General features: G+C 42.2%; 3 protein-coding genes and 1 long non-coding RNA gene across 13 annotated transcripts; 2 read left to right on the top strand and 2 right to left on the bottom strand.

The window, feature by feature from the left end:
- Positions 1 to 1,366: 1,366 nt before the first annotated feature.
- LOC118402094 (trimethylguanosine synthase-like) lies at positions 1,367 to 21,491 on the bottom strand. Of its 9 annotated transcripts, XM_052476946.1 has the most exons (12): positions 20,715 to 21,491; positions 19,133 to 20,480; positions 18,241 to 18,762; positions 17,515 to 17,601; positions 17,141 to 17,297; positions 15,826 to 15,886; positions 15,521 to 15,740; positions 15,224 to 15,381; positions 14,482 to 14,602; positions 6,833 to 7,026; positions 2,950 to 3,028; positions 1,367 to 2,768 (listed from the first exon to the last, which is right to left on the bottom strand). In XM_052476946.1, the coding sequence occupies exons 5-11, from the start codon at positions 17,167 to 17,169 to the stop codon at positions 3,023 to 3,025; spliced, it is 789 nt and encodes a 262-aa protein (XP_052332906.1). In that variant the 5' UTR covers positions 17,170 to 17,297; positions 17,515 to 17,601; positions 18,241 to 18,762; positions 19,133 to 20,480; positions 20,715 to 21,491; the 3' UTR covers positions 1,367 to 2,768; positions 2,950 to 3,022. The 9 variants fall into 9 exon arrangements, with proteins under 9 accessions (XP_052332906.1, XP_035655881.2, XP_052332904.1 ...); XM_035799988.2 differs by lacking the exons at positions 2,950 to 3,028; positions 6,833 to 7,026 and having other exon boundaries at positions 18,241 to 18,350; positions 18,649 to 18,762; XM_052476944.1 differs by lacking the exons at positions 2,950 to 3,028; positions 6,833 to 7,026 and having other exon boundaries at positions 20,711 to 21,491.
- Positions 20,908 to 24,445, top strand: LOC118402093 (transmembrane protein 68-like). The gene is made up of 8 exons (XM_035799987.2): positions 20,908 to 21,052; positions 21,499 to 21,553; positions 21,829 to 22,229; positions 22,564 to 22,731; positions 22,902 to 23,095; positions 23,305 to 23,365; positions 23,463 to 23,602; positions 23,719 to 24,445. The coding sequence occupies exons 3-8, from the start codon at positions 21,905 to 21,907 to the stop codon at positions 23,821 to 23,823; spliced, it is 993 nt and encodes a 330-aa protein (XP_035655880.1). The 5' UTR covers positions 20,908 to 21,052; positions 21,499 to 21,553; positions 21,829 to 21,904; the 3' UTR covers positions 23,824 to 24,445.
- A 3,359-nt stretch (positions 24,446 to 27,804) lies between these two features.
- On the bottom strand, positions 27,805 to 95,205 carry xkr4 (XK related 4). The gene is made up of 3 exons (XM_035799985.2): positions 94,267 to 95,205; positions 46,973 to 47,172; positions 27,805 to 35,576 (listed from the first exon to the last, which is right to left on the bottom strand). The coding sequence occupies exons 1-3, from the start codon at positions 94,950 to 94,952 to the stop codon at positions 34,618 to 34,620; spliced, it is 1,845 nt and encodes a 614-aa protein (XP_035655878.1). The 5' UTR covers positions 94,953 to 95,205; the 3' UTR covers positions 27,805 to 34,617.
- LOC118402092 (uncharacterized) lies at positions 73,937 to 75,366 on the top strand. Of its 2 annotated transcripts, XR_004829430.1 has the most exons (3): positions 73,937 to 74,048; positions 74,269 to 74,486; positions 74,930 to 75,366. It is a non-coding gene; the product is annotated as an uncharacterized LOC118402092 (long non-coding RNA). The 2 variants fall into 2 exon arrangements; XR_004829429.2 differs by lacking the exon at positions 73,937 to 74,048 and having other exon boundaries at positions 74,114 to 74,486.
- Positions 95,206 to 100,989: the final 5,784 nt, after the last annotated feature.

Below are 100,989 nucleotides of genomic sequence, written 5' to 3'. Positions count from 1 at the left end.
TACAAATCTGTCATTCTGCCCCTGTTCCTAGGCTGTCATTGAAAATAAGAATTTGTTCTTAACTGACTTGCCTAATTAAATAAAAAAAACTGGAAGGAAAGGCAGCCAAAAGAGGTGTTGGCTTTGGGGATGACCAGTGAGATATACCTGCTGGAGCGTGTGCTATGGGTGGGTGTTGTTATCATGAGCTGAGATAAGGCAGAGCATTACCTAGCAAAGACTTACAGATGACCTGGAGCCAGTGGGTCTGGTGACCAATATGTAGCGAGAGCATACATATTGGTAACAAAATAGATGACACATAGACTGCATCCAGTTTGCTGAGTAGTGTTGGAGGCTGTAAATGACATCGGCAAAGTTGAGGATCGGTAGGATAGTCAGTTTTACGAGGGTATGTTTGGCATCATGAGTGAAGGCTTTGTTGTGAAATGGGAAGTCGAATTTAGATTTAATTGTGGATTGGAGATGTTTAATGAGTCTGGAGTGTTGGACTAGTAACCGAAAGGTTACCTAATTAAATAAAAAAAACTGGAAGGAAAGGCAGCCAAGTCTATAGTCTAGCCAGACACCTAGGTATTTGTAGTTGTCCAAATATTCTAAATCAGAACCGTCCAGAGTAGTGATGCTAGTAGGGCGGGCAGGTGCGTGCAGCGATCGTTTGAATAGCATGCATTTAGTTTTATTAGCGTTAAATAACTGGTTGACCATCCTTTGGCAGCAATAACCTCAACAAAACGCTTTCTGTAGTTGCGGATTCAGACCTGTACAATAGTCAGGAGGAATTCTGGACCACTCCTCTTTACAAAACTGTTTCAGTTCATCAATATTCTTGGGATGTCTGGTGTGAACTGCTCTCGAGGTCATGCCACAGCATCTCAATTGGGTTGAGGTCAGGTGTATTTTCTTCAGTTGAAGTGTTGTTTAGTGTTTTACGTATCGTAGACTCGTCAACAGAGACGTTAGCATGTTCCAGAGATTTCTGTACGTCTAGCTGACACCTCATTGAGCATTCTGCACTGTGCTCTTGCAGTCATCTTTGCAGGACCTCGACTCCTAGGGAGAGCAGCAACAGTGCTGAACTTTCTCCATTTATAGACAATTTGTCTTACCGTGGACTGATGAACATCAAGGATTTTAGAGATACTTTTGTATCCCTTCCCAGCTTTATGCATGTCTTCTGAGATCTATTTTGTTTGAGGCATGGTTCACATGAGGCAATGCTTCTTGTGAACAGCAAATTCAAATTGTTTTTTTTATAGAGCAGGACAGCTCTAACCAACATCTCCAATCTCGTCTCATTGATTGGACTCCAGGTTAGCTGACTCCTGACTCCAATTAGCGTTTGGAGAAGTCATTAGCCTGGGGGTTCACCTACTTTTTCCAACCTACACTGTGAATGTTTCAATTCCATATACCGTAGACAAGACAAATACAATGTGTGTTATTAGTTTAAGCACACGGTTTGCCTATTGTTGTGACTTAGTTGAAGATCAGATCAAATTTTATGACCAATTTATGCAGAAATCCAGGTAATTCTAAAGGGTTCACATATTTTTTCTATACTCAGTATACTTCTTATCTTCTAATAACAGCAAACACGGACTTAGCTTTTTATAGTAGTAGATATGCAATAAAAGGCTATAGCTAGATCTCCCACTGCTAAGTAACCAGGTCAATGTGTTATCAAATAGGTGATGGCCTGCTTTGTTACACTGCTGATAAAATACATGATGGTGGCAGAATACAATTTCAATGAGGTCTACAGTATGAGGCCTGTTCCTGCTCTGGGAGCCTGTGATCTGACAGTGTGAACACATACAGCCCCAGGCCACTGGATAGCAGATAGCACAGAGCACAGAGCACAGACATGGGAAGTCATCTAAATAAAAAGGAGAAGTATGGGTATTCCCAAGAACACGCTCAGTACAGGCTCAGCAGGGCAGGCTGACGCCTGGCATCATCAGCTCTGACTACAGCTAAGTCCCATTTCTCCACACTTCAGACAAACTATGCACTTGCACACTACCCCGTCATGGATTTAAAAGCAATGGATTGGTGTAAGCATTGTCTGGAGGGACTTCCCATTGTTAAATGGGAAGTGTGCAAGTGCACACTTTAGGAGAAGGGTGGAGTTGGGACGTAGCCTTTAACCTCCTCCAGATAAGAGGCCCTGCAGAAACCTCACACCTCTAAAGGCCTTCAGACTATTACTGTTATGTAATTTACACTGAAATATCAACAAATATAGTGCACTCGGAAAGTATTCAGACCCCTTCAATTTTTCCACATTTTGTTACGTTACAGCCTTATTTTGGATGGATTAAACAACAAACATCCTCATCAATCTACACCCAACACCCCATAATGACAAAGCAAAAACAGGTTTTTAGAAATGTTTGCATTTCTGAATACTTTCGAATGCACTGTACATCTTGACTCAATGGTAGACGATTAGCCAAGCAAGACTAGCATGCACAAAGACTGTAAATCAAAATAAGATGAAAAACAACCAATACTCCTCTACTTCTCTATCAGGGCACAAGGCGAGACCCAGATGCAGACACAGGAGGCAGTTGGATGGACACTTAGATGTTTATTGATCCAAAAAGGGGTCGGCAAGAGAATGGTCGTGGACAGGCAAAAGGTCAAAACCAGTTCAGCGTCCAGTAGGTACAGTGTGGCAGGCGGGCTCGAAGTCAAGGGAGGCTGAATGGTTGGGCAGGCAGGTACAGAGTCCGAGAAACACGCACGGGTCAAAACTGTGAGGACTAGCAAAAAGAGAATAGAGAAGGCAGGAGCACGGGAAAAACACAGTGGTTGACTTGGACACACAAGACAAACTGGCACAGAGAGACAGGAAACACAGGGATAAATACACTAGGGGGGAAAAAGTGACACCTGAAGGGTGTGGACAAACAAGGACAAGTGACACTTGTTCATATAACCTACCTGATACATGTCTGCATTAAGTGGCAGGAAGTACACAATATTATCGGATATTATTTTGGACAACCTGAAAATGTCAAAAGTATTAACAGTTATGGAAAACAACTGTGTCTGTTAGAGGGCATTTCAAGTCTTCCACAACAATATAATAGAATGCTACAATGCGTGTAAATAGTAAATACTAGCGAAATATAAAAGATAGCTAACTTACTTTGTCAAGCAAAGAACAGCCCACCAACAAAACCAACAGTGTTATCCCAAGTTCCTGCCTTTACATTCACTCCTAGCTAGTTAGCCATCATACTGCTTGCCCTGTCACTGTCTGTCTCTGCCTCTCTGCGTGCCAGAAGAGGAAAGAACTTATCCCAGCCATGAAAACGGCCAGAGCAAGAGGGGGCATTTCTTACATACGCTATGAGGTCGGACACTGATGTTGGGCAATTAGGCCTGGCTCGCAGTCGGCGTTCCAATTCATCCCAAAGGTTTTCGATGGGGTAAAGGTCAGTGTGCAGGCTAGTCAAGTTCTTCCACACCAATCTCGACAAACCATTTCTGTATGGACCGCTTTCTGCACGGGGGCATTGTCATGCTGAAACAGGAAAGGGCCTTCTCCAAACTGTCGCTACAAAGTTGAAAGCTAAGAACTGTCTAGAATGTAGTATTAAGATTCCCCTTCACTGGAACTAAGGGGCCAGCCCAAACAATGAAAAACAGCCCCAGACCATTATTCCTCTTCCACCAAACTTTACACTTGGGGCAGGTAATGTTCTCCTGGCATCCGCCAAACTGATTCATCCCTCTCGAGAACGCATTTCTACTGCTCCAGAGTCCAATGGAGGTGAGCTTTACACCACTAAAGCCGACATTTGGCATTGTAATCTTAGGCTTGTGTGCGGCTGCTCTGCCATGGAAACCTATATCATGAAGCTCCCGATGAACAGTTCTTGTGCTGACGTTGCTTCCAGAGGCAGTTTGGAATTCGGTAGTGAGTGTTGCAACCGAGGTCAGACAATTTTTACGCACTATGCCCTTGTGCACTCGGCAGACATGTTCTGTGAGTTTGTGTGGCCTACCACTTTGCAGCTGAGCCGTTGTTGCTCCTAGACATTTCCACTTCACAATAACAGCACTTACCATTGACGGGGCAGCTCTAGCAGGGCAGAAATTTGACAAACTGACTTGTTGGAAAGGTGCCATCCTATGACAGTGCCCGGTTGAAAGTCACTGAGCTCTTCAGGACGGGCCATTCTACTGCCCATGTTTGTCTATGGAGATTGCATGGCCGTGTGCTTGATTCATACACCTGTCTGCAACAGGTGTGGCTGAAATAGCTGAATCCACTAATCTGAAGAGCTGTCCACATACCTTTGTATATATAGTGTATATTAGCCACTTCTGAGACTCAATTCGATATTTAATTTGATGACAAAGCAGCAGCAATACAAGGATATAACATCTATAGAAAATACAGGAATGCTTACGGGGGAGGTGTTGCTGAATATATTCAGAGCCATATCCCTGTAATGCTTAGAGAAGATCTTATGTCAAGTGTTATTGAAGTGTTGTGGTTGCAGGTTCACCTGGCCCATTTAAGATTTTTATTTTGTGGTGTTGCTATAGGCCAGTGCTCACATTCAGTATCTAAATAATGTGTGTGAAATGCTTGATCGTGTATGCGATGTAAACAGAAAGGTCTACTTTCATGGGGACCTGAATATTGACTGGTTTTCATCTGTAACCAGTGCCTGTAACTTGGTTCAGGTTATTAAGCAACCTACCAGGGTGTTTACGAACACTACAGGAACAAGATCATCCACATGTATTGATCACATTTTGACTAATACTGTAGCGTACCCATTGGATGCAGTGATCACAATATAGTGCCTATATCCAGGAGAGCCAACGTTCCAAAAGCTGGGCCTAAAATAGTGTATAAGAGATAGTACAAAATAATTAGCTGTGACTCTTATGTGGATGATATTTGTTGGTCTGATGTGATTAATAAGGAGCACCCAGACACTGCACTGAATGAAGTTATGGGAATACTTCTTCCAATTATTGATAAACATGCACCTGTTAAGAAACTGACTGTTAGAACTGTTAAGGCTCCATGGATTGATGAGGAATTTTAATAACTGTATGGTTGAAAGAGATGGGGGCAAAATGAGTGGATAGTAAGTCTGTCTGCACATCTGACTGGCTGACTTACTGCAAATGGAGAAATAATGTGACTAAACTCAACAAAAAGAAGAAAAAACTGTATTATGAAGCCAAGATCAATGATATAAAGATTGATGGGAAAAAAAACATTGGAGTACTTTAAATGAAATTATGGGCACAAAGACAAATTCAATTCCATCTTTCATCGAATCAGATGACTTACTCATCACAAAATCATTTGATGTTGCCAATTTTTTTTAACGATAACTTAATTGGCAAAGTGGGCAAACCTAAGCAGAAAATGCCAACAAACAGTGAGCCATCGTACTCATGCATAAAAAAACATATAATCAAAAGAAAAGCATTGTAAGTTTGAATTTTGTAAAGTTAGTGTGGGAGAGGTGGAAACATTATGAATAAATGACAAAACTCCTGGAATTGACAACTTAGATGGAAAGCTACTTGGGATGGTAGGGTTACCTACTCCTATACCCACTCCTATCTGTCATATCTTTAATCTGAGTCTAGAGGAAAGTATTTCTCCTCAGGCCTCGAGGGAAGCCAAAGTCATTCCACTACCCAAGAGTGGTAAAGCTCCCTTCACTGGTTCTAACAGCAGACCTATCAGCTTGGTGCCAGCTCTTGGCAAACAGTTGGAAAAAAAACTGTGTTTGACCAAATACTATGCTATTTCTCTGTAAACAAATTCATAACAGACTATCAGCATGCTTATAGAGTAGGGCACTCAACATGTGCTGCACTGACACAAATGACTGATGATTGGCTGAAACAAATTGATAATAAGATGATTGTGGGCGCTAGCTGTACTGTTAGATTTCAGAGCAGCCTTCGATATTATTTACCATAACCGGTTGTTGAGAAAACTAATGTGTTAGTTAGTTTTCTCAACCTCAGCCATATCATGGATTCAGAGCTTTCTTTAATGTAAGCTTCTTGAAATGTCAAACAGGCAAAGTGGGGTGTACCGCAGGGCAGCTCTGTTGGCCCTCTACTCTTTTCTATTTTTACCAATGACCTGCCACTGGCATTAAACAAAGCATGTGTGTCCATGTATGCTGATGATTCAACAATATACGCATCAGCAACCACAGCTAATGAAGTCACTGAAACCATTAACAAAATGTTGCATATAGTTTTGGAATGGGTGGCCAGTAATAAACTGGTCTTGAACATCTCTAAAACTAAGAGCATTGTATTTGGTACAGATATTTCCATAAGTTTTAGACCTCAGCTGAATCTGGTAATGAATGGTGTGGCTGTTAAACAAGTTGAACAGACTAAATAACTTGGTGTAACGTTAGATTGTAAACTGTCATGGTCAAAACATATAGATTCAATGGTGGGGGAGTAGTCTGTCCGTAATTAAGAGATGCTCTGCTTTTTTGAAACCACACTCCACAAAGCAAGTCCTGCAGGCTCCTGTTTTATCTTATCTTGATTATTGTCCAGTACTATTGTCAGGTTCTGCAAAAAAATACCTAGTTAAGCTGCAGCTGACCCTGAATACAGAGGCATGTCTTGCTCTTCATCTGCCCGGGTCTCTACCACTCTGCCCTGGCCTCAACCACTCTGCCCTGTTCTCAAAAGCCCTGCCTCGGTCTCTACCGCTCTGCCTCTACCCTGCCATGGCCGGAGTGCTGGAGTCTGGCCCATTGCCTGACTATAAAAGCCTGAGAGCAGCTACAACGAGAGGAAAAAAGGATATCCATCTGGAGCCATCATGCTCTTGATATCGAAGACGTCTGCGCTGAAGTAGTCTGAAAACCACATCCCCACTAAGACGTGGTGCCAGCTTTAGGAAGTCTCCCTGCACAACGTCGATGTGCTCGGCCACCTCATAGACCTGGGCGTTGTGCTGGGCCAGGGCCAGACGCACTGGGTCGATGTCAATGGCTAGCACTACAAGGTGGAAGGGACAGGGAGGACAGAGAGTCAGACACACAGGGAGTACCACTCAGGACAATAACTTTTAACCTATAGGATATAACAAGGGCCCAGATATGTTCCTGGTCACATCACAGGGTCAGGAAAAACTCTCACCCTATCTATAAAGACAAATGCAGATACAGTATAAGCAAAAATATCTAAAGTTTATATCAAACATTATATCAAACATTGATGTATATCAAACTGGATGGCATTGCCTCCCACTCCACAGAAGGTGTCTATGAGTGGAAACTGTGGTCGGCTATCTTCTCTGGGGTGACGGAGAACCAGGCCTCTGTACATACATACACAGACAGACAGACGGGCAGACGGGCGGACACATTTTCACATGGACGGACAGACAGACAGACAGGGACAATTAATATATATTCTAATTTCTGTAATTTTACTATAATACAAGGCAAATTAAGTGCATTTTAATACTCACATTTTAATAAATCAGAATCTGGGAGGTTTTGCAAAGAGAAAAACTGTAGGTGTCCCCATTGCCCAGCATAGCCACCAGGGGTCAGACAAGTGTCAAATGGTTTTGTTCAAACTGCCATTCTGATATTCAAGCCAAGTCCAGAAATATAATATATAATCTAGTTGATTTATTTTGTGAGCTCATGAAGTCATGCTAGTGCCATGCGCAACTTCACCAAAAGAACCAAAACACTATCAGTGAGAGTTACATTTCAAAACAGCTGTCATTCACAACATTTTACTGCAGGCAAAATACTAATATTAGGCCTGCTGGAATATAAAGTAGATGTGGGTTTGCCATCACACCAGGAAAAGCCTAGTTATGATTATACTATACAAGACAACACAAAAAGTATTCAAGAAGTATGCTGTGGATATTGAGATATATTAGACTATGTGGAGAGACTGGGATGCTTCATAGACCACGTACTCCTGTCTCCCCTCGGAGACCCCGAGACCATCTGCCATCGTTCTCTAACTGAGTCTAGCAGTCATTACTATTTTCTGTTCCGCTGCTTGTTTTCACAGCCTCCCCAGAGAATAAACACCTGTTAAGCCAAACAATGATGGGAGTGGTCTCTACTTGTTTTTAGCGCTTCACGTCTCTCACTCTTTTATTATGCCTTCCTTCCCATCCATCCTGAGAAAAGTGACTGAGGAGAGGACTAACTTTACTGGGGCTCAAGGGAGGGTCCAAACAAAATATTGAGCTCATGCATTCCCCTAATGTCTATTGGCAACTATGTCTATGGGCGAGTAGTTAGCGGCAGCGTAGCCTAGTGGTTAGAGCGTTGGACTAGTAACCATAAGGTTGCGAGTTCAAACCCCCGAGTTGACAAGGTACAAATCTGTTGTTCTGCCCCTGAACAGGCAGTTAACCCACTGTTCCCAGGCCGTCATTGAAAATAAGAATATGTTCTTAACTGACTTGCCTGGTAAAATAAAAAAATGTAAAAAATTCTCAAACAGATCTTGAAGGGAAGAAAACATCATGTCGGAAGTTTTAAAACCGAGCTACATCGCTTCAGTCCCAGAAGACTAGACTACCCCTCTTCACAATCTGCTATCTATCATTAGCCAGGCACTGCTACACATGATGAAGCTGTACAGGCACTTTCTCAGACTTTACCCCTATGACTAATTGAGCAATAGACACCATAGGAATCTGATAAAAGTAGGTTGTAATCTGCAGTGGGTTTCAGCCATGCTACGGTATGTGTCCAGGCTCTTCTCTGTTGACATGAATAATTGAATAGTTATGAAGGCTCTGATCTCGTTTTCAAACAGAATTCAGAATGCTCTGTGAAAGACTTCTTATTTGAGCTAGGTAGACTAAAGACATATTAGTCATAATACTTTGGAGAATAGGGAGATTCGGAAGGATGAGATAGGCTCTCTGATAACAGATAAACTCTTTCCCAGATAGGTTGGAGAAGGCCGTCAGTGAGGTATAAACTGAGCATTAATTTTTTTTTTTTACAACCCTACTAACAGTAGGTGGGGATGCTATATAAGTATAAATATAAGACATCTAAAATAACTTATATTCAGCTCAGGGCTCCAGCTATGCATTTGGTTTGCTAAACTTCTAGCTAAATGTCAAGATAAAGCTCCTTGGTTACAATAGACATAATTGTTTTTTTTGTTTTGGTGAAATAGTGCCCCTGGTTTTTTCCGGTAATGCCGTATTCCCTGGTATGGTACAGAAATGGTATGAAAATCTGATACCGCCCAACCCTAACTAACAGTATGAATATTTGTCATTCTAGAGTACAAGGTTGCTTTTATTTCTGCTATAGTCTCTGCTCTTTTTGTTGGGAGAGAGATTTGATTTAGAATTTATTATCTCTTTTAGTCCTCATTTGGACTAATCTTCCAAGAGTCCTTAAACATTCAAATACAATTTATAATACGATCTCATTTTCACATATAACACACTGTTACAAACATACATAATACACTGACATATTGACCAGATAAATACTCTAACATTCTGAAAATATAGAGTGATTCCTTCATTGACCCTAGCTCCGCACAACCTTCCAATGTATTATATTTTAAATGGTTCTACAGTATTCTATGAATTTATATATTGAAATGTTTCTGGTTTTCTCCGATAAATGATTAAATCTCTTTATTGCTCTAAATTGAAATGTTATTTTGCCTATTTCTCTTTTCTGTCTGGATAACACAGATGATGGACACTATATTCCTAGTATTTACTGAATGTCTGTCTCTTACCACTGTTGTGAATAGAGTTTGGCTGTTTTAAATGGTGCACATTGTGAAATAAAATAAGCATGTTTTTTTTCTCAATTATCTTGTTGATTGATGACCAACCAAGAGCATTGAGCATGACTCCAACAGAATAACCATATATCCACCTTTAAACAATCCTTGCTGCTTTGTTCTGTGCAATTTGCAGCCTCCTAATTTCACTTGCCGATGCATTTCCCCAGACCACAGAACAGTAGTTTACCTGACTCCCAATTAGTGCTTGGGTTGTTTGCCTAAGAATCTTTCCTGGTAAATATTTAGCTATCTTTCTGATCATGCATACCTTGGTTTTATTCGTGTTCAAAACAAGTTTGTTCAGGCAAACCCACTCCCTGATATTTCCCAGATCTACTTGTAGAGCTTGCTGAACCTGTTGAATTAATTGTCTTGCTGTATAAAATTGTAGCATTATCTGGAAATATAGTAGGTTGAGTTTCAGATAAGGCATAAGCAAGGTCGTTGGTATATATTGAGTAAAGAATTGTCCCAAGGCAGCTGCCCTGCGGTATTCCACAGTTAAAAGCATGAGGGGAAGAAAACAACCCATTGATATAGGTGGACTGTTTCCTGACAGTTAGATATTACTGTACCCAATTCCATGCTGCCTCCTTAAAAACATAATGCGATAATTCTGTCAAAAGTATTTCATGATCCACTAAATCAAATGCTGCACTAAAATCTAAAAATAGTACACCCACAAACCTGCCATTATTCATAGCATTAAGCCACTGGTCAGTCGTGTCAACCAATGCAGTGGTAGTGGAACTTTTTTTGCAATAAGCATGCTTATTTGCTGTAATCAGATCATTCTTTTCCATGTACTCCCATATTTGTCTACTCATAATACCCTCCAATATCTTACTGAGTGAAGGGAGTAGACTATTGGCAGGAGTAATGGGTTCTTTGCTGTCCTTCAGGATTGGACACAGTTTAGCATGCTTCCATACATTTGTAAATGTCCCCTTTCCAGTGACCAATTAAATATATATTTCAGTGGAGGTGCAATCTTGGGCGCAGCATAGCGAAGTAAAAAAATTGTCCAAAAGATCATAACCTGTAGATTTACCATCGGGCAATGACTTTAACACCTCTACTGACACCATTTGTAGACTAAAAGAGCAGGTGTTTTTGCTCATGATATGATCATCAATCCATGTGACAGTTGCTTGTTTGGGAGAATGGGTGTTTACATTATCGCTCAGTAAATTCATTTTCTTTGTAAAAAAGAAATAAATCTGCAAAATGATTGGCAATGTCAGCTGGTTTTGTTATTGTTCTCCTGTCAACCTCCACACTAGATGGACATGATGAGATAGATGTTCCAAGTAGGCCCTTGGACAGTTGTATTCCATACCTTTCTACAATCATTTTTTACAATCAATAAAATATTTTTTGTAAAATAATGTTTTTTTCTTACGATTGAATTTAACTGCATAAGTCTATAATTCTGTTAATCAATTTCTAGTTTAGATTTGGCTGCTAAGACTCTTGCCATATTATTTGAGAAAATGCCTCAGCCAGTTAATCATCAATCCATGGAGATGGGCGAGCCCCAACTGTACTCTTTCTTACTGGGGCATGATGGTCCATTACCTCAGTGAGCAAATCAATAAAACATTCTTTAGCGTGATTTAAATCATCCTCAAGATAACTCAGCTCCCAGGGTACAGCGGCCAAATCATTTTTGAAATAGCTCATGATTAAATGTTTTAAAATTTCTCTTGACCATAGTTATGGTCACAATATTATGGTCTGTCCAGCCCACTGCCATTGATCTGGCTTTTAAGCATTGCAAGAGAATATTACAGAATATCAGATCAATGCATGTGTCTGAACGATGACCCAACTTAGTTGATGATCGAGTAGTATAATGAATCATTTGTTTCAAACCACAGCTCTCGGAATATATCATTAATTTAGTTATATTTGAATTATTATGATCCTTCCAATGTATATTAAAATCACCCAATATAAATACATCTCTGTTACTATTTGTGGCCTGGTCAAACACAGTGCATAAGTCATCCAGATAGGACACCTTAGAGCTAGACTATATCCATGAGGTCTATACATGACACTATATCCTGACCAATATGGATGCCTGGTCCTGTTCCTTCTCCATAGACTATATCCATGAGGACTATATCCATGATGTTCCTTCTGAGACCCATGATTTGCCTCTATTTGACCTATATCCATGATTATAGACTATATCCATGTCATGATTCCTGTTCCTTCTCTAGACTATAATGAGGTAGACTATATATGATTCCTGTTCCTTCTGTAGACTATATCCATGATTCCTGTTCCTTCTCCGTAGACTATATCCATGATTCCTGTTCCTTCTCAGTAGACTATATCCATGATTCCTGTCCCTTCTCAGTAGACTATATCCATGATATCCTGTTCCTTCTCCGTAGACTATGATTCCTGTTCCTTCCATGACTATTCCTGTTCCTTCTCCGTAGACTATATCCATGATTCCTGTTCCTTCTCCGTAGACTATATCCATGATTCCTGTTCCTTCTCCGTAGACTATATCCATGATTCCTGTTCCTTCTCCGTAGACTATATCCATGATTCCTGTTCCTTCTCCGTAGACTATATCCATGATTCCTGTTCCTTCTCCGTAGACTATATCCATGATTCCTGTTCCTTCTCCATAGACTATATCCATGATTCCTGTTCCTTCTCCGTAGACTATATCCATGATTCCTGTTCCTTCTCCATAGACTATATCCATGATTCCTGTTCCTTCTCCGTAGACTATATCCATGATTCCTGTTCCTTCTCCATAGACTATATCCATGATTCCTGTTCCTTCTCCATAGACTATATCCATGATTCCTGTTCCTTCTCCATAGACTATATCCATGATTCCTGTTCCTTCTCCATAGACTATATCCATGATTCCTGTTCCTTCTCCAGTAGACTATATCCATGATTCCTGTTCCTTCTCAGTAGACTATATCCATGATTCCTGTTCCTTCTCCATAGACTATATCCATGATTCCTGTTCCTTCTCAGTAGACTATATCCATGATTCCTGTTCCTTCTCCATAGACTATATCCATGATTCCTGTTCCTTCTCCATAGACTATATCCATGATTCCTGTTCCTTCTCCATAGACTATATCCATGACTATATCCATGATTCCTGTTCCTTCTCATGTAGACTATATCCATATCCAAAGACTATATCCATGATTCCTGTTCCTTAAAAACCTCCATGTATTTTTGTTAGGAAGACTATATCCATATTCCTGTTCCTTCCACCTGACTATATCCATGATTCCTTTCCTTCTCATAGACTATATCCATGATCCATCCTGTTCCTTCTCCATAGACTATATCCATAGATGACTATAACACATTTTCCCATCATGTACAGATAAAATCCAAATGCGGAGTTTGGAGTCCCAAAGCTATTGATTGAATATTATTTATGTTGACCAAGTTAAAAACCTCATGTATTTTGTTAGGAAGGCCACATACATTAACCTGAGCTTTATGCAGCCCTTTCCTTGTCAAGTGGAGATCAATAGAGCATGTATTCATTATAGTTGATGTTGTAATGATACACTATAACACACAAACTCGGATTTAAATAATGGATTAAAATAGCCAGGGAGTTACTCTAGAGTCCCAATACAGTTGGATTAAAATAGCCAGGGAGTTACTCTAGAGTCCCAATACAGTTGGATTAAAATAGCCAGGGAGTTACTCTAGAGTCCTGATACAGTTGCCTGTTGATATAAAATTTATCCATCACCAAGGAGACTCGTTGATTCCGGGAACGCTTTTCCTTCATGATGGGATATCCGTGGGGAGGTGATCATTCATTCCAAAATCTGTGTTTCTGAGTTTTCTGCCCCAGCTTTTCACCATTTCCTTTTGCTTACAATGTTCAAAACATGCAATAGCCCGTGGCCTTTTCCCAGAGCCCTTACTCATTCTATGGACTCTGGAGACAGTGACATTACGCACGACATCTGTGGGCAGTTTTAGTTGAGTTGACATAAAGTCTCAGACAGTGTCCTCACAGCTTTTGCTGTTGTCATTCTCTGGCATCCCTGAAAATATTAGTTTCCCCATATTGATTGACACTGTACATCAAGCAATGTTTCTTTAAGTTGTTTGTTCTCCCTTTGCACCACCTCCACCTTGCTATTAAGAGTCTACAGTAACCGTTCAGCGCCGTGTTCTCTTTCCTTCGATCATCAATCTGACGTTGGCTGAATTCTAGACTGTCCACATAATGCATTGATGTCCTCTCGTAACATATCCAAGATATCAAGTTTGGCAAGCCTTTTATTGATGGATTTCAACAAGTCAACATCCATATCTGTAAACCACTCCCCACTCACGCCCTCTTGCTTGCGGATGGTTTTATGCCATCGTTGATACCGCATGGCCAACTTGGCTTTGGTTTGTTGATTGGGTTTGTTGTCCTTAACAGTGTTTGAATCCTCCGAAACCAGCGACCTATTTTTCTTTGAGTTCGTAAGTATCTCTCGTCAATGAATCGTTCAAGCTCTTCAATAGATTCTCAATCATCCAGCGTGTTTACAGGAAGAGTAAAACAACAATGTATCTTTCTGGATCTGTACAGGCCGTCGGCAGATACACTCCCCCCCCCAAAAAAAATTACGATTTTGTACTCACTAGGACTGTTATATTGAAAAGTTCCTGCAAACCAATGGAGAGAAGAGCCAAATCGAGCACAGCTCCCGGGGAGGAGAAACTGACAGGTGGGCAGATGCACTCGGAACAGAACCTGTGACACCTGTTTCAAAAGAGAGAGAGTAAAGGAAAGGAGAGACTCGAGAGTCATGAAAGAGTTGCTCTGCTGGGAGACAGGGAGAGAGCCTGATGCTGTCATGTCATGTGACACAGGGTGAGGTGTGCTTCACCGGCGTCAGCACTTCTCCCTACAGACAGGAAGCGGAGTGCCCTGTCTGCCAGCCAGCAAATCCATGCACTCACTACACCACCATCTCAACCTCCCTGCCTCTCTTTCCCTCTGCTTCTCTGAAAACAACATGATGTTAGACTTCAAGAGCAGCCAAACTGTAGCTTTTACCTTGGACATAACAGCCATTTGTTTCTCAACTGGAGAGAAAGATAACATTCAGTCACCTTGAGGCAAATCATTTTCTTTTCAGAATAAAGTGCATTCCTGAATCACATTTGACAACACTCCATTTGGGCTGCACGAATAGAAGTGGTTGGGAGACCACAATAGTTGTTCTCAAACTAGAGAAATATTAACACGTTAACAACAATAATAACGTAAAGTCGTTCCAAAATACCACTAACCCTTTCTGCCTGAGCCTGTATGAAGAAATCGGTTGTGTTTCCTGAAGTGTGTGTGTGTGTGTGTGTTCGGTTTGCTCTGTGACTCAACTTGTTCCAATTTGATGCCCTCATCGAACCAGGAGAAGAGCCGGTAGCGCTGGGCCCAGTACTTAGCCAGCTCAGGCTCCACTGCAATCTCAGCTGGCATCACTCCACATTTCTCTGTTTTCTTGGTATTATTGTTCTTCCTTTTCTTCCCAGTAGCCTCTGGAAATAGGTTGTGCAAAAGTTGTATAAGACTTCTACAATCAAACAAGAAATAAACTAACGTAGATCTGACATGAATTGTTTATGGAGAAACCCCGGGTTAGAAAAAGGTCTAAACCGGCTGTTGACGCAAACTCACCTGTGTTATTGTGTTCAGGTGCTCCGGGAACTAAGTAGTCCGGTATGTCCAGTGAGTACACCTCTCTTCTGAATTGAATCTCATCATCCTCTTCATCTTCTATTCTGGTGAAGAGGTTCTGATGAGAGGGTTGCTCAGCACTGTCCAACTCCAGAGGGGTATTCCTCTCTGAACTTTCTGGAGGAACCTCTGAACCTGAAGACAGATCAGGACATGTGATCTGCAAGTACAAGACACAAACATGAGCAATAAACACTACATCAACAGAGAAGCATGACAAGTTTGACAACAAAATAATACTTTACAATAGGCTTAATCCGTGCTGAAGTCATTTCTACTGGGCCTGCTGGATGATGGAGCCATTTGCTGCAGACAGTAAAAACAACAAGTCTTGCCCAGAAGATCAATTCAGTGAGCTCATACAGAGAGAGGAGTGGAAAAGCACTGCATTTAAGACCTCCCACAGTGTGACACTACTTTATAATGTCTCAACTCAGTGCCAACTCAGTAGAAACACACGGATATCTTCTTCAATGGTGGGGGAACCTATAAATGTAGGTAAAGAGAGTCATTAAGTTTCTCCTTGTTTGAAGTGCTGTTTGTGCACACTCAAGTACTTTGACAAGTTTCAATTTCTTTGGGATAAAACAAATCCAGCACAGTCAGCAAACAGAGAAAAGCAGCGTTTCCTAGCTTCTCTATTATGGTGTGAATAAGCATCTGAGTTCATAGCAACTAACTGAACCCTCTGAAGGTCAGCCAGTGATGTGAACTTCCTCTACATCAGCCGTCCAAAGGTAGTCTTACCAATGAAATGTGACTGACTCAAATACGCGGATGATACATGAACTTTAAACAGCACGGCTACCCTTGAACCAGTGCAGTGTGCCGGCGCATTGTAAATAAATTCAGTCGGACGAAAACAGTGGCTGCGCGTTTAAAGAGATGCAGTGTGTCAGAGGGTGTCAGAGGAGGGCAGCACTGACAGGGAGGGGTTGGGGGGATAGGAGGGGCTCCTGTGGAGTCTTGGCTGCTCGCCCATTCTCTCCTCTGCCAGCGGACACTGAGTGAACACTAAGGCTGAGGCTACAGGCAGCTGAGTTAGACATGATGCGGACCTCTCTGACAAAGCTTCCCCCGGTGTCAACCACAGCACATCCTCCTCCTCACCACACTCATCCACTTGCTAGTCAGAAGCTGCTATGAACTGTGGGTGTGTGCTATAACTACCCAGCTACCACCTGGTTACTCAACCCTGCGGCCCTATATACATGGAATCACTGGTCACTTTAATGTTTACATACTGATTTACTCATTTCATATGTATATACTGTATTCTATTCTACTGTATTTTAGTCAATGCCACTCTGACATTGCTCGTCCTAATATTAATATATTTCTTAACTACGTTATTTTACTTCAGATTTGTGAGCATTTTTGTGAATTGTTAGATACTGCTGCAGTGTTAGGAACACAAGCATTTTGCTACACCGGCAATAACATCTGCTAAATATGTGTATGTGACCAATACAATTTGATTTGATTAAAAGGGAGGGTGACTATTGGTATTGCTATCAAAAATAATTTCAGAATAATTGGTCAAATGTTTACAAGGCTTACTTTTTGAAAGTAAGTGGCATCTGTGGCATCTCCCTCTTCAATAAAGAAGGTGTGTTGATGTGGCAGGATGCTCTCCTACCTCCATGTAGCTTCCTATTCCTCCCAGCCTTCCCACCCTGGTGGTGACTGGGGCTTAAACTGCAGCACACTCTTAAACCTAATACACCAAAACATGAAAACAGATTGATTATGTGAGATTGTCCTCTTAGAATATCATACAGATAACTGGTCTCTGTTCGAAATGGCACCCTATTCCCTACATACTGTAAAAGTGCACTACTTTTTGACCAGGCTGGTCAAAGGTTGTGCACTATATAGAGAATAGGGTGCCATTTGGGATGTAGCCCATGTCTCATGTAGTAATGCTCACGTACATGGGGTCGTGGCTGCACTTTAATCACAGTTTATCCCAGGCTTCCTCTACAGACATCTGAGGGTTGTCCTCCACATCCAGTTCATGACTGTGTCAATCAATAGATCAGTAGACATCATTAGCCTAACAAACAATCACAATGATTGAACAAGGCTACATCCCAAATGGCACCCTATTCCCTATATAATGTACTACTTTTGACCAGAGCCCTATGGGGTGCCATAGCAACAATTTTGAACAATTTTCAGAACAATTTTGTTAAATTTCACAAATAATTGTGTAGGCTTAATCATATATCAGTCCCCAATACCAGCCTTTGGGTTGGAATGGACCATGTGATTCTTACTGATTTACATCTATACAGATTCTACAGAATCTATTAACAGAATCCTTGGTTAATTGAAACACGATGGAGTGTTTATCATTGGACATAAACATCTCCTTAGATCAAACTGAAAGTGAAAAAGACAGTGGATAAGCACTTTCATTCCTTCCCCAGGCTGACACTTTTACATTCAATGCATCATAGTCAATATTTCAAACCTTTACAGCTTGAACCAAAGTCCAATTCAAACCCATAGGAAAACATATGTCAGTCACTGTCAGCATATGGCAGTCAATTGAAGCAGTGATATTCAGTAATACTATATTGGTTGAGAAATAGAGGACAATACTGAAAAATGCAGCAAGGTATGGATATATGGATAAATGATGTCATGTAGTTTACCTCCACTTTACTTTTGCAATTCTTCTATGTGGTGTTTCATCACCTTCACTATTAGATGCTCTTCTCTCACTTGATCCATTGTTATTTTTCCGGGAACACCCATCCTGTGTCTGGAGGGAAGAAACGTGTACATTCATTTATCCCTTCAACATTACATTCTACATTCATGTTAATATATGCCATTTAGCGGACGCTTTTATCCAAAGCGACTTACAGTCATGTGTGCATACATTCTACGTATGGGTGGTCCCGGGAATCGAACCCACTACCCTGGCGTTACAAGCGCCATGCTCTACCAACTGAGCTACAGGACACACACATGTTTTCTGATCAAAAGGATAAAACAGGGAAAAGGAAGTTGGCATGTGGTATAAAACATTTCTACAAAGCCAGATAAAACAGATATACTATGCCATATAAATGAGGGCAGTGTCGTGTTGTATGGGATCAGTCACGGACAGGATGGAAAATCCCAGAGGAGAGGGAGACGTTGAGTCAGGCAGTGGTGCGCGCCACTGTTCTCTATGACAAGAAGAGCCATTAAAAATGCATAGGCCTGTGTCACATGGTCCTTTCATTCAAAAGAAACACATCTTTTGATAGTATGATGCATTAAATACTCCGACAGAATCAATGCACAGTTTGGAAAAAGACCAGAATTACAAGGACTAAAATACGTTTTTTAAAACGAGGTCTGTTGGACATAGTCATTTTGAGTAGAACATTGGGCTGCCTGGCTACTCTAATGACATTGTTAGGTTCTTGATATAATCATTCGGGAGATAGAAATCATTGCTATGTCAATATAGTTTCAGTCTCCTCAACGATACAGAATAGTTGACTAAACTGAGAAACAGAAAAGGCATGTATATAGGTTGGTGGGGGGTCTCACCTCTTGACTCAGTGGGCTTGGTGTTTGAGGAGGCAGCTCTTTTGCGATTACCACCATCACAAGGTTTATCATCATTTCCACTGACATGGTCTGCTTGCTGTTGGCCCTAATCACACTGGTCAGCTACCACTGACAAAAGTCTGCCCAATCAGATCGATCACTTCACTAGTGCCCGCCTGACTTCACTTCAGCCTTCCTCCAAACTCTGACTCCCCTGGGTCACGACATGGAGTCGGCTCTCCATCGGCGCTGCTTGACTAGTCAATGACTATTGCCAATGCTTATATAAATGTGTCTATTTCAAAACAGGATATGAAATCCATGGTATGGAGAAGATTCCCGATGAAGGAGCAGCTCTTATAGTCTATTATCATGGGGCTATTCCCATTGACTATTATTACTTTCTGGCAAAGGTCATCATTCAAAAGGGACGGATTGTTCACTCAGTCACTCATTACTTTCTGTTCAAAGTTCCAGGTAAGATCTTCACAGTTCCATTTCCCTGTATCTAAATATAAAAGTGAGATGTTACATTCAGCCCTCTGTAGTTGATCAGTAAAGTGTATAGCCTATAGCTGCCGTAGTCCATTCTTACTACATGAGCCACTTAGAACCTAAAAGCAGGATCTTTTATTGTTCTCTGTAGGGTTCAAGCTGCTGTTGGAGGTGTTCAGTGTCATCCACGGGCCCCAGAAGGAGTGTGTGAAGGCCCTAAAAAGTGATCACCTCCTGGGCATCTCACCTGGAGGCGTGAGGGAAACCCTCCTCAGTGACGAGACCTATCCACTGCTCTGGGGGAAGAGAAAGGGACAAGTGGCTATCGATTCCAAAGTGGTACATATGGGTTTTTGTCTTCTGTCTTTCTTCTCACAGGATGTGTCCCAAATGGCACCATATTCCCTATATAGTGCACCACTTTTGCCTGGGAGGGTGGAGGAGGTTTTCCTCCTGGCCCCTCACTGAGATCAAATCAAATGCAACCTTGGTGATTTCAACAGTGGAATCATTCTTCTCCACCTGGAGTGAAGGTGGATCTTCTTTATCCAAATTCTCAGGAGCTGCTTCCCAGTGGATGGCATTCTTCCTCATCAACTTTCTCCCCTTCAAGAGAGAGAGCATCGGAGCAACATTATCTTTTTTCTTTCTTTTAGGTGGACTCTATGGTGACGGACAGACATAGGCAATGTTTACTTGCTACTACGTACAGCTCTTTTCTGTGCAGAGGAACTTATGAACTCCACAGGCAGTCCTATGCTTGCCTTAAGTTGGGCTTCTTCATCGATCGGTCCATCCTCCTCTTCAGCCTCTTCATCTTCTGACAGCTCTTCTCCATGATCATCCTCTGCCTCTGAGAGTGCAACAATAGGCAGAGTTACATACAAAATTTTCAGTTTTCAAAGCTTGTGAAAAAGTCATCAAAATGCATGTCAATGTCAATCATTAAAATGTGTGAGGTATGTCCAATGATCTATACCAATTTACGATCCCTACACACCGGGAGAAATAGAAGATAGTGAAAAGTGAAAACAGTGCAACACAGTTGACATTGAGTGTTGTACTTGTTGTGAGCTAACTTACTTACTGTACAAAAGCTCTTGAGCACAATCAGTGTATCGTCCCATGATCATCTCCAGCCAAGCTCATTTGGCAAAAAATAATGTCGACAACCACATTCGATCTTCCATTATCAATCATCATGTGGTTCACACTTGCTATCCGATCAAATCCAGACATAAAATATACAAGCTCGCTAATGTAAAGCCTATTCTACTGCAGTTCATTCCACGCAAATTGTTTTGCCTCGATGACATTCGTTCCTGCTTGTGTCACATGAATAAGGAACCGGTTGAACAAAGAAGAAAAGAATCTGTAATTTTCCTGCTATCGACTTTCCAAAGGGATCAAACCAGTGCTAAAAAAGTATGTAATTATTTCATTAAAATATGGTATTGTTATTTATGCAATAACTAGTATAGATGTCCATGCAGTAGCTGTACTAACGTTAGCTCGTTATGCATTGATGTCAATGCTAACGTAATTGAGGTCTTTCAGTCTCAAGAACTAGCTAACGTTACCACAGACAGATGTATATATTTGTACCTACTGTGTAAATTAAACGTTTGCTAGGTAATCGAGGGTAATGCGATTCATAACGAGCAGCTTTTTCATTACTGTGTCTAGTTTGCTAAGATGTCTAGTTTTAAATTGGACTTTAAAGTTGTAGCTCACTAGCTAGTATGCTATTCGCTAGCTAGTTATTACAGCGCGTTAACGAGTGGCGTCAAGACAGTACACGGCTAACGTAGCTAGCTAACTCAGCTGTCACAAGGGGTGAATTAATGGCATTTACTTAAATTTCTCTTTAGAGTCTGGCCCTGGAATGATCTGTCCCCAGTATTATTTATGCTGGAAGAATAAAAGGTTTGTGACGTATTACCCTTTGAAGAACTTATAGCTAGCTAACTACATTTTATAATTTTTCATTCAGTGATGCTGTAAAATACCATTTGATTACTTGCTATTTGGGTTGTTTATCAAATAGCTGAACTTCATCTAGCTAATTGTTAATTTATGCATGCTGATTTCATTATTTGCATATTAACCAGCATGTGTAAAACATGCTCTCGTTGTATTTTGGTTTACTTTAATGTATTGCTATTTTACATTAGTCCTCTTCTCTCCTTTCTATACTCCAGGCCTGCCCATTGGCAGATGGTGTCCTCTTTCGACTTGGCTTCCTTTGGGAGAGGCTAACTGTGGCAGGCAGGCAGTATGTCAAATGGGAACGAGTCCTGCATGTTTGGTGATAGAGATGATTTTCTAGCCTGCCTCTTTCACACATTTGAGGAATGGTCAGGACTAGGACCACTGGAAGACTATCTGAGCTATCTGGAGTACCTGGCCTGGGTTTTCACCCCTCTGGTTGTCGTTTTTATCTTGCCCTTCCTCATTGTGATCTTCCTCTACCTTTCCATCCTCTTCCTCCATGTGTACAAACACAAGAACCAGCTCAGGGAGGCCTACTCCAACAACCTGTGGGATGGTGCTAGAAAAACGCTGGCAACGTTATGGGATGGCCACGGGTTCATCTGGCACGGTATTTATACAAGTGGCAATGTGGTCTAAGGCCTCACTAACAGACCCTGGTTCGATTCCAGGTTGTATCACAACCTGCCGTGATTTGGAGTCCCATAGGGCGGCGCACAATTGGCCCAGCGTCGTCCGGGTTAGGATTTGGCCGGGGTAGGCCGTCATTGTTAAATAAGCATTTGTTCTTAACTGAATTGCCTAGTTAAATAAATAAACACAAATTATACGTGTGTGTATGTCAGGGGATGTTGCAGGGTGTTTGTTTATTGCTTGTTTACTTCCGCTTTACCATGACAATGACTATTGCCAATGCTTATATAAATGTGTCTTTTTCAAAACAGGATATGAAATCCATGGTATGGAGAAGATTCCCGATGAAGGAGCAGCTCTTATAGTCTATTATCATGGGGCTATTCCCATTGACTATTACTACTTTCTGGCAAAGGTCCTCATTCAAAAGGGACGGATTGTTCACTCAGTCGCTGATTACTTTCTGTTCAAAGTTCCAGGTAAGATCTTCACAGTTCCATTTCCCTGTATCTAAATATAAAAGTGAGATGTTACATTCAGCCCTCTGTAGTTGATCAGTAAAGTGTATAGCCTATAGCTGCCGTAGTCCATTCTTACTACATGAGCCACTTAGACCCTAAAAGCAGGACCTTTTTATTGTTCTCTGTAGGGTTCAAGCTGCTGTTGGAGGTGTTCAGTGTCATCCACGGGCCCCAGAAGGAGTGTGTGAAGGCCCTAAAACGTGGTCACCTCCTGGGCATCTCACCTGGAGGCGTGAGGGAAGCCCTCCTCAGTGACGAGACCTATCCACTGCTCTGGGGGAAGAGAAAGGGCTTTGCACAAGTGGCTATCGATTCCAAAGTGGTACATATGGGTTTTTGTCTTCTGTCTTTGTTCTCACAGGATGTATCCCAAATGGCACCCTATTCAGTGCACTACTTTTGACTGGAGCCCTATAGGGAATAGAATGCCATTTGGGGACAGACAGTACATGTCACTTCTTACTCTCACACAGGAGCATAACTTTATCTGAAATCCTCTTAGATATTTAATGTTTTCTTTACATTTTTCAGCCAATAATTCCGATGTTTACTCAAAACATCAGGGAAGGATTCCGATCTCTTGGAGGATTAAGTATGTATGCTTAACTATTAATATTAATTGCAGTGTAACTTATTTTATTTTAACTTTATTATAGATCAAATTAACATGAACACTTTATATTTCTCAGGCTTTTTCAGATGGTCGTATGAAAAGTTCCGCGTGCCGATGGCCCCTGTCTATGGGGGTTTTCCTGTGAAGTTTCGTACATACCTAGGCAACCCCATCCCATACGACCATAACATTAGTGCAGCAGAATTAGCAGAAAAGGTAAGTCATTATGCAGCTGTAATTTAATGGTTACTTACTGTCTGACATGTGGTGCACACAAAAGTCAAATGATTGGGAAAGACGGGGTCAGAGAATTTTCCTTTTCTGATTTGCAGACACAGCAAGCAGTTCAAGCACTCATTGACAGACACCAAATAATTCCTGGGAATGTCCTTCGAGCATTACTAGAGCGATTCCACAGCAGGCATAAAGACAAATAAATATCCTTTTGATTAGCCTTTTGTTAGTTAAATGAAGCAGTTCCTTGTTTTTAAGACAAACTGTTAAGAGTATTATCAGGTGATCAATTGAATGTTTAACTGATTCCCGGTTTCTGTTATTTCACTATATTAGTACTTTTTACACTCAATTTGTCACAAACCAAGTACAGAAAATAAGGTAAATTGTAAAGGTGTCATATAGCCTACAACTGTAATTATAATGGTTAATGTCAAATGTGCAAATTGAAGACATTTGTGCATTGTTGTATGATCCCACAATTGATTTGCACAAATTGTTCAAAGTTCCACTGGCAACACTTTCAATTTAAGAGGCCTTTCTTTTGCTTAACAACTGTAAATATTGGAACAATATAGCAATTGATATACATGGAACAATATAGGTATGGAGACTGGGCCGTTTTATTTTCTTTCATCTGTGTACAATGTTTGCCTTTTGATTGAAATAATTCTATAATTTCTTTAATTTGGGGATTTTGTACATTGTATTATGTAGTAGGTATGTACTGTAGCCTATGCACTTTTAAAACCTATTGAGGTCCATTGTCAGTGTGATTCAAGACGGAAATAATTTGTAATGTTTCAATAAACATGTTTTAATGAGTTTTGCTGGTTACAAGTAATTCCTTTAAAAATACTCTTTATACACTGAACAAATTTAAACAACATATGAAGTGTTGGTCCCATGAACTGCAATAAAATAAAACAAATGTTCTATATGTACAAATAAAATAAAAAATGTACAACCCTGTTAGTGAGCATTTCTTATTTGCCAAGGCAATCTATCCACCTGACAGGTGTGGCATACCAAGAAGCTGATTAAATAGCATGGTCATTACACAGATGCACCTAAAGGCCACTCTAAAATGTGCTGTTTTGTCACAAAACCCAATGCCTCAGGTGTCTCAAGTTTTGAGGGAGTGTGCAATTGGCATGCTGACTGCAGGAATGTCTACCAGAACTTAATTTCTCTACCATAAGCTGCCTCCAACGTCTTTTAGAGTTTGGCAGTTCATCCAACCAACCTCACAACAAACACAATTGCATTTTAATGCACAGAAATACCGTGATGAGATCCTGAAGCCCATTGTGAGGCCCATTTTTTTTAAGGTGTCTGACCAACAGATGCATATCTGTATTTCCAGTCATGTGAAATACATTGATTAGGAACTTATTTATTTCAATTGACTGATTTCCTGTAACTCAGTAAAATCTTTGAAATTCTTGGATGTTGCGTTTTATATTTTTGTTCAGTCCCCTTAAATGCAAATGGAGCCACAGACAGCCATTCCAAGATACAGTATTTGGGAAGTGGTTTCAAACAATATACATTTTTCTTTAATAAAACCTCTGGGTAACTTTTCTGCGCAAGTGTTTTTCAGGTTTGTAATGTTTCAATAAGACTGATCAAGTAATTATTTATAGCATATACAGTATATCACAAAAGTGAGTACACCCCTCACATTTTTGTAAATATTTGAGTATATCTTTTCATGTGACAACACTGAGAAATGACACTTTGCTACAATGTAAAGTAGTGAGTGTACAGCTTGTATAACAGTAAATTTGCTGGCCCCTCAAAATATCTCAACACACAGCCATTAATGTCTAAACGGCTGGCAACAAAAGTGAGTACACCCCTAAGTGAAAATGTCCAAATTGGGCTCAATTAGCCATTTTCCCTTCCCGGTGTCATGTGACTCGTTAGTGTTACATGGTCTCAGGTGTGAATGGGGAGCAGGTGTGTTAAATTCGGGGTGTCATCGCTCTCACACTCCCTCATACTGACTGGTCACTGGAAGTTCAACATGGCACCTCATGGCAAAGAACTCTATGAGGATCTGAAAAAAGAATTGTTGCTCGACATTAAGATGGCCTGGGCTATAAGAAGATTGCCAAGACCCTGAAACTGAGCTGCGGTTTAACTGAACAGGTTCCACTCAGAACAGGCCTCGCCATGGTCGACCAAAGAAGTTGAGTGCACGTGCTCAGCGTCATATCCAGAGGTTGTATTTGGGAAATAGACGTATGAGTGCTGGCAGCATTGTTGCAGAGGTTGAAGGGGTGGGGGGGTCAGCCTGTTAGTGCTCAGGCCATACGCCGTACACTGCATAAAATTGGTCTGCATGGCTGTCGTCCCAGAAGGAAGCCTCTTCTAAAGATGATGCACAAGAAAGCCCTCAAATAGTTTGCTAAAGACAAGCAGACTAAGGACATGGATTACTGGAACCATGTCCTGTGGTCTGATGAGACCAAGATAAACTTATTTGGTTCAGATGGTGTCAAGTGTGTGTGTGGCGGCAACCAGGTGAGGAGTACAAAGACAAGTGTGTCTTGCCTACGGTCAAGCATGGTGGTGGGAGTGTCATGGTCTGGGGCTGCATGAGTGCTGCCAGCACTGGGGAGCTACAGTTCATTGAGGGAACTATGAATGCCAACATGTACTGTGACATACTGAAGCAGAGCATGATCCCCTCCCTTCGGAGACTGGGCCGCAGGGCAGTATTCCAACATAATAACGACCCCAAACACACCTCCAAGACGACCACTGCCTTGCTAAATAAGCTGAGAATAAAGGTGATGGACTGGCCAAGCATGTCTCCAGACCTAAACCCTATTGAGCATCTGTGGGGCATCATCAAAAGGAAGGTGGAGGAGTGCAAGGTCTCTAACATCCACCAACTCCGTGATGTCGTCATGGAGGAGTGGAAGAGGACTCCAGTGGCAACCTGTGAAGCTCTTGTGAACTCCATGCCCAAGAGGGTTAAGGCAGGGCTGGAAAATGATGGTGGCCACACAAAATATTGACACTGGGCTCAATTTGGACATTTTCACTTAGGGGTGTACTCACTTTTGTTGCCGGCGGTTTAGACATTAATGGCTGTGTGTTGAGTTATTTTGAGGTGACAGCAAATTTACACTGTTATACAAGCTGTACCCTCACTACTTTACATTGTAGCAAAGTGTCATTTCTTCAGTGTTGTCACATGAAAAATGTACTCATATATTTACAAAAATTTGAGTGGTGTACTCACTTTTGTGATATACTGTAAGTCAAATGTAACTAATGTTTAAGTTCACTGTAATGTGTAGCCTATGCTAAAACCCACTTAGTGTATTTTTCTGTACTAACCTGTTGAATAAGAACACTGCCCACTGATGCCAATCTAAAGGTGAGAATGACCTAATATATTTCTTCAATGGCTTTTGGAGATATTTCTCAGCAGACAAACTCCATAACACTTACATCTCACAGTGACGAGCTACACCACAAACTCAGGCCTGCAGAGATCTGACTTATGGAACATTGTTGGTATCCACATTACATATTGTACAGCTTATTTCAGTCCCGTACTGTCTAGTTATGAGGCTTTGACACCTGTACAGCTCTCCCTGTCTGTCCTGATATCCTGTTCACCTATTCACCTCTGGTGGGCTGCAGTAGCCACTGGCTGTGTCCCAAATGGCACCCTCATCCATGTAGTGCAGTACTTTTGGCTAGGGCCCATAGGGTTATAGGGTCTGGTCAAAAGTAGTACACTAAATAGGGAATAAGGTGCTATTTGGGACACATACATTGTCAGTGGATACAGCCTCTTCAATAATGAATGAAGAGGTAAATTGCACCTATTATCTAGTATGTCATCATGCAGAATGTACATTTTACCCACACATACCTATTTGCATACTGTATACACACAGTATTCAAAGCCAAGAACTCAATGCACTTAAATGTATCGGTGTGTAAATGTGCTGATCTTTTGTTCATTCACTGCCCATTCTGCAAACACTGCATTATATCAATGACAATGCTGTTGGAATGCTGTATAACCAGTGGCTCTAGTGAACATATAGGAATCATGGGATAATACATTACCATTATACCCATATCTTTAGAGTCGCATGCACATAATGTGACAACCTGTGTTACCAAAACACAAATTATCTAAGTGGAGGCTGAAGAAATGGCCACAGTGTACTTTATTAAATTAATTTTGGTACTTTGTGTTGCATTAGAATCAAATAAAAATGTACAAAAATTCAATATATACAAAAATGTCATGTTCTGTTTTTTTACTGTTCAATTTATAATAACATTAGTTTAATTCTGATTGAATGCAGTTCAAGCACTTCAGACTTTCATTACACAATGCAACTTACTTAAAATACCAATAATTAACAGTTTTTGAGTTTTTTTTGCATTTTTGTCATTTAATACATCACATACACCACACTATTTTAATCTGTATTACATCATATGTAACTGCCATCTTGTGGCGGCGACCTCCATTCCACAGACACCCTTCACAATCAGGACTCTGAGAGGAATGTTCTTTTAACATGTACATTTGCATACATTTATTTACAGTTATATAGTTTTGTTTTTCAATTACTATTGTGATCTTCCATTTGCAACTGAGACACTAAGGACATCTGTACACTATGCGTAAGAAGTTAACAAAATGGAATGACATTCCTATGTTCATTTGTTACTGTGCTTGTACTAATGTTATATTGGCTACAGTAGGGCTGGAATAGTATGATACAATACATCACTGCTATTTGTCTACATTACTAGTATCTAATGTTGATGAATACCTCAGAACAAAACTCAATCCCCAATAATGCATCCAAGTCAATACATAATATTAGTAGCTCCTTTTGTTAGAAGTCTTCAGTATGACCTACGACAAGAAGGACAATTCCATTTCCTGGGTCAAGGGTTCTCATTTAAACTGTGAGTTTAATAGGTCTATCTTGCATTGTGGATATTTATATAATAGTATAAGCACAGTAACTGTATAGAAACACATTGCTATTGGGTCGTGAACAGAGAACTTTGATAAACCTAGAGACCTCACACCACTTTGATCATCATAACCACAAAACCAGAGGACAAAAACAAATCCTTATGAGATTGAAATAAATTAAACAAAAGCATAGAAATATTGTCTTAAGGCAAATGAAACAGATATAGGCCTAAGCAGCTTAAATAGTCACAACCATGAATTCCTCTTAAACAATGAAGCGGGTTTGTTGACAAGTGCATTTTCCTGTTGTCTCAGTCTGCTTGCTGATGCACTTACAGTGGTGAACAGAATACCATCCACCATCAAAACACTGAACATCTTATCATTTGTTTCACATTTGGATTTATGCTCTTGGTAAGAAGATCAGCAGTACAGTATCATGTATCAATGATGTCAGAGGAGGGTATTCTGTTCAGAAACCAAGTTGAGGTAGGTATATGTACAATTTACACACTTTTTCAGAGATGATGATGATGAACAATGGTAGTCTGAGATTAATCCCTGGATGTGCTAAAACATTTATTTATTTATTTATTTTTATTAAAGAATAATACGCCTTCCTGAAAAGTGTTTCTGTATAGATGGGTTTTACAGATGGTGTAATAATAATTTCATCATTATCACCCACAAGACCAAAGGAGATTTTCCCACTCCGTTGTGACAACAGGGAATGTATTTTTGATGTACTAATAATGACTCTTTTGACCTTTCCTGACCCTCTGCCCTATAAAAGTGACTGACACATATTCATATTTGACCCTAAGCTCAACACTACTTTTTTCTAAAGATAGAAATCGTAGAACATTGGCTAGATTGTAAGTCTCGCACAAGTCTCGTATTTTTACAGTGCCAGTGTATTCATCCCTCTTGGCATTTTTCCTATTTTGTTATATTACAACCTGTAATTTAAATGGATTTTTATTTGGATTTTATGTAATGGACATACACAAAATAGACCAAATTGGTGAAGTGAAAAGAAAAATATTACTTGTTTAAAAAAATGATAAAATATAAAAAAAAACCAGAAAAGTGGTGTGTGTATATATTCACCCCCTTTGTTCACATAATTAGATAAATAAAGTCCACCTGTGTGCAATCTAAGTGTCACATGATCTCAGTATATATACACACACCTATTCTGAAAGGCCTCAGAGTCTGCAACACCACTAAGCAAGGGGTACCATGAAGACCAAGGAGCTCTCCAAACAGGTCAGAGAAAGTGGGGGTGAAGTACAGATCAGGGTTGGGTTAGAAAATAAATATCTGAAACTTTGAACATCTCACGGAGCACCATTAAATCCATTATTAAAAAATGGAAAGAATATGGCACCAAAACAAACCTGCCAAGAGAGGGCCGCACACCAGAACTCACAGACCAGGCAAGGAGGGCATTAATCAGAGAGGCAACAAAGACCAAAGATAACCCTGAAGGAATTGCAAAGCTCCACAGCGGAGATTGGAGTATTTATCCATAGGACGACTTTAAGCTGTACACTCCACAGAGCTGGACTTTACGGAAGTGTGGCCAGAAAAAAAGCCATTGCTTAAAGACACAAATAAGCAAACACAGTTTGGTGTTCGTCAAAAGGCATGTGGGAGACTCCCCAAACATATGGAAGAAGCTAATCTGGTCAGATGAGACTAAAATTTAGCATTTTGGCCATCAAGGAAAACGCAATGTCTGGCGCAAACACAACACCTCTCATCACTCTGAGAACACCATCCCCACAGTGAAACATGGTGGTGGCAGTATCATGCTGTGGGATGTTTTTCATCAGCAGGGACTGGGAAACTTCTCAGAATTGAAGGAATGATGGATGGCGCTAAATACAGGGAAATTCTTCAGGGAAACCTGTTTCAGTCTTCCAGAGATTTGAGACTGGGACAGAGGTTCACCTTCCAGCAGGACAATGACCCTAAGCATACTGCTAAAGCAACACTCGAGTGGTTTAAGGAGAAACATTTAACTGTCTTGGAATGGCCTAGTCAAAGCCCAGTCCTCAATCCAATTGAGAATCTGTTGTATGACTTAAAGATTGCTGTACACCAGCAGAATACATCCAACTTGAAGGAGCTGGAGTAGTTTTCCTTGAAGAATGGGCAAAAAAAAATCTCAGTAGCTAGATGTGCCAAATGTATAGAGACATACCCCAAGAGACTTGCACCTGTAATTGCTGCAATAGTTATGCACACTCAAGTTTTCTGTTTTATTTGTTTGTTTCACAATAAACATATTTTGCATCGTCAAAGTGGTAGGCATGTTGTGTAAATCAAATGATACAAACGTCCCAAAAAACTATTTTAATTCCAGGTTGTAAGGCAACAAAATAGGAAAAATGCCAAGGGGGATGAATACTTTGGCAAGCCACTGTAGAGGTGGTGTACTGGGTGCGTCCAGTGGGTGTTCATTTGGATGGGACTGACAGCAGTTGTTGTATCTGTACATTTTTCGCAATGCAATGTACATGAATACTGAGGAAACCTATGTGGATATCACTGTGTGAGGACACAGTCAGACACACCACTATTCTGAAAAACAAGACTCGCGTTGTCTATTTGTGGCCGTGACCCCAATAAATCATAACCACTGGGACTCCCACTGAAAATGAAAATAGCAGTTGAAAGCAAATAATGGAATATGAACAAAACGTGATAAAATCTCATGTTAACATGGATCAGATTGACTAAAGGAAAGCAACACAAGCTAAAGACGTGCAAGGTGACATTGAGAGAATAATTTACTACATGTTTTATTGATGAGGAGATGGAACCAGGCCAAGTGACCTTCAATGATTCACTAGTTAATGATGAGCAATTCATTTGACCTCTTAAGTGTATCATCAATAGCAGACCTAAATAAGAGATCCCAAGATAAAATAGAACAAAAGCACCAGTGTTGTGCCATTCACGATAATTTGCTCATTTCTAAGCCTGTGCTTTCTTGATTTCCCCCTGTGCCATTTGGTTTCTGTCTTCATTGTAAATAAATAAAAATCTGCTTTTTAAAAAATTAAGCTTAAAACACAGACAGGTTAATGCAGGGGTGTTAAACTCATTTTGCCCCACAGGCTGCATTCAGTCTTCACCAAGGTCCGGAGAGCCACACTTAAAATTGGTTATATTTCCTCACCGTCAAAGTTTGCTGAAAATTGCCGTCTATCCATCGCTTTTGGAATATTTTATGCTTCCTGACTGTCTAGCTTTTCGGTGGCTGATCTGTGGCATGTTTTACTCAACTCCATTAAATATTCAGAAGTGAATGCCGCTACATGTTCAAGAGACTCTCTAAAAAACTTTCTTTTTGGTAATACATGCAGAAGCACTGGGTAAAATCATGTCCACAGCTCTGTTTTCTTGGAGTTGAATTCAGTGTAGAGCAGCATAAAGAGACTATAAATGTAAGTCCATTATCATTTCTACAGTTTCATATTTGTTGTTGTTGTTGCCATTTCTATGTCGATTGAGATTGTTTTTCCTCAGAAATAATTCAAAAAATGTTATTAATAAAAATAAATAAAAAAACACTCAAACAGGCCCGGATTGAAGGGGCTCGCGGGCCGGATCCATATGACAGCCCTGGGTTAATGAGAGAAACTGAAAAAGATAAGTTGTAATAAAACATGTTGCACCATTTATGCTCATCCACACTGAATTCAACTCTCAGAAGAAGAGCTGTGGACATGATTTTACCCAGTGCTTCTGCATGTATTACCCCCAAAAACTTTTTAGAGAGTTTCTTGAATGTGTAGCGGCATTCACTTCTGAATATTTAATGGAGTTGAGTAAAACATGCCACAGAACAGAAGGGAACAGACTTAACTAAGACAATTTGTGTGATGTCGCAACAACAAGGCAAATGATGTGAAAGCAAATTAAACCAAGAATTTCCCACATTCGAACGGATATGAATAATTCAAATAAGACATTTCAACAAAAACAATTCAACAAAAATAAATCTGAGCCATTCAGTGGAGATTTCAAATCTAGCTCTAGTCGAAAACAACAGGCACATCTTTCTGGACTGATCAATGGCCCTTTCTCACTCTCACATTGAATATCATGGTTTCCTTCCCTCAATGTGCTCTGATTAATTCCACAGAAGTTTTGTGCTTGTTTTTTCCCCTCCTCCTTGTCACCCTCTTCTCTCCATAGTTCAAACGAACAAGACATAAAAAAAGAAGCGCTTGTGACCTAGAACTGAAAGAGAAGCTACACACTTTCTTTTTTGTGAAGACACCTTTGCAAGATATTTGAAGATATTTTTAGATATCACATCCACAGTCATAGTGCCTGGGGCTTAAGTCAGAGCATAAAAGGTGAAATACTTGTTGTTTCCTGCTCAAAAGACCATCTTGACACCATTGACGTTGGATGTTGACAGCTACAATGATAGTGGTATACACCCTAGAATTGGTACTGATCTTGTGTTGAGTATAGGCTACAGCAGCCTTTCACACCATAGTGCTGAAGTGCATGTCTCTAGTTCATTGCACTACAATATAGAGCTGCAGACAAACTGACCACTGATTGTAGCATCTACACATACCATCCTGCGCCATGCTTTTCCTCTCTTACAAGCACGCATGAGCGCGCACGCATACACACACACACACACACACACACACACACGTCCTCCCACACACACGGATGGCAATACACTTTTACATCAGTTAGGTAAAATGTAAAAAAGAATGCGGCATCTATGACGACAGTAGATCCTGCAGGTGCTTCAGTTATGAGAGTAGTTTGGCTGAAGTGGCTGCTCGTTTGTCTCTTATCCTCTCCTCCTCTCCGTACAGAACAGCACTATGTGGCCCAGCAGACTGATCCTTATCAGCCGTATGGACGCATGGCAGCCCAGACCACAGCTGGACGAGGCTGGACTGTAAATAGGAGCTGCCAGGAAGGTTTTCTTGGCATGCCGCCTTTTATCCAGGCGAGAACAAAGATGAGGTTTGTCCTTCAGTCTCTCCACAATACACGAACATTCCGGTTTTATTTAGCATATAAACAGCATGATTACCAGGTACAGTACTAAGCTTCTTCAAAGTAAATAGCAGTTCTGCCCTGCCTGAATCTACTAATATCCAGTTACTGGCAGTCACAGCCACAAAATCCAGTAGTTTCAGACCTTTTGGCACTAGGACAACATGGCTGATGAAATCAGATCAGAAGTCATGGGCCAGTACACATGTAAAGTATGACAGACACAACGCCCTACTCATGTCGCTAATTACATCACGGACTATGCGTGTACTACTTTGTCACCTGTTTACTTTGAATTAGAAATAACTAGAACCATCCTAAATATGAATCAGGACCATTAACTGACCTTTTTATTCTTATTTTTGTTAATCAACACGTCCACTATATCAGGGGATATTACTTGTATCCTATAAATGTAAAGTACATATTTGCAGGTCTAAGATGTTGGTAATAGAAATTAATGTAAATATGAGATATCATAGGTAAACATTAATAACCTGTTGTATGTATCCTGTTACGAACCTTCATAAGGATCTGTTATGAAAGGGCATGATATCATTCATTAGAACACTGCTTTTATTCTGATAGACTATTGGGATACATTTTTTGTGTGTGTGTGTGTGTGTGTGTGCGCAATGGCCTTTTATCAAATAAGAGATTCCCTGACGGACATAAGTAAAATAAATAAAAAATACAATAACAACAACATCAACATCAACCAAATAAACCCAAAAAGAGGAACTCTGTTTAGAAAACATGAATATATCCCTCCGTCACATCAACTAATAAATTGTGTCTATTCTTGCCCATGACAATCAACATCATGGTTCAATGCTAGTATCTAGAGTGAGAGACAGCTAATAACTTATTATTGCCACAGTCCTGCTGTAAATCCAAGTTGATGGTCATCCTTTGTTACGGTTTTGCATTTCCAAGGATCCAACATCCAAGCATCCAACATCCAGGCAGCAGTGTAGGGCTACAACGTGGTCTCATACTCCAGGCGCTCCTGAACTGTAGTGTCATCTTTGTACTGGAGTCTGGGCGGCGTAGGGGAGCAGTCGATGGCCAGGATGGCCTTGCGTATACTCCTGTCCAATACGTGCCTCTCCCAGGCCGGATAGCGGTTCCGACACAGGTCTATTTTGATGACTGTCTCATCGATGCGTGGGGCACGGGAGGACGGCGTGGAGGGGGCGGTGGGTCTCACCTGAAACACGGGCATGCAGCCGTCCCTCTCTGTGTATTTGCTGTCCCTGCCAATGGTGCCATCCCCCGAGATAAGAGGCACACCACGGTTGGACCTCAACGAGTTGGTGGCCCCCTCAGCGGGCAGCGTGAAGGCAGCCGTGGGGTCGTCCAGCACGAGGCTGGGTGAGCGTCCGAATCGGGGCCCGTTGGGGTGAAAGAAGGCGTAGTACATGAGCATGAAGACGATGCCGGTGAGGAAGCTGCTGAAGATGACACAGAGGGCGGGGACCGCGAAGGCATCGGTGCTCTGAGGGACGCGGTACAGGTACCACAGGGCACTCAGAGCAGTGTTCTCCAGCAGGATCACAAAGTAGTAGATGAAGAGCCGACACCGAGTACGACCCTCCTTCACATTAAACCAACTGAAGATGTAGATGATCCCCACGACCATGTCGAAGACAATCTCCTCCCACTTGGTGATGCAGAACTCGGTCTCACAGTGGACTATCCAGAAGGTCATAATGCACCAGTGGAGGACGATGAAGATACCAAAGTAGAGCTGGAACACGGAGGCGAACAGGGCGAAGGTGATGACCCGGGCGGCAATGGTGAAGAAGTGCCAGCAGAACTGGATGATGACGGCCAGGTAGCTGATTGGCTTCTTATCATCCCGGGAGTCTCGTAGGGCTTTCTGATAGGATGCCAAGGCCCAGGCCAGAGACACCAGGGAGGCAGCCGCTGTCATTCCTATGGAGACACAGAAAGGACAAAAAAACTCATGAGATTCGCAGTCACATTCACAGGTATAACATAATCAGAGAGTATGGTAACTCAAACTGTTATAGACCTATATCCATCCTGCCCTGCCTTTCTAAAGTCTTCGAAAGCCAAGTTAACAAACAGATTACCGACCATTTCGAATCCCACTGTACCTTCTCCGCTATACAATCTGGTTTCCAAGCTGGTCATGGGTGCACCTCAGCCACGCTCAAGGTCCTAAACGATATCATAACCGCCATCGATAAAATACATTACTGTGCAGCCTTATTCATCGACCTGGCCAAGGCTTTAGACTCTGTCAATCACCGCATTCTTATTGGCAGACTCAACAGCCTTGGTTTCTCAAATTACTGACTCGCCTGGTTCACCAACTACTCCGCAGATAGAGTTCAGTGTGTCAAATCGGAGGGCCTGGTGTCAGGACCTCAGGCAGTCTCTATGGGGGTGCCACAGGGTTCAATTCTCGGGCCGACTCTTTTCTCCGTGTATCAATGATGTCGCTCTTGCTGCTGGTGATTCTCTGATCCACTTCTACGCAGACGACACCATTCTGTATACTTCTGGCCCTTCTTTGGACACTTAACAAACCTACAGACGGGCTTCAATGCCATACAACACTCCTTCCGTGGCCTCCAACTGCTCTTAAATGCTAGTAAAACTAAATGCATGTCTTTTAACCGATTGCTGCCCGCACCCGCCCAACTGACTAACATCACTACTCTGGACAGTTCTGAGTTAGAATATGTGGACAACTACAAATACCTAGGTATCTGGTTAGACTGTACACTCTCCTTCTAGACTCACATTAAGCATCTCCAGTACAAAATTAAATTTAGAATTGGCTTCCTATTTTGCAACAAAGCCTCCATCACTCATGCTGCCAAACATACCCTTGTAAAACTGACTATCCTACCAATCCTGGACTTCGGCGATGTCATTTACAAAATAGCCTCCAACACTCTACTCAGCAAATTGGATGTAGTCTATCACAGTGCCATCCGTTTTGTCACCAAAGCCCCATATACTACCTACCACTGCGATCTGTATGCTCACGTTGGCTGGCCCTCACTTAATATTCGTCGCCAAACCCACTGGCTCCAGGTCATCTATAAGTCTTTGCTAGGTAAAGCCCCGCCTTATCTCTGGTCACCATAGCACCCATAACACCCACCCGTAGCACGCGCTCCAGCAGGTATATTTTACTGGTCTTCCCCAAAGCCAACTCCCCCATTAGCTGCCTTTCCTTCCAGTTCTCTGCTGCCAATGACTGGAACGAATTGCAAAAATCACTGAAGCTGGAGACTTATATCTCCCACACTAACTTTAAGCATCAGTTGTCAGAGCAGTTTACCGATCACTGCACCTGTACACAGCCCATCTGTAAATAGCCCACCAAACTACCTCATCCCTGTATTGTTATTTATTTTTGCTCTTTGCACCCCAGTATCTCTACTTGCACATCATCATCTGCACATCTATCACTCCAGTGTTATTGCTAAATTGTAATTATTTTGCCACTATGGCCTTTTTATTGCATTACCTCCCTACTCTTACTACATTTGCACACACTGTATAAAGATTTTCTATTGTGTTATTGACTATACGTTTGTTTATCCCATGTGTAACTCTGTGTTTTTGTTTTTGTCACACTGCTTTGCTTTATCTTGGCCAGGTCACAGTTGTAAATGAGAACTTGTTCTCACCTGGCCTACCTGGTTAAATAAAGGTGTTTTTTTTTTTAAATACATTTTTTTTAACTACATGGGAGTAATGTGTGGAGTTTTTTGTTCCTGTAAGTCTGCCATGATGTGATGACTCTTTAATAGATACTGTACCGGTATGTATAATGTCTCAAATGGATGAGTCACAAGAAATGTGTGAAGAAAAAAGATATTCCCAGGAAGTATTTAAAGAAGAACACTTTTCATAGAGCAACGCAACACCAAACAGAACCGGGAGCCAAACAAAAGTGTTTTTTTACACCAAAACACAAACACAAGCACATTTGGGAGACAAACAACCCTTCAGGAGGAACGGCATAACATTATATATTCCTCCACTCAGTGACTCTCTGCAGCACAATTAGCTCAATATGAAACCCATTCTTATCCAAGCTGCCTGTAAAATACAGAAATTCACAAGGCCCACTGGTGGCGTTTAGCTCTGAAATATCTGAACTGAGGGACTGTATTGTTGCTTTGTACTCAGTAAAATCCATTAAAGATGGCTGTGGTCCAGGGATCCCTGGCTGTATGACACTGGGTTTCTCTGAGGAGCTGGGTGCCATGGTTCAAGTGCCAAGTGCTCATGGCGCTGGAGTGATCGTCCTCTATCAAGAGTGAGAGGAGACTCTCACTCTCCTGGACTCGATACTCGAGTCGAGGGAGACAACAGCCTACACATGCACTTGCATGTACACACACACACACACGACCTGCCCAAGATGTCTCTACGCACACACACACACAATACTTTGGTCTGACTGACAAGTGCAAGAGGCAAAGAGCACAGATGGACAGACTGAATTGACTGCATTTTACTATCTTTGTTAAATCCTATTGAATATACTGTATCTACTGTTTATTATTTCTCTGTAACTGCAGGTACTGCAGGATTTTGTTCCTACTAGGCACCACACCTAACCAACTAGGCTAATTGATCAGTTCAGGGCCTAAATTCAACACGCCTGGTCTTCCAGGTCGGTTAAATCAAAAGCATGAAGTGCGAGGGTTGCCTACCCCTGCCCTAGGGATTCAATGGAAACTCTTTACACTACAATCTGACTGTAAACACTGAAAGAGCAATACGGAGGTTCATTGGCAGCCATTCAAGTTCATGCGACCCCTTAATCACATGGAGGAGGACCCCATGAATATCCTGGGATACATCAAAAATACCCTAAGTACCCTATTCCCTATAGCCCTCCAACTCAACTCTGGACTTGGAAGCCAGTTCCACTGTGTTCTTTCATTGTTCCCCTCTAATCAGGGACTGATTTTGACCTGGGACACCAGGTGTGTGCAATCATTATCATGTAGAACAGAAAACCAGCAGGCTCCGGACCTTTTAGGGTAAGAGTTGAATACTCCCGTCCTATATAGTGCACTACTTTTGACCAAAGCCCTATTGAGCTCTCTGCTACCGATGACTGGAACGAATTGCAAAAATCACTGAAGTTGAAGACTTATATCTCCCTTACTAACTTCAAGCATCGGCTGTCAGAGCAGCCTACCAATCGCTGCAGCTGTACACAGCCCATCTGTAAATAGCCCATTCATACAACCAACCTCTACCTACCTCATCCCCATATTTGTTTTTTGTTTATTTCTGCTCTTTGCAAACCAGTATTTCTACTTGCACATCCTCATTTGCACATCTATCACTCCAGTGTTAATTACTCAATTGTAATTACTTCACCACTATGGCCTATTTATTGCCTTACCTCCTTACTTCGTTTGCAAACACTGTATACAGATTTTTCTATTGTGTTATTGACTGTACATTTGTTTACTGTATGTGTAACTCTGTGTTGTTGTTTTTGTCGCACTGCTTTGCTTTATCTTGGCCAGGTCGCAGTTATAAATGAGAACTTGTTCTAAACTGGCCTGCCTGGTTAAATAAAGTTCAATAAAAAAAGAGCAGCCCACAATATAGGGAACGGTGATTATACAATAGTGCGGTTGGTTGATACATAATGAAGACGGCTTCCTATTAACACAACGAGCAGCAGAACGGGATGTCACCATCCGACCACTAATAAACCACGCTATTCAATCATGTGCAAATGAAAAGTGAGGAACAGTCGTTATTACGGGGCATGACAGCTACTTACTGTTTCCCATAAAGTGAGCCAGAGTCCACTCAGAAAACACACTTGCTCCATTGTTTTATTACATCCGCAAGAGCAAAGAGAGAGTGAAGCAAACTGGGAAATTAATACTGGTCGAGCTGTGCCTCATGACCCCAGTTTATCCAATAGTCTAGCGGCCTGGCTGGGTGGACTAGCTCTTGATCAACCTGTGATCATATTGTGACTTTAAAGGTTATAATAGATCAGACCACATTTAAAATGGAGATGATCACTATTCATTGCAACGCAGCTCCCTTGGCTCCTCTTATAACAAAGAGTTACTACTGTGGATTACCCACAAAGACATCTGGCAACAAGCTGTGCTCTGTCTGGTGGTAGAGCTGTCCCGGATATTTCCGTTTGACTTTTACCAGAGATGGCTTTGATGATGGGGGCACAAAACGAAATCCATACTTGACATTCTCTAGACCAAAGACTGTTGTGGGCAGGATACTTGTCTGTCTAATCTAGATCATGGATGATGATGTGACTGGCTGCTATGGACATTGTTGTCCATGTAGCAACAACCTTATACATAAACCAATTCATTATCCTGGAGCTGGATGAATAAATCCAGCTTCAAAAGTTGAAAATGAAAGCCATCCAAACACCCTTTCAAATGTAAATGAAGATTTGAGATGATAGAGAAAATATAGGACAACTTCAATGCATGTGCATATCAAAGCATCGATATCTTATTTAGAACCTCACTCAAAACTCTATGGCTCCTTGTGGATGGATATGTATCTGGAACCAATGTCAATCCTGTCACCTCACTCAAGGAGTCTTACAGTACAGCAAAGTGTTACCCAATTACCCTTTCTGTAGATACCCTTTGTGTAATGTCTCCCAAATAGTCCCTATGGGCTTAAGTGTAACTGCAGTATATGCATTACTTATCTCCCTGTTCCTGGCTTTTAACACCCAGGACCATTACAGTCAATTGCATTTTGTAATCAGACGTTAACATATGGCTGACTCCTGTGCTTTTTAAATTATTTTCACTTCAAAGTCAAACCGAGTCAGTTTGTTGAGAGAGACGTCCACTCTCTCTTCTCCAGGATGTCAGAACTGGATGGCGTGATGTATACAGTAGAAATATGACAGAAATTCATTGTGTCCTTCTACTTCTGTCTACACAAAAACATGCTATCTAGAACCAGCTGTTCCCATAGGAGAGCCCTTCGAAAAACTTGTTTTGGTTCCAGGTAGAACCCTTTTTGGTTTCAAGTAGAAGCCTTTTGGTTGTGGAAAGGGTTCTATCTGGAACCAAAACTAGTTTTTCCAAAGGGCTCTCCTATGGGGACAGCTGAATAACCCTTTTAGGTTCTAGATAGCATGTTTCTGCGTAGACAGAAGTGGAAGAACACAATGATGTTCTGTCATGTTCCTACTTTTTTCTAAGAGTGTATACAATACATTGAGCTGAGAGAATCAGGTCTGTCTGTCTCCTTCTCTTTGTATGCCTATCAATAATAGAGCTATGCCTTGAGCAGAGTTTATTTAATCAACTGTATCTATCTACTATATTGATTGGCCTATCTATTTACACATTTGTATTTGTTTGTCATTGATTAATAACAGTCTTTAACCCAGTTAGATGCAGGCCAGGCCATTAGGTGTTGGGGCGTGATGAAAGGGTTTAATGACTACTGTGTGGAGTGGGCTGATTAACAGGCTGAGGCCAGGAGTGGCAGGGGACTGGGAGGGGGATGCCATTCTTATTCTGGAGCTAGGCCCTGCGTGTGTGTGTTTGTGCACATTTAGTTTAGTGCATGCACGTGAGTGTGTGGGTGTGTGTCTGAGGAAGGAAGCAAAGCCATTCCTCTGCCCACACACACACACACACACACACACACACACACACACACACACACACACACACACACACACACACACACACACACACACACACACACACACACACACACACACACACACACACACACACACACACACACACACACACACACACACACACACACCTCGAGGAGAAGGAGGAGGGGAGGGAAGCTAGAGGAATCTGCCGGGCTGCCACAGTCCAGCAGTGTGCTGCGTGGCTACTGGGTAGTGTGATTTAACTGGTGATGTAATGCTCCTCCTCTCCTCTCACAGAAGCTTCAGTAATTTGGGAAAGGAGGCGGGCTGGGGACCAGGGAGGGGCAGGGTTACATAAACCACAGCAGCATCACTGCAGCACTGGGGCTGCAATGTACCAAATGGCACCCTATCCCCTATGTAGTGCACTACCTTTAGCCAGACTAGTGCACTATATTAAAGGGAATTGGGGGCCATTTCAGACAGCAAAGGCTTTGGCCAAAAGTACTAACAGGGTACTTACTATATAGTATAGGCACTATGTAGGGAATAGGTTTAAATTTCAGATGTAGCCTGTGTGGAAATACCTGCTTCAGCAGCAGCAGGGTCATTACTGTTGGCAGCACTGGGAAATGGATGTTGTGGAAATAAAACGTTGATGAGTGTCTGCTTCCTGGTATACTGTACAGTTGAGATTTTTCAGTGCGAGTGGTTTTCTCCTCATAGACTCATGCCTTTGGCATTGCCACTGTGTTGCTGACAGTTTCTTTCACTGATTTGTCACTGCTTTTATAAGAAGGCAACATATGGTATTCTCACTGCAAGCAACAGAGCTGGATAACTAACTCTCTGGATAACTCTCTCAGTGATACTTTAAGTCAGTGAGTGAGTGGGTGAGTGAGAGGTGAATGTCTGTGGCCATGGCCGCATGATCAAAATAACACTTTTTTTTTTTTAACTTTGGGGATTTAAAAAAAAAACTGCCAGGATTGGCCTTCTAAAATAAAACCAGAACAAGGGGAGAGAGTCAGACATACTGTTGTGGTAAGGAAGAAGACATTACCTCAATGAAGTTATCTAGCAGAGAGAGGAATGAAGACAAGTGATTTGAAGAGCACACAGAGAGGGCCTGGGACAGGTCTGAAGCAGCCGTATCAAACCATTAACACAAGCTTATTTGGAAAAGGAGAAAGCAAGCTCTTCCCAACCATGGTGGGTTTTTTAAATACATTGCCCAGTTCATCAGATTATAGGATGTATTGTTTTACCTAAATAGTTCAGACAAATGAAAGGAGTGTGATATGCCACTGGGTTAGATGGTTTCTTAAATCAACACAGAAGGTATGACATGACTTGCATTTCATAAAGCTCTCCATATTAGCTCCCTGTGATAGCGCAGTGTGTTGATGCAAACAATCTCTAATTCCTCTTGTTCCTTTCCAATATGAGAGTCACCAAGTCAAATGTGACTGCATATTCAAGCAATAGGTAACCAACAGTGATGTACCCTTGACTTATGACCGAGAGGGATTGCTGAATACCACTTATTTTTCACCTGGGATAGATATAATTCCGGAAAAGTGCTGCAAGAAATACAGTCAAGCTGAAGAATCGCTCACTTACAGGTGCTGGTTAGATAGGCCTCCTGGAGAATAATCCTTTTCCCAGGAAGGAAGTGTGTCACTCTGACAGAGTGTAAGAGAGGAAAAAGGCTGACGACTGATGGGGTCTGGCTCACTGCTAGTGTGGGCTAAAACCACAGTAGCTATGGCAACTTCACTTAGAGAGAGAGTGGTAGGGAAATATAATGAGAACGAATGAGAGAGTGAGTGAGAATATGAGAGAGAGCAAGAGAGAGAGGTGGAGAGGAAGAGATAGAGGTGGAGAGGAAGAGATCGAGGTGGAGAGGAAGAGATAGAGGTGGAGAGGAAGAGAGAGAGGTGGAGAGGAAGAGAGAGAGGTGGAGAGGAAGAGATAGAGGTGGAGAGGAAGAGATAGAGATGGAGAGGAAGAGATAGAGGTGGAGAGGAAGAGATAGAGGTGGAGAGGAAGAGATAGAGGTGGAGAGGAAGAGATAGAGGTGGAGAGGAAGATAGAGAGGTGGAGAGGAAGAGAGAGAGGTGGAGAGGAAGAGAGAGAGGTGGAGAGGAAGAGATAGCGGTGGAGAGGAAGAGATAGAGATGGAGAGGAAGAGATAGAGGTGGAGAGGAAGAGATAGAGGTGGAGAGGAAGAGATAGAGGTGGAGAGGAAGAGATAGAGGTGGAGAGGAAGATAGAGAGGTGGAGAGGAAGAGAGAGAGGTGGAGAGGAAGAGAGAGAGTTGGAGAGGAAGAGATAGAGGGCTCTATTTTTGGCTGGCGTTATGGACGGCACTGGTGTCAAACGCACATTAGTTTGCAATTTTGTCATGTAAAAACTTGCACACTGGCATTTTCCAGCCCTAACGCCAGGTTCCTCAATATACCTGTCTTACATGAGCTAGCTTGCGCTCAGATGGGCAGGGTGGATATATTTGAGGTGTGTCCTTGAAAACGTGATCCAAAGTGCTAATTTCAGGCAGCGCTGACAGGGATATTTAAGACCAACCTAATGCTGCTTTTAGCAGTAACACAGTTGGTTATGGCATGAAATTTGACAGCGGAAATGCATCCTATCCAGCCGTGACGTACCCTGCACATGGAACAAGATCAGTGGTGTAAAGTTCTTAAAATACTTTCAAATTCTACATAAGTTGTTTTTTCGGGGTATCTATACTTTACTATTGATATTTTTGACAAATTTTACTTTTACTTCACCACATTCCTACAGAAAATAATGTACTTTTTATTCCATACATTTTCCCTGACACACAAAAGTAATTCACACACTTATCAAGAGAACATCCCTGGTTATCTCTGTCTCTGATCTGGTGGACTCACTAAACACAAATGCTTTGTTTGCAAATTATGTCTGAGTGTTAGGTTTCCCATGACTATCTGTAAATACATTTTTAAAAACACAAATTGTGGCATCTGGTTTGCTTAATATGAGGAATCTGAAATTATTCATACTTTTACTTTTGATACTTAAGAATATTTTAGCAATTACATTCACTTTTGTTTATTTAATAAGTATATTTAAAACCAAATACTTGTAGACTTTTACTGAAGTAGTATTTTACTGGGTGACTTTTACTTGACTCATTTTCTATTAAGGTATCTTTACTTTTACTTAAGTATGACAATTGGGTACTTTTTCCACCACTGAACAAGAGTGACCTAATGTGCTTTTGGTGCCTGTATACTTCCTTTTTAGAAACATTAAAAAAACAAGGCTTTTTTTTGTCTGCCCATTGCAATTTTGAAGTAGTCGAGACTGTCGATAACAGGTTTGGCTCCTGAGACTACTTGGAAATAAATCTTAAATCACCAAAGCAAATCACCGGCATTCTCTTTTTATCTAAGCATTGTAGACAGGCCCACATTATTTTAACCATGCAGGTCCCGTTTTGGATGTGTGTGAAACCCTCCACAGTCTGCGTTGTTTTAATATTACATGCCGACATGGAGAAATGATGGTGCCTGTAAGTGTGACATAGCCTATTAAAACAAGTTGTTGTTTTGTTTACAATTTGATTAGAATTATTCACCTCTTTTTACGCCTTATCAATAATTAATTTAATCTTGCTTATTGACAATGTTTGGTATGTCCACGCTCAGCCATAATGTAATTTACGGTAGGCCTTTGGTCGCCTCTCCTTCCAATTCTCTGCTGCCAATGACTGGAACGAACTACAAAAATCTCTGAAACTGGAAACACTTATCTCCCTCACTAGCTTTAAGCACCAGCTGTCAGAGCAGCTCACAGATTACTGCACCTGTAACATAGCCCATCTATAATTTAGCCCAAACAACTACCTCTTTCCCTACTGTATTTATTTATTTTTCTCCTTTGCACCCCATTATTTCTATCTCTCCTTTGCATATTCTTCCACTGCAAATCAACCATTCCAGTGTATTACTTGCTATATTGTATTTACTTCGCCACCATGGCATTTTTTTGCCTTTGCCTCCCTTATCTCACCTCACTTGCTCACATTGTATATAGACTTATTTTTCTATTGTATTATTGACTGTATGTTTGTTTATTCCATGTGTAACTCTGTGTCGTTGTATGTGTCGAACTGCTTTGCTTTATCTTGGCCAGGTCGCAATTTTAAATGAGAACTTGTTCTCAACTTGCCAACCTGGTTAAATAAAGGTGAAATAAATAAAATATCAGTGTGATTGCTATTGAAGCCATGCAATTATTTAGAACAATGTGGACTGAAAATGGGTTCAAGTCAACATATTTAGCAAAGATAGGTCTACATTTTGTTATTTCATTTGTGTAAGTAATTTAACAAACTAACATTGGAACTGAAGTTGATCCCAAGACAATACATAAAAGACCGTAATTACACGTTCTGATTGGCCGATGTTGAACAACCATATTTTCATGTATTTTTATAGAAAATTGTTAATGAGCTAAACTGAATGGGGGACTAAAACGGTTAGGTCAAGCCAAGGTTAGCGATGCCATGGGTTTTAGGTGCTCTATAAATCCGCCATAATGTCCTCAAGTCTTGGTGAGCCGAGGATGGGATTTTCAGAGCAATTAACTTTCCCCATCAATCCATCCACATTTCTCTGTCCCATTGTACTATAGCAGCCTGTGAATATCAAATGGAAGAAGAGGAACCTATAAATACACTCTCTCTTCTTCTCCCAAGGCTCCTAGACTCAGAGTAGCTACAGTGATTAACATCCTGCATTATGTGCATTTTCCACTTGTAAATCTTATGCAACTCCCACCGTATAAATAGAATTGTTTTGAAATGATGCAGAGAGACTGACAAGAGGAAATACAACCGAGTGACTACATCCACAGACTCGTCAGCATCCTCTCCATTGTTTTCTCTCCCTCTCAAGCGCATCACACATTTTTCGAATCCCTCCTCACCGCTAACGTCAGAGGAGGTCCAATCTTCTTTAGCACAGCAGAAAGAGCATAAGTGCCTCTAAAGTGCAGCAAATACTCTGCTTTCCGCGGCTCAGCACAGCAGAGGAGAAGGTAGAGCAAAGCAAGGCTATGGAGTTGTGGGGACGATGGACAAGGGGAAGACTTGTGATAGTGTTCAAGCCCACAGCAGACCTGGAAGCTTTCCAATGGCCTAAATGTGGCCAGCCTTCTTCCCCCCTGCGTGCGTTTGCTTGTGTGTGTCTGTCTGTGTGTCTGTGTGTGTGTGTGAGGCATGCGAGGTGTGTGTGTGTCAGCCCAGACAGTGTAATTAAACATGATTCATTGCCCCGGAGAGAGGACCACACTCTTTCTGTACTTAACATTACATTAGGCCTGCATTTCTAAGAGCAGACTTTACATTGATGTGCTTCTGTTCACACTAACAAATAAGTATTCCACACAGGCCACAATAGAACACTTGGGTGGTGGTGTTCTTTTAAACAGCGGTATCCCAACTTGGGAAACCCTAACAGTGCAATGTGACTGATTTACAACAGACAGAGGCAATGAATGAGAATAGTGGGGGATGGAGAGAGTATGTGAAAGTGTGGTATCAGGAAGTACATTGGATGGCCTGTGTATTTACAGTATTTGTACAGTGGCAGATAGATGAGGTGGTAGTACAGTTAATACAGGGTGTGGTTCCAGCCAGTACCTTGGACGGCCTGCAGTTTGTGCGTCTGGATGATGATGCAGAGCTGCAGGACCAGCTGAGGAGCGCTCTCCAGGAAGGTGGCCAGGAGGTGCAGCATGCTGACGTCAGCAAACTCATACACCATCCTCCAGTAGAACCTCCAGCGGTCATGGTCCCCACTGCGCCGGCTCCGGATGCCTAGGTAGATGGCGTGGAAATACCTGGAACAAAAGGAAACAATACATCCACAAGTCAAATTACAGGACACCTAGTGACCTTGTCAAAAAGCTTGGATCCCTTGGCGTCGCAGCTAATGCGCTGACGCTCGACTCCACAGTCGACTCCCTTTGGTTATGCATGTACATAGAGAGTCATATTATATGTGTGTTTATATGTCCCACTCAAATGTTTTTCATTCATTTCCATATAATCCGATCTAGAATGCATTTCACCAAGTCGAACTTCTAAAATTGTGTCTTACAGCTCCTATCCAACAAACTGCATTCAGTAGTAAGAGGGTTTCTGATGTTGTGTTGGGTTATCCTGTGTGTTAGCTATGCCTAAGGATGCACATGAATTTGATGTGAAATATTTAGTGCTGTTGCAGTTGATTCTGTGAATACAGACATAGTGTGGCTAGAAACAATAAACACAGAGAAAGTGATGTCATTGTTACATCACTTCAGCTTGGTATTGTAGCTAGAATAATGATTATGATACATTTAAGTCCCAGGGGGATGTGGTACTGTGTATGGCAAATATACTACGGCTAAGGGCTGTTCTTAGGCACAAAGCAATGCAGAGTGACTGGACAAAGTCCTTAGCCGTGGTATATTGGCCATATATCACAAACCCCCGAGGTGCCGTATTATTATAAACTGGCTACCAACGTAATTAGAGCAGTTAAAATACATGTTTTGTCATATGCGTGGTATCAGCCAATCAGCATTCAGGGCTCGAACCTCCCATTTTACAAGTACATTTAACCTGTCATTGCAAATTATTAAACAATTAAAGACCAATTGTTTTCTAAAAGTGGACTTAATTGTTACACAGTGAAAATGTCTCAAGTGGCACGTAAGATTAGTTAACCTCAGCATTGGCAGAAACAGCTATCTGCTTGCTTGTTCTAGGCTGAGTTCCAAATGGCACCCTATTCCATTTATAGTCCACTACTACCCATAGGGCTCTGGTCAAAAGTAGTGAACTATAGGAAATATGGTGACATTTGAGACTCAGAAGCTTCAAGTGGATGGAACATCACTTTTAAGCTGCTAGCTATTCCCAGCGAATTAACTACATCTATATTTACAATGCTAATCTAGCCATTTAAACATAAAGGCTTGAAAGAGCTTATTTCTCAAACATACACTTTTACTGTCAGAGAGAGACATGCGCAGAATTAAGATGAGGCTATCTATTGACTACAGCTCCACCAATCTATGAAATCCTCACACACACAAAAATAATATGCTCCACTGACAGTCTGGGAAACCGTCCAAACATAACCGTCCAGAATCTACCTGCTCACCACAGGGCTATTTGAGTACAGCACTGTACACTGCTTCTACTACTCCATTACCTGGGAACATGTTCAGGAGAGGCCGACATGGTGACCAATTAGCGTCTGTGTTTTGGTGCCCCTATCATTTTTGTAGCTCTCTACATTAAGAGCACTGATATTAAACTCATTTTGTCACAAATAACCACATACAAGTGCCACATCTGTAAAGTTAATGTGGAAATTATGGAACTGCAGTTGGATGTATTCGCCAAACTGCTGCTTTCAAACTTAGTGTAGGTGTAAGCTTTGACCGATAATACTTTCCGTCAGTGCCTCATTAAATGTGGATTAGATGCAACACCATTTTGAAAGGACTCAGGTTGAACATGTAGATTTTGTTTATACATTTGTACTTATCACAACATCCCATCTGTGATTGTACCACATTTATCACATGTATATTTCCCTAGCAGAAATACAACCACATCTGAACAGTCAGTGTTGCACATTTAAGTCATACGAATTAAAGGTTTCTTAAGATGAGTTAAACTTTCTATGACTCTGTGTAGGCCTTCAAGTCTCCAGGGTTAGCTAGTGATTATTAGGGTAACTGCACTTCAGAGGTTTCTAAGAATCACATTTCTGCTTTAAAACAGAACACAGTAGACAGGGTCCTTATGAAATTCTGACTTGGGTTACGGTCATTGCTAAAGGTCTAATGACTGAATATGGCCCTAATGAAACGCAGCCAGACTGTTAATTGACACACCGACTGAGCCAACTCCTGTTTTTCCAGGACGCAGCTACTGGAGGAGCCCTGAATTTGTCTCCAACAGAGGCCCTGCCTACTGGCACCTGAGTTGTATTAATTTGGTCCCAAACGAAGAAAGAAAAGGACTGGAACAGGGTGCAACTTCCTAAACTTGTACAATAAGAAGCACTTGTTTTCTGTTTTCAATTGATGAACGCTTTTTAAAAAATTGCTAGCTGTACCCTAATGTATCCCAGCACCAGTCCTGCCCCGCGGTGCCAGATGCCCTATTCCCATAGAGTGTCTGGGGTCCTCACGCAGACACATTATCCCCTTGACACACCTAGGCACACAGCCAAAATACTCACGCTCACAGGCAACAGAGGTAAACCAATAGGATCCACCCCTTTTTCTCAATTTTTGCCTGAAATTACATACTCAAATCTAACTGCTTGTAGCTCAGGCCCTGAAGCAAGGATATGCATATTCTTGGTACCATTTAAAAGGAAACACTTTGAAGTTTGCGGAACTGTGAAACGAATGTAGAAGAATATAACACAATAGAACTGGCAAAAGATAATACAAAGAAAAAACCTACCGTTCTTTTGTATTTTTTTTGTACCGTCATCTTTGAAATGCAAGAGAAAGACCATAATGAATTATTCCAGCCCAGGTGCAATATACATTTTGTTTTATCTTTGTTTTTAACGGTTGTAGTACTAAGTCAAAATATTCCCAAGTATGGTTTTTGGCACTAATGATTTTATTTTGATGTTTGTACAATCAAATCAAATGTTATTTGTCACATGCTTCATAAACAACAGGTGTAGACACAGTGAAATTCTTACTTACAGGCACTTCCCAACAATGCAGAGAGAAAGAAAATAGAGAAATACTACAAAAGTAATAACACATAATAATAAAAGTAATAATAAATACACAATCTGTCACGCCCTGACCAGAGAGAGCCTTTGTTTCTCTATGGTGTAGTAGGTCAGGGCGTGACTAGGGGTTATTCTAGTTTATATTTTCTATGTTGGTGTTTTGCATGATTCCCAATTAAAGGCACCTGGCAATCATTGTCTCTAATTGGGGATCATATTTAAGTAGATATTTTTCCCACCTGTGTTTCTGGGATACTATTTTGTGTTTGTGCACTACGTAGTCACGTTCCGTTGTTCGTTTATTTGATTTATTGTTTTTTGGCTTATGTTTCACTGGAATAAATATGTGGAACTCAATATCCGCTGCGCCTTGGTACCGTTCTTACGACAACCGTGACACAATCAGTAATGGCAACTTGGCTGTATCCCACTTCCGTATTAGCCATGGTAATGGTACTTCCTGCTTGAGTTTTGCTTGTAAGCAGGAATCAGGAGGATAGAGTTATGGTCAGATTTGACATATGGAGGGCGAGGGAGAGCTTTGTATGCATTTCTGTGTGACGTAAAGTTGATCTAGAGTTGTTTCGCCTCTAGGTGCACAAGTGACATGCTGGGTGAAATTAGATAAGACATGAAAATCACTGAACACTAGGAGCATTGCATCTAGATGAACATTTTCTAGTTTGCTTATGGCTCTATACAGATCGTTGAGTGTGGTCTTAGTGCCAGCATCGGTCTGTGGAAAACAGACAGCTACAAGAAATATAGATTAAATCTCTCTCTGTAAATAGTGTGGTCTACAGCTTATCATGAGGTATTCTTTGTATTTGTTAAAAATATATGTAACATATAAAAAAATATATATATATAACATTACCAGTCAAAAGTTTGGACACACCTACTCATTCAAGGGTTTTTCTATATTGTAGAATAATAGTGAAGACATAAACTATGAAATAACACATATGAAATCATGTAGTAACCAAAAAAGTGTTAAACGAATCAACATTTATTTTATTTCACACATGCAAAGATCATCCGTTCACCTACTCTGTATCTCGCAAAAACATGGTAGTTGGAACCAAAAATATCAAATTTGGACTCATGAGACCAAAGGACAGATTTCTACCGGTCTAATATACATTACTCATGTTTCTTGGCCCAAACAAGTCTCTTCTTATTATTGGTGTCATTTAGTTGTGGTTTCTTTGCAGCAATTTGATCATGAAGGCCTGATTCACACAGTATCCTCTGAACAGTTGATGTTGAGATGTGTCTGTTACTTGAACTCTGGGCAGCATTTATTGAGGCTGCAATTTCTAAGGCTAGTAACTCTAATGAACTTATCCTCTGTAGCAGAGGTAACTCAGGGTCTTCTAGTCCTGTGGCAGTCCTCATGAGAGCCAGTTTCAGCATAGCGCTTGATGGTTTTTGTGATTGCACTTGCAGAAACTTTCAAAGTTCTTGAAATTTTCCAAATTGACTAACCTTCATATCTTAAAGTAAATATGGACTGTTGTTTCTCTTTGCTTATTTGAGCTGCTCTTGACATAATATGGACTTGGTCTTTTACCAAATAGGGCTATCTTCTGTATACCACCCCTACCTTGTCACAACACAACTGATTGGCTCAAACGCATTAAAGAAGGAAAGAAATTCCACAAATTAACTTTTAACAAGGCACACTGCATTCCAGGTGACTACCTCACGAAGCTTGTTGAGAGAATGCCAGAAGTGTGCAAAGCTTTCACCAGGGCAAAGGGTGGCTAATTTGAATATTATTTTTGGTTACTACATGATTAAATGTGTGTTATTTCATAGTTTTGATGTCTTCACTATTATTCTACAATGTAAAAAATAGTACAAATAATGAAACACCCACCCATCCAAACTTTTGACTGGTGCTGTATATATTTTTACCCCCTTTTTCTCTCCAACTTTCAATCTTATCTCATTGCTGAATACCCACAAACTTAACCCAGAATCCAGCCACATAAATGTGTTGAAGGAAACACTGTTCAACTGGCGATCGTTGTCAGCCCGCATGCACTTGGTCCGCCACAAGGAGTTGCTAGAGCACAATGAGCCAAGTAAAGCCCCACAGGTCAAACCCTCCCCTAACCCAGACGATGCTGGGCTAATTGTGCACTGTCCTATGGGACTCCCAGCCATGGCTGGTTGTGGCACAGCCTGGGATTGAACCCGGGTCTGTAGTAACACCGCTATCACTGCGATGCAGTGCCTTAGACCACTACACCACTCAGGAGGCCTACCATGAGGTATTCTAACTACAATTATGAAAATTAAAGGATTATGTTTCACAACTGAGCATCACATCATTCCTCACAACTAAACAAGTCTTTTGTAATATCTAAACTCATGACAAATATCTCCACCAAGCGAACCCATGATGAGTTATCTTAAAACCCAGACATATGCATATTAAGTTCTCTTTTGCCTTTCTCAATGTGCTAAGGCGAAACATCTTCTGAATCTGGGGAAATGCATCACTCCTCTTAGTGACATCATGCTAGTTCATTTCCTCCATTGATTTGATCATGAGGAAGGAGGCCTTTTCCCCTGGTCAAGACCTGCGTGCCTCTCCCTTTAGGAAGCCACTCATCCTAGCCCCTGGCCTATACTACTGTACAGTAAGGACAGTCAAATGATGGCGATGGAATCAGTACTTGCTTTGGGTTCTCTCTGATTGGAGCATCATCAAAATAAATACTGTTGCGTTATAAATAACCTATAATTCAAGTGGTCCAACCATTGCTTTAGGTACAAGCCAAGCATCGAACTTCCTTCGTCCAGTCGGCAAATATTTGATAGAACAACTAAATGGCTTCTTCCACACACGTTCTTATTACAGAGATGTATGCAGAAGAGAACCTCTGTGTCATACAGAATTATTACAACCCTCCATTACTCTTGCATTTATGCCTCTAATTTGCATTAAGTGTGTTCTAGAGAAGTGCCAGGATAAATGTAAATTATTTTGAATCCTGACCTATTTTTAGATGAGTCGAATCTTGCACGGAAATATAGATCATTTTTTGACTGAGCAATTTGCTGAATAGTATCTTTGGGTCAAACGAAGCAGTTTCTGTTATGGTAATGGGTAATTAATTAGACTTAAAGAGAGAGACGATAGGATGAGGGAATTTTAAATAGGAGCCTATGATGTACATTAATTGAAATGATAAGCTGTATATTAGTCCTCTGCTGATACATTAGACTTTAGTATAACAATGTCTGGCATGGAAGCTCTACAAAATCTACATACATGCATGATTATGATAGAGGTAAAGTATTGTGCAAACTACAAGAATTCTTCCCTCCTGCCCTGTCAATGATCCAATGACCTATTCATGATTTATCAATCAAAACAGGAATACTCTTACTGGTGTGTGTGTTAGTCAAGGCCCAGGTCTGCACTTGGGAGTCTCAGTGGAATCTTCCTCCTGACCTTCTCAATGAATGGGCTCCAGGCCCTGAACAGCATAATGATACACTCCACCCCATCCCCTTAACACTGCCATGAAGACCGAACGAACACTAGCCCTCCTCACTCACTGCTTCTCCACATTGTCAAGGCTAATCTGGAGATCATCTCAACAGATTACTGCTCACATGTTCTCTCGATGAAAAACAAAGCTAATCTTCCAGGTTGATCCAGGACACTACCATGATGAAATAATGTGCAATACCATAGAAGAGAATAGTACTGCAGTACTGAATTAGTGGACATCAGTAGGCCCATTCGTTTGCTATTTCCTTTGAAAACATATCCCGCTCATGTTAACTACCCATTTCATATCGTCCCCAGCACCAAGCCCCCCAGTATGTGAAAAGCTGGGTGTGGCTGGATAACTGGATGGGTAACTGGCCTCTGGATGATGTTATTCCTGCAGCGGAGAGCCGGGGCTTTGCATGGTGTGCTGATAAATTGCCATTCTAAATGGGATTAGCCAAATGTTGTTGTGCATCCTTCCCTGAAATGGGATTATTTCTACCACTCAGCCAATGCCAGTCTGAAGAGTGGCTCAAGAGACGTGCATAGAGCAACAATGCCTGTGGATGGGCCCATAGCTTACTGTACAGTGTACACACAACACGCCTGCCTGAGTAGACACCCATAATACAATACACACAAAGCAGGCCTGCGTCTATGTTTGAGGGCTGAGCTAAGAAACACTGACATTGTCTAAATAACACCAGACTGAGAAACGTGATGATGACAGGCTCCACACAGGGCTGTGTGACTGACTGACTGTGTGAGGCGTGCAGGACAGGGAAGCATCCTCACAGGCCATGCATGCCAACTCACAGGATCAGTGGAGACCGAGCTCTGATAGCTCCACCAGCTCGGACCTTTGACCACCGTATCACAAATCACTATTCCTAAGACTCTCCTAAAAACGTCTGTTTGCTCCTCTTAATGATCAATCTCTCCAGCTTATTTTAAGACTGGCCAATGAACAGTATTGTAAAGTATACTCCCACTCACTGCAAAATAAGCAGTTATTTGTTTGATTCATTTCTAGATACTGTATATATGTCTTAGATATGACTCCTTGCTGTGACACAATACAAAACAATCAAGTTATTGTCTGTTCAATGTTTCTATCAGTCCTTGAAACAAACTAAACAATGTCACAAAACACATACACAATTCTCAAACATAACAGCACAAATGCTTAATCAAATACTTGTCTAGTCGTTCCAGGTCTCTCATCGGCTTTTAATAACCGTGGTCGTGCTCATTAGGCACCACAAAGGAGGAAACATTTCTAAACCGAGGAGGAGCTACTTGAACTTGTCTAACAAGAAAGCTCATCTTCATTTTCAAAAGGTTTCCTGCTGTCTCGTGCCTAATGAACACGACCCAAGATTGGTGCATCCTGTTTGTTACTTTTCATGCTGCTGGCCTGGGCTTCTGGCTCTGTTCTAATGAACACGACCCAGGTTAGTTCGTCCTGTTTGTTACTTCTCATGCTGCTGGCCTGGGCTTCTGGCTCTGTTCTAATGAACACAACCCAGGTTAGTTCGTCCTGTTTGTTACTTCTCATGCTGCTGGCCTGGGCTTCTGGCTCTGTTCTAATGAACACGACCCAGGTTAGTTCGTCCTGTTTGTTACTTCTCATGCTGCTGGCCTGGGCTTCTGGCTCTGTTCTAATGAACACGACCCAGGTTAGTTCGTCCTGTTTGTTACTTCTCATGCTGCTGGCCTGGGCCTCTGGCTCTGTTCTGTTTGCTGTTTCTCTGTGGGTTCTGGGGCTGGTGGCAGTGGCTATTCTGTTCTCTCTCTGTGTGACAGAGCTGTTCTCCCGATGGCTCTATCCTTCATGTCTCACTGGTTCTTGCATCATACTGTAGGGTCCAGCCTTGTCCCCTTCATCACTGTCTAATTTTAATCAATCCCTCCCCAACCATCAGTGGCCCAGTGTTGTTATCACCCACGTTCCCCTGCACATACACACTCCCACTCACAGCTCCAGAAACACACACAGGCACGCACACTTTCTCCCCACCAATATATCTCTCTGCTGCCAAAGCCTCATCTATTCCCCAAGCTCTGGGTCCTGTCAATCACCTCCAAAAGAGCCAGACCAGACTACACTATCTTTTAAAACTTTATACTTACTTTCTGTCTGTCTGTCTGTCTGTCTGTCTGTCTGTCTGTCTGTGAAATCAAGCCACTCAGACATTTCAACTGGTGATCCCATCTATACAGCACTGTATAGTCAAATATCTAGTTCAGACAGTCTCAAGTATTGAGTGACACTCATCCTTCACAGTTGGAGAGCACTTGACCTGCTAATGGTTGCTGGAGAATGATAACCGGTCAGTGGAACAAGCCTTTGCTTTTATGGGGGAGACTGAGGTGGTAAGAGCCAGGCTCTGAGGTTGACTGGCAGAGACAGGCTACAAGCCCTGGGAGACAGAAACACCATGGAAGAAAGGAACAGAACAGGCAATGTCCCAAATGGCACCCTATTCACTATATAGTATAGTACTTTTGACCAAAGCCCTATGGGCCCATGTCCAAAGTAGTGCACTATGGAGGGACTATGGTTCCATTTGGGAAGCAGACACAGGCTGAGGCTGTAGTGCCGGAACACACCTGATCTTTAAGCACTCCCTCCGTTGCTAAGCACCACCATCACCATCAGCTGCATGTATGCAATCCTCTGTAGAGGTCTGTGTTTCTATAGTGAATTATACCGTATAGTGGCACGATTTCATGCATCCACTCAGGACCCTCGGGGTAACGACAGAGACAGCAAACACTCATCGTAATTACCAACATGGGCTTGAGTCGAATGGTTTGCAAGGACTATTTCCCTATCGATCTGAATGCCATTTTGACTGGTAAACACAGCAACCACTTTACCTCTACCGTCGTATTCATGAGGATTTCGATACAGCCAGGAGGAGAAGTGTGGAGGGAATTTCCATCTCTCACAGTAAATCAAAGCTTCACCGCCACACCACTGTTGACCAACTAAGTCTGCTAATTACTGCCTTTTCCTGCTTCTCATTGTCAATCAGAAAACATCAGAGAAAGACACACTACAACGAGACACACTGCACACTACAACCGTGCTCGCTGAAGTCAATTAGAAGACCAGGGTGAGATCACAACACAGAAATACTGCACCTCTAATACTAATAAACCTTTAAAGCTAAAAATCCTTAGGTTCTACATCCATTTTTGGTTGATTCTTGAGGAATATAACTTATAAATGCCTAATAAGCTTAGTTCAACTGTCGTACCCCATCAAAACCCAAAATATACATTTGTTTTACTCCGACGTTTGTAGACAACATAAACATAAACTCAATACATCTTTAAAACTATTTGATACAATGGATGGTCAGTCATTGCATCCATAGCTCTGTCTCTGAATTTGAGAGTGGTTACATTTCTCTAGCCCCCATCCCTTTGCTTTTTAGTGAAACGGGGACAATGCTTTGTTATCGTTTGAATTAAGGATTATATCGTTAAGGTATGTCTGTGTGTCTCTCTCTGTGTGTGTGTGTCTCTCTCTGTGTGTGTGTGTGTGTGTGTCCTTCATGGCTCAATCAATGCCACATGGAGCCGGAGCCAGCGTCTCCCCAGCCTGCAGCTCAGCCCAGTCCAGTCCTGCCTCCTTCCCATACATGATGAATGCATCCTGTGCCGCTGCCAAGAGGAACCCAATCAATTGAACCTTGTTATTCAGCAATTATCAAAAGGAGCACTTTTTCTGCATGATGCCCAATGAAAAAGGTCAATGGGATTCACCGCCATAAATAAAACTCTCGCCGGGATATTATTGTGCACTAAATTCTTGACACGGCCATATTTCTTGCATTTACCAGTCACAGCAGACACATAGGTTCCAGGCTTATAGCCATTGACGGTCTGGAGGTAGAATGTCACAGAGAAAACCTAGAGTGATTGACAGCCACACTTGATGTTAAGGATGTACCTGAAGCATAAACTGGACGGTGGAACCAGATGGCTTGTCACTCCAGTCTTTAAATGCAATCCATTAAAATAACACAGTACGTCACCTTCAATTGTTTTCCTCACCTAATAATGGGTTCACTTGGTGGCACTGTATGCCATCCTGTCATTTAAAATCTCATTCACTTTATCAGTGGATGCATATAAGATAAATAAATCATGCAGTCCTGTGGACTGGACCTCATAGTTTTCAACACTATTCCCACCAGTATTCCAGATCGATAGACTGTAGTGTTTTCATGTTTTGTCCAAATGTGTCTTATCTATAGACAGAAGGACAGCCATCGCAGTATGTGTTCAGGAGGAGGAGGACGAGGACAAGGAGGAGGACAAGAAGGAAGAGGCACTAACCATGAAGCCACAGAGAGCCATGTTGTCAGTCAGAGAGCTGGCTGGGCCTCTGTCAGACTGCTCTGCATGCCAGGACCCACAGATGCTATCACTGCTATGTCACAGCGCATAAACTTCAGTCTACACTGAGCCCTATTCAGAGAGAGTGGCATGTAACTGTTACACTCTCCAGTGAGGCAGATAGAAGCCCAGCCTAGCCTAGCACAGCCCCTCCTAGCCTGAGAATCAGCCGGCATAAAGGGGCTCTGCTGTCAGTGCTTTGCCTCCTGGACACATTGAGTACACACACACACACACACACACACACACACACACACACACACACACACACACACACACACACACACACACACACACACACACACACACACACACACACACACACACACACACACACACACACACACACACACACACACACACACACACACACACACACACACACACACACACACACACACACACACACACACACACACACACACACACACACACACAGCTGTACAAGGCATCCTCCTTTCCAGTTAATGTGTCCCTCATTAGGCACATGGAGAGCCTGTCCCCTCAGGTCAGACTGCTCATAGTGCTGAGTGTGGACTATGGGTGCTTCAGCACAATCGTCATACTGTATGGGCCACATTACCAGACAGTACAGATACTGTACTCTTACACCTGCAAATTTCCCTCCAATACCCTCCCCTTTCCCTCCATGTTATCATCCCAATTAAAATCCCTGAAACAAAATGGCTGAGTGTGTGAGGTGCAGCGTGCACATGGCATATGCACCCAGAGCAATGCACACGAGTAACCTAGAAGATTACATTCAGCCAGTAGTGACATCCAGGCATGTCCAGCAGCCGTAAGCCTCCCTCTCCCATGGTTCCTCTGAGATTCACCCTCAAGGTGCCAAAGATGTTCCCCCTCTCTCTCCTGTGGCCGTTTGGTCTTGTTCATATTTTCTTGGTTATAGCAGAGTGGATTTGAGACCATTTTATCGTCAGTAAAGATTAGGATCAGAAGATCGGTGAAGATAAGCAAAGTTCCAAGTTGAAATTCATGCAGAGATGGAATCTATACTGAGGCTAGCAAATAGAGGTGTATAATGCCTATGGTCCTGTACAGCCATTAAGTATAACATCATATTTTAGTAGGTACAATACACAGGGTTACGCATAGACACCCACAGTTTCCAATAGCATTTATGGCAAACAAGCCTCCCTGAAAAGCACTTTTTTTTTGCTGTGCAAGCAATGATTCCTAAGACCAGAGGGCAATTTGTCACTAAAGCAATGTAACAGATGGCCCAAATTTGTAACTGTGATATTGGCTCTATGACAAATAGCTGGGGTATTGAGATCTTTTGGGGCAACCTGCAGAATCTTAGTTTGAAAACAAAAAGAAAAATCCTTGTTTCTTCCATCTTCCTCCCCTTTGCCACTAACTTAATACTGCTTAAAGTTCATTTGAATAGCTTCCGATGGTACTACATTAAACACTATCGCATAGACTAACTCCTCTGCATCCCATGTGGCTTATGAGTAGCTACTGGACTCAAGAGTTGAAAGTTGATCATCACTGAGAGCATGCGTTTCGTGCAGCAGTACATACATCAAAAACATCTGACCCTTAATTATCCAAATTCATCGCATGAACATTTGTGAACTCAATAATAATAACAATAATTATGCATAGAACACCAGTCTTTGAACTACACATAAAACACATGGATGTGAGACTTAAATATAAATACAATCCACATAGGACCTACAGTATAATATCTTCATGCTTGGTATGCTGCATTTAACATTTAGTGATGTATGACTATGGATGCAGGGGGCTTTGTGTGCGTGTTTATGGATGGTCAACAGAATTTAAAAAACTGCTTATTAAACCCAGATGGATGGACCGGATTCCTCTGCAAATCTGCCTTAACACTCTTTGTAATCCCAAATATGAGATATCAGGCCAATTCATTTCCTCGGGGGGGGGGGTAATGATAGAGATTAAAGACATGAGAACACCTTTTGGTGCTTGCGCTGCTTTGGCTGGCTGAGGAGGACTTTCATTGAACCAGTACTGTCATAACATAAGATGCAGTGCTGCCCTTTAAACATGAAGTATTGATGTACAATATATCTTGGGAAGGAACACTGGTCTTCATAGACCTCATGCAGGGTGCCGACTATAAGGTGAAATAGCAGAAATCATAATTGGAATATGTATTGTTAAGTATAATTCGTCTTAAAAAGGGCTGACGAAATGCAACCCTAGACAAAGAACAAGCTACAGTACATACTGTACTTGCTGTGTGGCTAATCTACTATATCATCTATCCAGAGACAAAGAAATTCCATTAATTGTTGAAAGATAAAACATTTCTAATACATTGTATTATTTCCCAGACTTCTCCTGTCCTGGGACAACAAAGGTTGACACAAATGCAATACTGTCTGCGTGATTTCAACCAGTGACACACTGACAATGACACCTTGAAATCAACAATAGAGTGTATTTGCATACATCAGGGTGTGGTGTATGACCATCCATCAGCTGTGACAGAAGATGTGATCGGGGTAGGGTCACCCACGAGGGCTGATCTCATCTGAACGTCATTGTCAATACATTGTCATTACTGTGGTCATAATATGTGTGTTTGCGTGTGTGCGGTTTCGCCTGTGTGTTGGAGTAGCTCACTCAAGAGGATGGGAGGGAGTGATCCCCCTGGAGGATGCTGGTCCGTCTGACCCATTTGGTAATTTCACTGCCCCTCCCCCACTGGCCCTTCCCTTTGAGAAGGGTGCAATTGCGGTCTGCAATTCGGCGTGTTCCTGCATGTGGGCATTCTTGCATCTGCAGGAACCCCTCTTTATACTTCTATCGATACATTTTTAAAGCTATGACAGGCAGGAGGCGGGACGCTCTAGTACAGTAGATGGTGTTAATGCACAATAACATTGAATGCCAGCCGTCGATAAACCCCACAGAAGAAGGGGCAGGGGCGACAATGATAGCCGCACAATGATAGACAGTGTGCATCGTCCCCGCCTGTCCGGCACTGTTTTCCTGCAGTTCTGTTAAGGACAGCGAGGGCAGGTGTTCGGCAGGCGGGAGCGAAGACACTGTGTGCTAGCTTAGCCAGCTAGTCCGGTACACAGGAGGTGGGGATGACACCGTGTGCTAGCTAGATAACTAGCATGCTAGCTAGTACGTGGTGTCCCTAACTAGCAAGCTAGCTAGTTAGCTAACACACAGTGTCGCCCCAGCCTCCCGCCTGCTGTGCTAGCGGTAGGCGGGGGTGACAGTGTCCTTCTCGCCCACATGTCTGGCACGGGTTTTCTCCAGATAACAGCAGGTGGGAGGCGGGGGCAACACCATGTGCTAGCTAACTTGCAAGCTGGCACTCGGTGTCGCTAACTAGCAAGCTAGCTAGTTAGCTAGCACACAGTGTCGCCCCAGCCTCCCACCTGCTGTGCTAGCGGTAGGCAGGAGTGACACCAATAGACAGTGTCCTTCCGCCCCTGCCTGTCGGGCAATGTTTTCCCGCAGGTCTGTTAACGATGGTAAGGGCAGGTGTTCAGTAGGTGTAAGAGAAAGACACTCAGATAATAATTATTTCCCTTTTGACCCACATTCAAAAGTGTCACAAGCATGAGGATGTCATGCTCGAGGAGGGACGTGTTCATGCAAATCAAATCAAATGTTATTGGTCACATACAAGTGTTTAGCAGATCTTATTGCGGGTGTAGCAAAATGCTTGTAGACCATGAGGGGGAGTGTTCAAAAAGGAACCAATGGGAGAACAGGGCTCCGGGCAGCCGAGCGGAAATGGAGGAAAACTCGCCTCCCTGCGGACCTGGCATCCTTTCACTCCCTCCTCTCTACATTTTCCTCCTCTGTCTCTGCTGCTAAAGCCACTTTCTACCATTCTAAATTCCAAGCATCTGCCTCTAACCCTAGGGAAGCTCTTTGCCACCTTCTCCTCCCTCCTGAATCCTCCCCCTCCCTCCTCCCTCTCTGCAGATGACTTCGTCAACCATTTTGAAAAGAAGGTCGATGACATCCGATCCTCGTTTGCTAAGTCAAACGACACCGCTGGTTCTGCTCACACTGCCCTACCCTATGCTCTGACCTCTTTCTCCCCTCTCTCTCCAGATGAAATCTCGCGTCTTGTGACGGCCGGCCGCCCAACAACCTGCCCGCTTGACCCTATCCCCTCCTCTCTTCTCCAGACCATTTCCGGAGACCTTCTCCCTTACCTCACCTCGCTCATCAACTCATCCCTGACCGCTGGCTACGTCCCTCCCGTCTTCAAGAGAGCGAGAGTTGCACCCTTCTGAAAAAACCTACACTCGATCCCTCCGATGTCAACAACTACAGACCAGTATCCCTTCTCTCTTTTCTCTCCAAAACTCTTGAGCGTGCCGTCCTTGGCCAGCTCTACCGCTATCTCTCTCAGAATGACCTTCTTGATCCAAATCAGTCAGGTTTCAAGACTAGTCATTCAACTGAGACTGCTCTTCTCTGTATCACGGAGGCGCTCCGCACTGCTAAAGCTAACTCTCTCCTCTGCTCTCATCCTTCTAGACCTATCGGCTGCCTTCGATACTGTGAACCATCAGATCCTCCTCTCCACCCTCTCCGAGTTGGGCATCTCCGGCGCGGCCCACGCTTGATTGCGTCCTACCTGACAGGTCGCTCCTACCAGGTGGCGTGGCGAGAATCTGTCTCCTCACCACGCGCTCTCACCACTGGTGTCCCCCAGGGCTCTGTTCTAGGCCCTCTCTTATTCTCGCTATACACCAAGTCACTTGGCTCTGTCATAACCTCACATGGTCTCTCCTATCATTGCTATGCAGACGACACACAATTAATCTTCTCCTTTCCCCTTCTGATGACCAGGTGGCGAATCGCATCTCTGCATGTCTGGCAGACATATCAGTGTGGATGACGGATCACCACCTCAAGCTGAACCTCAGCAAGACGGAGCTCCTCTTCCTCCCGGGAAGGACTGCCCGTTCCATGATCTCGCCATCACGGTTGACAACTCCATTGTGTCCTCCTCCCAGAGCGCTAAGAACCTTGGCGTGATCCTGGACAACACCCTGACGTTCTCAACTAACATCAAGGCGGTGTCCCGTTCCTGTAGGTTCATGCTCTACAACATCCGCAGAGTACGACCCTGCCTCACACAGGAAGCGGCGCAGGTCCTAATCCAGGCACTTGTCATCTCCCGTCTTGATTACTGCAACTCGCTGTTGGCTGGGCTCCCTGCCTGTGCCATTAAACCCCTACAACTCATCCAGAACGCCGCAGCCCGTCTGGTGTTCAACCTTCCCAAGTTCTCTCACGTCACCCCGCTCCTCCGCTCTCCACTGGCTTCCAGTTGAAGCTCGCATCCGCTACAAGACCATGGTGCTCGCCACGGAGCTGTGAGGGGAACGGCACCTCAGTACCTCCAGGCTCTGATCAGGCCCTACACCCAAACAAGGGCACTGCGTTCATCCACCTCTGGCCTGCTCGCCTCCCTACCACTGAGGAAGTACAGTTCCCGCTCAGCCCAGTCAAAACTGTTCGCTGCTCTGGCCCCCAATGGTGGAACAAACTCCCTCACGACGCCAGGACAGCGGAGTCAATCACCACCTTCCGGAGACACCTGAAACCCCACCTCTTCAAGGAATACCTAGGATAGGGTAAGTAAGGGTAAGTAATCCTTCTCACCCCCTTCTCCCCCAACAAGATTTAGATGCAAGTGGCTGTTCCACTGGTTGTCATAAGGTGTATGCACCAATTTGTAAGTCGCTCTGGATAAGAGCGTCTGCTAAATGACTTAAATGTAAATGTAAATGTAGAAATGCCCCGAATTGCAGGCTTCAGTTGCACACCATTGTTCCCTCTTCCACCCTTCCCCTCCCCTCTTCCATCTCCCTTCCCCCCCTGTCTCCCCTCCCCGGCCCTTTCCGGCACACAGGCTGGGCTGAGGCCCTCCTCAGGGGGACATTACAACAGCTGTCTGCAACCATCGATCCCAGACGATAATGTCCCAGTCTGGGCACAGGAGGCCCATCACTGCCTGGTCCCCATGCCCAGTGCTACTCCACAAGGTCCATCCATCACAAAGTGACATTGGACACAGCAGCTTAATCCCATTTGATCATTGAAACTATGGTTTAATTGATACATAATTTACACAACAATGATAAGCATATAGCATGCCAAATAGATCTTTCTTATAAGAATATAGATGAAAAACATTATCAGGATGAAACATTCTGATATTGAGTGACAAATTACGTGATTAAGACTTTTTGTAATTTTCCTAATTGGTCCCTTTCTGTTCATTGTGCCTGTTGTTCAAATGCTGAATTTCTGTCTAATTTGTAATTTGACTATCAGTCATGTAATAATAAAGAATACTGGACATTTTGTAGAGACAAAGACAAAGGGAATTAAACATTTTGGCAAATTGAACATACCGCTTTTAAGATTTTGCTTTAAAAAAGGTCCATTGCAGCCATTTTTATCTAACTTCAAATTATTTCTGGGTAACAATTAGATACGTCCTCCAGCATTTAAAAAAACTTTTACTGTTGAAAAGCGATATCCCAAGTATAAATACAGTAAAGTACACACACTTAAGGGTCAAAAAATATTTTGCGCAAAATAATGTTTTTTTACACACAACTGCAAAGTTTAAGGAGTAGGGCATTCAAGGAGTTGGTCTGATGGGAGGTCGTAATGTCATTGGCCTCCCCCTTTCTTGAGGAACAATAGAGGCGCAATAGAGAACAAAAGTGGATAGGCTTGTGCTATGTCATGACTTACCTGGACCACCTATTGAGGTGTACCTTTTGTTAAGTAAATCAGGTGATACATGAGGTGAAAGGGAGACTAGTGTCTCACTTAAAGTACCTTACTCTGATTATTTGTACCATTTTAATTGAAACAAACAAAAATAGCTTCTTAGCAAAGAGCAATTTCTCAAGCAATAATTTTGCTTGAACTGTCTGGAAGTGGTCTGAGTGGGGAGGGGAAAACTGAAAACTATCTGTTATTGGCCGAAAGGTTTGGAACACTCTTATTGGTGTACTAACTAATTTAATGATGTCACCAGGCAGGCCAAAACTCCATCCCACCAAAGCCTGAAATTTCAGGCTGTCTTTTCAAGCACCTCTTACACTAAAAAACATGACCATCATTTTCACAGTATTATTCCAACCTCATAGTGTGGATATATATATATATATATATACATAAACTCAACAAAAAAAGAAACATCAAGAAACTGTAAACTGCGTTTATTTTCAGCAAACTTAACATGTGTAAATATTTGTATGAACATAAAAATTCAACAACTGAGACATAAACTGAACAAGTTTCACAGACATGTGACTAACAGAAATGGAATAATGTCTCCCTGAACAAAGGGGGGGTCAAAATTAAAAGTAACAGTCAGGATCTGGTGTGGCCACCAGCTGCATTAAGCACTGCAGTGCATCTCCTCCTCATGGACTGCACCAGATTTGCCAGTTCTTGCTGTGGGATGTTACCTCACTCTTCCACTAAGGCACCTGCAAGTTCCCAGACATTTCTGGGGCGAATGGCCCCCGCGCCCTCACCCTCCGATCCAACAGGTCCCAGACGTGCTCAATGGGATTGAGATCCGTGCTCTTCGCTGGCCATGGCAGAACACTGACTTTACTGTCTTGCAGGAAATTACGCACAGAACGAGCAGTATGGCTGGTGGCATTGTCATGCTGGAGAGTCATATCAGGATGAGCCTGCAGGAAGGGTACCACTTGAGGGAGGAGGATGTATTCCCTGTAACGCACAGAGTTGAGATTGCCTGCAATGACAAGCTCAGTCCGATGATGCTGTGACACACCGCCCCAGATCCTCCCCCTCCAAATCGATCCCACTCCAGAGTACAGGCCTCAGTGTAACACTCATTCCTTCGACGATAAACTCAAATCCGACCCACCCCTGGTGAGACAAAACCACGACTCGGCAGTGAAGTGCACTTTTTGCCAGTCCTGTCTGGTCCAGCGACAGTGGGTTTGTGCCCATAGGCGACGTTGTTGCCAGTGGTGTCTGGTGAGGACCTGCCTTACAACAGGCCTACAAGCCCTCAGTCCAGCCTCTCTCAGCCTATTGCGGACAGTCTGAGCACTGATGGAGGAATTGTGTGTTCCTGGTGTAACTCAGTACCTGTCCCGCAGGTGTGATGTTCGGATGTACCGATCCTGTGCAGGCGTTGTTACACGAGGTCTGTCCGAGCACGATCAGCTGTCCGTCCTGTCTCCCTCTAGCGCTGTCTTAGGCGTCTCACAGTACGGACATTGCAATTTATTGCCCTGGCCACATCTGCAGTCCTCATGCCTCCTTGCAGCATGCCTAAGGCACATTCACGCAGATGAGCAGGGACCCTGGGCATCTTTCTTTTGGTATTTATCAGAGTCAGTAGAAAGGCCTCTTTAGTGTCCTAACTTTTCATAACTGTGACCTTAATTGCTTACTGTCTGTAAGCTGTTAGTGTCTTAACGACCGTTCCAGTCAGTCGTTTTAACGACTGTTCATTAATTGTTTATGGTTCATTGAACAAGCATGGGAAACAGTATTTAATGAAGATCTGTGAAGTTTTGGGGATTTTAACAAATTATCTTTGAAAGACAGGGTCCTGAAAAAGGGCTGTTTCTTTTTTTGCTGAGTTTATAACACAAGAAATCAAGTTTTGACTTCACTGGGCCTTTAACTACCAACTTTTTCTCCCTTGCAGCAGAGATCCCTTGCAGCAGAGCTCTTTCAGTTCCAAAGCAATGTAAGGTTACTTTTCGAAATATCATCCATACACTTCATTCTCGATAAAGTATTTGAAAGTTGAATCTGTTGAAAAGGAAGGAGATGTCCTTCAGATGGACGTAAGACACTTGGTATTACGTCCTTGGAAGCCCTTTCCCTGGGTTGATTATGCCCAGCCTAACACTAAGTGCCCTTCAGCAGTGCATTGATAAAAATGTGCTATCACCATGGGATCATTTCCGTGGGCAGGCTTGGCACTGTGACAACACTACAAACACTTGCAGTTGGTTGCCAGTTTCGCCAGACAGCTTACATATATACAGTATGTGCATGATATATGAGTGTAGGTTATAGTGACGTGTTTGGTGTTTGCTTTGGAACAAAGATACAAAACAGAACATCAATTGGGCATATGTAGCGAGCGGCGACACTTTCTGGATCAAGATGAATAGATGTGGGTCAGATGATCTGAGATCAGTGGTGGACCGTTGCGGTTAGGTAAACATTATACAGTGATTAGGAGTACTACAGACTCAGATAAAGGGCCACAGCTACAGTCAGCTAAGCCCCATCCTGACAGGAAGAAATATAATTGTGCCCTCCGGTTGCCATTAAATGCAGCTTGTCTCCAGCTACAGATCAAGTTGAAGAACAGATTTCCCATTGACTTGGCTGGAACACTGTGAGGGCATCACTCAATATCTGTTTATAGCCCAGGATTGTTAGGGAACATTCACCACCTCTCTAACCAACGCTTACTACACACCCAGGCCAGAGATGACCAATGGTGCTACCAACACATAGAAAATAGTGATTTTTAGTAAGTGAAGAAAACATTCTAAACATTGATTGAGTTATTTTGGAATTAAACCTGAATGTTACATTTGGAGACTACTCTACGACAAAAAGCAAGCTTGAAACCTAACCACTTCTCTTCAGGATTCAGTTCTATTCAGAATATTACTGAAGGTTAACTGAGTTTTTTTTTTTAGCTGTAGCTATAGCGGTAGGTAAAGACGTTCAAGCCATTCACAATTCCCATAGAGAGATAGAAATAGAGAGAGTAAACATTTCTATAGATGTTCGTCATATACTGAAATATGCAATGTTCTTTTCAGTAAACCACTGAACATTTGAGGCATAAGAGACATGTATTATATCCTTACAAACTTTATTCAGAAAATACATTCCACATACCTCAGCTGTCCCTCATATTTCTCCAAGCAATGTATGAAACACTGTCTGTTATTTAATACGTCCAACAGTCCCCTTGACCAAAACCCTTTGATATCCATTGTCAAATGCAAGGACGTTTACATATCATCAAAGGCAACATAAATAGCTCTCTATGACATCAAAAGGAAATCTGGTGTTTGGGATTCCTCCTTGCCCAAGTCTAATCCCTGACTTGAGATGCATTCGTATCCCTCAAAGTTTGTCACCGCCTCGCCGCACACCGGCTAATAAACGCTGTGTCCCCCCTAAGCCATAAGGAGCATGGGAGAAAATAGTTGTGAGAGAAACTATGCATTGTTTGCTGACAGCCATTTGCCGCTCATGATCACATAGAACAATTTTATCCACAGGAAGGAGGGTAGTAAAACAACTTTATTCTACTTCAAAGTTGAATAAAAAGTACTATTTCTGGCAACCTCACCCCACTGTAAGTCTAGTCATCATGTATTGTCATTAAGTATGGGAATAAGGCTCAGCTAGTTAACTCTTGAAACTAGGGGGAACTATTTTTATTTTTGGAAAAATAACATTCCCAAAGTAAACCACCTATTTCTTAGGACCAGATGCTAGAATATGCATATAATTAACAGCTTAGGATAGAAAACGTTCTAATATTTCCAAAACTGTCAAAATATTGTCTGTGAGTATAACAGAACTGATATTGCAGGCGAAAGCCTAAGGAAAATCCAATCAGGAAGTGACTCATGTTTTGAAACCGTTGTGGTCCTATGCACCCCTATTGGCCACTGAAAGGGATATCAACCAGATTCCTTTTTCTACGTATTCCCTAAGGTGTCTACAGCATTGTGACGTAGTTTCGCGCCTTTATGTTGAAGAATGAGCGTAAACGACTACATTGCGTAAGTGGCCAGCTGAGGGCTCTCAGAGTGATTCTTGCGTAAAAGACAGAGGTAAGTCATTTTTCCTCTCGCTCCTACTGAAAAGCCAATTGTCCCGGTTGATATATTATCGAATAGATATTTGAAAAACACCTTGAGGATTGATTATAAAAAAACGTTTGCCATGTTTCTGCATTGTCGTGACCGCTATTTCCGGTGGATTTCTCAACATAACGTGAATTTTGGGTATAAAAAGAATCTTTATGGAACAAAAGGAACATTTGCTGTCTAACTGGGAGTCTCGTCAGTGAAAACATCTGAAGATCATCAAAGGTAAACGGTTAATTTGATTGCTTTTCTGATTTTCGTGACCAAGCTTCCTGCTGCTAGCTGGACATAATGCTATGCTAGGCTATCGATAAACTTACACAAACGCTTGTCTTGCTTTGGCTGTAAAGCATAATGTAAAGCATAATTTCTAAATCTGAGATTACAGGGTGATTAACAAAAGGCTAAGCTGTGTTTCACTATATTTCACTTGTGATTTCATGAATATGAATATTTTCTAGTAATATCTTTTGACCGTTGCGCTATGCTAATTAGTGTAGTTGATGACAATTCTCCCGGATCCGGGATGGGTAGTTCCAAGATTAAGGAATAAGCCTTCTCTCTTCACTGACTCTGTCTGAGTAATTTGCTACAGCTGTTTCATTGTTAGATAAAGAGCTTTGTCCCCTATTTGGTTATTTGGTCAGGGTGATGGTTCTATGTGGAACCATAATGACGCAAATGACCCGTTGAGCCCTTCAACAGTTCTTTGCAGATCAGAAAAGGTTTCTTTCATCTTTTAGTGATAACTAAAATGTAGGGACATACAAATATTTTGGGTCTTAGTCTGCTCACAGCTCTTTTTGTGCAACCGTGAGTGAGAATTTTATTCCAGTTGACCTAATCTGTTGTGTTATGTCATTACATGTTAAACATTACCATGGCCAGTAATGGTGTTTTGTGAAAGACTCACATAAGGCCTTGTGTTTTGAGAAACGACTAAATCAGTGGATCTCAATTCTATGCTCAGTGAGCCCCAGCCATTCCAGATATATATATATATATATATACTGTTAAAGACATGCTATGGAACTTAGGCGACTGCTAAGTATTTTTTAAACCTTCCACTTTGGGCTGGATGTGCCAATGTGTAATTCATACATGCATCATCTATGAGCAGAATTACTGTCTTACCTCAATTAGCCATGAAATCACTAGTTTGAAAGCAACGTTTTTCTGGGAAACGTGCTGTGCCCTTTCCCTACATTTTCCCCCACCTGGTCCAGCACCATTGCAATTTGAGTTCAAACAATGAGCTTCAGCACCTCACCATACGAGTGACAGCTAGCAAGACGCAAATCATCCACACACAGAAGAGCGAGAGAGAGAGCGCTATTACACGGTGCACATATGTGACGTAGTACGCAATTTTCAGGGACCACTTTTGGCTCCTGAATGCTACTTTCAGAACTACTGGCTAAAAAGTATAGAAAAGTACCGGAGAATCACTTCAACTCATATCCAAATGATGATGTTGACTTGTCCTAAAAAAAACACTTAAACGTGTATCTCAAACAGACCATTTAAAAAATGCTTGCTATTTCCTTATAGAACATGTCATCTCCCTGAGGAGCAGCTCGCCAATCTGAGGTCTAGAGGAGGATGAGCTGGCCAATCATCGATCTACTTGTGTTAATATTTTTAATGACTCGTATACGCACACAACATTCTATTGTTTCATGTAACCTTTATTTAACTAGGCAAGTCAAGCTTGGCACACCTGTATTTTGGGAGTTTCTCCCATTCTTCTCTGCAGATCCTCTCAAGCTCTGTCAGGTTGGATGGGGCGTCACTGCACAGTTATTTTCAGGTCTCTCCAAAGATGCTCGATTGGGTTCAAGTCCAGGCTCTGGCTGGGCCACTCAAGGAAATTCAGAAAATTGTCTCGAAGCCACTCCTGCATTGTCTTGGCTGTGTGCTTAGGGTTCATTGTCCTGTTGGAAGGTGAACCTTTGCTCTGGAGCAGGTTTTCATCAAGGATCTCTCTGTACTTTGCTCCTTTCATCTTTCCCTTGATCCTGACTTGTCTCCCAGGACCTGCCGCTGAAAAACATCCCCACAGCATGATGCTGCCACCAACATGCTTCACCATAGGGATGGTGACAGATTTCCTCCTGATGTAATGCTTGGAATTAAAGCCAAAGAGTTCCATCTTGGTTTCATCAGACCAAAGAATCTTGTTTCTCATGGTCTATGTGTCCTTTAGGTGCCTCATGGCAAACTCAGAGCGGGCTGTCATGTGCCTTTTCCTGAGGAGTGGCTTCCGTCAGACCACTCTACCATAAAGGCCTGATTGGTTGAGTGCTGCAGAGATGGTTGTCCTTCTGGAAGGTTCTCCCATCTCCACAGAGGAACTCTGGAGTTCTGTCAGAGTGACCATCCGGTTCTTGGTCCCCTCCCTGACCAAGGCCCTTCTCCCCTGATTGCTCAATTTGGTATGGTGGCCAGCACTAGGAAGAGTCTTCTTGGTTCCAAACTTCTTCGATTGAAGGATGGCCCGTGTTCTTGGGGACCTATAATGCTGCAGAATATTTTTGGTACCCTTCCCCAGATCTGTGCCCTTCCCCAGATCTCAGAGCTCTACAGACAATTCCTTCAACCTCATGGCTTGGTTTCTACTCTGACATGCACTGTGAACTGTGGGACCTTATATAGACAGGTGTGTGCCTTTCCAAATCATGTCCAATCAATTTTTACCACAGGTGAACTCCAATTAAGTTGTAGAAGCATCTCAAGGATGATCAATTGAAACAGGATGCACCCGAGTTCAATTTCGAGTCTTATAGCAACGGGTCTGAATACTAATGTAAAAATGGTATTATTATTATTTATTTTATTACATTTGCAAAAAAATCTAAAAACCTGTGTTCACTTTGTCATTATGTGGTATTGTGTGTAGATTGATGAGGAAAATGTTTTATTTAATCCCCTTTAGAATAAGGCTTTAACGTAACAAAATGTGGAAAAGGGTTTATTGTGTAAAAACTTCCCGAATGCACTGTATATAGCACCAAAACCACTATGATTACAAGCCAAATAACCCTTTTTTTGGTGTGTTTAGCACCATGTTCACAATGAAAACTCTTTCTCATCCATCAAATAAGCACAAGGGCCTATCGATTTACTTCATGCGCATGTCCTTAGTAATGTTTACTGTCACACCCTGATCTGTTTCACCTGTCCTTGTGCTTGTCTCCATCCCCTTCCAGGTGTCGCCCATCTTCCCCATTATCCCGTGTATTTATACCTGTGTTTTCTGTCTGTCTGTGCCAGTTCATCTTGTTTGCCAAGTCAACCAGCATTTTTCTCCTAGCTCCTGTTTTTCCCAGTCCCTGTTTTTCCTCGTCCTCCTGGTTCTGACCCTTGCCTGTCGTGACTCTGAGCCCGCCTGCCTGACCATTCTGCCTGCCCCTGACCTCGAGCCTGCCTGCTGCCGCCCTGTGCCGTTTTGGACTCTGAACTGGTTATGAACTCTTGCCTGTCCCCGACTTGCCTTTTGCCTACCTCTTGGACTATAATAGCTCAAACCATCTGCCTCCCGTGTCTGTATCTGGGTCTCGCCTTGTGTCGTTATAGTTTACTGTGACAGTAGGGGTGAGTGGTTTTAAGGCAGGCATGATGAGGTCAGAATGGTTTGACTTGACAGTGGGGACTGCAGCAGTAGGATTAGCAGGAAGTGAATGTATCAACACCAGAGCCTTGGCCTAAATAATCAAACCCAGAGTTACCTCTGTAGAACTGTCATGGTGAGATTCGGCATGCCTCTACACCGCCTGGAGACAAACTCAGAGAACACAATCAACGAGAAGTGACAGCAGCAAACTAGACTACTGCAGCGGCGACAGAGCCCCTGTCACTCGCCTGCTATTGGTTGATAATGGAAGAAGTGTGGTGTGCTAGTTTCTTTCTTTACAGTGGTCCAATCTTACATTTCTATTTTTAGAAATGAGAACTATTTTGTATTTAACAGTTTGATATAATATTGGAAAAGTGTGCATTCACGATCACACACACAACACACTCAAGGTCAGGGGGATGGTGTCCTGTGAGTGTAGGGTTGACTAGTGAGCCTAAGGTGCCGGGACCCCTGACACTAAAATGGCACCCCAGGCCCGTGTTTGGATAGCAGCAAACAGCAGTATCCTGGTTCTGAGGAGAGGACTGACTGCCTGCACATCATGGCTCACGCTGCAGCTGTCCTGCTGACAACGCACTGTTCCCTGACCTGGCCTGCACACAGCCATAGTCACACACACACACAGCAGTCTTGCTCTGACTGAGGACTCAGGGAGTGACAATCTTCAAAACGCACAAAGCACAGGGCCTCTTTAGAGAGCATCTCTGTCACACATACACAAACACCTCATATGTTAGTACAGGTAAAGGATGGAATGACAGAAAGTGTCTGCTTATGAAATGGCCATGTAAAATCTAGTATCTATTTTCAGTACAAAATATAATATGTAAAACATGCAATACAACAACTGCTTTGCTTTAGGCCATTTCATATATCAGAGGAAGAGCCTTAATATTGTGAGCTTGAAAGTAGTGTGGGTGTTTGATAGCAGTATGTAGGTGATTGTACTCTGTTTCTGTGAAAACATTATTATTTTTTTTTTTAATTTCTGCCTGTTACCATCAAACAACAGACAGTGTGTGATGACAATCACTGCTGATGTAATTCTATCACCACAAAATACCATTAATGAAGCACATTCTTACATATCAGACATTATTTTTTTTACATTTTAGTCATGTAGCAGACACTCTTATCCAGAGCGACATACAGTTAGTGCATTAATTTTAAGATTGCTAGGTGGGACAACCACATATCATAGGCATAGAAAGTACATTTTTACATCAGAAAGATACGGACAGACAGATAGACAGACATACAGACAGACACTGCCAGGTTAATTTCTCAACAACATCAGAAATGAAAGAAAGACAAAGAAAAAGCCATTCGTCTCCACCTCTATTGCCATGGAGACCAATCAACTCGGCAGGAGCCTATGTTAAAGACCATAATCTGAGATGCTCAGGACAGAAGCCTGCCAACCGCACCCCTGTAATAATAATAAAAGAATATAGAGATGTGAAGTCTTAATGCAGGTAGTTCATCATAATGTAATACGATTCTGAAGTCATTCATGTGTTTGAAATATTTTAGTCGGTCAGATTTTTTCCAAAGAACACTATTATCACTACATTCGTAAACTGTGAGCAATAATGCAGGGATGAAATTATTAGTATTGCCGTTTCAAATTTGAATTATCATCAAAACCGTGGTAATGAAACGTGTGTTTTGTTTTGTGTGAAAACATGGCGGAAGGCAGTGATAGCGCCGGGAGATTTTTCAGCCTTCTAAGAGGACCAAATCTGAAGTGTGGTCGTATTTCTGGTTTTACAAGAGTGCCGAGGGAAACTTAATCGAAGATGGTCACCCTGTCTGCAGAACATGCAAAACCAATCGCTGCGAAAGGGGGCAACACTTAAAATCTCTTGAGTCATATTCATGATCACCACCCACAACGTTATAGCCTACACAAGGTAAGTTAACTTTTAGCTCAATGCATGATGTGGGGACTTCGGAATGGGGGAAAATGTCATGGTTTGTCTGTCTGACTTGCTAATAGCTTGTCAATAATGTAAACTGAAGCGTTCAGTGTTACCTAGTCTTGTAAAAACACTACACGTTGTTCTGCTGCTGTGTGATTGGGTGTCTGCAGACTCTATTCGTCCATTGCACACAATACCCAACCAACATAATTTGTTCATTTAAAATCCGGCAGACGTCGACTTGGTTGTAAAAGTGTTTCAACAGGAGGAACACTATAGACTCCTATAAAAGACTCCTGTATTTATGTAAATTGTCGGGCTCATTGCAATTACTATCACTGTCTTCTTAAGACTAATTTTGTATTTATGTCAATTGTGTGTGTTAATAATAATGTAACATAATAATAATACATTTGCTATTCCCTTGTTTACAGAGTGGGCGAGCAGCAGGCAAACCCTGTGATGCTACTGGTCCCTCCTCATCTACAGTTGTGACACAGACACTCGAGCAAACATTTATAAGGCAGGCTGCTTATGCACCCACATCAAAAATGCTCAAGACCTCATTGCAAAGGACATGATGCAATTTCAATTAGTTGAGAGGCCTGGCTTTCTGAGGCTGATGAAGGTTGACGTGCCTCAATACAAAGTCAGTGCTGCTAATTGTATTTGTTGTTTGTTTATTTGATTTGCTTACTTAAGGTTGTGTTCATTTAAATCTGCACTAGGGGATCTTTTACCTCTCATGGCCACATGGTGTCATCTTCAATGTTAACGTTATTATTTGAATGTTTATGCACACACACATTTCATAGTGCCGCTAGTTTTATTTGTTGTTTATTGGTTTTCAATATAAAACTTGGCGAAATGATTTCAGTGTGTCTATCAGTACTTTTTGAAAATGTTCAGCACATTTGAATACTACTGTGAATATACTGATAGCCGTGATAATTTTGGTCACTATAATCGTCATGTGAAATGTTCATACTGTTTCATCTCTACAAGGGTTAATATACTATGAAGTGGATCTACTCTGTGATGGCCCATAATCAGAAGTTACTGCACTTATTAATAGATAAAGAAGCTCCTGAAACACGTCATCCTGACTATCTTGTGTCAGCTCTAAGCCAGGGGTATATTCAACATCAAGGTGGTGGAGAAAGATCCTAACGTCCCATCACGTGGTGGGCAGATTGTAGAGGAATGGACCCAGGACTGCCTGGCACGTTGGCCGATACCCAAGCCTCACACACCATAGAGATCCTATAATTCTATAATGCACGCACGCGTGCACACGTGAGACAGATGTTTTCAAATGGAGCCTCTGTGTGCCAATTCAAGACTCTGGCACACACACTCACGCACACTCACACCGACATGGAGCCTGGGAGGGCGGGTGCGCATCTTTGAAAGATATGCAACCTGCTGGCCAGCCTGAAGAGCTTGTTGGCACCATGACTGCTCTATTATTGGCTCTACTCTGGGAGGCCATTTCGGAGAAGTAGCTGTAGTAGTTTCAAATCAAATTTTGTCACATGCGCCGAATACAACAGTAGACCTTACAGTGAAATGCTTACTTACAAGCCCTTAACCAACAATGCAGTTCTAAGCAAATCCCTAAAAATCCCTAGCCATTTGATTAGCTGTTCAGGAGTTTTATGGCTTGGGGGTAGGAGCTGTTTAGAAGCATCTTGGACATAGACTTGGCACTAGACTATGACTAGGGTGGCTGCCTGTTTGATGGTTCGTCGGAGGGCATAGCGGGATTTCTTATAAGCTTCCGGGTTAGAGTACCGCTCCTTGAAAGTGTCAGCTCTACCCTTTAGCTCAGTGCGAATGTTCCCTGTCATCCATGGCTTCTGGTTGGGGTATGTACGTACAGTCACTGTGGATACTACGTCCTCAATGCACTTATTGATAAAGCCAGTGACTGATGTGGTGTACTCCTCAAAGCCATCGGAAGAATCCCGGAACATATTCCAGTCTGTGATAGCAAAACAGTCCTGTAGTTTAGCATCTGCTTCATCTGACCACTTTTTTATTGACCGAGTTACTGGTGCTTCCTGCTTTCATTTTTGCTTGTATGCAGGAATCAGGAGGATACGAGTTATGGTCAGATTTGCCAAATGGAGGGCAAGGGAGAGCTTTGCACGCATCTCTGTGTGTGGAGTAAAGGTAATCTAGACTTTTTAAACCTTTGGTTGCACATTTAATATGCTGGTAGAAATGAGGTAAAACTTATTTAAGTTTCCCTGCATTAAAGTCCCTGTGCACTAGGAGCGCCGCCTCTGGATGAGTGGATGAGTGTTTTCCTGTTGCTTATGGTGGAATACAGCTCATTGAGTGTGGTTTTAGTGCCAGCCTCGGTCTATGGTGGTATGTAGACCGCTTCAAAAAATACACTCTCTTAGGTAGATAGTGTGGTCTACCGCTTATCATGAGATACTCTACCTCAGGCGAGCAAAACCTTGAGACTTCCTTCGATAACGTACACCAGCTATTGTTTACAAATATGCATAGGCCCCCGCCCTGTGTCTTACCAGAGAATGCTGTTCTGTCCTGCCGATAGAGTGTATAACCAGCGAGCTGTATGTTCTTAATGTTGTCGTTCAGCCACGACTTCATGAAAAATAAGATATTACAGTTTTTAATGTCCCGTTGGTAGGATATACGTGCTTTCAGTTCATCCCATTTATTTTCCAGCGATTCAACGTTAGCTATCAGAACAGAAGGCAAGGGCAGATTAGCCTCTCGTCGCTTGCATACTTGCATACTATTGTTTGTATAGATTTTAAAATATTTTGATTTTCCCATGATGTCAAGCAGAGACACTGAGTTTGAAAGTAGGCCTTGAAATACAGCCACAGGTACACCTCCAATTGACTCAAATGATGTCAATTAGCCTAACAGAAGCTTCTAAAGCCATGACACCATTTTCTGGAATTTTCAAAGCTCTTTAAAGGCACAGTCAACTTAGTGTATGTACATTTCTGACCCACTGGAATTGTGACACAGTGAATTATAAGTTAAATAATCTGTCTGTAAACAATTGTTGGAAAAATGACTTGTGTCATGCACAAAGTAGATGTCCTAACCGACTTGCCAAAATTTTAGTTTGTTAACAAGAAATTTGTGGAGTGGTTGAAAAATGAATTTTAATGACTCCAACCTAATTGTATGTAAACTTCCAACTTCAACTGTATATACAAAACACATTTAAGAACAATGCAAAAAAACAAACAAAGGTTTGTATATAATGGGGATGGTAAATGGAGGGTCTGGAATCTTTGCAGCTTTGGAGCCACCTGGAGCAGAAGCAGGCCCCCCTGGGCTTCACGGATGGGCCTCATCACACTGCACCTCCACTGTGTGTGTGTGTGTGTGTGTGTGTGGGGGGGTGGTCTTCATTTTAATCCAGAGAACAAATGGACAGTGAAAGGTCCATCCGAAACTGGAGGGGGTGGGTTGAGAGGGGAAAACGGAGAAAGAGCAATTCGATAGGCTGAGCATCTGGTTAAATGTTCATCCAAGGTGGACATCCCTCCCTGATGGAGACACTTGCTCTCCTCTGCTCTCTCTGTGACTCATTCAGGAACAAGAAGTGCTGTGTTATGTCGTCAGTGGGAGAGCAAATACTTCCTCTGGTGTTCTGATTATAGGAAATAGAGGAAAAAGAAGCACAGCTCATAGTCTTTATGGAACCTTGTGTGTCATTGGCTGGTAGGGAGATAATTTAAAAAACTGACATGGATGAAAGTGGTAGAGGGGGTGTTGGAGCAGTGTTGTTGATGGAACACTCCAGCCAGGTATCCCCCTGGGAGCCTTGTGCATTATGGGACTTAAGAGTGTGTTGCTTGCTCTCGCTCTGTATTGACTGGAGTAGTGGGTTCCAATCCTATACAATCCTTCTACTCCTTGAATGGGGAGTATGTATCAGCTTTAAGTCCCCCATGCTGCTAAAGCCTACAGAATGCCTTCTCTGTAATGGAAGAGCTCAATGGAAGCAAGCTGCTCCACTCATGACCACAGAAATACATTTAGGAGGCTTACTTGTTGGGCCATTCACTGGTATAAGAAGCAGTCTCTCTGAAATGTGGCAGTTTAAGGAAACAGCTTTCCTCTGTGAGGTACGTAGCGCTTAGGAATTTTCCTCTGTTTACCGGGTTATAAATTGAATCAACTTCCATTTGCTTTGTAATTCCTCAAGTTAATATTCAATACACCATATTCAAACAAATATGGTTAAAAACAGAGGTTTAAATTTGTCACACCTTATTTTGCACATTGAGTCAGAGGTATAATATTGTTTTCACTATTTCCCACAGTTAACTTACAAATGGCATTATACAGAATAACTATTATCTGTTTAATTTCTACACAATCTATGGTTTGATGACTCTCACAGGGGATGTTACGGTCAATCACGCAATCATACTTTATAGTCCACCTTGTAAGACGCAATCAAGCCATACAGAAATGAAATATTAAACTGCCAATAAACCATCAGGAGCATCAAGACCCACTAAAGAGGGCTGTAATGCATCACAAACATTCAGGACCAAGTTGCTCTTTAAGTAGGGATTCTTAATGAAGATCAATATGGAATGCACAGGGTTATACTGCGATGTCATTAAGTTGCCCCCACTAGGTCAGTCGGTCATTAAATGTATTAGCCTCACAGTGAATTTAATAAAAAAGTGGTAGCTAAGTAGGTTTGTCATCATTGTTTTGTCCAAAGGCTGACCATCCCAAAGCAGACAGGACATACATGCAGGAAACTGTAAAAAAACTTTAAAAAAACAACAACATGCATTTCACAGGGTGTTTCCTCGTAAGACATCCTTTTGGGAGGATGGGGGTCTGCAGTGAATAAATACACATGATGTACACAGCGCACCATGGCAGCACTGATTCACTTTGAAGTTGTTTGTTTGTTAAATGAGGCATGTTGCAACATTAATTAAAAGAAAGGCACTCAAACTGCAGTACTGGAAGGGAGCGGAAACATCCTGTTTCACTATGGGGCAATTAGGAGAGAGCGACACCAGTTGTTGGGGTGTTTGTTTCATGATGCTGGGTGGGCAGTGTGAGCCCATCTGGTGTGTGTGGCCTCTCCCTCCCCCTCTCTCCTTCTCTCCCTCCCAGCACCATCCAACATCACACCACAATACGATACAGGTAGGCAGTCTACTCATCCAGACTAACAGCAGGTGTCAACAGGTAAGCATATAGTATGACGTAATCGGAAAACTACTAATTAAAAGTGTAATTGCTGTGGTTTATTTTCAGCTGCCTCAACAGCATTGCATTGCTGAGTTATCCTCTAGAATGGTGTTCTGATGTTATAGCAACAGCTTGTCCCACACTAGGTAAATAAATACATGGTTGAGTGGGCAAGTACTAATATACTGCAATGTGTAAGTGAGAGGAAGTAGGTTTGACACAGTACACACTGTATTTTACACACAAAAAAAGACAGTTTGTGCACCTTTAGGTATACTTCAGTATGTGGGAGGGCATCATATGATCATCATATGATAAGTGGCTTACACTTAAAATCACATTTTATTAGTCACATGGGCCAAATACAACAGGTGTAGGTAGATCTTAGTGAAATGCTTATTTACGAGCCCCTAACCAACAATGCAGTTTTAAAAATATGGACAAGAATAAAAGTAACAAGTAATTAAAGAGCAGCAGTAAAATAACAATAGCGAGACGATATGCAGTGGCTTGAGAAAGTATTCACCCCTTGGCATTTTTAACCTGGAATTAAAATTGATTTTTTTTGGGGGGGGTTGTATCATTTGATTTACACAACATGTCAACCACTTTGACAATGCAATTTATTTTATTTTATTGTGAAACAAACAAGAAATAAACAAAAAAACAGAACTTGAGCGTGTATAACTATTCCCGCCCCCCTCCCCCCAGAAAGTCAATACTTTGTAGAGCCACATTTTGCAGCAGTTACAGCTGCAAGTCTCTTGGGGTATGTCTCTATAAGCTTGGCACTGGGATTTTTGCCCATTCTTCAAGGCAAAACTGAGTTGTATGGGTTCTGCTGGTGTACAGCAATCTTTAAGTCATACCACAGATTCTCAATTGGAATGAGGTCTGGGCGTTGACTCAGCCATTCCAAGACATTTAAATGTTTCCTCTTAAACCACTCGAGTGTTGCTTTAGCAGTATGCTTAGGGTCATTGTCTTGCTGGAAGGTGAACCTCTGTCCCAGTCTCAAATCCCTGGAAGACTGAAACAGGTTTCCCTGAAGAATTTCCCTGTATTTAGTGCCATCCATCAATCCTTCAATTCTGACCAGTTTCCCAGTCCCTGCTGATGAAAAACATCCCACAGCATGATACTGCTACCACCATGCTTCACTGTGGGGATGGTGTTCTTGGGGTGATGGGATTTGTTGTGTTTGCACCAGACATTGCGTTTTCCTTGATGGCCAAAATGCTCAATTTTAGCCTCATCTGATCAGAGTACCTTCTTCCATATGTTTGGGGAATCTCCCACATGCCTTTTGGCAAAGACCAAACGTGTTTGCCTATTTTTTTCTTTGAGCAATTACTTTTTTCTGGCCACTCTTCCGTGGAGTGTACAGTTTATAGTGGTACTATGGACAGATAATCCAATCTGCGCTGTGGAGTTTTGCAGCTCCTTCAGGGTTATCTTTGGTCTCTTTTATGCCTCTCTGATTAATGCACTCCTTGCCTGGTCTATGAGTTTTGGTGGGCAGCCCTCTCTTAGCAGGTTTGTTGTGGTTCCATATTCTTTCCAATTTTTAATAATGGATTTAATGGTGCTCTGTGGGATGTTCAAAGTTTCTGATATTTTTTTATAACCCAACCCTGATCTGTACTTCTCCACAACTTTGTCGCTGACCTGTTTGGAGAGCCCCTTGGTCTTCTTGCTTGGTGGTGCCACTTGCTTAGTTGTGTTGCAGACTCTGGGGCCTTTCAGAACAGGTGTATTGAGATCATGTGACAGATCATGTGACACTTAGATTGCACACAGGTGGTCAGTTATTTAACTAATTATGTGACTTCTGAAGGTAATTGGTTGCACCAGATCTTATTTGTGGGCTTCATAGCAAAGGAGGTAAAGACATATGCATGCACCATTTTTACGTTAACATTTAAAAAAAATATTTTATGAAAAAAGTTCTTTTTTTTCATTTCACTTCACCAATTTTGACTATTTTGTGTATGTCCATTACATGAAATTTAAATAAAAATCATTTTAAATAACAGGTTATAATGCCACAAAATAGTAAAAATGCCAAGAGGGATGAATACTTTTGCAAGGCACTGTACAGGGGGGTACTGGGGCACCGGTTAGTTGAGGTAATATGTACATGTAGGTAGAAGAGACAACAGTCTATGACTAGGGTGGCTGGAATAGGTTTTGTCGTGCGCTCTTCACAACTGTCTTGGTGTGCTTGGACCATGTTAGTTTGTTGTTGATGTGGACACCAAGGAACGTGAAGGTGTCAACCTGCTCCTTTAGCTCAGTGTGGATGCTACCCGTAATCTATGGCTTCTGGTTGGGGTATGGTCACTGTTGGGACAACGTCATCGATGCACTTATTGATGAAGCCAGTGACATATGTGGTGTACTCCTCAAAGCCATTGGAATAATCCCGGAACATATTCCAGTCTGTGCTAGCAAAACAGTCCTGTAGTTTAGCATCTGCTTCATCTTACCAATTTTTTTAATTGATCTAGTCACTGGTGCTTCCAGCTTTAATTTTTGCTTGTAAGCAGGAATCAGTAGAATAGAATTATGGTCAGATTTGCCAAATGGAGGGCGAGGGAGAGCTTAGTATGCGTCTCTGAGTGTGGAGTAGAGGTGGTCCAGAGTTTTTTTCCCCCTCTGGTTGCACATTTAACATGCTGATTGAAATGAGGTCAAACTGATTTAAGTTTCCATGCATTAAAGTCCCCGGCTACTAGGAGCGCCTCCTCTGGGTGAGCGTTTTCTTGTTCGCTTATGGCGGAATTCAGCTCATTCAATGCTGTCTTAGTGCCAGCCTCTGACTGTGGTGGTATGTAAAACAGCTACGAAAAATACAGATAAATTCCCTGGGTAGATAGTGTGGTCTACAGCTTATCATGAGATACTATACCTCAGGCGAGCAATAGCTCAAGACTTACTTAGATATTCCTTAGTTATTTATAAAAATACATAGTTCGCCGCCCCTTGTCTTACCAGACGCCGCTGTTCTATCCTGCCGGTACAGCGTATAACCAGCTAGCTGTATGTTGATAGTGTCGTTGTTCAGCCACGACGACGTGATGCATAAGATATTACAGTTTTGAATGTCCTGTTGGTAGTTTAATCTTGCTCGTAGGTCATCCATTTTATTCTCCAACGATGGAGCGTTTGCCAGCAGAATGGAAGGAAGTGGGGGTTTATTTGATTGCCTACAAATTCCCAGAAAGCAGACCTCCCTTTGGTCCCTTTTTCTCTGCCTCCTCTTCACACAAATCACGGGGATCTGGGCCTGTTCCCGAGAAAGCAGTAGATTGTTATCGTTGGGCTCGTCTGACTCGTTAAAGGAAAAAAAGGATTCTGCCAGTCTGTGGTGAGTAATCGCGTGGTGAGTAATGTCCAGAAGTTATTTTGGGTCATAAGAGTCGGTAGCGGCAACATTATGTACAAAATAAGTTTCCAAAATAAGTTACAAATAAACAAACAAAAAAACACAATCGGTTGGGCACACGTAAAACATCTGCCTTCTTCTCCAGCGGCATTTTTAGCTGTTGGTATTGTCTTGCTAGGGCAATTTAATTTAATTGCTGTCTTTTACCTAGTAGCCTACTTAAATCATTGCTCGGTACTTGTGACTTACTGTGGACTAGTCTCAGGCCTATTTGTCTAACAGTCTTGCTAATTTGTGGGTGTATTGTATGTTAGGGGGTGTTTTCTTCACGTCTACTAGGCAATCAGCATCAGTTCTGGGAAGTATGTCTTTCACCTTTGCTAGGAATTAGTGTTAGTACTTTTAGTTCCCCCTCATTTTTCAGTGGCAGCTGTAAACGGTGGTATTGTCAAACGACAATGTTGTCGCCGAAACAAAGACATTCTTCCGAGTTGTTCTGCCGAGTTGTTTGAGGAAGTAAAGAGAGGAAGGCTCCACATCACTCTCTCACTTGAGTATCTTACCTAGTTATTTTCCTTTGCTCTCATTTAGCTCTTTTGTAGCTTTGGCAAGTATGTGTGTGATTTCTATCCCAGGTCGCTCCTCTCTCTGTAGGTTTTAAAGATCTTCACGACCCGGTGACTGCAACCCTTATCATTTTTTTGTACCCTGCGTGCACAACCCATGTGGATTTCCTAGTCTCCGGCAGCATTTGGAACTGCCAATCTGCGTTCAATAAAGCGGAGTTAATCTCAGCCTATATTGCCCTTCAGTCCCTACACTTTGGCACCGACAGAGACATGGGTCACCCCAGAGAATGCTGCTATTCCAGCTGCTCTCTCGTCATCTGACTAGGTGTTCTCTCATAGTCCGAGAGCATCTGGTCGTCATGGTGGTGACACCGTGCTACTCATTTCTGGAGATGTTCTATTTTCTCCCTCACACACCTGATCATCTCCTAATTTTAATTCCATGCAGTCACTGTCACTTGTCCACTCAAGCCTAACATTGTTGTCATCTATTGCCCACCAGGTGCCCTTGGAGAGTTCCTCAATGAGCTTGACACCTTGATAAACTAATTTCCTGATGATGGCTCACCACTCATCGTACTAGGCGGCTTTGACCCCCCGACGCCTGACTTCAATTATTTTCTTTACACCTCATTCTTTCCCCTCCTTGCCTCTTTTGATCTCACTCTTTCCCAGTCACCTCATACTCACAACGCAGGCAATATGTTGTACCTCATCTTCACTAGAGGCTGTTTGCCTACTAATCTCACTGTAACCCCCCTCCGTGTCTCTGATTCCTACTTTGTTTCCTTTTCTCTCCTCCATCCCTACCCAGATGCGCCACTGCAATCTTTGCTGTCTCTCTCCCACTATTCTCTCCTCTTCTATCCTATCCTCTGTCTGCTAAATCCTTCTCCCTCCTGTCTCCTGACTCTGGCTCTTCGACCATACTTTCCTCCCTGTCTGCATCTCAGTGTCCCATATACTCCCGGCCGGCTTGACCTTCCCCTCCTGCTCTATGGCCAAATGACTCACTGCGTGCTAACAGAACAGGGCTCCTGGCAGCTGAGCGGAAATGGAGGAAAACTAAACTTCTGGAGGACCTATCATCCTTCCACTCCCTCCTCTCCACCTTCTCTTTCTCAGTATCTGCTGCGAAAGCTGCTTTCTATCACTCTAAAAGCTTCTGCCTCCAGCCCTGTGAAACTCTTCTCCACTTTCTCTTCCCTCCTTAATCCTCCACCCCCCCCCTCACTCTCTGCAAACGACTTTGTCAACCACTAATGAAAAAAAAAGTTGACGGCATCCGCTCCTCATTCACTCAGCCTACTGAGCCCACTAATCCCACTCACACAGAACTACCCTACACCTTGACCTCTTTCTCCCCTCTCTTGACAGATTAAATCCTGTGACTAGTGATGTCCGGCTGGCCAGGTGAACAGTGTTTCCTCCGACATATTGGTGCGGCTGCCTTCCGGGTTAAGCGAGCGGGTGTTAAGAAGCACGGTTTGGCGGGTCATGTTTCGGAGGATGCATGACTCGACATTCGCCTCCCGAGCCCGGTGGGGAGATGCAGCGATGTGACAAGGTTGAAATTTGGGAGAAAAAGGGGGGTAATTAAAAAATATATATATTTCCCTTATTTATTTTATTTCCAAAACACTTGAGCCTGCTGTCTGACCAACTCTCTCGCTATCTCTCTCAGACTTATCTTCTTGACCCTAACCTGTCAGGCTTCAAGGCAGCTCACTCAACTGAGACCGCTCTCCTCTGTGTTACAGAGGCTCTCTGTTCTGCCAAAGCTGACTCTCTCTCCTCTGTTGTCATCCCCCTAGATCTATCCGCTGCCTTCAACACAGTTTACTATCAGATCCTCCGGTTCACCCTCTCAGGGTTGGGTGTCTCAGGCTCTATCAGATCCTCCTGTCCACCCTCTCAGGGTTGGGTGTCTCAGGCTCTATCAGATCCTCCGGTTCACCCTCTCAGGGTTGGGTCTCAGGCTCTATCAGATCCTCCTGTTCACCCTCTCAGGGTTGGGTGTCTCAGGCTCTATCAGATCCTCCTGTCCACCCTCTCAGGGTTGGGTGTCTCAGGCTCTATCAGATCCTCCTGTCCACCCTCTCAGGGTTGGGTGTCTCAGGCTCTATCAGATCCTCCTGTTCACCCTCTCAGGGTTGGGTGTCTCAGGCTCTATCAGATCCTCCTGTCCACCCTCTCAGGGTTGGGTGTCTCAGGCTCTATCAGATCCTCCTGTCCACCCTCTCAGGGTTGGGTGTCTCAGGCTCTATCAGATCCTCCTGTCCACCCTCTCAGGGTTGGGTGTCTCAGGCTCTGCACACTCCTGGATTGCATCCTACCTGGCAGGTCACTCCTACTAGGTGGCGTGGAGAGGATCTATGTCTGCACCATGTGCTCTTGCTACTGGTGTCCCCTAGGGTTCGGTTCTAGGTCCTCTCCTTTTTTCTCTTTACAGAACAAACAAAAACTCAGTAGTTTAATCTTTGTAAATTAAATCATGAATAAAGGCCTCCCGGGTGGCGCAGTGGTTAAGGGCGCTGTACTGCAGCGCCAGCTGTGCCATCAGAGACTCTTGGTTCGTGCCCAGGCTCTGTCGTAATCATGAATAGGACTGGTGGAGGTGTCATACAAGTAAGGAACTTGTCTGTCGGCCCTGCATTAAAGAACATAATTGGTTCAAGAAAATTGTGATGAATAAAAAAGTATACCAGTTTCATTTAAGGACCAAAATATTGACAGCTGTGACATATAGATTGCAAAATAGTTGGGAAGAGATTTTTGAGGTACCGATTCCATGGCACGTGGTTTATGAACTGATGCGCAAAACTTTTATTTTTTTATTTTTTATTATACAGAATTCTTTCAACCAATAGAATGTTATTTATATGGGGGATACAACCTTCCCAGCTCTGCCTCTGTGAAGAGGCAGAACCATTAGATAATTTGTTTTGGTACAGTCCATATGAAGCTTATTTTTGGTCACAGGTCGAGGAATGGCTGAAGAATTGCAATATTTACCTGGAGCACTACTGGGCGATCTGAAAAGTGATAGTCAATCGATTAATAATATAATAATACTTTCAATTTACAATGTGTAGAAACAACGAGAATAGAAAGGTTCAGAACTTTTGTGAAACATCACAGCACAGTTATGTCAAATAGAAATCCAATATGGATGGTGTTAAGAGACAGATGGGAGGGATTGGATGGAGCTGAAGGTTGGGACTAATAACAACTAATGATGAACAGGGTGAACTGATGAACTGATGAACTGATGAACTGATGAACAGGGGCCTGTTAACCAATCAAAACATGAAAACTATTACCAATTGAAAGTGTTGACAATTGTACTCCAAAAATAAATCAACAGCAAATATGCCTCATTCTCTGTGACCAGAACAGATTAGAAATATGACAGTCTTCCAAATACAAAATAGCCTACCAGCATCATCCTACACAAAATGTAGTCATTACTACCGATTGAAGATGCACTGATGCTACCATAAATCACTTATACATGGCGTCCTAAGAATGATACTTCACACACAAGACAAGGCCTGCGTCCCAAATGGCTCCCTATTACTATACTGCACTACTTTTGCTCATAGGGTAGTAGTGCACTACATAAGGAATATGGTGATATTTGGGACGTATCGAAGGAGAGGCATCATCTCCATGACAGGATTCAGTAGGAACACAACGGTTGACAAAATGAGGATGCAGCTAGAGAATGCATTGGATTCAATAAAGAGTGTTGTACTGTATACATTGCAATGTACATAATAGCTCTCTACAAGCTCTATACATAAGGGACTGTCTCATGAAGTTAGTTGTATCGCAGAAGCCTGGCCCATTGACTCGTTAAACTATACAACCGTTATATGATCACTCAGATGATGATCAATCTTCCAGAGATAGTGTACTTCTGCAGTAGTGAGAGAGAACATGGACACTGGGCGTGACCAGAAAGCAGAACTCTAGATGTTTTCTTCCAGCGCCAGTGAATTCTGTGCTTAAATTCTGTGTTCCGAATCCAATTGCCAGTGAGCTATCGTAGAAGAAGGTGGGTGGTGGCACAAGAGGATCTGGAGCAAAACCTCAACGGTTTGGTCCAGCTGGTAGACAGTGGTCGAAAAAGTACCCAAATGTCACACTTGAGTAAAAGTAAAGATACCTTAATCGAAAATGACTCAAGTAAAATTAAAAGTCACCCAGTAAAATACTACTCGAGTAAAAAGAAAAACAGTATTTGGTTTTAAATGTACATAAGTATCAAAAGTAAAAATCATTTCACATTCCTTATATTAAGCAAACCAGACGCCATGATTTACTTGTTGTTTTAATTGACGGATAGCCAGGGGCAGACTCCAACACTTCCACAATCATTTACAAAAGAAGCACGTGTTTAGTGAATCGGCCAGATCAGAGGCAGCATGGATGACCAGGGATTTTCTCTTGATAAGTGTGTGAATTGGACCATTTTCCTGTCCTGCTAAGCATTGGAAATGTAACGAGTACTTTTGGGTGTCAGGGGAAATGTATGTAGTAGACTATTTTCTTTAGGAATGTAGTGGAGTAAAACAAAGTCATCAAAAATAGAAATAGTAAAGTACAGATACACTAAAAAAGGACAGTGCATTCGGAAAGTATTCAGAATCCTTGACTTATTCCATACTGTTACGTTCTAGCCTTATTCTAAAATGTATTAAATCGTTTTTACTTCTCATCCATCTACACACAATACCCCATAATGATGATGCAAAAACAGGTTTGGCAGCGATTACAGTCTTGAGTCTTCTTGGGTATAACGCTACAAGCTTGGCACACCTGTATTTGGGGAGTTTCTCTCATTCTTCTCTGCAGATCAACTCAAGCTCTGTCAGGTTGGATGGGGAGTGTTGCTGCACAGCTATATTCAGGTCTCTCCAGAGATGTTCGATCGGGTTTAAGTCTGAGCTCTGGCTGGGCCACTCAAGGACATTCAGTGACTCAAAGCCACTCCTGCGGTGTCTTGGCTGTGTGCTTAGGGTCATTTTCCTGTTGGAAGTAGAACCGTCGCCAAGGCCTGACCAAGGCCCTTCTCCCTCGCTTGCTCAGTTTGGCCGGCCGGCCAGCTCTAGGATGAGTCTTGGTGGTTCCAAACTTCTTCCATTTACGAATGATGGAGGCAAATGTGTTCCTGGGGACCTTTAAAGCTGCAGAAATGTTTTGGTACCTTTCCCCAGATCTGTGCCTCGACACAATCCTGTCTCTGAGCTCTACGGATAATTCATTTGACCTCACAACTTGGTTTTTGCTCTGACATACACTGTCAACTGTGGGACCCTATATAGACAGGTGAGAGCCGTTCCAAATCATGTCCAATCAATTGAAATTGCCACATGTGGACTCCAATCAAGTTGTAAAAACATAAAGGATGATCAATGGAAACAGAATGTACCCGAGCTCTATTACGAGTCTCATAGCAAAGGGTCTGAATACTTATGTAAAAAAGGGAGCTGTTTATTTTTAATACATTTGCAAAAATCTCTATAAATCTGTTTTCACTTTGTCATTATAGTGTGTGGACTGATGAGGAAAAAAATATTTAATCAATTTTAGAACAAGGTCATAAAGTAACAAAATGTGGAAAAAGTCAAGGGGTCTGAATACTTTCCGAATGCACTGTATATACTGTATACACTGAGGCTGCCTGGCTGCTCATTTGAAATGCAATCAGGTCTATTCTATTGTTAAATACAGTACACACTTTCATTCCTGGGTTTCTTTATTTTTACTATTTTCTACATCGTAGAATAATAGTGAAGACATCAAAACTATGAAATAACACATATGGAATCATGTGTAACCAAAAAAAGTGTTAAACAAATCAAAATATATTTTATATTTGAGATTCTTTGAAGTAGCCACCCTTTTCCTTGATGACAGCTTTGCACACTCTTTGCATTCTCTCAAACAGCTTCATGAGGTAGTCACCTGGAATGCATTTCAATTAACAGGTGTGCTTTGCTAAAAACTAATTTGTGGAATTTTTTCCTTCTTAATGCATTTGAGCCAATCAATTGTGTTGTTACAAGGTAGGGGTGGTATACAGAAGATAGCCCTATTTGGTAAAAGACCAAATCCAAATACCAAGTTCAAAGATCTTTGAAAGTTTCTTCAAGTGCAGTTGCAAAAACCATCAAGCGCTATGATCAAACTGGCTCTCATGAGGACCGCCACAGGAAAGGAAGACCCAGAGTTACCTGCAGAGGATAAGTTCATTCGAGTTAACTGCACCTCAGAAATTGCAGCCCAAATAAATGCTTCAGAGTTCAAGTAACAGACACATCTCAACATCAACTGTTCAGAGGAGACTGCGTGAATCAGGCCTTCATGGTCAAATTGCTGCAAAGAAACCACTACTAAAAGACAACAATAATAAGAAGAGACTTGCTTGGGCCACGAAACACGAACAATGGACATTAGACCGGTGGAAATCTGTCCTGATGAGTCTGAATTTGAGATTTTTTAAGTTCCAACCGCTCTGTCTTTGTGAGACACAGAGTAGAACGGCTGTGTAGTTCCCACCGTAAACCATGGAGGAGGAGGTGTGATGGTGTGGGGGTGCTTTGCTGGTGACACTGCCAGTGATTTATTTACCAGCATGGCTACCACAGCATTCTGCAGTGATACGCCATCCCATCTGGTTCGCGCTTAGTGGGACTATTGTTTTTTCTTCAACAGGACAATAACCCATCACACCTCCAGGCAGTGTAAGAGCTATTTGACCAAGAAGGAGAGTGATGGAGTGCTGCATCAGGTGACCTGGTCTTCACAATCACCGACCTCAACCCAATTGAGATGGTTTGAGATTAGTTGGACCGCAAAGTGAAGGAAAAGCAGCCAACAAGTGCACAGCATGTTCGTAAACTCCTGTTGGAAAAGCATTCCAGGTGAAGCTGGTTGAGAGAATGCCAAGAATGCAAAGCTGTCAAGGCAAATGGTGGCTACTTTGAAGAATCTCAAATATAAAATATATTTTGATTTGTGTAAAAAGATTTTGGTTACTACATGATTCCATAGTTTTTATGTCTTCACTATTATTCTACAATGTAGAAAATGGTAAAAAATAAAGGACAACCCTTGAATGAGTAGGCGTGTCCAAACTTTTGACTGGTCCTGTAAGTGTCAATCCAAAGATGTGACGTATACAACAAACAACTGGACTACTAATGATACATTTATGATAATGATTGTGGGGGCTTTCTTGTTAGACTTCAGTACAGCTTTTTACATTATCGATCATAGTCTGCTGCTGGAAAAACGCATGTGTTATGGCTTTACACCCCCTACTATAATGTGGATGAATAGTTACTTGTCTAACAGAACACAGAGGGTGTTCTTTAATGGAAGCCTCTCAAACATAATCCATGTTGAACCAGGAATTCCCCAGGACAGCTGTTTTTGGCCCCTTGCTTTATTTTTATTTTTTTACTAACAACATGCCACTGACTTTGAGTAAAGCCAGAGTGTCTATGTATGCGGATGACTCAACACCATACACGTCAGCTACTACAGCGACTGAAATGACTGCAACACTTAACAAAGAGCTGCAGTTAGTTTCAGAGTGGGTGGCAAGGAATAAGTTAGCCCTAAATATTTCTAAAAACTAAAAGCATTGTATTTGGGACAAAACATTCACTAAACCTCAACTAAATCTTGTAATAAATAATGTGGAATTGACTAAACTGCTTAGAGTAACCCTAGATTGTAAACTATCATGGTCAAAACATATTGATGCAGTAGTAGCTAAGATGGGGAGACGTCTGTCCATAATAAAGAGATGCTCTGCCTTCTAAACAACAATATCAACAAGGCAGGTCCTACAGGCGCTAGTTTTGTCGCACCTTGACTACTGTTCAGTCGTGTGGTCAGGTGCCACAAAAACGGACAGCATAGCTGGCGCTTGGATGTACACAAAGAGCTAATGTTAATGATATGCATGTCAATCTCTCCTGGCTCAAAGTGGAGGAGAGATTGACTTCATCGCTACTTGTTTTATGAGCAATATTGACATGTTGAATGCACCGAGCTGTCTGTCTAAACTACTGTCACACAGCTCAGACACCCATGCATACCCCACAAAACATGCTACAACAGGTCTCTTTACAGTCCCCAAGTCCAGAACAGACTATGGGAGGCGCACAGTACTATATAGAGTCATGACTACATGGAACTCTATTCCACATCAAGTAACTGATGCAAGCAGTAAAATAATATTTAAATAGATAGAAAACAACTCATGGAACAGCAGCGACTGTGAAGCAACACAAGCATAGGCACAGACACCTGCATACACACACGATAACATATGCACTATACACACATACACTTAGTACTGTTGATATGTGCTAGTGGTGAAGTAGGGGCCTGAGGGCACACAGTGTGTTGTGAAATCTGTGAATGTATCGTAATGTTTTTAAAATTGTATAAAACTGCCTTCATTTTGCTGGACCCCAGGAAGAGTAGCTGCTGCCTTGTCAGCAGTTAATGGGGATCCATAATAAATACAAACAGTTAGGGGGAGGTTTGACAGACATATTATTAACCCCACAGCTGCAATTGAAAGGGCAAAACTTTACTGAAAACTTTACATTGTGTGTGTGAAATAAGAGGAAACTAATGCAGAAAATGCAGTTGAAAAAAGGTTACTCATAATTCAGAAATAACTGAATTATTCAAACCATAAACCATTTCCAATGTGAGTGTTTGGAGAAATATCTGATGGAAACCTGTTTGGAACAAACAATTACAGAGTCATCGTGCTAATAATATACATGGTGATGATGTCATGTCATAACCGTTGTCAGGAACCAACATGGCTCACATGGGGTCTGATGAACTTCATTAACACTCAGCCATTTATAAAACCTTGTCTGTGTCTCAAATGGCACCCTATTACCTATATACGGCACTACTTTGACCAGGGCTTCTGGTCCATAGTGCACTACATAAAGAATAGGGTGCCATTTGGGATGCCACCCTCAACTTTGCCTGATTTCCCCAGACTACTGTGCTCACTGCTGTGTCTCAACAATACCCTGTCTACTCTCTGAGGATACACACCCTGGTGGAGTCAGATCTACAGTATTCTCAATGCACCAGACAATGTGACATAACAATGATGAAACTAAATGGGGCGGCAGGTTGCCTAGCGGTTAGAGCGTTGGGCCAGTAACCGAAAGGTTGCTGGATCAAATCCCTGAGCTGACAAGGTAAAAAACATGTCGTTCTGCCCCTGAGCAAGGGAGTTAACCCACTGTTCCCCGGGCGCGGTGGATGTCAATTAAGGCAGCCCTCCCGAACCTCTCTGATTCAGAGGGGTTGGGTTAAATGCGGTTAAAGACACATTTCAGTTGAAGGCATTCAGTTGTACTACTGAATTTCCCCTTTCCCTAAATGCTGAAGTGTGGCAGTGTCAAGGAGTTGCATAAGGAGTCAAGGGTGCAAGACCCCATGAAATGTACATTATCGTAGATGATGTGATGCCCTTATCATGCATGGCCAGGAGATAAACAGGAAATCAATAAAACATAATATCACATGCAAATAATAATGCATGTGCGAACACACCCACATTAAATTAGCCCAGTGGCAGATAACATGTGTGTGACTGGAACAGAATGGAAACAAAAATAGGATGGCACCAGAGAGAAATTGAATTGAGAATGGAAGCAATATCCATTAATAGCTTGTTACACCCCCTGTATTTAATTCAAGAAATTCTTTAAGTTAAAAGCTCAATGTCATTAATAATGGATTTGCAATGTGATTTTATTCAATATCATGCCTCAGTATATGTTTCTATCAATAGATTTTGAACTTGATGTGGGTGAATTTACAATCCATTTCTTCTGACATGACATGCTTTTTGCAAAAAAAGACTGTGTATTGACGCCCTGGACCGACCACACACACACACACACACACACACACACACACACACACACACACACACACACACACACACACACACACAACGTTCAGAACCCAAATGTATCCGATACATATTTGATATATTCTTAATTTAGGGAGAACAATGTGGTTTATTACTGTTTCTTTCCTCACACATAATGTACTTGTTTGTAAATAATAGGCCTAGTTGTAAAGAGTTTCCCATTTGTATGCTAAGCTGGGCTACATACATCTAGCCCTATACTGTATGGTGTGAGGAATTCAATTGAACATGCACAACGTCGAGCTCGCCATTGGACCAAACACATTCACATGGATATCACATCATGAAACATGATACCATTTTGTTTTGCGACAGATTATTTTCTCTCCCTATGATTGCTTATTTAAGATGTAACACCTATAACCCACCAAGAAGCTACTCAGGGTATGCTACTCAAAATGCTTTGCAGTGCGCGTAAAACCTGAAATGTTGTACGTTCTATGGCAGTTGGTGCCTAATAATTAATAACAGTAGACCCTCTTGGGTATGATGGGAGCTAAGTGTAGGCTATGAGGTACGTGCAGTCAGAAGTTAACACACGTAGGCTAATGGGCTGCAACTCTCTTCATTCCAAAGAGCATATTTAACACTTACCTCCATATCTGTCCAAGCTGCAAGATGTGGGTGACGGATTGCGCAGACCATATGAATACTGAACAGGACGCCGACCTTTTCTTATTAGTCGGGGTTGCCGTGCTGCTGTTGCTGTTGGTTGTGGTGTTGCTCTTGCTCGCGGTGGACGCCTGTCTTTGAGGTGTGGACGGTTGGGCGCCCACATCTCCATGAGAAGCCGAACCGCTCAGCAGCTTCCCGTCCATGTGGGATGAGCAGTTTGCCGCACCGGCGGCATTGGAGCCCTCGTCGGTGCTGAAATCGTGGACGAACCACCGAAAACTAAAGACTTGGACGGAGAACGACCCGAGCACAACAAAAAATAGCGTGAGCCCGAACCACCAGTAGTCGCGACGGAGGTAATAGTCGACAGAAAGCCAAATGTCGGTGCCTACATCGGCGAAATACACAACCACTGCAGCGAGAATCCATAGACAGTCCCATATCGTGTATTTTGTTTGCTGCTCTCTGCCAAGGCGAAGACATGTCGAATTAGAACCACAGCACCGCGATTCCCCATTCACGAATTCCCCATCCCCGGTTCCCGAATCCGGCTGCGATCCTGGAACGAGTCCTTGTACTGAGCCTGAGTGGTCCGAATTCTGCAAAGGCGTGAACGCTACATCGCTCTTTCTAATTTTCAATACCCCATCAGATTTAGCGGCCATTATCGTAGCTTTTTCTTTCTCCTCCAGCCAATTTCGTCTTTTCTCCTCCCGTTTTCTTGTCTCCCCCTCGGCTTCTGTGTTCCAGGCGAAGAGATACTGGGCTGGGCGACCTCCTCTTCCGCCAGCTACAGCGCCGCCTGTTCATAACAAAGCAACCCTACCGCTCGGCAGCGGGTACGAACCATATGCTCTCCCATGGCACATACTTGAAACTATGACATCATTGCTTCGCAACTCTTCCTCAGTCGCTCCTCACCTCACATTTCTCCTAAATAGCCACAATAGAGCTACAGCATATTGCAATTCACTCTTGATAGGCCTAATTAAACCAAATGTATAGGCTAATTAAAAAAAATATATATAAATAGGCTATATGTATTCCAAAGCACTTCAATAAAATGAATCGAAGGCCAATATTTCAGGTAGGTTATACTTGACCAACGATGAGCAAAATACAATAGGCTATTTACCTAATCCAGACCCACTAGGCAAAAACTGGTTGAATCAACGTCGAATCCACATAATTTAAACGTTGAAACAATGTGGAAAACTGATTGGATTTGCAAAAAGTCATCAACTTCAGAGAATGTTGTATTTTTTCACCCAACCTTGAACCTAAATCACGTTGGATTCATGTTAGTTGACAACTCAACCAAATGTAAATAAAAACTAGATGTTGAACTGACGTCTGTGCCCAGTGGGGAGGGAATAGGGCTCTCCTGCTGCCAATATGAAATAATACAATAGCTATAAATAACTGGAGCAGTGACGCACGCACCCACTAGAAAGTGTTGATTTGTGGTTAAGGAGTCAATTATCCCACTATTCACATATGTAGCCTATTTCTCATCTGGGTATTCTGGTACAGTGCGTACAACGGTTCAGCACCATGGACAGCTCCCGCGTCAACTCACTTTCATACTGTAGCCTACTGCTATCCTCATACAGAATACGCCGGTAAGCAATCAAGTCCCGTCATTTATTACTAGAGGGTCCCGACACTGTATTTGACTGCGATTTTAATGAATGATCTCCGCAGTTATAACAGGCACAGCCGCACAACCGCTGTGATTTTGACACGCCCTCCTCGCAGCTTGGCTGCACGCATGGCCAGAGGACGACCACGCTGTATAACTGCACAACCTCAAAACACGACCACAACCTTAATTCAATGGTATTTTGTTGAAATGCTGAACAGTGACACTAAAATATTATTATTTGCGATTTAAAACTGAGAGATTGATTGTATTAGCTGTCTAAAATTAGGGAAATAGTTAATAAATTGTGTGCCTGTGTGAGAGGTGGAGAGCATCCAGATATAAATATGGACCCTGTCATAAAGAAAAATCTATCCATGCCATGACTGATTGACAGACAGGTGACGCTACAGAGGAGTGAGAATGAGAAGATGGGGGAAAGAGGACAACTCTATAGCTCTATATTCCTAAACACTATAACACACTCATAATGGCTTATACAGTGGCACTGCGGCACCTAGGGGCCCCGAATGACAACCGTAGCCTCCCTCCCAGGCAGCCAATCTGCGACGCATGGTAAATCTTCAAAGATGTGACCATCTGTCATTAGTGGTGCAGGGGAGGATAAATACCTTGGCGTGACTCGAACTGCTAGTGTTTGGCAGATCCCATTTCAAGCCCCACTGACGTGAAGATGAGCGTCACACATCTCCTTCCACCACTGGCCAGTGTTGTGCCGTGTTGCTGTACCTGTGGCCATCTCTCTCTCTCTCTCTCTCTCTCTGACTGCCACAGCCACACCACTTATGGGTGACTAGGCCAGAATGATGGTGCTGTCACCTTGCCTGGCTACCCAGACTCCTTGCTCTGGCCAAACGCTACGCCACACCCACAGATGTTAGTTTCTTCTCCGCAATGAGTCTGGATCTGAGTACCTCCCCAACCCTTCACCAAATGTGAACACATTCGGGGCCGTCTGATAGGTCCAGGAACCGATGGGTTGGGCCAGAGCCAGAACACACGTAGGTAAAGCAGCGGTTTGGAAATGCGTAGCCTCTGCCAAGTCCACAACAACTAGATGTTCTGGTTTTCAGGGGAAATGAAAGAGAGCCTGTGGCGTGGCTTCCTCTTTTGGACATTAAGAAGGCAACACTCCATCTTAACTCCTCCTCCACATTTACTGGATTGGTTGAACAGTGCAGAAGAAAACCTCCTGTGCAAGTTTTCTTCCCATCTTGTCAAGATGTAGGGGATTTAGTTTCAGGCGTTTATTTTCAAGCCTGCTTCGATGGGTTATACAATGAGTCATTGGCTTTGATACTCTGATTGGTTAGAGACAATCCAATCCCTGACAATGCCTTTCGTGCACCTCATCACCATAAAGAACTTCAATGATGGCAGTCTCAGACTAAAGTATGTAGCGAACGACAGAGCAGCGAGAGAATTTAGTGTGAGTTGTCAGGCTAGCTGTCACCTGGTGCTGGATCATCTCCTAGCTCACCTGTCACATCATAAACAAAACACACTGTGGAGGAATGGCTCACTCCGTACCAACCAGAAACAGACTTTCCTAAATGCAGTTTGGACAAATGTCAGATGAGTTGGTCCATCTTTGGCCCAGTGGGACTGTCTGAATTGCAGCTTTTTTTGCGCATAATGTTTATTTGGATAACAACGGGGGCCTCTAGAAAACAATTGCCTTTTTGGTGGCCACAAGGGAAAAATGGGCCGGTGTGTTTGCAATGCCCGGGATGGTTTCTGGTCCCGGGTACCAACACTACTGTAGTAGAGAACCTCAACAATGTATTTCTTCTCATTAGATGGAACTCATTAAATAGGAGGGCTGCTGTGAGCTGTTTAACTTTTGCCATGATGAAATAAGGGCCACCTCACAGAACTAGGGACAGCCCCCACATTATCTCACCCATGTTTTATAGCTGTGCTTCCTACCTTTAGCCCTCACCTCTTGATTTGAAGTAACTGAAAAGGTACATTATTCATAACTGTCTGCAGCAATGAATTCTCACACATATTCATGTTTATCATGTGGAATTCTCACTTTCAATTACTCCACCATAAATTGCTGTTAAAATCTTTCAGCAGTAAGCATATTAGTTATTCAAGAGAGACTCCTGTTCTGTGGAGGAGACATCCCTCCCTATGCAACCACAATTTAATTACTGCTGTCTACTCTTATTGATTTGAACAGGCACTCTGTCAAATGGATAGCTATGCCTAGCTCTGAATTCCATCATTAATTCCTCCTAATGATTTCCAAGGTTAATTTTTTATGACAGGAGCAATCATACAACTCCACTGGCCTCTTGAATCAGTTGCATCAGTGGCAACCAGCAAATAAATACTCATCTGAATGTACTGGGAAAGGGAAAGGAAAGGGGGATTCCTAGTCAGTTGTCCAACGGAAAGTATTCAACTGAAATGTGTCTTCTGCATTTAACCCCTCATGGTCTCTTACTGTTAAGTACTGGACACAAACTCACTGGATTATTTTTTATTTAAAATATATTTCCAACCTAGATGTTTTCTTTATCATAAAAGAAAGCAGTCGCCAAATATGCATGCTTCATTGGTACTGTATATTAAAAGATCTAGATGACATTGTCTATTCAAAGCCCAGTGTAGCATCAAATATCTGGGCCATATCTACAGTTTGAAATATGAATAGAGCAACCCTCAGCATCATACGTCATCAGAACCAGGCAGGCTGCTGTGATCCTCTCCTAAAACACATGCTATCAATTCAATGGATACAGTCTATTTACTGTAATTCACATGCTATACTATAATTACTATACCTATATTCTACAGACATATCCTATTCTAAAAGATACCATCCTGTAACAAACATGATACATAAACTGAGTTTCAGATCAGTCTGACCTTTCTGTCAGAAGGGTTTGGGTTCATTTTACACTTGCTGTCTGCAATGAATAGATTATGTAAAACACACACAGATGCAGAATTCAGAGGTGATGAATATTGATTTTTTTTTATATCGATCAGCAGATCTGGCAGAAAACATGCTCATCATTCTGAATTTGAATGAAATGTGATAATTTTGTCAAGTGAAGAATCTTCTTCCTTTGTTATTAATGACAGCCGTAGTTACTCAGCAACAAACCCCAACGTTTCAAACAGAGTCAGGACCTGCGGTGAGACAACATGCCATTGTGACAGGTACGTTCGAATAGTAAGAGAGCTGACATGCTAAAAGTGGGACAGTAGCCTTTGCTATCTAGAGCCACTCTCAGACTGGCATCTAACTGTAAAGATGGTGACACAGGGAGGCTTGTCCATTGAACCAAACAAGGCTTGTCATGAGAAGAGGCTTCGTCTGAAACTTTTTCAAACTGGGTTAGACGTCTTGGATTTACAGTGCCTTCAGAAAGTATTCATCATTTTTTACTCTCACTCATCTACACACAATTCCCCATAACGGCAACATGTTTTTAGAAATGTTTACAAATGTATTGAAAATAAAATACAGAAATATATTGCATAAGTATTCACACGCCTGAGTCAATACACGTTAGAATCACCGTTGGCAGAGATTACAGCTGAGGATCCTTTTGGGTAAGTCTCGAAAATCTTAGCACATGTGGATTCTACAATATTTGCACATTCTTTTAAAAATTCTTCAAGCTGTCAAGTTGGTTGTTGATCATTTCTAGACAGCCACTTTCAATTCTTGCCATAGATTTTCAAGCTGACTTAAGTCATAACTGTAACTAGGACACTCAGTAATATTCAGTATCCTCTTGGTAAGCAACTCCAGGGTATATTTTGCCTTGTGTTTTAGTTTATTATCCTGCTGAGAGGTGCATTTGTCTCCCAGTGTCTGTTTGAAAGCAGACTGAACCAGGTTTTCCTCTAGGATTTATCCTGTGCTTAGCTCTATTCCATGTCTTTTTATCCCACAAATCTCCCTAATTGTTACCGATGGCAAGCACACCCATAACATGAAGCAGCCACCACCATGCTTGAAAATATGAATAGTGGTAGTTAATTTCTTTGCCAGATTTTTTGCAGTTTTACTTTAGTGCCTTATCGCAAACAGGATGCTTGTTTTGGAATATTTGTATTCTGTACTGGCATCCTTCTTTTCACTCTGTCATTTAGGTTAGCATTGTGAAGTAACTACAATGTTGTTGATCCATCCACAATTTTTTCTCTCATCACAGCTATTAAACTCTGCAACTGTTTTAAATTCACCATTGGCCTTACCATCAAGTGTAATTAATACCATGCTGAAAGGGATATTTAATGTCTGCTTTTTTCATTTATACCCATCTACCGATAGGTGCCCTTCTTTGCAAGGCAATGGAAAACCTCCCTGATCTTTGTGGTTGAATCTGGTTTGAAATTCACTGCTTGATTGAGGGACCTTACAGATAATTGTATGTGTGGGTTACAGAGATGAGGTAGTCATTCAAAAATCCTGTTAAACACTGTTATTGCACACAGAGTGAGTCCATGGAACTTATATGACTTGTTAAACACATTTTTACTTGCTACAAGAAAGGGTTGAATATTTATTGACACAGCATTTCAGCTAACCCTAACCATTTCAGCTAACCCTAACCATTTCAGCTAACCCTAACCATTTCAGCTAACCCTAACCATTTCAGCTAACCCTAACCATTTCAGCTAACCCTAACCATTTCAGCTAACCCTAACCATTTCAGCTAACCCTAACCATTTCAGCTAACCCTAACCATTTCAGCTAACCCTAACCATTTCAGCTAACCCTAACCATTTCAGCTAACCCTAACCCTCATTTTTAATTAATTTGCATACATTTCTAAAAACATAATTCCACGTCGACATTATGGGGTATTGTGTGTAGGTCAGTGACATAGAATCTCAGGCTGTAACACAACAGAATGTGTAAAAAGTCAATGGGTGTGAATACTTTCAGAAGGCACTGTACTACAAAATGGCAAGTGTCAAAACATTGAAAAGCTATGGTACAGTGCCAAAATAATGTTGACAAAATAGTCCGCGGAAATGGGTTTGAAATACCCAAACCTTTGGAGTGT

This window comes from Oncorhynchus keta, chromosome 23, assembly GCF_023373465.1.
Source record: "Oncorhynchus keta strain PuntledgeMale-10-30-2019 chromosome 23, Oket_V2, whole genome shotgun sequence".
NCBI classification, from domain to species: domain Eukaryota; kingdom Metazoa; phylum Chordata; class Actinopteri; order Salmoniformes; family Salmonidae; genus Oncorhynchus; species Oncorhynchus keta.
This window is presented reverse-complemented; position numbering and strand designations above follow the sequence as displayed.

Bases quoted from the DNA above. Each gene is read 5' to 3' on its own strand.
- LOC118402094 (XM_052476944.1), bottom strand. From the start codon at position 17,169: ATGCCACAGATGCCACTTACTTTCAAAAA. The intron at 15,887-17,140 runs GTAAGCCTTGTA...TACTGTCTGCAG, and splicing joins ATGCCACTTACTTTCAAAAA to CAAATGGCTCCATCATCCAG. The intron at 2,769-14,481 runs GTGAGTACAAAA...TCTTTTTGCTAG, and splicing joins TTTTCAATATAACAGTCCTA to TCCTCACAGTTTTGACCCGT.
- LOC118402093 (XM_035799987.2), top strand. From the start codon at position 21,905: ATGTCAAATGGGAACGAGTCCTGCATGTTTGGTGATAGAGATGATTTT. The intron at 22,732-22,901 runs GTAAGATCTTCA...TGTTCTCTGTAG, and splicing joins CTTTCTGTTCAAAGTTCCAG to GGTTCAAGCTGCTGTTGGAG. The intron at 23,096-23,304 runs GTACATATGGGT...TACATTTTTCAG, and splicing joins TGGCTATCGATTCCAAAGTG to CCAATAATTCCGATGTTTAC.
- xkr4 (XM_035799985.2), bottom strand. From the start codon at position 94,952: ATGGCCGCTAAATCTGATGGGGTATTGAAAATTAGAAAGAGCGATGTA. The intron at 47,173-94,266 runs GTAAGTGTTAAA...CTTTTGTTCCAG, and splicing joins CAGCTTGGACAGATATGGAG to GTATTTCCACGCCATCTACC. The intron at 35,577-46,972 runs GTACTGGCTGGA...GTGTCTCCATAG, and splicing joins CAAACTGCAGGCCGTCCAAG to GAATGACAGCGGCTGCCTCC.